Below are 144,179 nucleotides of genomic sequence, written 5' to 3'. Positions count from 1 at the left end.
AGCTTGTCACAAACTGATGAGTGTTATATCATTAATATCAGAGTTGAGATCATTTTCTTTGCCCGGAGTCTTTTTTAACTGACTTAAAGGAAGTCAATATAGCTGGCAGCTAGATGTGTAATTCCAAATGTAAACATTTTGAGAGCACAATTTTCTCCTAAGTAAATGTGTTCTCCGTTCTACTGACAAAATATTTCCCTCTCTTGACTGTTGCAATTTGCTTCATAGTGAAATTGTTCAGTCCAATCAGCATCTTTTAAAAATTTTTGATTAAACATTTCATTGCAGAGATTGACGCTGGCAAAAAAAAAGGATGTTTCTCATTCATACAATTTTAATCAATCTGCATTCACCAGATTTGATAGTGTGAATCAGTCAATCAAAATGTTTAAAGATTGCCATTTGTGCCCATGAAATAAAATCGAATCACTGGGGGCAGATTTTCAACTAAAGAAACCGGTGTTGAGGATCGGCCGCCCGTTATAGAAATTGCCCCGATTTTCACTTGCATTGATCCTGGCGCCAAGTTGGAAATCTACCCCAGTTTCTTCATGTAAACTACAAGTGAAAGCGAATGACCTGCATTTAAACGGTGCAGAGTCAATAGAGTTCCAGGGTTATGAAGAAAGGGGAGGTGCAAAGGCAAGGAATCAGTTCCTATAGATGCAGTACACCGAACTTTTCCATGGAGAGATAAGTAGACTCCTTATCCTCAGGGTGATCGTGAAATTTTCAAAATCCAGACAAAATATACATTCTTCCTCACATTATAGGTGGATATTCTCAAAGGACAAATCTGAAATTCTTTCCATTGACTTCACTGGAAGTGAATATCGGGCGGGGAGTATAACAGGTGGCTGATGCGATACTACCCGTTTGCACTACCGCCGAGACGGATTCCTATCCCCTTATGTCTGTGTGCACTTTCTGTCAATTCTTTCCATTATAAATTCCTATGTTCACCCACCGGCAGAGCAGCGGCTCACCTGGCTGGTGGTGATGCCAGGGAGTCACTCATAATGGATAGATTCTCATAAGGAGATCTGTAAAGTAAAGATAATGAAGTACTCAGACCGCCTGGAATGACCATCACCACCAACACCAGCCCCTCACCACACCCCCCTTCCCCCAACCCAGTGGCACAAAACAGTCCTACAACCACACATACACCCATTATAAAGGCACCCAATGGGTGGCACCAAGTCTTGCCGTTCATGATGAGGCACATGCAAGGGCGCTTCAAGAAAGGGACTCAGGAATGGACAAGACGTGGCAGTAGTGATGACAAGTATGACATTTATAGTGAATATAAAAAAATCAAAGAGAAGTGAAAAACATGACATTTAATCAGACACCCTGTACCTACCCTTGGTGATCACAAAACCTTTGCCTTCCTTTTCCTATTATTTCTACGGGGTGCATCCCTTGTGCTTCAGCAGAGATAGTGGCAGGTTGCTCAGGTCCCTGCCCTGACTGCTGAGATGCTCTTGGCCTACGGCCTCTGGGTTTTGGAGCCTGCAAGGGCCTCGCCAAAGACTGCTGCACCTGCACCTGTGCAGGGGCAGACTCGGCCATCTGGAGAGGAGGCAGCATTGCAGGTACTGGTTGAGGGCGGGACAACAGGTGAGATGTGGGAGCACTTTGTGTGGAGTCCCCACTCCCATGCCCCTTTCGCCATCATCCCTCTCCAGGGCCACGGCCACGTCACTCCAACACTCTGCTGGAAACAGCTTGGAGCAGATCTGTGAAGCGTTCGAAGACCACGGCTAAAGTATCTGTCTATTTGTTTAAGGCGGCAGACGTGTTGGGACCCAGAGTCTGCACAGCCGTTGTCAGAGTCTGAATGGACTCATTTGTGAGCCTTGCTTGAAGTTCAATGGAGGCTGCCATTCTCTCCATCGCAGATATTCCTGCACTTACCTGCGCCACCAGTCCACTAATGCTGGAGGTGGACTCCTCCATCCTCTCCGCTATTGTGGAGAGTGTGCATGGCACTTCTTCCAGTACTTCACAAAGGTACATCAATACCTCGATCATTCTCCTTTTCAAGGATGGCCCCCAGGGTTCAGCATCTGTGTCCAGCTGAGCAGAGCTTGGAGAGGAGTGCACCCTGTAACGTGGACTCTCCACAGTCGCCCCTACCACCAGTGTCTGCTCGTGCTCACTTGTGTTTGGTGAATCATCAGGTAACAACCCAACTAACTCTCTAATAGGACCCACCGAGGTGTGAGTAACTGTGCTGGCGCATGGCTCGCTATGATGTGATGGTGCACCCTCAGAGGCTGGAGCTGCTCTGAGGAATCGCCATCGTCCATGTCATGTGGCTCTTCAGCAATCCTTGAAGACCCTGGAAGAGAACATACAGCAATATTAGGAATCATCGCAGAAGTGATGTTACAATGAGCATCCTGAGGTGTGCAACAGGTCAATCATTGATAACATCAAGTCATGTTGTGTGAGAGGGATGTTAAAGTTCTGTTACCAGATGTTTGTGGGGTACCAGTCTCAGCATCTCCAACACCCAGGCATTCCTGCATCTGGCTAAGCTCGAAGGCCTTCTCCTCCACTTCTGTCAGGGCCACTATTTGTGGTGGCCCCCCTCCAGTCCAACTCCTCTCCCACACATTTTGCGCTCTCTTCTCCTACAAGGGAAGAAAGAACAAACGTGTGAGTGAGTGAAGGTGACAGGGTCACCCGATGGTTGCATTGCTCTGGGAGAGACCGCCCATGAAAGAGATGCATCAGAGGGTGACTATCAGACAGATTCATGACATTGCATCAGGATTGGAGTGAGTGATAGTGGTGGGTTCACAAATGGGGAGGTGAGGAAGTACACAGAGAGTGATGGTAAGTTGATAATGAGACTAAAGTGGGTGTGAGGAGTGATGTGATGGAGTAGGCCTGGCAAGACAGAGTTGTTGGCGGGGGGTGGGGGTGCTGATGTGCACCACAAGAAGTAGGTGAATCAGTAACTACTCACTTTTCCTGACCTGGTTAGATCATTAAAGTGCTTCCTGCACTGCATCCATGACCTTGCCACCGTGCTCCTACTGCTCAGCTCCACTGCCACCTTGAGCCAGGCCTTCTTGATGGCAGAGGCAGAGCACTTTGTCCTATCACCCGGGTACAGTATGTCCCTCCTGCTCCTCACACCAGCCAGTAGCAACTCAAGTGAGGAGTCAGTAAAACGGGGTGCTGGCTTTGTCATTTGTTGTTCCATTTCTTTAATTCCTCCTTTCTCCCTCAAAACCCATGCTTGCAACGTCCCTTTAAATACTCCAGCTCCCAGCACGTCATTCAGATCCACAGTACTCCCGCTGCGCAGCTTAGAGACACAAAACCCGGAAATCACATTAAAGGCCTTCAATTGCGTCACGATCGCTCGAGAAAATGCACAAAATTTTTTTCCAGGTTTCCCATCTGCATATTGACCCCCTGCTGAGATCCCGCAGCTACATTAAAATTTACCCCCTTGTCACAGTTTTCTTTCCAATGCCTGGCCTCTTGGTCACTGAATGACATTTGGCAAACACAAAGAAGGAGAACTTCCAAAATGGAGAGGAGGTGATAAAAAAAAAGTGTTCCTAATTACATTTCTTTGATACCGTAATTAGATTCCAGTCACTTTCCTGTCAATATTAACTTATTTAGGTGTCACTGCAGTAGTTTATTTAATAGCACCCTATTGATGAATCAATCCAAGGAGATGGATATCATGGAGTTGGCTCAATTATGAAATTAACTTCAAATTGGCAGGTAAACCAGTCAGAAAGGTCACTGCAGCTTTTAATTCACCACATAAGGTGAAACCTGTCAAGTATCACTTCCATAAAAATGTGTGTTCAAAGATAGGGAGTGATATTCCAATTAAGAGATGTTCCTGCTATTGCTATTGTTACTTTTAGACTACCAGCCAGATGAGTGACAAAACCCCATCACAGTGTATGGTGTACTTGTCCTCAGAATCAGATAAAGTGAAACATTTTGTGGCAGCGCATTATAAGTGAGTCAATTTGCAGTATCTGCAACTGCCGAGTTTGTTAATCTGAGGTTTTCTTTGCTAAACTGTGTGATTCCTTTGAACTATTTTCATCCTTGTGCACTGCCCCTTTAGATGTTAATATGACTCAGGATTCATGGGGTAAAACACAGTTGGATCCTCAATCCAGGTTTCAAATAAATAATATATTAATAAATTACAAAAAGAGAGACAAAAACAGTTTCTCTCTTTACCTTTTGAAACCCCCAACCTTGTTGTCATCTACTGGTTGTTGCATATGGATGGAATATTATTAATAAAGGCACATTGTATCACTGAGAAGCTCATATTTGTATTACTTTGGTCTTTTCAAGTGAGTTGGAAACATTTAACAGCAGGTTCATGTGAGAAGAAAGTGAGGAAATGTGCACGAAAATTTTGTGTGTTGTTAAAAAGAAGTGATGAGAGGTGATAATTGTCAATAAATTGACATCGGTTCAAAAATGAATGTGAAACTATTAAATAGAAATGAGTCTTTACAAAAGTGACAAGAAATGAGAAATGTGTAGACTCACTGCATGGTGGATTGATGGACGGTAATCTAATAGTTTCAACACAGAAAAATAACACTGAGGTCTCAAAGACTTGAGTATGACAACGTCCACCTTCGTAACAAATGGTATTTGTATTGTTTTTTTTAATATCCAGCAGTCACTGATAATGGTCCCAACCATTAGGATAGCGAGCTGAGACGCTCGCCTTCAACTCCAGTGACTACAGTAGATTAAATTCAGTTGTGAGATAACTGCCATCACAGAGAACTGAATTACATCAGTTGAGAGTCCCGAGTGTGTAATGAGCACTGACTGATTTATATTCCTAAGAAACCTGAGTAAAGCATAAAAATACAATTCCTGATTTGACACATACTACTTTAGAATCCGGGGGGAGTCTGAGGTAAATTGTGAAACACAATTTGTCATTGTAATTATTCATTCAAGTCATTAGTAATTGTCATTTTGGCTGTGACCATTTGCTGCAGAACTTTTTTTTAAAAATAGTCCTAACAAGATTATTTGCTCTTGAGTAATTTCTTTTATGAACGCACTAGGTGGCCCTTTTACCTTCTTACCGAGGTGAATGCACCACGTGGTCTGGTGCTGAGCTCTACGTACCAGGAGTGTCCCAGGTAGAAGGCAGATTCAAAAGTCACATAGGTGCCTATGGCATGAGAAAGGATGTTGCTGGTGAGCTTCAGTAAATGGAAGTGCTATTTGCTTTGTACAAATGTTTATATACCATGCGATGAATGAACCCCAAAAACTGAACCGCAATGGAATATAGGGGGCCGACAATGTCCAGTATCTAGACTGTTAGCAACATTTAGATACTGAGCAGTACAACTCCCTTGTCAACAATTTTACAACACCAAGTTATAGTCCAGCAATTTTATTTTAAATTCACAAGCTTTCGGAGATTTTCTCCTTCCTCAGGCAAATGAGAAAATCTCCGAAAGCTTGTGAATTTAAAATAAAATTGCTGGACTATAACTTGGTGTTGTAAAATTGTTTACAATTGTCAACCCCAGTCCATCACCGGCATCTCCACATCATAACTCCCTTGTCGTTATTGCTGTATTTCAGTTACAGTTTCATTTCGGTTCCTTCGTGTTCTTAAAAAAATGTTATTATATCCAGAATGAATACCTTTCTATGATATTAAATTATATATTAAAATTGTGTAATTTTGTAATAATGTTCGTAAGATTTCAGCATTTTCATTCAAAATGCCTGGCAGAATTTCAATTTAACTGCACAGTGTCAGCTAAAAAAAACTTTAATTTCACTAAGTTATTAAATGCATCTACACTTACCATTAATTAGCACGTTTTCACTTTTGTATAATGAAAGTTACTCTTATAGCTGCTTAAAAAAAACTGAAGTTCCATTCACGATTCAGGGGTGCCCTAGAATACACAAGAGAAATGGCAAAAATATGAAATAAAATAGGGGTGTTATCCATGGAAAGTAATGTCCTCCCAGATGTCTTCAACGTAGACTGGTCCCTCACTGTAAAAGAGGAAAAATATAAACTTACTTTGATGTCTGTTTGTTCAAACGGGTGAAATATTTCATGGAGGGTGAGATGAAATGAGAATTCATCCTCGCCATAGATCAGAAGATTTTCTACAAGACAGGTCTCTGCTTTCAACCAAGTGAACTATTTTTGTGAAAGAATCCACGAAAGGAGGTCCAGTTTCTAAAGCTGCGCAAAAGGCAATGGTGACTCATACAGAGCGCTGAGTATTAAAGTGAAGGTTGGGGCACAGAGTGGGAGGCACAGAGGACATTTAGCACTATGAAGACTCTCATGTTCTCTGCAATTGAAGAACTCCCAATACAGTATTTAGCGTTAATGAATATTCTTGTAAAAAGTATAACCAAGTCCATATAAATGCATAGCTGATGGAATCATAAACATTCTTAGCAAAATACTTACAGTGCAGTGGATTCCACATTGTGGATGAGTGAACATCAAATTAAACTGAACCATACCAATGGAAAATGGAGTACAGGGGTCTAAAATGCCCAATATCCATATATTTAGCAACATCTAGATACCAGGCAATTCAAATCTCCTGTTGTTATCAGCCTCACTTTTCTGCTTGGATTGGGTCAGGGCTTTTACGACCCTATATTCATGTTTTTTGTCAAAGTGTTACTGTTTTCATAGTGAATACCTTTCTATGATATAAATGTATAAACGTGTACTAAAGTTACATATCTGTAAAATGTAAGCTATGGTAAAATGTGTAAAGAAACAGTTGTAAGTGAAAAAGCTTAGAGTGTGTGTCTATGTCAAATACTGAACAGGCCTCATTCTATGGTCCTCCACTCCCAGCGGGGATGCCACACTCGAGGGTAGCAGATAAAGCTACTGTCAGCCCAATTCGCTGGCTCACGCTCGCTGTGAGCATGGCTTCCCATTGGGATCATGGAATTGTACCTTATATTCCAGAATAAACTATACTGTCTTTGAACATGGTGGCTGATTAATGGATAGGAGGAATGAAAGCATCATAGAGTCATAGAAGTTTACAACATGGAAACAGGCCCTTCGGCCCAACATGTCCATGTCGCCCAGTTTATACCACTAAGCTAGTCCCAATTGCCTGCACTTGGCCCATATCCCTCTATACCCATCTTACCCATGTAACTGTCCAAATGCTTTTTAAAAGACAAAATTGTACCCGCCTCTACTACTGCCTCTGGCAGCTCGTTCCAGACACTCACCACCCTTTGAGTGAAAAAATTGCCCCTCTGGACCCTTTTGTATCTCTCCCCTCTCACCTTAAATCTATGTCCCCTTGTTATAGACTCCCCTACCTTTGGGAAAAGATTTTGACTATCTACCTTATCTATGCCCCTCATTATTTTATAGACTTCTATAAGATCACCCCTTAACCTCCTACTCTCCAGGGAAAAAAGTCCCAGTCTATCTAACCTCTCCCTATAAGTCAAACCATCAAGTCCCGGTAGCATCCTAGTAAATCTTTTCTGCACTCTTTCTAGTTTAATAATATCCTTTCTATAATAGGGTGACCAGAACTGTACACAGTATTCCAAGTGTGGCCTTACTAATGTCTTGTACAACTTCAACAAGACATCCCAACTCCTGTATTCAATGTTCTGACCAATGAAACCAAGCATGCCGAATGCCTTCTTCACCACCCTATCCACCTGTGACTCCACTTTCAAGGAGCTATGAACCTGTACTCCTAGATCTCTTTGTTCTATAACTCTCCCCAATGCCCTACCATTAACGGAGTAGGTCCTGGCCCGATTCGATCTACCAAAATGCATCACCTCACATTTATCTAAATTAAACTCCATCTGCCATTCATCGGCCCACTGGCCCAATTTATCAAGATCCCGTTGCAATCCTAGATAACCTTCTTCACTGTCCACAATGCCACCAATCTTGGTGTCATCTGCAAACTTACTAACCATGCCTCCTAAATTCTCATCCAAATCATTAATATAAATAACAAATAACAGCGGACCCAGCACCGATCCCTGAGGCACACCGCTGGTCACAGGCATCCAGTTTGAAAAACATCCCTCTACAACCACCCTCTGTCTTCTGTCGTCAATCCAATTTTGTATCCAATTGGCTACCTCACCTTGGATCCCGTGAGATTTAACCTTATGTAACAACCTACCATGCGGTACCTTGTCAAAGGCTTTGCTAAAGTCCATGTGAGGAAGTTGTGCTGCACTGTCGCAGGTGCCGTCTTGGCCAAATATTAAAGACTTTTTCTTTGTTACCAAAATATAGTTTATTATATCCAAATTTGTCCAACCTGGCTTCTTTCTTTCAAATGCATGTGCTCAGTGACAGACTTGAGTGTAGCAACTGGTGCTCCATGACATTACTGAGGTGGAATATGTCTGTGTGTTGGAGCCCTGTTCATTTTCCAGAATACCATTCCAACACCATATGCAAAGAGGCACATGACAGCTTAATGCTGTATAATTGTTCTACCAGCCTCCATTTTAAAGCAGGCCTGCCAAGTAGGCCTGTTGCCATATATATCAGTAGAGTGCTGAGCTTCTGCCATACGGCAGCTGGACCCTTCACTGACCACCATTGTTGCTTCGCCTTCCTCACAAGTGCTTAGTGTCAGCTGTGGCTCAGTTGGTAGCACTATGAATCAGAAGGTTGTGGGTTCAAGCCCCACTCCAAAGACTTGAGCACAAAATCTAGTACTGAGGGAGTGCTGCACTGTCGGAGGTGCCGTCTTTCAGATGAGACATTAAACCAAGGCCCCATCTGCCCTTTCAGGTGGACGTAAAAGATCCCATGGCAATATTTTGAAGAAGAGCAGAGAAGTTCTCCCCGGTGTCCTGGCCTATATTTATCCCTCAACCAAAATCACCAAAACAGATTATCTGGTTATCATCACATTGCTGATTGTGGGACCTTGCTGTGCGCAATTGGCTACCGCATCTCCTACATGGAAATAGTGACTACACTTCAAAAGTACTTCATTGGCTGTAAATACTTTGGGACGTCCTAAGGTCGTGAAAGGCGCTATATAAATGCAAGTCTTTCTTTTTAGTGCTTCAGCTTGTGCTCTCTCAGAAATATCATCAACTATTTTCCCTTCAATATGTGTATTTGTGCTGGTGTTTGCTTCAGGTGGGTGTGGTAATAGTTTATGCTCAAGTTGAGATGCTTTCCAGGTGCACCTGATAGATTATGCGTTTCTCCATGTTCTGCAAAGTGAGAAGATGGAATATTATGGTAAATGTTATGATTTCGCACTACTAGTGTAGAGCATTATCCGTTACAGGAGCACCAACAGCGAACCATGCTGGCCACAAATGCAGGGCACTGACCTCCATGCCTAAATTCCTGCTGTGCAAAGTTCTACGCGTACAACATTAAATCATAAAATCTACCCCATTATGGATATATCAGCACCAAATTTGTTCCCTTGTGTTTCAGTCCCCACTGCTTTTATGTTTAAAGGCAAAACTGCACATAATAGGAGAAAAGCACTGGAACAGATGGAAGAACGGGACACACGTATCAGAGACCAAAAAGGTAAACTATGTGTGGAGGCGGAAGATGTGGGTATGGTTCTTAATGAATACTTTGCGTCTGTCTTCACAAAGGAGAGGGATGATGCAGGGATTGAAGTTAAGGAGGAGGAGTGTGCAATATTGGATGGGATAAACATAGCGAGGGAGGAAGTATTAAGGGGATTAGCATCTTTGAAAGTGGATAAATCACCAGGGCCGGATGAAATGTATCCCAGGCTGTTAAAAGAAACCAGGGAGGAAATAGCGGAGGGTTTAACAATCATTTTCCAAACTTCACTGGATACAGGCGTAGTGCTGGAGGATTGGAGGACTGCTAACGTTGTTCCATTGTTTAAAAAGGGAGTGAAGGATAGACCGAGTAATTACAGGCCAGTCAACCTAACCTCGGTGGTGGACAAATTAGAGTCATAGAGTCATAGAGTCATAGAGTTATACAGCACGGATAGAGGCCCTTCGGCCTATCATGTCCGCGCCGGCCATCAAGCCCAGTCTAATCTAATCCCATATTCCAGCATTTGGTCCGTAGCCTTGTATGCTATGGCATTTCAAGTGCTCATCCAAATGCTTCTTGAATGTTGTGAGGGTTCCTGCCTCCACAACCCTCTCAGGCAGTGAGTTCCAGACTCCAACCACCCTCTGGGTGAAAAAGTTCTTTCTCAAATCTCCTCTAAACCTCCCGCCTTTTACCTTGAATCTATGTCCCCTTGTTATAGAACCCTCAACGAAGGGAAAAAGCTCCTTAGTATCCATCCTATCTATGCCCCTCATAATTTTGTACACCTCAATCATGTCCCCCCTCAGCCTCCTCTGCTCCAAGGAAAACAAACCCAATCTTCCCAGTCTCTCTTCATAGCTGAAGCGCTCCAGCCCTGGTAACATCCTGGTGAATCTCCTCTGCACCCTCTCCAAAGCGATCACATCCTTCCTGTAGTGCGGCGACCAGAACTGCACCCAGTACTCCAGCTGTGGCCTAACCAGTGTTTTATACAGCTCCATCATAACCTCCTTGCTCTTATATTCTATGCCTCGGCTAATAAAGGCAAGTATCCCATATGCCTTCTTTACCACCTTATCTACCTGTTCCGCCACCTTCAGGGATCTGTGAACTTGCACACCAAGATCCCTCTGACCCTTTGTCTTGCCTAGGGTCTTCCCATTCATTGTGTATTCCCTTGCCTTGTTAGTCCCTCCAAAGTGTATCACCTCGCACTTTTCCGGGTTAAATTCCATTTGCCACTGTTCCGCCCATCTGACCAACCCATCTATATCGTCCTGCAGACTGAGGCTATCCTCCTCGCTATTTACCACCCTACCAATTTTTGTATCATCAGCGAACTTACTGATCATACCTTTTACATTCATATCCAAGTCGTTAATGTAGACCACAAACAGCAAGGGCCCCAGCACAGATCCCTGTGGTACCCCACTGGCCACAGGCTTCCAGTCACAAAAACAACCTTCGACCATCACCCTCTGCCTTCTGCCACTAAGCCAGTTTTGTATCCAAAGTGCCAAGGCACCCTGGACTCCATGGGCTCGTACCTTCTTGACCAGTCTCCTATGCGGGACTTTATCGAAGGCCTTACTGAAATCCATGTATACCACATCCACTGTGTTACCCTCATCCACACGCCTAGTCACCCCCTCAAAAAATTCAATCAAATTAGTCAGACGTGATCTTCCCTTGACAAAGCCATGTTGACTATCCCTGATTAATCCTTGCTTCTCCAAGTGGAGACTAATTTTGTCCTTCAGAATTTTTTCCAATAATTTTCCTACCACTGATGTTAGGCTCACTGGCCTGTAGTTCCCCAGTTTTTCCCTACTCCCCTTCTTGAATAATGGTACTACATTAGCGGTTCTCCAGTCCTCTGGCACATCCCCTGTGGCCAGAGAGGTTCTGAATATACGTGTTAGAGCCCCCGCAATCTCCTCCTTTGCCTCACACGGTAGCCTGGGATACATTTCGTCCGGGCCTGGGGATTTATCCATTTTTAGGCCTGCTAAAACCGCCAATACCTCCTCCCGCTCGATGTTAATATGTTCGAGTATATCGCAGTCCCCCTGTCGTATTTCTATGTCTACATCGTCCTTCTCCATAGTGAAAACAGATGCAAAAAATTCATTTAGAACCCCTCCTACATCTTCCGGCTCCACACACAGATTGCCATTTTTGTCCCTAATGGGCCCTATTTTTTCCCTAGTTATCCTCTTACCCTTAATATACTTATAAAACATCTTAGGATTTTCCTTTATTTTGCTCGCCAGTGTTATTTCATGGCCCCTCCTTGATCTCCTAATTTCCTTTTTAAGTATCCCCCTGCACTTTTTGTACTCCTCTAGGGCTTCCTCCGTCTTTAGCCTTTTGTATCTGCCAAAAGCCCTCCTTTTTTTCCTAATCCATTCTCGTATATCCCCTGACATCCAAGGTTCCCTGGAGTTCTTGGAACCACCCTTGACCTTTACGGGAACATGTTGCCATTGTATGGTCTCAATCTCCCTTCTGAAAGACTCCCATTGCTCCGATGCGGATTTTCCTACAAGCAGCTGATCCCAGTCCATTTTGGCCAGATCCTGCCTTATCCTATTAAAATCGGCCTTCCCCCAATTTAGAACCTTTATTTCCGGCCCCTCCCTGTCCTTTTCCATGACCACCTTAAATCTCACTGAATTATGGTCACTGTCACCAAAGTGCTCACCTACTAGCACTTCTTCCACTTGGCCGGCCACATTCCCTAGAATTAGGTCCAGTACCGCCCCCTCTCTTGTAGGACTTTCTACATGCTGGCTCAAAAAGCTCTCCTGGATGCACGTTAAGAATTTTGTACCCTCTAAGCCTTTTACACTCTGAGTATCCCAGTTAATATTGGGGAAGTTGAAATCCCCCACTATTATTACCCTATTGGAATTATTGGAATCAATTCTGAGGGACAGGTTAAACTGTCATTTAGAAAGGCACGGACTAATCAAGGACAGTCAGCACAGATTTGTTAAGGGGAGGTCGTGTCTGACTAACTTGATTGAATTTTTCGAGGCGATGATAAGGAGGATCGATGAGGGTAGCGCAATTGATGTAGTCTACATGGATTTTAGCAAGGCCTTTGACAAGGTCCCACATGGAAGATTGGTCAAAAAAGTAAAGGCCCATGGGATCCAAGGGAATGTGGCAAATTGGATACAAATTTGGCTCCGTGGCAGGAAGCAAAGGGTAATGGTCAATGGGTGTTTTTGCGACTGGAAGGCTGTTTCCAGTGGGATGCTGCAGGGCTCGGTACTAGGTCCTTTGCTTTTTGTGGTATACATTAACGATTTGGACTTAAACATAGGGGGCATTATTAAGAAATTTGCGGATGACACAAAGATAGGCCATGTGGTTGATAGTGAGGAGGAAAGCTGTAAACTGCAGGAAGATATCAATGGACTGGTCAGATGGGCAGAAAAGTGGCAAATGGAGTTCAATCCGGAGAAGTGTGAGGTAATGCATTTGGGGAGAGCAAACAAAGCAAGGGAATACACAATAAATGAGAGGTGTAGAGGAAGTGAGGGACCTTGGAGTGCATGTCCACAGACCCCTGAAGGTAGGAGGACAGGTAGATAAGGTGGTTAAGAAGGTATATGGAATGCTTTCCTTTATTAGCCGAGGCATAGAATATAAAAGCAGGGATGTTACGCTGGAACTGTATAAAACACTAATAAGGCCACAGCTTGAGTGCTGCGCACAGTTCTGGTCACCACATTACAGGAAAGATGTAATTGCATTAGAGAGGGTGCAGAGGAGATTTACAAGGATGTTGCCAGGACTGGAGAATTTTAGCTATGATGACAGATTGGACAGGCTGGGGTTGTTTTCCTTGGAACAGAGGAGGCTGAGGGGTGATTTGATTGAGGTGTACAAAATTATGAGGGGCCTAGATAGAGTGGATAGGAAGGACCTACTTCCCATAGCGGAGGGGTCAATAACCAGGGGGCATAGATTTAAAGTGATTGGTAAAAGGATTAGAGTGGAAATGAGGAAAAGTTTTTCACCCAGAGGTTGGTGGGGGTCTGGAACTCACTGCCTGAGAGGGTGGTAGAGGCAGAAACCCTCAACTCATTTAAAAAATACCTGGATGTGCACCTGAAGAGCCGTGACCTGCAGGGCTACGGACCAAATGCGGGAAAATGGGATTAGGCTGGGTGGCTCGTTCCTCAGCTGATGCAGACACGATGGGCTGAATGGCCTCCTTCAGTGCCGTAAATTTTCTATGATTCTATAATTCTGTGATTTGGGTGCTGCATTGTCATTACATGCACTTTGATTCATTTGTACACAATGTGTGTGGAATATATAATTAATATGGTAAATTAGACCAGTTCTTCCATCTGTTCTAATTCTAAATTTAGGAAGGATGTGAAGGCCTTAGAGAGGGTGCAGAAAAGATTTACTAGAATGGTTCCAGGGATGAAGGACTTCAGTTACGTGGATAGACTGGAGAAGCTGGGATTGAGAAGGTTAAAAGGAGATTTGATACAAGTGTTCAAACTCATGAAGGGTTTAGATAAAGTAAATAAAGAGAAACTGTTCCCATTGTCGGAAGGGTCAAGAACCAGAGGACACAGATTTAAGGTGATTGGCAAAAGAACCAAAGGCAACGTGAGGAAAAACTTTTTTACGCAGCGAGTAGTTATGATCTGCCTGAAAGGGTGGTGGAAGCAGATTCAATCGTGGCTTTTAAAAAGGAATTGGATAAATACTCGAAGGGAAAAGATTTGCAGGGTTACGGGGAAAGAGTGGGGGAATAGGACTAACTGCATTGTTCTTAAAAAGAGCCGGCATGGGCTCAATGGGCCGAATGGCCTCTTTCTGTGCTGTAACCATTCTATGATTCTATAAATTCTCCTTCCTGAACAAATTAACCATAGCTTGCTCATACAGTGCGAGTTCTTTAACATCTGCAGCTCCCCTGCCCGTTGCACTCTACGTCTCTATTTATGTGTCAGTTTCGCCTTTAAATATAAGAGCAGTGGGAACTGAGGCATAAGGGAAGAAAATTCCTGGCCACTGTTGCACCCGCAGAAGTGCGGTGGGGGGGGGGGGGAACTTCCACGGGTTGCTGTAATTAGCCAAGGTCCCTGTCTCAAATTTGAATATTCAGGGTGGGTGTCCAGGACCTGTAGTGGCACAACAGGGGCCATCAACCCATAGACACGACGGAACTCTGAGAGGGCAACTATTGTTGGAACCTTATGAAGATGACCTTAATGAACTCTGGGTGCAGTGTTGTAATCTGCATCAGTTTGCCCCAGCTGCCCTCTTGCCTGCAGGGTCTGTACAGAAATGTGTGGGTCTGAGTAAAACCATGGAGGACACTGCTGCACTTTATTCTGGTCAGTTAGGACCACACTAACCATGTGAGCATTGGTTTGTATGGTGCTCTAGAGCTTAGTTAAAAGAATTCCAAATGCCCAGTGATCAGTCTCCCCCTTCATGCCCCAACCAATTCTGTTGGGGTGTATCTGCCAGAGATGCCCAAATATTGCCTGACCCAACGTGACGCTGGACGAACTTCAGGCGCCATTTGGGTGCGGGATATAGCCCCGTGAAATTAGTGCTTTGCACCCTCTTTTTTATGTTCGTTCATGGGATGTGGGCGTCGCTGGCGAGGCCGGCATTTATTGCCCATCCCTAATTGCCCTTGAGAAGGTGGTGGTGAGCCGCCTTCTAGAACCGCTGCAATCCGTGTGGTGACGGTTCTCCCACAGTGCTGTTAGGAAGGGAGTTCCAGGATTTTGACCCAGCGACGATGAAGGAACGGCGATATATTTCCAAGCCGGGATGGTGTGTGACTTGGAGGGGAACGTGCAGGTGGTGTTGTTCCCATGTGCCTGCTGCCCTTGTCCTTCTAGGTGGTAGAGGTCGCGGGTTTGGGAGGTGCTGTCGAAGAAGCCTTGGCGAGTTGCTGCAGTGCATCCTGTGGATGGTACACACTGCAGCCACTGTGCGCCGGTGGTGAAGGGAGTGAATGTTTAGGGTGGTGGATGGGGTGCCAATCAAGCGGGCTGCTTTGTCCTAGATGGTGTCGAGCTTCTTGAGTGTTGTTGGAGCTGCACTCATCCAGGCAAGTGGAGAGTATTCCATCACACTCCTGACTTGTGCCTTGTAGATGGTGGAAAGGCTTTTGGGAGTCAGGAGGTGAGTCATACGCCACAGAATACCCAGCCTCTGACCTACTCTTGTAGCCACAGTATTTATGTGGCTGGCCAGTTACGTTTCTGGTCAATGGTGACCAAGATGTTGATGGTGGGGGATTCAGCGATGCTAGTGCCGTTGAATGTCAAGGGGAGGTTGTTAGACTCTCTCTTGTTGGAGATGGTCTTTGCCTGGCACTTGTCTGGCACGAATGTTACTTGCCACTTATCAGCCCAAGCCTGGATGTTGTCCAGGTCTTGCTGCATGCCTGCTCAGACTGCTTCACTATTTGAGGGGTTGCGAATCGAACTGAACACTGTGCAATCATCAGCAAACATCCCCATTTCTGACCTTATGATGGAGGGAAGGTCATTGATGAAGCAGCTGAAGATTGTGGGCCTAGGACATTGCCCTGAGGAACTCCTGCAGCAATGTCCTGGGGCTGAGATGATTGGCCTCCAACAACCACTATCATCTTTCTTTGTGCTAGGTATGACTCCAGCCATTGGAGTGTTTTCCCCCTGATTCCCATTGACTTCAATTTTATTAGGGCTCCTTGGTGCCACACTTGGTCAAATGCTGCCTTGATGTCAAGGGCAGTCACTCTCACCTCACCTCTGGAATTCAGCTCTTTTGTCCATGTTTGGACCAAGGCTGTAATGAGGTCTGGAGCCGAGTGGTCCTGGCGGAACCCAAACTGAGCATCAGTGAGCAGGTTATTGGTGAGTAAGTGCCACTTGATAGCACTGTCGACGACACCTTCCATCACTTTGCTGATGATTGAGAGTAGACTGATGGGGCGGTAATTGGCCGGATTGGATTTGTCCTGCTTTTTAGGACAGGACATACCTGGGCAATTTTCCACATTGTTGGGTAGATGCCAGTGTTGTAGCTGTACTGGAACAGCTCAGCATCCAAAAAAAGGGAACAACAGGGTCCAATTTTGCCTCTAAAATATCTGACTGTACTTAATCCCTTTATCCTCTCTCTAGAAAGTATCTACTCTGGCACCTCCGTGACTATAATCGAGGTCAGAGTGCTCCTAAAGATTTTCTAAAGGATCAGGGAAGCTATCTGTACTTACAAAGCTATGATTGACGGATATGGTATGTCAGTAAATAATCACCACTATGACATATTCACATGACAGAATGTCATCAAAAAAATGCTTACAAACATTTTAAAGTGAGTTATCAGACATGACTCAATAGTCACTGAAAGATGTGATCAGAGGCATCTCCAGAGACCAAATGATGGAAGTGAGGATTGTATATGAAATAAAACACTGAGAGTGAATAACAAAATTCAAACGCAGAAGTGAATGGTTCTTAGATTCCAACCTATTTATAGTGAAATACTTAAGAACACATTATAGTATACACAGCTATACTTAATTTACAAAACTGAAGGATTTCTCAAAGCCTGGTGTCATTGTAATTGTTTCGCATCTAAAATGGAGGAAGCAAATCTTCCCTTCGAGTTCTTAGGCTGATTTTCTTATTTATACTACATGAGGTGAAACTTACACCAAATCACAGTTTATCTTTCAAGGAACAGGCCAATCGTTTAAATGCTTGTTGTCTGCACAATTAAATGATAGAATAATTTTAGCTCAAAAACAGATTGTTTTACATTAAATAAAGATGTATGGGGAAGTTTTCCTCTGGAGTTACACCGGCTCCCCGGTATAACTCCAATGGATGGGGAGGGAAAATCGGGCAGGGAGCCATTCCAAACAACGCTAAAACAAGCCATCACCCAGGCTTTTGGAAGTGGAAGTTCCCAGATGATTTGGTCATAAAAATCTTCTACGTTAAAACCCATAAAGTAATTAAAGCCATAAAAGGTCACAAGTAATGACTAAAGAAAGGATTGTATTTATACTAGAGGCAGGGGGCGGACTTTTTAAATGCATACTTTGTATCCATTTTTGCAGTGGAGAAAAAGGACAAAATACTTACTAGATTTAATATAAGTAAAACAAATGGTAATGGAGAAAATAAGATAAATAAATCTCCAGGACCTCATGGTTTCCACCCTAGGGTATTAAAAGAAACAGGTGGGGAAATTGCAGATGCATTAATCATAATTTTCCAAAGCTCTCTAGATTTGGAAATTGTGCCTTTGAATTGAAAAATTGCAAATGTCACTCCATTATTTAAGATGGGAGTGAGGGAGAAAACCAGGAAGCTACGATCTCTCAGTTTAATGTCAATTGTGGGGAGGTTACTGGAATCTATCATCTGGGACAGAGTGACTGACCATTTGAACAAGTACGAGTTGATCAAAGAGAGTCAGCGTGGATTTGTGAAGGGTAGGTCATGTCTGAATAATCTAGTTGAATTTTTTGAGGAGCTCACTAGCGTGATGGACAAGGGAGTGTCTCTGGATGTTTCCACAGTCTATGACCTCGCTAAATTTTAAAAGTGAACGATACATATTTGACAAAAAAATTAAAAGGTGCTCCTCACACACATTAATGCTCCAGAAAGTTAGTGTCCACAGTACTTCCATTTTGCTTCCCCTCAACTCAGTGTCACAAAATGTTTGCCCTTAAAGTTGACATTAATGAGACGGAGAATCCATTTGTCACATTGAAATTGCAATAAGTGAACAACAAGCCCGATTTTGAATTATTTGCAGGATGTGAGGAATTGTTCAGCAGCAGCTATTAGTGTGATGTTCATTTTTCAGTACAGTAGGTGCTCTTAATGGTTTCATTTCCATGTTGAACACTAAACATCAATCTGTGCAGCATATTCAGATCTTTTTATAACCACCTAATGAACAATAAAGTGTTTAATTTATAGGACACGTTTCTACATCTACGTGGAGAAAGCCAATATAATTTTTTTATTACAGTAATAGGAAACCACCAGACTGTGCTGGAAATTGTATTTTGAAAGTTATTAGCACTTTGAGTCAACTGCAGTCTTATCACTACTCTGATACGTAATATTGTACTATCACTTTAAATAAGATAGGGGCAATTTTATCAACAGCATGAAGCATCGCTGGTTCCGGGTGGCGCAGTTTTGCGTGACACAATTTTGCTGGCTCAAATGAGGCTGTACTTCAGTCAAGCACACCTCACCTTTACATGGAATAATTATTTACATACTTGAACACATAATCTAGGCTGAGACTTCAGTTCAGTATTAAATGAGTGTTATAGGGCTCGATTTTAGGAGGGAGGTGGGTTGGCAGCGGGGGGTCGACTGGGCGCATGGGTAACGCGCCCAGTGAATTCGGGGTGCTCCGCACGCGATCACAGCCTAATTGGATCCACTTACCTTTGCTTCCTGGTTTCGCGCTGGAAAGCTGCGCAGCGGGCGGACTGCGCAGCCGCATCACAGGCTGTCAGCTGGAGGAGCCCTATTTAAAGGGGCAGTCCTCCACTGACTGATGCTGCAGAAAGGAGCCAAAATTACAGCAAGGAGCAGCCCAGGGGGAAGGCTGCTCCCAGGTCCTACTGGATGGGGTGAGGAGGAGGAGGACAGAGATCTTCTCCCCGGCGTACGGGAGGAAGTGGCCTGCCTCTGCCACCAAGAAGGCCTGGCTTAAGGTGGCAGAGGAGGTCACCAGCACCACCAACATATTACGCACCTGCATACAGTGCAGAAGGCGCTTCAATGACCTAAGTAGGTCAGCCGAAGTGAGTACACTTACTCATTCCCCTACACTCCGTCTGCCACATCACTGCCCCCACCCCACATCTCCTTCTGCACTGCCAACACTACTCTATCACATCACTCCTCACACCCACTCAAACCTCATCCTCAACTTACCTGCACTTACTGACCTCATCAGTACTCATCCCACCACTACCACTCAACCCAATCCTCATACAATCTCATGGCTCTGTCTCATACTCACCTTCTCATGCATCTCTTTCACAGTCAGCCTCACCCAACCTGCCACTACCTGTGCTGCAGCCACAGGGCATGCATCACATATGTTTAGTGGGAAGCGTAAGGCAAACGTGTCGTGAGCATGAAGGGGATGCACAAGGGTGTTTGAGGGTTTGTCATGGTTTTTACTTATATTTGATTTCTGATCAACTCACATTACATATTATATTGTCACCACTACTGCCACGTCTTTGCAAATCTTGTCTGGTTTGTACAATAATGCCCTTTCCTGAGGATCACCATGAAGACCCACACCTGATGCCACCCACTGTGTCACTGCAGAGTGGGTTTGGGTGTATTTTCAGGGCTCTTTTGTGCAGACGACTGAGAGATGTCGGCGATAAAGCAGCCCGCTTGATTGGCACCCCATCCACCACCCTAAACATTCACTCCCTTCACCACCGGCGCACTGTGGCTGCAGTGTGCACCATCCACAGGATGCACTGCAGCAACTCGTCAAGGCTTCTTCGACAGCACCTCCCAAACCCGCAACCTCTACAACCTAGAAGGACAAGGGCAGCAGGCGCATGGGAACAACACCACCTGCACGTTCCCCTCCAAGTCACACACCATCCCGACTTGGAAATATATCGCCGTTCCTTCATTGTCGCTGGGTCAAAATCCTGGAACTCCCTTCCTAACAGCACTGTGGGAGAACCGTCACCACACGGACTGCAGCGGTTCTAGAAGGCGGCTCACCACCACCTTCTCGAGGGCAATTAGGGATGGGCAATAAATGCCGGCCTTGCCAGCGACGCCCACATCCCGTGAACGAATTTTTTTAAAAAAAAGATATCCCCGGTGGCACCCTGAAAGGATGCAGAGGAGAAGTTGTTGAGGGCAGTGGTGACTTTGACAGCGACAGCTGGGAGCAGCTCGGCATGAAGGAGGCTGCAGATGTCCACGACTACATGTCCACGACTACATGTCGAGTGACACTGAGCCTCCGTGTGCACTGCTGCTCAGAGAGGTCCAGGAAGCTGAGCCTTGGTCTGTAGACCCTGTGGCGAGGGTAGTGCCTTCTGCGACGCATCTCTCTCTGCGGTTGCCCTCCCTCCTGCTGTGCAGGTGGATGTGTCACAGCACTGTGTTGTGGAGCTCCACGTGTCAGAGGTGGATGGCGTGGCCGGCGAGGCTGCTGATGCTGTTCGTCCTCTGAGGAGGTCATGACTGCAGCTATGGCGGCCCCCATCCGGAAGATGTACGTTTGAGGGGGTCCGCAAGGTAGATAAATGTGTCCACACACCGGGGTTGAGGTTGCAAGTTGGTGACTTTGATTGTCAGGAGGAGGGTGGTGGAGGCCAAACTTTGTCCAAAGTGACAGAGTGGCCTCCTGCAATGAGTGAGGGTCTCCCCCCCCCACCCGTCAAATGGACCTTTGCAGGTGCCACAGGCTTGTGGCTGCAACACGTCCATTTCAACTGGGAGTGTTTCCCCCAGTACGGGAAACACGCTCAGTTGAGTTGAAAATCCCACCCCTCCTAAAATATCCTACAAATCAGGTCTGCTAATGACCTGAACTATCCAATTAATTGGTTTAAGTGGGATCCTGTCGGCTTTAATTGCCGGCGGTAGTCCCGCATGCGGGGGCTGCGCGCGCATCTAATCGCGTCACTGGGGAATCCTGAAGTGGGCGGGTTGGAGCCGGGCTCCGGACCCACCCTGGGAATCCCCGATTTTCGGAGCCCCCCCACCACGAACTCGCCATCTCAGACGTCCGAAAATCGAGTCCATATTGTCAGATGTGCCATCTTTCAGAGGCCCCACTTGCCTGTTTAGGTGGACATAAAACATCCCATGGAAATATTTGAAGACGAGAAGGGGAGTTCTCCTGGTGTCCTGGCCAATATTTATCCCTCAATCAATACCACCAATACAAATTAACTTGTCATTTACCTCATTGCTGTTTATGAGTCTTTGATGTGCGTAAATTGGCTGCTGCATTAGCCTACATAGCAACAGTGACTACACTTCAAAAATAATGAATTGGTTGTGAAGCACTTAGGAACCTGAGGATGTGAAAGACGCTATATAAATTCAAGTTCTCTTTCTTTTCTTTCTAAATAAGGCTCCACATCAGATTTAACAACTTTGACAAAATCCACCCCATCGGCAGGCACTTCACTGATAAAGATGGGCACATGACCAATCACCTAGCCTTGTCTCGTTTACCATAATCATTAAAGCTGTTGTTTTAATTGCTAGTGAACTGTAATTTTTGACAGTGATCATTTATCTATTTCTGCATTTAACATTTTTTTTGCCCCATGTGCATTTTTGCATTTTGGTAAAGGCCTCCCGTTTGCTGAGTGAGACTTTCCCGTAGTCAATGCTGCATTAAAAGCCGGGACGATGGGAATCCATCTGGGCCTCATTAATTGGATGAGAAGGAAGATTTCATAGGGGATAAAAAACAAGTTACACGACACCTCAGGGGGTAATTTTGACTTTGGGTGATAGTGTAAAATGGGCGATATCAATTCAGCCGTACATTATACATCTCTCCCGATTCTCATTTCCATTGACTTAATTGACGGACGGCTGAATCGATATCGTCCGATTTACGCTATCATCCAAAGTAAAAACATTACCCCCCTTCAAGTGGTATATTTGCTCCCAACAATATCCAAGGACCCCTATTTATCGACCATGCCACTCCTAACTGTGTGTGTCAGAGAAAATCTGTCTTTGCCATTTCTACTTCACTGCAGTAGCAGTGACTTAACTGTGATAATCTGGTGGGATGACTTGCAGAATACTTCAAGGATTGGGATGGTTCTTCCTGTGAAAGTCACTACTGCATTGAGCTTCTTTACAAGAGGATCCTTGCAGGCCATCTCCGGATGACATTCCTTCATGTTAATTGACAAAACCAGCCCAGTTCCCATTAATTTCAAGCAGCAGCCTCTGCCTCACTCCATTTTTAACCTTCCAGCCAATTACACTATGGGTCTATCTCCTTGCACGCATTTTCCAAACACAAAAATTGTGTGGAAATTAAAGGGAGAGTCTGGCCTCACAAAATTCGGCCCTCCCCATTGCGGGCACGGGTTCGCCTTATCACATGTAAGCAAAGCCACAACTTTGCTTTTTTCACAAAATCGGGACTAGTATATTATCATGAAGTTAAAAGAAAAAGAAAATATAACAATTGCTAACAACTGAGTATTGTTATGGAATATGGATTACAGAACCAAGGCAGGTAGATGGAGTTAAGATACAAATCAACCATGATCTAATTGAATGGCGGAACAGGCTCGAGGGGTTGAATGGCCTACTCCTGTTCCTATGTTCCTCTGTGGGACTGGCTAATTGATTTGTAACCTGCATGGTTGCTGCAGGTGTCATTGCTGCTGATGGAATGGACTCTGCATCTGACTCTCTGCTGCCCGAACCCAGTGAAAACAGTTATCCACCATCATTGCCAAGTAGGTGTGCCCAGGTCCGTAGATATGGCTGGTGGTATCATGGCATTTGCAGCCAATAGGGCATGCTGGCTGCTGATCATGCTGGCTGCTGATCTATCAAGTAGTGCCACTGAAAGTATGGCATACTGTGATTGGTGTGCTTCTGAGGGAGCATCAAACAATGAGGTTTGATATATATTCTCATAATCTTAGTCATGCTATTGAGTCTGCTAGCCCAGCTTCCTCTGGGAATAGGAGTCGCCATCTGTACTACCCATCTACTAAAGGAAGGTATATTCATCTTTGTCTGCAAATGTGGGTGTGCAGGTGGGCATAGAGCACCTCACATGCAACCTGAACTGCTGAACATCCATTCATTAGTCCTCTTCTTCAAGTTCGGAGGATTCCCATTAGGAAACCCATTGGGGCCAGTAATGATGTTGGAGGATAAAAATAAATTGCAATAATTGGCACAAAGGCTCAAGAGAACATATATGCCAACAGAGGGGAAAAATAAAGAAAAATGGTTAAAAAATAACTAAGATACAATTACAGGAGCAGAAGATAATTATAGATGTAGAAAACCATTCAGCCCATTTTAATTTATCCATCCCAGAAATACCCCAAAATCTCCCCATTGTAGAGTCCAATTGTTTCTTAAATGATTCCAGGGTTTGCACTTTCATCACTCTATCCGGCATACATTTGTGTGAAGTAGAACTTCCCAATGTCAGTCCTAAATTTGCCTTTTACTAGTTTGAACCTGTGTTCCCTTGTCCTTACAATTTAGTTTCAAGCAATGTTCTGGATTTGCCATTTATTTTAACATTACTGCATCCTTTCTGTGACCTTCTGTGTGCTTACCGCTGCCTAGCAACCCTGGGCACCCATTTCACAGGGGAGTGACATAGATCTGATGTTTGGCATGCCAGGACAGCAGGAAATAGCATGCAGGTGAGGGGGAACACATATTTCGATGAGGTGCCTGCCTGTTTGAGATGGATGCTACTACTGTTGCTGGTCTCGCCCCTAGAAACTGCATCATGGTGCAAAGTGGGCATAGTTCTGACAAGACAGGATTTCTGCCTATTTTCTGTTATTGGATGCATGAATTACACCGCAGAATGGGCATCCAGCAGTGGAAAATCCAGGCCTGAGTGCCCAATATCTTTCTTAGCTCTTAATTAACAAAGAAGAGCTTTGTAGTTGTAAAGTGCCAGTTAAATTGAACACTTAAAGTGCCAAATAGGTTTCCACACACCTACTGTCATTTTAAGACATTGCAGGGTATCAGGGATTTTTTTAAGATTCGATTATCCATTAATTAGTCCCATTATTAGCTTGGAATGTCCAGCAGAAAGCTCTATTCTATTGGGTGCATGGATTATCCAGTTTATAAAATGCCTTTGTGGTGTAATTTATGACATGCGAGCTCCGTGCAGAGTCCTGACTAATTAGAATAAAGCCACTGGAATTGCATTGTGAATGGTATCTCTGTAATGGACAGCATCCTCTAATTGTTTTCCATTCCTTTAGGCTCCCCAGCTTAATTTATCACTTCTACCTCTGCTTTGTACCATTAATGACAAAATTAAAATATTGATCCCAGACTATCACAAAAGGCAATAAATACAGTAGTGGGAATGTCTTGCATACTGCAAAAGTCATTTCTTGTTGGTCCTTTGCAAAGGTCAATATACGCACCATAAAAAGTGTTATCAACATGACACTGTTTAATTTACTAAATGCAGTGTGTTAACAAATATAGGCCTGCCAAGTGATCATCCCATTGATACGTTAAAATAAATTATAACACATGAAAAAACATATTTTATTAGGCTGTGTAAATTATTGTTAGCTTCACTGCTTTAATGTGACAGATGTAACATCAGCTGTCAGAGTGTATTTCATTTATGTTTAATAATATTTGCATTGCCGCTAATGAGTTACAGAATGACGCTCTCATACAGCGCACTCATTAAACATCAAACATCCCATATCACAATATTGAAAGATAAAAGGACTCGGCTATGGATTTCTTTCTAACTCACTCTGCAAAGCCATGTTTCTTTTTCTTATGTCTACATCTTAAATGCTACAGATTGAATATTTAGATTCCCTTTGGGAATGACAACACCTAAAAGGGCAAAGATGGCATTGTAACATTCATACAGAATGTCAGCTTTTGTAAGTCATGTCCTTGTAATAAGTAACTAAAGGATGAAAGTTCTTGGGAAGGAGCCTCGTTTCAGAACTGTGGTGAAGGTGACCTATTACTCAACCTGAACTTCCCTTGCATACTGATCAGTTAGTCTACATCAGTTTCAAGCAGTGTCGATATGTATTTATTACTCATTATAATTTAGCATTAGCCTGGAATGTACAGTAAAAGTGTGAAACTCTTAAATGTTTGCTTCTAAAAAATGTCCAAGTGGAAAACATGGTCATTTGTAGTTTTCAGCCATGGAGACTACAGAGGACTCCAAGAGCAAGTTAAAAGTGTTTGAAAGCATGAGTAATATCTACTGCTCGTGTTAAAATGACCTCAGCTGCAACACGTGTATCCAGCTTTTGAATCACTTGAAAAAGCGACAAAGTAGCAGTTACACTCACAGAACACATTTAATTTTCAATTTGCAGTACATGATGTAATTACAAGAATATGTTTCATTTACATTTGTATCAGGAGTAACTACTGCCCCAAGATTTATCACATTTATACAAAGGCAGACTCCAGACCTCTTTAAGTCAGGCTGCAACTGGAGCGAACAAGTATTGATAAACAACGTACAATGCATTCACCCTACAAATCTAGTGTCGGTGCAAAGCTGTTTTGGCTTTGCTCTAATGCTGCTAACCTTGTGGATTGTGAATCAGGTGTCAAGGCCCAAACTGACTCCAAAGAGAAGTGGAGTCACTTCTCCGGGGAGTCTCCTCTTCACTTCAGCGTTTGGTCGGAGTCCTGAACATAGGAACAGGAGTAGGCCATTCAGCCTCTCGAGCCTGTTCTGCCATTCAATTAGATGATGGCTGATCTGTATCATAACTCCATCTACCCACCTTAGTTCTGTATCCTTTAATACCCTGACCTAACAAAATTCTATCAATATCAGTTTTTAAATTTTCAAGTGGCCTAGCCTCAACATAGAGAGTCCCAGATTTCTACTACCCTTTGTGTGAAGAAGTACTTCCTGACATCACCCAAGAATGGCTGAGCTCTAACTTTAAGGTTATGCCCCCTTGTTATGGACTCCAGATTCAGGCTGCATTTGCACTGTAGAGCAATACTACTTCACATCAACACTGCAGTTATAGTGTGAGCGCACCCTTGGTTAAAAGGCTGACTGCAGCTTCATAGTGGGTGGCATTACCACAACAATATTAAAGACCTGAAACCCAGGGCCAGAGAGATAAACTCTGGGATTATTTCAGATGGAAGAGTTTACATATTGTGGGAGAGATGATCACTAAATCCCATACAATATGTAAGAAATATTGTATCCAAAATCTCGATATGTAATCTATATTAGTTAAAGAATATCCTCCCAACTCCACCCCTTCCTAACACATACACTTTGGATTGGGATCTACTATTCAGTTCTAAGGTTTATAAGATGCCTAAATCAGCTCATCTTTGTGCTGGCCCACATGACCCAGTCCTAATTATATCAATAATTACCTGAGACAAATCAATCACAACAGGACTGCAGTATAACAGTGAGTAAAGACACATTCAGAGATGCAATGACTAACACTACTTTATTTAACAACATCTATGACAACACAATTAATGCCTTACAAAGATACACATTGAGCTTATGAGATATTTACTATTAATTAACTGAGTCGACATCATCATAAGCTGAACAGTAATTTAAGTGAATTACAATGCCTTCTTTGATTTTATTGTAAACCAGTTTAAGAGCCTTCTTTGATTTTATTGTAAACCAGTTTCCTGTTCTCTAATCAATGTATACTTCCTGAAAAAAAGTAACAGGAATATAAGATACTTACTAATAAATCCAATAGGGAATTCAGGAAAAACTTCTTTACCCAAAGAGTGGTAAGAATGTGGAACTTGCTATCACAAGGAGTAGTTGAGGTAAATAGCATACATGCATTTAAGGGGAAGCTAGATAAGCACAGGAGGGGGAAAGGAATAGAAGGATATGCTGATAGGGATAGATGAAGTAGGGAGGGAGGAGGCTCGTGTGGAGCATAAACACTAGCATAGACCAGTTGGGACAAATGGCCTTGTAAGAAAAGCTTTAATCCAGCTTTCGACAGTATTATAAACCCCGTTAGTTTAGCTGTGATAGCTGTGAACAGAGAAGGGCTGTCTGTCTTTATCAAAACAAGCTTTTTATGATCTTGTGAATAGCCCCTTTTGGCTAACGAGCACCTCGTGCCATCCTCATGGTCTTGTTTTTGAAGTAGTAAAAGGGGAGTCATCTGGAGCTTTATTATGCTTGGTGTGAAGATAAGGGCTATGGACATCTCAGAGGCCACTAATCACGAGAGGAATGTTAGATGCCAAATGCTAGGTATAAGGGAGTGAGACTGATAGCAGCCTTTTCGGGACAGAGAGGATGATTGATGGGAAGCTCATATAGAGCTAATTGTGTTTAAAATATATATAAGCTTTTTGGTAACTGATTAGAACGTTCTCGGGGCAGGGCTGGACTGCTTAATGAAGACCTTCGAAAGTGCACTTTGAAGCCTTGGAAAGTGAGCAACTTTGTGTCAGGTTGTGTCGCTCTTACCAGCATCTTTGATTGTACTCTTGTAGTTTAACCTCTTTGTTACTTGTTGCAACCTTTTGATTATGGACTCGAACAGTAAAAGCATTTTACTTTCAGACCTGTTTCTGTGCTGTAGACTCGATTTAACTCGATGCAACACTACCTCTGTCTCCTTCTTTAAGTCGCTCCTTAAAATCTATCTTTTTGACCAAGTTTTTGGTTACCTGTGCTAATATCTCTTTTTGTGCCTCGTCGTCAATTTTTGTCTGATGAAGCTCCTGTGAAGCGCCTTGGGACATTTTCCTATGTCAAAGGCGCTATATAAATGCAAGTAGTAGTTGTTGTTTTTGTCGTTATAAATTGGAAAACGCTTTATACCTTCTCATTTCTTCTTTCTGGCCCCCAATGCCCAGATGCTCCCTTCTTTTCAAAGATGTCCAGAGATAACAGCCAGGGGACCATCTCCTCTGCCAAAATGAGTCACTGAAGTGGCAAAAGCTCTCAGGTGGCTTTCGTGGAGTGTTTGGTGGCCGCTAATTTTTCCTTGATCTCGCTGCAGACATCATGAAGCTGCTTTCCACAGTCTTCCCATTCTTCTCAACCTGACAGGTTGCATTAATTTGGTCTATCATTTTTCCATCAGCTTTCTTTCTCTATTCAAGCCTGAGAGCACACTTTTATGGGCTCATATAGTCCATTTTTGCATTTTAAAATTCTTTAAAAGCAGCGTGAAAAAATAGTTATAATTATATAACGCCTCATCACATCTTTCAGAAATGTTTCAAAGTACTTCACATACAATGAATTGCTTTGAAATGCAGCAATTGTTTTAATGTAATGATCACCTTGTGTGGATATTTCCTGCTGTATTTTTGTAATTTCCCTCCAGAGGCAGCTCCAAGAATCAAGTGCCTCTCCTGTTTCTTTAGATTCCATTAGATCACTTAAGAATGGATAACAAAATCAGAGAAACTAGAGGAAGAATTATTAGCATACTATGAATGTGGTTGCATGAAATTCCTTTACCTGCTAGTATAATGAAGGCATTAACCCATTTATTTTAAATGCATAATATCTCCATTAAAATAGAGACAACAATTTTACAGGAAATGCATTAGTTAATTACTAATATCACACAATGTAATTTCACCCCACATTCATAGAAATAGTAATAAAAAAAAATCAAATATAATTTTTGCTTGTCTTTTATTATTTATTTAAGTTAATTGTGTATGCTATGGAGCACACACAAATCAGTAATGGGTATTCACAAAGATTGCCACACAAAGAAAGACAAATATCTCCATCAATCACAGTAAATGATATAGGTATTGTCATTCCTTGACATGTCGTCCAATTATTAAATCTGCTTTTATTTGCTGTTAAAGCTGACACTGTTAATCATAATTATACACAGTTATCTTCAGGATACAGTTGTAATGTCACATGTATTTAACACATGAACTGCAGGAGTATATTGTATCCATATTATTGTATCTAAATTATTGAAAACATTGAATGCTATGGCTTGTGTAGCATTCTTGGAGCATTCTTGCTCTATGATTGATCCATGGGAACCACATTCTGCTGTCTCGAGCCCTCTTCCAGCAATCTGATTGGTGTGTAGGAGACACATGCCTCACAGGAGTGAGGCGTTGCTAGATTCTTTGTACAGTGCATTGCTCTTCTGCCCCACTTCTTCCTGACCCTTCTCTTGCCTCTACTTCACTGACCTGGGGCTGCAGATGTCCCTTCCAGGCTGTTGGTCTCACTCTCTCAGGTCTTTTGTCACATGCTCCAAGGATTCCCACTTTCCAGGTCCCAACCTCCACCTTCTCTCCTCTCCTGGCCCGGCCTCCCCCACCTTCCCTGCTCTCTGTGGCTCTGCTCCACTCCCCAGCACGAGCTGCCTGTGCTCTGCTCCCCTGTGCTCGTCATTCCAATTCTGACTATCAAGCTATCTCTACAAACCCACCACTCCAACATCTGTCCATACCAAACGTGCAACCTGACCTCATTCGTACACCTGAGTTCAACCTAGGGTTTGCCTCAACCTAAGCGTCATCCCCAGTATACACTCTTCACCTAGACCTGCGTCCCCTATACTCATCCCCACCGTACCCACAGCCTGGCCTCATTCTCAGCCTGCCAGCAATGTTGCAGCAAACCAACTGATATGAGTTAAACACCAGAAGATGCAATAAAGAAAGTAAATTAGAATGAAATTTGACAGTCGTCCAATAATGCTTTAGGTGTGCTACCGAAGGGGGGTGGGGAAGAATTGCTTTGGTCATTACGTGTAGAATGCATTCAAACTAACGTGATTACGATTTGCTACAAAGAAATTCTTCTCCCACTGTGAATGAACTGAAATTTCTGTCATTCAGTTTCAAGAGAAAGAAGCAAAGTGTAACGGAAGGACAGCAGGTCATCATAAAAAAGAAACAATGAGCCATGACTCCAATCTGAGTTGATCTTAATTCGGCAGTTCCCATTTCCACAGAGACAAAAAGCAGAGAGCGGGTATAAACGGGCCATTTTTCGGGTTAGTGGGGTGCTGCAAACATCAGTGCTTGGGCCTCAGCTATTTACAACCTATATCAATGACTTAGATGAGGGGACCAAGTGTAATGTATCCAAGTCTGCTGGCGATACAAAGCTAGGTGGGAAAGTAAGCTGTGAGGAGGACGCAAAAAGTCTGCAAAGGGATATAGACAGGTTAAGTGAGTGGGCAAGAAGGTGGCAGACGGTGTATAATGAGGGGAAATGTGAAATTATCCACTTTGGTAGGAAGGATAGAAAAGCAGAATATTTTTAAAAGGTGAGAGACTAAGAAATGTTAGTAGTCAGTGGGATTTGGGTGTCCTTGTACACGAATCACAGAAAGTTAATATGCAGGTACAGCAAACAATCAGGAAGGCAAATGGTATGTTAGCCTTTATTGCAAGCAGGTCTTGCTGCAATTATATAGGGCTTTGGTGAGACCACACCTGGAGTACTGTGTACAGTTTTGGTCTCCTTACCTAAGGAAGGATATACTTGCCTCAGAGGCAGTACAATGAAGGTTCACTAGGTTGATTCCTGGGATGAGAGGGTTGTCCTATGAGGAGAGATTGTGTAGAATGGGCCAATATTCTCTGGAGTTTAGAAAAATGAGAGGTGATCTCATTGAAACATATAAAATTCTTAGAGGGCTTGACAAGGTAGATGCTGAGAGGCTGTTTCCGCTGACTGGACAATCTAGAACTAGGGGTCATTGTCTCAAGATAAAGGGTCGGCCATTTAGGACCGAGATGAGGAAAAATTTCTTCACTCAGAGGGTTGTGAATCTTTGGAATTCCCTATCCCAGAGGGCTGTGGATGCTCAGTTGTTGAGTATATTCAAAACTGAGATTGATAGATTTTTGGAAATGTTAGTTTGCTCCTTTTAAGTCTTCTACCCCTGGGATCACCCTAATAGGATCATTGCAAACCTATTAGCTGGTCCTTAAAGAGATCCACGAATGACAGTGTCCAGAGAATATTGGCCCATTCTACACAATCTCTCCTCATAGGACAACCCTCTCATCCCAGGAATCAACCTAGTGAACCTTCATTGTACTGCCTCTGAGGCAAGTATATCCTTCCTTAGGTAAGGAGACCAAAACTGTACACAGTACTCCAGGTGTGATCTCACCAAAGCCCTATATAATTGCAGACATACTGCCTGTGAGGGCCGGCAGAACTCATGGTAACATTCACAACCTTTTTCCCCAATGGAGCTTCGAGAGGAATTTCATTTCCCTGATCCACGTTTTGATAATATTCCTACTTTTGGTGCAACATGAAAGGAACCTCCTACATACTGATTTCTCAGATTAGAAACTATCAGCAAATCTGTGCAGAGCGGTCAGGCTCTGTGTCTTGACAGCTACCCAAGTACATTTTATTCAAAAAAATGCTCATCCCAAAATTGATATACGAGGGCACCTTTACTTCTGTCTGCCTCCATTATTTGCTATGATCAGCAGCAATTTTGTTAAATCACGAAAGGCGGGACTCTCCACTCTCGACTCTTTTAGGACTCCAGATCAAAGATACTCCCTTTAAGTTGCTCTGCATATTTATTATATATTGCCATGCTTATGTCCTCAACTGTAATTATTGTCCAGTAAGTAGGGGCAGTTTGTCCATCAATCCTGTACTTCAGTTAGGACTGGGAGACAGTACTTAACCAAAGCTCTTTTTAATCACAACCCTCACCCTCTCCCCATTACAACAAAATTGTAACTTGATCCAACTGGTGCAAAATGGCCTCTGCTGAGAACTAATTTACTAATCTCTAATATTTATAGTGAAGTTTGACTGTAGTTCTTTATTTTAAACTGCAAAATAAAATAAAAACAAGTTGACAAAATATTGGCTTTAATCTCAGGGTACCAATACAGACTATTGCTAAAGGAAAATGTCAGCACAACATTCTGGGTACAGGAAGTGGATACACGATAAGCAGTCACAGACAATCACAACTTATCATAAGGAGATCAGAGTAACTCATTTTCTTATACTGTAAATCGAATATTTTAGTAACCGTCTTTCCCCAATGTCTTCCCTTTTTAGTGAGGAGGGCAGGAGGGTGGGTAACTGTGCTCGGGTTCAATACCAGTCAGTCAACAGGCAATAATTGGGAGCAGGAGACCTGGCTGATTTCTTTTTCTTTCTCTAGACTGAAAGCATGACAAGTGTTCTTATAAGTAGTTTCATATACATTTGCTACTCAAGGGCTGTATTGAAGGAATATATGACAATATTTGACTGATTTTGGGAAAGCCTGTATATGTCTTTATCTAAATTGATTGCAACCTCTTCAGTATGTCTTTACCTGGCTATGGGTCAAACCATTCCAGATAATGCATGTACTGTATGACTGGAAAATCGCTGGGAATCAAATCAGGAATTTAACATGGATTTTCTTCAGTGTCAAAGCAATTATAGCAGAGAACTTTTAAGTATGACATTATTTCTTACATTATTTATGCAAGATTTCTGTTTGAATCAACTACAATTTACAGCGTATGTGAATATACAGCTATTGTGTACAGAGGGGCTGAGATGAGGCTCAAGTTTGCGACAGTACTTACCCTGACTTGTGGGTAAATTCACTTGCTCTAACTACCAGACTGAGGTCTGCAGCACTTTCACAATGTGGCAGGTCAGATAATCCAATTACACATTTATGCAGCAAAGGTCCTTGCGACATCAAATCATCACACCAGCGCGCCTTAGTGCCCAGAGACATGTGGAGGAGATCAAAGAAAATGGTTAACATGGTATAATACCCATGAACAGAGGGGTATGGATTGCACAGCAGAGAGATACGTGCAATCATTTCAATACAAAGTGGTAGGTAAAGTAACTGATATTTTTTCTACATTCCTACAAAATGAAAGAGCATGTAAATAATTATGAACAACCATGGCACTTACTTTACTGATGCCTTCATATTTCGAATTGCGACAAGTGTCTCATCTCCTGACCCATCAAAGTGTCTCCACCATCTACGAGGCTCAGGTCAGAAGTGTGATGGAATACTCACCATTCGCCTGCATAGGTTCAGCCGCAACAACATCCCAGATGATCAGCACCGTCCAGGAAAGATCTGTTTGTTTGATCGGCACGCCTGCCATTGGACTCAATGTTCTATCCCTTCACCACTGGGGCACTGTGGCTGGAGTATGTACTATCTACAGGATACACTGCGGCAATTCACTAACAGCAACAACTTGTATTTATATAGCGCCTTTAACAAAAGAAGGAGATATTAGGACAGGGGACCGAGAGCGTGGTCAAAGAGGTAGGTTTTAAGAAGCATCTTAAAGGAGGAGAGAGAGGTAGAGAGGCGGAGATGTTTGGGGAGGGAATTCCAGAGCTTAGGGCCTAGGCAGCTGAAGGCACGGCCACCAATAGCGGAGCGATTAAAATCGGGGATGCGCAAGAGGCAAGAATTGGAAGAGTGCTGAGATGTCAGAAGGTTTTAGGGAGGTTACAGAGATAGGGAGGGGCGGGGCCATCGAGGGATTTGAAAACAAGGATGAGAATTTTAAATCGAGGCGTTGCTGGACCGGGAGCCAATGTAGGTCAGTGAGCACAGGGGTGATGGGTGAACAGAACTTGATGCCAGTTAGGATACGGGCAGCAGGGTTATGGATGAGCTCGAGTTTATGGAGGGTGGAAGATGGGAGTCCGACTAGGAGAACATTGGAATAGTCCAGTCTGGAGGTAACAAAGGCATGGATGAGGGTTTCAGCAGCAGATGAGCTGAGGCAGAGGCGGAGACGGGCAATGTTACAGAGGTGGAATTAGGCGGCCTTGGTGATGGAGTGAGTATGTGGTCGGAAGCTCAACTCAGGGTCAAACGGGACTCCAAGGTTGCGAACGGTCTGGTTCAGCCTCAGACAGTGGCCAGGGAGAGGGATGGAGTCGGTGGCTAGGGAACGGAGTTTGTGGTGGGGACCAAAGACAATTGTTACTTCAACTGCACCTCCCTCCCCTGTGGCCTCTACTACTGAGAAGGACATGTGCAGCAATGCCATGGCAGCGCCATCACCTCCAAGTTCCCCTCCAAGTCACACACTATCCCGACTTCGACGTATATCTCGATTCCTTTATCGTTGCTGTGTCAATATCCTGGAATTCCCTATCCAACATCATTGTGGGAGCACATCACCACACATAGTGCAGCTGTTCAAATAGAAGGCCCACCAGCACCTTCTCAGGGCAAATAGGGAAGCCTCTCACAGCTGCACTCCCAATTGAAAAGAATAGTGTTGGCATGGGTGGAAGGGAGTCCAGTTTAGAAGCACAGAGAAAAACAAGAGAGGGAGAGTTTCACATTTGCTGTTTGTATAAACAATAATGGTGCAGCTGACTACCTATGAGCCTTGTGATACAGGCTTACTCTAGAATTGCTGACAAAACTCTCCCCAGGAAAAACAAACATAAAATAGCAAGATCAAGCATTTATAATATGACACAAGAGTATTATTTTTCCATTTAATAATAGCTGTGTTAAAAACACTATGCACAAATACTATTTCAGTTCCTCACACGGTTTCCACAAGTCTCTCGCAAGTCTGACCAACGGCTACTATTTATTACTTTTGGTGGTTCCACCCCAAGTCTTTCTTCATCTGTCAATATTTCTGGCCTCATTGTTTCATCTAACCTCAAACACGCATTTCCTGTATTACCAAAGCTGTCCCTAAGAAGCATCAGTTTCCCCTTTCAAGCCAAGCACCTCCTTTCCACTCAAAAACTCTCTATAGAGGACAAGTTTGTCCAAGATTTGAATACTGCTCCCACATCTTGACAGAGTACACGACAAAGCTTAATATCTGATGGATAATCCCTCTCTCACCTCTAACCTTCAACTTCTCTCTATCTCTGTCACCAACTTTCTTGTCTTTATCTATTTTATCAATACTATGTTGATAAGTTACTCCTCTGAACTTTCGTTTCATTTTCCTTCTAACCTACAAAAACACCATCCTACATGCTCTTCCTCCTCCATATATCCTCAGGTACTGAAATCAAAACTCACAATCTCCTACTATGAATCTTACTTCCCCATGTCCTCAAAAATGTGAAACTCAGTCTTTCTCCCCTCTACTATTTTTTTAAAAACTCCTCACTCTATTGCTATCTACTTCACCTTCTTTATTCTTTTCAACCTTGGTGATGTCCTACACTATTATCTTTAGTTTCTCAATTTAAAAATATATAAATGGTGCAACCTAATTGCAATTTACATATCTTTGCTGAGTGAATTTTACAGCTAACTAATAATCAGTTGATTATTAATTTGATCAGCCAACCTTCCTCAATTCTTGATTTAATTTTGCACACCCACCTTTATCAAACTTATGTTATATTAGTCAGGCTCACCTGCTTTTCTGCTGTTTCCCCTTAAAAAGGACACATAAAAACATAAGTAATAGGAGCCATACGGCCCCTCAAGCCTGCTCCGCCATTCAATAAGATCATGGCTAATCTTTGACCTTAACTCCACTTTCCAGCCTGATCCCCATGTCCCTTGATTCCTTTAGAGTCCAAAAATCTATCGATCTCAGCCTTGAATATACTCAACGACTGAGCCTCCACAGCCTTTGGGGTAGAGAATTCCAAAGATTCACAACCCTGTGAGTGAAAAAAAAATCTCTGCATCTCAGTCTTAAATGGCCAACCCCTTATCCTGAGACTATGCCCCCTAGTTCTAGACTCTTCAACCAGGGGAAACAGCATCTCAGCATCTACCCTGTCAAGCCCTCTCAGAATCTTATATGTTTCAATTAGATCAACTCTCATTCTTCTAAATTCCAGAGAGTATAGGCCCATTCTACTCAGTCTCTCCTCATAGGACAACCCTCACATCCCGGGAATCAATCTGGCGAAATTTCGTTGCACCGCCTCAAAGGTAAGTATATCCTGCCTTAGGTAATGAGACCAAAACTGTATTCAGTACTCCAAGTGTGGTCTCACCAAAGCAGCAAGACTTCCTTAGTCTTGTACTCCAATCCCCTTGCAATAAAGGCCAACATACCATTTGCCTTCCTTATTGCTTGCTGTACCTGCACGCTAACTGTCCGTGTTTCGTGTACAAGGACAGCCAGATCCCTCCGAACACCAATATTTGATAGTTTCGCACCATTTAAAAAACATTCTGTTTTTCTCTTCAAAGTGAATAACCTCATATTATACTCCATTTGTCACCTTCTTGCCCACTCACTTAACCTGTCCATGTCCCTTTGCAGACTCTTTGTGTCCTCCTCCAAGCTTACTTTCCCACCTAACTTTGTATCGTCAGCAAACTTGGATATCCTCGGTCTCTTCATCTAAGTCATTAATATAGATTGTAAATAGCTGAGGCCCAAGCACTGATCCTTGCAGCACCCCACTAATTACAGCCTGCCAGCCTGAAAATGACCCATTTATTCCTTTTCTCTATTTTCTGTCTATTAACTTGTCTATCCATGTACTATATTACACCCAACCCCATGAGCCCTTATCTTGTGTAACAACCATTCGTGTGGCACCTTATCGAATGCCTTTTGAAATCCAAATATACTACACCCACTGGTTCCCCTTTATCTATCCTGCTAGTTACAACCTCAAAAAACTCTAATAAATTTGTTAATTTCCCTTTCATAAAACCCTGTTGATGCTGCCTAATCATATTATGATTTTCTAAGTACCCTGCTACCACTTCCTTAATAATGGATTCCAGTATTTTCCCGACGACTGATGTCAGGCTAACTGGCCTGTAGTTCCCTGTTTTCTCTCTCCCTCCTTTCACATGCTAGTAATTAACAAATATAGCCTAACATCTAAATATAAGCTGACATCACCTGTCCAAGATGAGTGTTTTTCAAATAATAGAAGTATAACTCTCAATCTTAGTCTGTTTTCCTGCAGCTTCAGGTCTACTGCAGCTCTTTCCTCATTCCTTCTGCCTGACTCCCCATCTATACTAGCCATTCTTATTTTGGATTAAATTTGTGCAATTAAAATTTAAGTCACAGACTTTAGTATGCAAAGACATAATTTAGGAGCATTTCTAAAATGGATTCCCCTTTTCTTGCTCTCCCTACATTATACCTCAGCCTCAGTTGGAGATGGTGACCTTCTCTCAGAACTCTGCTAATGTCGTTCTGTAACCGCGTATCAAGCAGTGCGTAATAGCACCCTGAGATGTGGGAAACTACCCGTCCTTATCTTTGTACCTCTCAATGATAGTACAGCTGAGAACACTCTGTGTGTGGAGTATTGCAAGCTCCAACGAGCTCTCTCACTGTAACTGTAACTTAGGTACATTTACCAATGGTATACACCTTAGAAATACATTTTCAGCCCTGGTTAAAGTGTTGTGTAATGCACTGTTTTTGATGGGTGGAGAAGTCCAACATTGGAGAAATTGGGAGAAGAAAGTAGTCACAGTGGTAGGCCCGGCTAGGGAGTCAACTGATTTGTTTTTGGCATAGCTGACCGATGAACTACATGAATACAAATAATACCATGCATTGTATTCATCATGTAGAAAACCCTCAAGGGAAAACTATGACTTCTTATTTATCCTAAATTCCTCTCCCTAGCCTGAAGGCACTAAGGCTACTTCTCCCACCTATTTTTATGAACTATTATTATACATTCTCTTCAAAGCTTTCAAATGTTAAAGTACAAAACCAAATTTCCCTGTAATTTAGACATCTGGCCCAGATCTTCTTTTGTTGATAACTCGTTACCACCATCATTAAAATAACGTCAATCGGAAAATCTAGGCCGTGGTCTGAAATAGACTTTATTGGTTGAAGAATCCTAAAAACGAGGTGCCAACCTGGTGAAGCTACAACTCAGGACTACATGCATGCTAAACAGCGGAAGCAGCATGCCATAGACAGAGCTAAGCGATTCCGCAACCAACGGATCAGATCAAAGCTCTGCAGTCCTGCCACATCCAGTCGTGAATGGTGGTGGACAATTAAACAATTAACGGGAGGAGGAGGCTCTGTAATCATCCCCATCCTCAATGATGGCGGAGTCCAGCATGTGAGTGCAAAAGACAAGGCTGAAGCGTTTGCAACCATCTTCAGCCAGAAGTGCCGAGTGGATAATCCATCTTGGCCTCCTCCCGATATCCCCACCATCACAGAAGCCAGTCTTCAGCCAATTCGATTCACTCCACGTGATATCAAGAAACGGCTGAGTGCACTGGATACAGCAAAGGCTATGGGCCTCGACAACATCCCAGCTGTAGTGCTGAAGACTTGTGCTCCAGAACTAGCTGCGCCTCTAGCCAAACTGTTCCAGTACAGCTACAACACTGGCATCCACCCGACAATGTGGAAAATTGCCCAGGTATGTCCTGTCCACAAAAAGCAGGACAAATCCAATCCGGCCAATTACCGCCCCATCAGTCTACTCTCAATCATCAGCAAAGTGATGGAAGGTGTCGTCGACAGTGCTATCAAGCAGCACTTACTCACCAATAACCTGCTCACCGATACTCAGTTTGGGTTCCGCCAGAACCACTCGGCTCCAGACCTCATTACAGCCTTGGTCCAAACATGGACAAAAGAGCTGAATTCCAGAGGTGAGGTGAGAGTGACTGCCCTTGACATCAAGGCAGCATTTGACCGAGTGTGGCATCAAGGAGCCCTAGTAAAATTGAAGTCAATGGGAATCGGGGGAAAACTCTCCAGTGGTTGGAGTCACACCTAGCACAAAGGAAGATGGTAGTGGTTGTTGGAGGCCAATCATCTCAGCCCCAGGACATTGCTGCAGGAGTTCCTCAGGGCAGTGCCCTAGGCCCAACCATCTTCAGCTGCTTCATCAATGACCTTCCCTCCATCATAAGGTCAGAAATGGGGATGTTCGCTGATGATTGCACAGTGTTTAGTTCTATTCGCAACCCCTCAGACAATGAAGCAGTCCGTGCCCGCATGCAGCAAGACCTGGACAAAAGCCAGGCTTGGACTGATAAGTGGCAAGTAACATTAGTGCCAGACAAGTGCCAGGCAATTACCATCTCCAACAAGAGAGCGTCTAACCACCTCCCCTTGACATTCAACGGCATTACCATCGCCAAATCCCCACCATCAACATCCTGGGGGTCACCATTGACCAGAAACCTAACTGGACCAGCCATATAAATACTGTGGCTACAAGAGCAGGTCAGAGGCTGGGTATTCTGCGGCGAGTGACTCACCTCCTGACTCCCCAAAGCCTTTCCACCATCTACAAGGCACAAGTAAGGATTGTGATGGAATATTCTCCACTTGCCTGGATGAGTGCAGCTCCAACAGCACTCAAGAAGCTCAACACCATCCAGGACAAAGCAGCCCGCTTGATTGGCACCCCATCCACCACCCTAAACATTCACTCCCTTCACCAATGGTGCACCGTGGCTGCAGTGTGCACCATCCACAGGATGCACTGCAACAACTTGCCAAGCCTTCTTCGACAGCACCTCCCAAATCCGCAACCTCTACCACCTAGAAGGACAAGGGCAGCAGGCACATGGGAACAACACCACCTGCACGTTCCCCTCCAAGTCACACACCATCCCAACTTGGAAATATATCGCCGTTCCTTCATCGTCGCTGGGTCAAAATCCTGGAACTCCCTACCTAACAGCACTGTGGGAGAACCATCACCACACGGACTGCAGCGGTTCAAGAAGGCGGCTCACCACCACCTTCTCAAGGGCAATTAGGGATGGGCAATAAATGCCGGCCTCGCCAGCGACACCCACATCCCATGAACGAATAAATTTTTAAAAAGCAATAGTTAGCCGTGTCAGTTGCAAGTCCAAAAAATATATTTTAGTCAATAATCTTTTCAAAAGTTACTACCAGATTTCAATATCCCTGGGACACACCCGCAACAGATTAATAGGGACGTTGGCGGTAACTTTAACTTTGGGTGACTGTGTAAAAGGGGCGATGTCTGATCAGCTGCCCATTGTACACCTTTCCCAATTTTCATTTCTATTGACTTCAGTAGAAATGAAAATCAGTAGAGATATATAACTGGCGGCCAATCCAATATTGCCCGTTATACAATACACCAAAAGTCAAAATTACCCCCATTGTGTCTTGTTAATTACTGACACATCTGTGACCTCCTAAAGGAAACTCATTTGAAACTCAGGCAGTAGCCCCATGGCACAATGTCAGTTTATTCAATCCTTTTGTAATGTTTATGCAGAACTCTGTGCATTGACTATTTATGAGCTTTGTAAATGGATAAAGAGTTCTGCGACATCAACACCAGGACTGCATGCAAGAATTTAAGAAGTCACGATTTCTTTATTTCATATCAACCATCAAATGGAAATTGCTAAGATTGTACATAGTTAATAACATTATTGCTTGTTTTGTTCTTAGTCTTGGTAATGGTCCATTTATGTAATATACGAAACACGGTGGGGTCGATTTTATGATGGTTGAGCGGGTGCGTTGGGGGACTCGTAAAATCGGGGAATCCCGGAGCGGGTCCGGAGCCCGGCTCCAACTCGGACACTTCCTGGTTCCCCAGTGACGCGTTCGGGTGCGCACGCAGCTCCCGCATGTGGGACTCCCACCCGCAATTAAAGCCGGCGGGATGACAATTTAAATACTTACTTACCTAGTTGAGGTACTTGACAGACCTCATTGACAGGAGGTTATGGCAGGGGTGCAATTTTCATGGATCCTCAGCGTGTTTCCCGTGCTGTGGGAAACACTCCCTATTGGAGCAGACGTGTTTCAGCCAGCAGCCAGTGGGAGATGCAAAGGATTATTTGACAGTTGGGGGGAATACCTCATTGATTGCAGCAGGGCACTCTGTCACTTCAGACAATGTTTTGGCTGCAACACCTTTCTTTCCACTCAAAATTATTAATTTATACCCTAAACTCTGCTGTGCAAACACATTTACCTACTTTGCGGACCCCCTCAAACTCACACCGTCAGGATGGGGGGGGGGGCGCCATAGCTACATTCATCACTTCATCCGAGGATGAACAACATCACCGGCCTCGCCAAGCACACCGTCCACCTCCGCCACATGGAGCTCCACAACACAGTGCTGCGTCACAGGCACCTGCACAAAATAGTCGTGCAACTACACGTACACCCACTGTGGGGTGACCCAATGGGTGGCATCAAGTGTGGGTGTTCATGGAGAACCTCATGAAAGGGACTTATTGCACAAGCCAGTCAAGAATGGCCAAGACGTGGCAGTAGTGGTGACAATATAACATTTAATGTGAGTTGAACCAAAATCAAATATAAATAAAAAACATTGACAAACCGTCAAAGACCCTTGAGCATCCCCTTTGTGCTCAGGAAACCTTTGCTTTACGCTTCCTACTACTCATACGTGATGCATTCCCTGTGGCTGCAGCAGAGGTAGTGTCAGGTTGGGTGAGGGTGACCATGAAAGAGATGCATCAGAGGGTGAGTATGAGACAGAGCCATGAGATTGTATGAGGATTGGGTTGAGTGGTAGTGGTGGGATGAATACTGGGGAGGTGAGTAAGTGCAGGTAAGTTGAGGATGAGGTTTGAGTGGGTGTGAGGAGTGATGCGATAGAGTAGTGTTGGCAATGCAGAAGGAGTTGTGGGGTGGGGGCGGTGATGTGGAAGACGGAGTGTAGGAGAATGAGTAAGTGTGCTCATTTTGGCTGACCTAGTTAGGTCATTGAAGCGCTTCCTGCAGTGTATCCAGGTGCAGGATATGTTGGTGGTGCTGCTGACCTCCTCTGCCACCTCGAGCCAGGCCTTCTTGGTGGCAGAGGCAGGCCACTTCCTCCCGTCCGCCGGGTAGAAGGTCTCCCTCCTCCTTCTCACCCCATCCAGTAAGACCTGGAGTGAGGTATCATTAAACCTGGGAGCAGCCTTTCCCCTGGGCTGCTCCATGCTGTAATTTTGGCTGTTTTCTGCAGGAGCAGCATTGGAGGACTGCCCCTTTAAATAGGGCTCCTCCAGCTGACAGCCTGTGATGCGGGTGCGCAGTCCGCCCACTGCGCAGGTTTCCGACGGGAAACCCGGAGGCCAAGGTGAGTGGCTTCAATTTACTCGCGATCGTGTGGGGAACCCACCGATTTTACTGGGCGGGTTACCCACGTGCCCAGTCGACCCCCCGCTGCCAACCCGCCTCCCTGGTAATATCGGGGCCGATGTCTTTGCTGTAGAAACATACATCAGCAACCTAAGTATTGTTGAAAAGAATACCAATTACAAATTTTTATTCTTTTTACAGAATGTAATGTGAAAATGATTTTGCATATTATGAGGAATTTTCAAAATTGTGTAAAAATAAGAATACTTCAGTGCTCCAATCATGCATATGTAGGGAGAAGTCTATAAGTGTAGGAGGCAGTCCTTTTCAGATTCAGCAGTATTTGTGGAAAGAGATTTGCAGCATACCATCTGAGGTTCTCTCACTCCCTCCTGCCACACAATTTATAACAGACTGACTGGATCACTGGGATGTCACTGACTGACTTTGCAATGACCCAGTTGATCAGTTAGAACTGCTAACAGTCTGGCAAGACCGGAGGGAAGGCAGGAGGGGTAAAAGGTTACATAAGAACATAAGAAATAGGAACAGGAGTAGGCCATTCAGCCCCTTGAGCCTGCTTCGCCACTCAATGAGATCATGCTGGATCTTCGGCCTCAACTCCACTTTCCTGCCTGAACCCCATATCCCTTGATTCCTCTAGAGTCCAAAAATCTATCTATCTCAGCCTTGAATATACTCAACGACTAAGCATCCACAGCCCTCTAAAGTAGAGAACTCCAAAGATTCACAACCCTCTGAGTGAAGAAATTCATCCTCATCTCAGTCTTAAATGGCCGACCCCTTATCCTGAGACTATGCCCCCTAGTTCTAGACTCTCGAACCAGGGGAAACTACCTCTCAGCATCTACCCTATCAAGCCCCCTCAGAATCTTATTTGTTTCAATTAAATCACCTCTCATTCATCTAAACTCCAGAGAGTATAGGCCCATTCTACACAATCTCTCCTCATAGGATAACCCTCTCATCCCAGGAAATAATCTAGCGAACCTTCGTTGCACCACTTCCAAGGCAAGCATATCTTTCCTTAGATAAGGAGACCAAAACTGTACACAGTACTCCAGGTGTGGTCTCACCAAATCCCTGTACAATTGCAGCAAGACTTCCTTACTCTTGTACTCCAACGCCCTTGCAATAAAGACCAACATGCCATTTGCCTTCCTAATTGCTTGCTGTACCTGCATGCTAACTTTTTGTGTTTCTTGTATGAGGGCACGCAAATCTCTCTGAACACCAACATTTAATAGTTTCTCATTGTTAAAAAATATTCAGTTTTTCCATTCTTCCTACCAAAGTGAATAACCTCACATTTCCCCACATTATACTTCATCTGCTACCTTCTTGCCCAATCACCTAACCTGTCTATATCCCTTTGCAGACTCTTTGTGTCCTCCTCACAGCTTACTTTCCCACCTAACTTTGTATCATCAGCAAACTTGGATACATTACACTCGGACCCTTCATCTAAGTCATTAATATAGATTGTAAATAGCTGAGGCCCCAGCCTGCCAATCTGAAAATGACCCGTTTTTCCCTACTCTCTGTTTTCTGTCTGCTAACCAATCCTCTATCCATGCTAACATATTACCCCCAACCCTATGTGTAGCAACCTTCTATGTGGCACCTTATTGAATGCCTTTTGAAAATCCAAATATACTACATCCACTGGTTCCCTTTTATCTACCCTTCTAGTTACATCCACAAAAAATTCTAATAAATTTGTCAAACACAATTTCCCTTTCATAAAACCATGTTGACTCTGCCTAATCATATTATGATTTTCTAAGTGCCCTGTTACCATTTCCTTAATAATGGATTCCAGCATTTTCCCTACCACCGACGTCAGGCTAACTGGCCTGTAGTTCCCTGTTTTTTCTCCCTCCTTTCTTAAATAGTGGGTTTACATTTGCTACCTTCCAGTCCATTGGGACCATTCTGGAATCTAGAAAATTTTGGAAGATCATAACCAATGCATCCACTATCTCTGCTGCCACCTCTTTTAGAACCCTAGGATGTAGGCCATCGGGTCCAGGGGATTTATAGGCTTTTAGTTCCATTAGTTTCTCCAGTACTTTTTCTCAACTGATATTAATTACTTTAAGTTCCTCACTCTCATTAGCCCCTTAGTTCCCCTTTATTTCTGGTATGCTTTTTGTGACGACAGATACAAAATATTTGTTTAACTTCTCTGCCATTTCCTTATTCCCCATTATAATTTCTCCTGTCTCCGCCTCAGATTGAAGGGAGTTCCCTCCTATATCTGTCAGTGTGCTGCAAATCAACAGCCCATTTAATAACTTGGGATTTTGTTATTAGTTTTAGTCAGTGTTCTATTCAGCTTTCATCAATTTCCATCAGTGACTGAAAGTTAAAAAACTGAATTGATTTTTCAAAAATTGATTCCAGGAGAAAAATGGATTTGTACATCAGTCAAGACACAATTTTAAAAATCAATTCCATCCCTATCAAATGAGACCTCTGATCGTCTTTACCTATTATTACAAGGGGTGGGATGCTACTGAGACACAGAGGGAGGGCAGGTGGTGAAGTATTCAGGTAGATAGACACGTAGGGCAGGTGGGAGGGGAGGCACTCAGTTATTTACTTCAGTTATCTTTGCCTGGCTTTGCCTGCACTTCCAAATGGGTGAGCACACACTTTGTTTTGTTAGAAGCAATGGATATCCCATAGCGATGCTGAGGGCCACACCTGGAGGTTAGAAATGGACCACGCCTGGAGAACAGATAGCGTCCTTGTAGCCATACTCAAGTCCCAGGCCCTTGACAGAAATTAGGCTTCAGGTGGCAAAACATAATAGAAGCAATGCGAATAGAAATGGCCAATTTTTGGGGATGCTATTATTTGCAAATTATTTATTTACATCTATGCTATGTTAAAATTGTTTTCTAAACTTGTGAGTAGTCAGCTGGCTGAAGGAACAAAAGAGCTGATTTTCCTGAACTCCCTCTGCTCGGATGCTAAACAGAGTAGCACATCCGAAATGCCCTGCACTTGTCCAGCCCTGGGATTGCCCCTACCTGATTCGTAGTTTCTGAAATTGTTGATTATATTTTTTTCTTTCACATGTGAATTGCTCGTTGCCAGATTCTGTAACGGTTCACTTGTGATTTTTGGCTATTTTATGGGTAGGCAGTTTTAGTTAATCTCCCATTGTGTTGCTCACAGTTAGAGAAAATAATATGTTAGCTGTGTTTGTATTGTTGTTTTTACCAGTGTGTCTTTGTCCCTGCAATATTATTTTTTAGAGGTTACATCGCCACCGCTGAAGCAAGTAAGAACAGGCATTACCGTTATCTTTACAGTTTCACTGTTGATTTCAATGTCCTGAGGGCATTACAATGCGAGGATTTTAATGTATTAGCTAAATAGGTTTGTTGCAGATGGCACGGTATAAGGATTGGCTGAGGATGGTGTGATATGAGTTTATAACAGCTGGTGCATTGTAGCAACTTGTTTTGGATTGGTGTTTGGGTTTGCTGTGAATGGTGAGATTGTTGCAGATCGTAAAGTGTGCCAGTTTAGTGTGGATGGTGTGGTGCATGCAGATGGTTGCTGTTCTGTATGGGAGTGGTGCAGAATAAAAGATTGCTGGGGATGCTGCGGTGGGTGCAGGCGTCTTGGTGCATATGATTACTGTGCTGCATGGGAGCAATGCAGAGTAACAGAATATTGAGGATGACGGTGGGTGCAGGTCTCCTGGTGAATTTTAATTCTCTGTCCCACTCCCACTCTGAGCTCTCTGTCCTCGTCCTCCTACACTGTTCCAATGAAGCTGAACGGAAGCTTGAGGAACATCACCTCATCTTTCCATTAGGCACTTTACAACCTTCCGGACTCAATCTTGATTTCAATAACTTCAGATCACAACCACTGCTCCCATTTTCTCCGACAGTAGGTGCTGGTAATGGTTCTGCAGCTGCCGTTTACAGCTCCTGTGGACCCATCTTTTGTTACTTGTCCCACTACCACCCTCCTTTCCTTGCATCATCATTCCTTTGGACACTTAATCATTCCTGCCCCCCCCCATCACAGACTTTCCATTTTGTTCTCCCCACCACCCACCTCCCTCTGTACTTCCTTAAAAACTGTTAAATTTTTGACTTCTTCCAGTTCTGATGAAAGGTCATCGACATTAACTCTTTCTTGCCCCACAAGTGCTGCCTGACTTGCTGAGTATTTCTAGCATTTTCTGTTGTTTCAGATTTCCAACATGGGCGGTATTTTATTTGTGGAAAAGATTGCTCGGGATGGCGCAGTTGCTGGTCCTCCTGGGTAGGGGGCGCTGCGGCGGGTTGCTGCTCCTCCTGGGTAGGGGGCGCTGTGGCGGGCGCGGTTGCTGGTCCTCCTGGGTAGGGGGCGCTGTGGCGGGCGCGGTTGCTGGTCCTCCTGGGTAGGGGGCGCTGTGGCGGGCGCGGTTGTTGGTCCTCCTGGGTAGGGGGCGCTGTGGCGGGCGCGGTTGTTGGTCCTCCTGGGTAGGGGGCGCTGTTGCTGCGGCTGCGCCTGCGCCTGTGTCAGGCGGGGGTGCGCGGTTACTGTCCATTGCCCGGTGCGCTGTGTTTGTAAGATGGCGGAGGAAGCGGTGCAGAGCTCGGTTGGGACTGGCGTGCTGCAGGAGATCTTCACCAGCCCCCTCAACGTTAGCCTGCTCTTCCTCTGCCTCTTCCTCCTCTACAAAATCGTGCGGGGGGACCGGCCGCCCGAGAGCGACCCGGCGGATCGCGAGGAGGAGCTGCCCCGCCTCAGGAGAGACTTCACCCCGGCCGAGATGCTTGAGTACGACGGCGAGCAGAACCCGCGCATCCTCATCGCCGTCAACAGCAAAGTCTTCGATGTCACCAAAGGAAAGAAATTCTACGGACACGGTACGGACACACAGGGCCCCAAGTGACCGGGAGCAGCTGCACTGTTGCGGGCGGCTTTGTGAAGACTCCCCCTTCCCCCATTATCCACCTCTTCCCCCATTATCCACCTCTTTCCTCATTATCCACCTCTTTCCCCCCCCATCCCCCTCATTATCCACCTCTTTCCCCCCCATCCCCCTCATTATCCACCTCTTTCCCCCTCATTATCCACCTCTTTCCCCCTCATTATCCACCTCTTTCCCCCCCATCCCCCTCATTATCCACCTCTTTCCCCCTCATTATCCACCTCTTTCCCCCTCATTATCCACCTCTTTCCCCCCCCCCTCTTTTCCTCCTCCTTCCCCTTTGGAGGGCATTACCGTCCATGTTTCTGATGCAAATCTAAAACCTGAAATTTGCATTGATTTAATTATATATTTGAAATTGGTTTTAGTAATTTTGGGGAGCAAGAGGCAGGTTACAGTCTTTCTAGGTGTAGGTGGGCAAAGAACTTTCTTGGCACCTCCTGGCGTTCCTTATTATTGCCCACCCAGGTCTTTAAGAAGCACCTTTTCAGATATGATTGCCCTGTGGCTGGTCATGTTTTGCATTTTCAAACCAAAGCTTTATTTTGTCTTGTCAGGGTTTAATTACAACTTAAAAGAAATAGAATTGTATACATTTTTGAAAGGTGTTTATATCTTTGCGAGACATTTTCCGGGTTTGCCAACAGCGCACACGTGATACTATCTTGTGGACATATGTAAACTTAAGAAATATTGCACAGATCTGGGAAACCTTTGCAACTCTTACCAGCAGTCTTCCTCCTATTTTCCCAGCTCCCCTTCAAAGGCACCTGCTAGAACAGATTCTTTGGATCTACACTGTTTCAAAAATTCTTGTTCATATTAAGTTTTAAAGTGCATTATTGCGAGAAAAAAAATTGGCAAACTCTCCGCCTCTTTCCCAAGCATTGACGTGATGGCAGAAGGGTTGTGTTACAAAAATGTTACCAGGGCTTGCACACCACATCTTCATGTTTGCATGTGGCGTCATTGACAAACAAACGTCAGTTCTGGCTGATGTCCACCAAGCAGTCTAGCCAGTTCTTCTTTGCTTGGCCTCATAAATTTGAATTATTCTTCTGTGGCCACCCCCCACAAAAAAAACCCTATAGCCCTGTGTTTTTAATATTTCTTCTCTCTTGCCCCATGTACCACCCTTGAGTTAGCTACTTCCTCGTAGGCCTCTAGGCTTGGGCTGTGTCGTAACCAACTGATGACTGATTACAACGCAGCACTGCCAGAGGCCTGGGAGTATAGGATTGCAGTTTGACTCGGCATCTTATCAGATATTACTCGCTGTGAAGAATTGTTGTATGAAGTGGGATTGGCAAAGTTGATTACGGCAAATAAGAGGTGGGACAAGTTGAAATTTAGGAAAGGATAAGAAAGTTATGGACTGACTTGTAGAATAAATTACTAAGCGGCCCCTCGTCTTGGATGGCACAAGTGGGTTTAAAAGTAATTGGATGGGTTTCTGGGGGGAGAAATGATTGAGGAATAAGGTGAAGAGGGTTGGTGGGGTTGAACTGGGGGGGGGGAAAAAAAGAAGCTTTTTGGGCCTCATGACGTTTTCCTAAAAGTTCTTACAAAATCACTTTTACTCAGCAAGGATTAGAATTTATCGTATGGAGAGTAGTGGGTGTGAATCTTAATTTTCCCAATTTGTGTTCAGGGTGTTGGGCCACTGTTCTTCCTGTTCACAATTTCTTTTTGTTAAAACTAGAACGCCCTCCATTCAGTGGATCCCTGGTGGCAGGCTGCAATGTTCCTGTTGGTGGTGTTCCTGTTCTTTTTTTTAAAAAAAGTGAGCTTAGTTAAACATTGGAGCCCCCCCCCCCCCCCCCCCCCCAGTCAGTCTTTGCTGCTGGTAGACCTAAATTTAGGAGGAGTCATTTTTTTAAAATGTCTAGTATCAGTCATGTACAGCTAATAAAATACTGTGCTGTACTCGTGACTACCTATTGCACAGTCTTGGCAATAATCACAACAAATCTGTATAATAGTTGACGTGATGTACACTGCGGCTTAAATTGTAATTTGGTTTCCCCCCCCCCCCCCAGTAATTTGTACCTGTTTGATGTTAGGACCTTAGCTTTATTCCAAAGGAGAGCCTGCTGATTATAATTCTATTTGACCTTTTAAGTGCAGACATTGGTTATTCGAGAGTTCACGTAAACTTGGTGGAAAGTACGAGGAGATGAGGATTATAAGGACAGTTGCTACATTTTTATCAGGGTGCTGAGAATTCCTTTGATGGGTAATCACATTACGAATGGACAACTTGGACTCTGTGGTAAATTAGTGATGTATATCAGAGGTGGTGACTGGTAGGTGACCCTACTACATCCTTTCTAATGAGACTCCGACCGTATTTGAATTTGATTTTCATCTAAATCAGTAAGCTTTGGAATTGTTACGTGTTGCGAAATTTCAGGTGGAGCTAGCTACGTTATCTTTTATCCTCAGCTGTTGTTTGTGTACAGGAATGACTGGCTGAGCTGTCAGGCTTGCAATTCCTGATAAGCGTTCACCTATGAATGCGCCGAGTCCCCTTCGCTTAACACACAAATGGCAGAGCTCCAAAGTAATTTTGGTGTAGCTCTGTCGGTTTTCTCCTGTAACTCTCTGGCCTTACTCTTTGAGGAACATTTCCCTGTGGCCAGGAGGTGCAGTTAGTTTTGAAAATGTTCCTCTTGTCTGACTGTTTTACTCCATCTAGTTCTGGGTGCTAGTCACAGGATCTGTTCTGATGGTTTAAGGACTCTGCAGGCAATGGATAAAAATGGGTTCTGTCTTGTGTATTGCACAATACTCTAACAAAAAATTCAGTTTGTTGCAGTATGGAGTCTGACAGCATGATTCCATTCCACTTAATTTTAAGGTGCTTCAAAGAAAATCTACAATGAAATGTCTTTTCTCTAACATTCAATTTTATGGTACTGAAGTATTTTGATCCACTTGTGACTGAAATAACTCAAACAAACTGGAACTTTTCTCCACTAAATCTGGTATGTTGATTCGTCTAAACTTGTTTCGGTACAACTTCATATGTTAAGGTGTAACAAACGTTTTCACAGTTGCGCTTGTAAAATCTACTGTGACATCAGCTAGAGCACTCAATAGGTTTTAAACTGAGAGATCTGCTGTCAAACAACTTAGCAAACAGAACAACTAATATATTTGCATCTAAGCTGATATGATCTAGATTTCATAATTACTATAGCTTCTCTTTACAATTTATAAAGCACACCTTTAAAGGGTGTTATTATCAGATCCAGGAATTCCACAATACATTCAGTTTGGGGTGAATTGTGTCGCTGTCTTCAGCTGAAAAGTAAGTAACTGGACATCTTGTAAGAAACAGCTGTTTTATCTCCCCATCTCATCCCGATCGACTTCCTTGTCATGTTTCAGTTTTTGAGCTGGCTGCAGCCCCATTTACCTCACTGATTAACACTCTGCCAGAATTCAAGGGCAGTTATGTTCCTTTCGGGAAAAAAAAATCCCAATGGTTAAAAAGCCTGTTAGGAGTTTCTTTAAATTCTATTTCTCCCTCCGCCCCTCGATCCACTTGGAAGGGTGCATGTGATCTGTTCCCTGCCTCGGCCGATGCGGCTTTAGTACTGGCTATTGGAAAATGCGCAAGAGTAAGCAGGGTAAACACATCAAGGTGATGGAGGAGGTAACCATTTAAAGATAAAACTCCTCTTAGATTTCCTTTTTCTGTGAATTTGCCCAGTCAATCCCTTCTGTTTCTTCCTGTATCAGCAGCAGGTAGGATAATGCAGTCAGTGGATGAACCCGTGTTGTACCTGAAATCAAAAATATTTTTGGCAAACAAGTATTACTGGTGAAAAAGCATGACTTTTAGGAACTTCAGGTATTTTGCTACATATTCGCTTGAGCTGTTTGATCATTGATTTATACGGCTAAATCTAGAAGATTATCAAATGTACATTCTTGGCATGGAGCAGCTCTCAATGTTTCCGAACTGGTACTTATATTGATTGTAATTTGTCCATGCTGTGAAAACATCTAGATACAGCAGAAGCACTAAAGCAAATTGGTTACTACAGGTATTGTAATTAAAATAGCTGTATGTCTGCTTTAGGTTTTGCCCAGTAGCCCTTGGTGCCTTACAATTCAAATATCCTTGCGTACTAACATGCCACTGAGTTAGTAAATGGGACAAACACCACTTCAGTGCTAATGCAATTCAGTTCTCAAAAGCACTTAGCTGGTGGTTTGTCTTTGTTGCAGTCTTTGAGTATAATATTTTTACGAGAAACGTAAGAACAAGAGTAGGCCATTTAGCTCCTCAAGCCTGTTCCACCATTCCAATAGATTATGGCTGAGCTGTACCTCAACTCCACTTATGTGCTTTTGCAACAAAGGTTCATTAAATCGATTCCTGGGACGAAGGTTGTCCTATGAGGAGAGTTTGAGTAGAATGGGCCTATATTCACGAGTTTAGAAGAATGAGAGATGATCTTATTGAAACGTATAAAATTCTTAGAGGGCTTGACGGGGTAGATGCTGAGAGGCTGTTTCCCCTGGCTGGAGAGCGTAGAACTAGTCATAGTCTCAAGATAAGGGGTCGGCCATTTGGAACCGAGATGAGGAAAAATCTCTTCAGTCAGCGGGTAGTGAATCTTTGGAATTCTCCACCCCAGAGGGCTGTGGATGCTCAGTCGTTGAGTATATTCAAGACTGAAATCGATAGATTTTTGGACACGAAGGGAATCAAGGGATATGGGGATAGGGTGGGAAAGTGGAGTTGAGGTAGAAGATCAGCCATTATCTTGTTGAATGGTGGAGCAGGCTCAAGGGGCCATATGGCCTACTTCTGCTCCTATTTATAGAATCATAGAAGTTTACAACATGGAAACAGGCCCTTCGGCCCAACATGTCCATGTCGCCCAGTTTATACCACTAAGCTAGTCCCAATTGCCTGCACTTGGCCCATATCCCTCTATACCCATCTTACCCATGTAACTGTCCAAATGCTTTTTAAAAGACAAAATTGTACCTGCCTCTACTACTGCCTCTGGCAGCTCGTTCCAGACACTCACCACCCTTTGAGTGAAAAAATTGCCCCTCTGGACCCTTTTGTATCTCTCCCCTCTCGCCTTAAATCTATGCCCCCTCGTTATAGACTCCCCTACCTTTGGGAAAAGATTTTGACTATCGACCTTATCTATGCCCCTCATTATTTTATAGACTTCTATAAGATAACCCCGAAACCTCCTACTCTCCAGGGAAAAAAGTCTCAGCCTATCCAACCTCTCCCTATAAGTCAAACCATCAAGTCCCGGTAGCATCCTAGTAAATCTTTTCTGCACTCTTTCTAGTTTAATAATATCCTTTCCATAATAGGGTGACCAGAACTGTACACAGTATTCCAAGTGTGGCCTAACTAATGTCTTGTACAACTTCAACAAGACATCCCAACTCCTGCATTCAGTGTTCTGACCAATGAAACCAAGCATGCTGAATGCCTTCTTCACCACCCTATCCACCTGTGACTCCACTTTCAAGGAGCTATGAACCTGTACTCCTAGATCTCTTTGTTCTATAACTCTCCCCAACGCCCTACCATTAACGGAGTAGGTCCTGGCCCGATTCGATCTCCCAAAATGCATCACCTCACATTTATCTAAATTAAACTCCATCTGCCATTCATCGGCCCACTGGCCCAATTTATCAAGATCCCGTTGCAATCCCAGATAACCTTCTTCACTGTCCACAATGCCACCAATCTTGGTGTCATCTGCAAACTTACTAACCATGCCTCCTAAATTCTCATCCAAATCATTAATATAAATAACAAATAACAGCGGACCCAGCACCGATCCCTGAGGCACACCGCTGGTCACAGGCCTCCAGTTTGAAAAACAACCCTCTACAACCACCCTCTGTCTTCTGCCGTCAATCCAATTTTGTATCCAATTGGCTACCTCACCTTGGATCCCGTGAGATCTAATCTTATGTAACAACCTACCATGCGGTACCTTGTCAAAGGCTTTGCTAAAGTTATGTTGTTATCCCTGATACTCTTACCTAATTAAAAAAAAACTGTCGATCTCAGTCTTGAAAATTTCAATTAGCCCAGCATCCACAGCCTTTTGGGAAGAGGGTTCCAAATTTCCACTATGTGAAAAGTGCTTCCTGATTGCACTCCTAAATGGCCTAGCTCTAATTTTAAGATTATGCCCTCTTGTTCCAGATTCCCCCACCACAGGAAATTGTATCTACCCTATCGAATCCATTTATCATGTTATGGAGACCTCAATTAGACCATCTAAATTCAATTTTCTTCTCTTGAACCAGGATATGGTTCTGTGGGTACCCTTCAATACCTTGTCAATGGCAGTTCATATGACACATTGCAATTTAGCATAATCTTCTGGATTTAGCTTTTCCAGAAAATTACACTAAATTGCAAGAGTAGAACAGGTTCAAACTAGTAAAAGGCAAATTTAGGATTGATATCAGGAACTACTTCTTCACACAGTAATCAAAACGTGGGATGGACCCTGGATAGAGTAGTGGAGGTGAAAACCCTGGAATCATTTAAGAACCAATTGGATACTGCAATGAAAGGAACTTTAGGGGCATTCTGGATCGATGGACTAAAATGGGCCAATGGTAAATCCAGAAAATTACGCTAAATTGCAAGAGGAAAACAAGGGGGCACAGGTTCACTGTCTTTTGTACCTCTAAATGATCACCCCTCAGACTCCTACTTTAAAAGTTTTTAAAAGCCCAGGTTTCTCCATTCTATCCGCACAAACCAGTGCTCTAACACCAGCCATCAATCAGCCTTGTGGATCTTTTCTGTGCTGCCTCCAATGTGTGATTGTCAATTTTATGTCTTGGTGAGCAGAACTAGATGCAGGACTCAAGGTGTGGCCAGACAAGAGGACCATAGTTTGATCAGGGCTTCTTCTGGCTCGTATTTCACTGTTTTTGGCTATATAAGTTAACATTTCATTGAGTTTGTTCTTCTCCCCCTCTCACTTCCTCACCCAAGCCTGGGGACGTGAAAACTAATTGTACCCTCAACACTGAACTAGCTGAGATGCAGCAGAGACCGAGGGTTGAACTTTGGGTTGTTCTGGCCATGTGCTTCAGTACTATACTATGCAGAATCCACCCACTGATGAACATTTAGCGAGAAAAGCCACTGGAAAGTGGCTGACAAAACCTTTTGGTAGAGGGAGGGAGGGAGGAGTGGGTGGGATTGGGACTGCCTGGCTCAAAGCAGGCATGTTTGCTGGCTGCTGCTTTCTTCCAGCTGCTGCTTGCTTCCATTTTTGCTTGAAAATTATATGCAGAAGCCTTATTAGCAGGAGATCCAAATCATAAACGCACACATCTATTTCAAAAATGACTGCATATTGTAAGTAATGTTGGACTATCTGTTACAGTTCAATGCCTTAAACTGTGTGAAGCAGTATTGGTTATATGGTTCCTCGGGAGAGAACATTTTCCAAATGAAAAACTGAGTGAAGATGTATCTACCATAGGGTGTCTATGTAAATATTGTACAGTTCCTAAAGTGTTGCTCATTGGTCCATGCTAAGCACATGATATCATGGGCCAATTAGACTCCACAATCATTTTATGTCTGTACACTCCAACCATTCTTTCCATTTTTAAAAATTGTTCAGTTTTATTTTAACATTTCTATTTCTTAAGTTACGTTTAGTGCTCTTCACTCTCCCTCCCAGTGGATCAGCCTCTCTGTTGTGTCCACTTGAAATCTTGCCTCTCCTCCAAGTATGGGTGCATGTTGAGGTCTGGCTTGCTCAGGTCTTCTGTGTAACTTGATACTGACCCAACCTGGTGTCTTCCTCGCCACTTGATCACTGGTTGGCATGCACTGGCATTGACTACTTTCACCGCTATTATTCCCTGGAAGACCACCTCCAGCCTAGCTTTTTTTTCCTGTTTCTCACTGCCTGTTCTTCTTGTTCCACTTCCCTTCCTCTCCCTTCACCCAACTCATTCGCCCAACAAGTGACAAGAAATAAACATAGTCGGGCTGGGGGTTGGGTGGTAATAGCAGGTAGGCTGGCCTCTATAGTACCCACTGTTGGATGGCTGGAAGTAGTAACAGGGATGGTAGGTGCCAGGTCACGTCCCATTTGGAGTCTGATGGGTAAACTGAAAAATCTCAAAATATTTTTTAAACAATAAGACTAATATTAACTGAGAATTATTCAGATGGTATAATAGTCTTCCAAAGAACAAAGGATGGCGGATGAATTCCGATCTAACAGACCAAAGTGTGTGAAAGGTACATCACAGAGCTCGATGAAGACAAAGAATTAGAGTACCAGATAAGCAGAGGCACAGTTTCACAACCACTCTTTTCTGCCATATGCAACACCACACATCACCTAATTTATAATGCAGCAAAACTGACCACCTACTGTATCAAAGTGGATACATCACTACAATTAGCATCTTTGATGTACTTACTTTTAACAATTGAAAGTAAAAATACAGTCCTTAAAATTATGCAGTGAGATATTAGCATAGGACTAGTTAATGGGATTGGCTTAATGTCTCTGTTAATATAGTGGATTGGAATTTCAGGTGACTTATTAACCATTCCCACATTAATATCTCAGTATAATTTCAAGGCCAATGCCCTTGTTAAAAAGCTAGAAATGAGAATGTTTGATTTTCAGAAGGAAATCTCTTACCCTGCTGACTCAAAACTAACTTGTCCATGAACATGTGCTGCTTTGCTTCCTGTTCTGGAAGAGGAGCATGTTTTCCATTTTAGGAAGTTTGCTTTACTTTGTTTTCACTTAATTATGATTCTCAATTTCATATCTTTTAGTTGATACCCCTTTTTTAAAAAAAACCTCTAAACTTGGAAGAGGACTCCTACAGCTTCTAATTAGTGCAATTATACTCAAATTCATTGCCATAGTGTTGTGTCTTTGTTCTCTGAGGCCATTTCACCATGCCTCAGTACCTTTTTATAAAGAGAGAATTGTTAGAGAGGGGAAACATCACTTGAAGGAAAAGATTGCACTGTAATAAATTAATTTTTTTGACTAGAGGGCCCATACGGCGTGTTTGCTGGAAGAGATGCTTCAAGGGGCCTTGCTACATTCTGCCTGGATAAGGAGGCACTGAAGGACGAATACGATGACTTGTCTGATCTCAATGCCATGCAGCTGGAAAGTCTTCAGGAGTGGGAGATGCAGTTCAATCGTGAGTGTTCTCATTATTTGATGATGGGAGTGTGAAGCTCCAGTTGTGTTGTCTGACAGAACTAATCTTTTTTTCAAATCCAGGACTTTGCAGTACAAATACATTAGGAAGGAGGGAACCCACAGAATTAAGCTCTTTTCCTTTGAAAGGCCATGCAGATTGTAGGACTGTTTAAAACCTCTGCATAATGTTTTCTGTCTCTGCAGTGTATTAAAAGGTTAATTTGTTTACAAATACATTCATATAGAATCTAATGAGAAATGCTGGGTTCCAATTGCAAATCCTTATTGATCTGAAATCCTTAAAAGTTTTGACACTTCAACTGTAAATTCTGTGCTCCAGAATCTTACTAGTAGAGGTTTACTAATAGTTGGTAGTTGGCATAGATAGTCCTGTTCTGTTTATTGAGGATGACATGGATGTCATGGGTTAACATTGTGGAGGAGACAAATACACAAAAGATTTAATTTATATGCAGCACAATTATGTATTCAGTTTGGCTAAGGCCTAACCCTGTGCTGCAAGTGATGAAATAGCTCCATTCATAGACCAGTCTGAATTTTAATTTGTGCTTGGGTTCCTTATACTTCCAATAAAAACTCTAAAGTGCAGATTCCAATTAGAGGATGGACGTCTCTGTATGGAAGAGATAAAGAAACTTGTACCAGATTTGAGACTCAGGAGATTATGAGCCGATGACAGCGTTCATCTTTAACAGCTAATGCTTTTTCTGCAATCCTCAGAAAAGTGGACTGGAAATGTTTTCAGCTTCTAATCCTACTAATCTAGATAATGTGTATTTTTTTAATGTAGCTGTGTAGTTCTCAATACTTTTGGCTGTTGAATCTTTTTGAGCTTGCATGTTGTAAATTAAAGAAAACTAATTATTTGCAGCTTAACCTGCACACTTAATGCATATAACTTTTTGATATCAACAAATGTTTACTAACACTGATTCATTTTTGGAAATGAATGTGGCCTATCAAGTTTGCTGATCTGGGACTGCAAGAATGTTGTGCTGGCACTGTGCATGTTTGGATTCTCACTGTCTTCCAAAGTCCTGCCAAGAATTACATAGAAATTACAACACAACCAGCCGTTCAGTCCAATCAGTCTGTGTGTTTTATCCTCCACAGCCGTAGTCCTAACCCTGTGTGCCTGCCCTATTCCCATATTCTTTTATACCCCTTTTCTTCAACCACCTATCTTAACATATTCTTAAATGTTGACATAGTTTCAGCTCCAATCACTAACTCTGGTAGAGCGAGCCTTTGGCCGAGTGGTAGCGTTCCCGCCTCTGGGTCAGACTGTGCAGGTTTCAAACCCTGCTCCAGACAGTCCCAGCTAATGGAGACCAGAGCTCCAGCTCTGACATCCAGCAGAATGTCATCTGGGTGGTCGCCCCTCGTAATATGGGTTGTGGGAGCCCATAAACTCTCCCGCCAATTAGAACCCTATCGGCTGGCATAAACATGGATACGGCTACAGAGGACTGCTCACACTGTGGCCTGTCAGACTGTTAATCCGCCTGTGAATCCTTCCACTGCTTCACACTATTCTCTGAGAAGAGCATGAAGATACGAAAAACAAAAGAACTAACTCTGGTAGTGCATCTCACAGCCTCACAACCCTGTGTAAAAAATGTTTCTTCTATCTCTTATATTTAATCTTGTATCTATGACCCCTCGATCTGTTTCTATCTACTCTGTCCTGGCACTTCATGATTCAAATCATCTTATTCTCTGTTTTAATAAAAACAGTTGCACAGTCAGGATTTTTTTTTGTTGTTGAATTTGCTGTTGGTATTTAGTAATTTGAATGAGTAAAATGGCCATTTTGGTCCTTTGCTATCTTTATTGCTACCTATTTGAGTTTTTTTGATTGCATTTTCAAAGTCGTCTGAGTACACTTGAAATCATTGGACATTTTGATTGCACAATGGTTGTGGGAGGAATGCATTGATACATCCTGGTTTCTTGGAGTGACTGTACTAATGCTGGGATCAATGCGGATCAGAGGCTTGATGCAGCTTGTTTGGTTTGCTATGTGTAGAACAAATCCATTGCCAGCAATGCATTGACTACAGCTGAGAGGGGGATAGGTAATCTCCCACCACACACTGCTGCGAATGGTCCGCTCGCTGATTTACCAACTGGGTGGGTGAGGAGAGGGAGGTGTGAGGTTTCTTGCTTTTTCACAGCAGCACACTGGAGTGGGGACTTAGATGCATGTCCCAGCCCTCATATTGCATCTTTTTGGGACAAGCAGTGGGACTTCCCTAAGACTGGCATGTTAGGAGAAGTTAATTCTAACAGACATTTTAACAGGACAAGTCATGGTTTCTTTGTTCCCAATCTTTTCCAGAGAAGTACTATTATGTTGGAAAACTGCTGAAACCTGGTGAAGAGCCCACAGAATACACAGATGAAGAAGATATGAAAGATGCGAAAGAGGCGAAAGAATTGATAAAGGAGTGAAGTTCTGCAGTTTGGAGAGATCTATTTTTGTAGAATTGATCACGCAACAACAACATTGTATTGCATTTTTGGAGCAAGATTTCTGTCGGGGGGAGGGGGGAGGGCATGATTATTGCAACTGTTCAGTGTCATTACTCTGGCAGATGTTTTGTGTTGGGAGTATTAAGTGAGGGTGTGAAAAAATGTTAAATTGTATGAAGGGTACATCATTCTAAAAACAGCACTGAGCTGTAAATATTGTAATGTAACACTATTTGTCCCAGCCAAGACGGAGCAGCCCAGTCCGATAATCAAGCTACACAATTCAGTATAGTTGATTTGAAAAGTTTTAACCAAAGCATTCCCTCATTTCTTTAATAGGAGAGGGCAAATGCCTTTGTTGCACACTAGAAATTACGTTCATAGAAATACATAGAATTTACGGCATGGAAACAGGCCGTTCGGCCCAACCAGTCCGTGTCAACATTTACCCTTCACGCGTGCAAATAGTATTAATCATATTCCCGCAGAACTAACCTTTTATTTAGCTGAAGTTGAGCTTTTAGCAGTGTTGTTGATCCAGAAAAAATGTGTAATGCAAAATCAATTTACTGCTGTGTAGGGTTTCTGTAAGGTCAGCTGTTAGTTCTGTTCAAACGTGTTATTTGTCTCTTGTAAATACAACAGAACCTTTCTTATCGGGTGCAGTGCCTCAGCGGAGGTGCCTAACAATAACTGAACAGGATAACACAATTTCTGAGGGTTGAGTTTGCATGAAGTGTTGTGTGGATCGAGCTCAGTCAAAACCACATTCCCTTTAAAATGATGGGCACTTGAACCAAATCATTTTAATATGCATGTGAAATCATTCCAGCAATAACCAACAAAACAGCAGGACATTTGGTTTGTGATTTTTCTAATTGAAGGGATAATGTGATCTGTTTCTGTGTCCTTGTATAATCTGATGTACTACAAGCTGTCACACATGGAAGGCTGATATGTGACTTCCTCTTCAAAGAATTGTGATTTTTAAGAAAAATTTCAAAAACCCATGTTTGCATTTGAATATACTTCTAACCAGGTTAAAATATTGTATACTAACAAAGTATGATTGAACCTGTACAAACATACACCAGATAATACTGTAAGCTGTCTGTGTTTATTCTTTTTTGTTGAAATAAAGAAGGTCACTACTTGGAATTCAAAAAATGTTTATTTAATTGTGTAAAAATGAGAACTGTGCAGTACAATCTACAGGAAGTACAATCCTCCATCAGGACTCTTCTCCGCCACATATACTTGATATAAATTAAGGGTACAGCAGTGTAGTAGCAGCGACCCAGAGGTTCAGAGTTCAAATTTCATCACGGCAAGTTATGAAATTGTATTCAATGAGTCATGGTAATTTATGGGCTGTGTCAGAAAATAACCTTGAAAACTGCTGGATTGCTGTAGAAACTCAACCAGTTCACTATGTCCTTCAGGGAAGATAAACTGTACCACCCACACAACCCATTCTGACCTCGCACGATGTGGCTATGGACCTTTAAACTAAGGTTTTATTGCTGATTTCAAAACCTGTGTTTTTCAGTTATTTTTAGTATCAAAAATCAGGGGGTAAAAAATAAAGCTCAAAAAACCAGGGTGAATTTTGAGAAAATTAGGAAAAATCTGTTTCAATCTTGAACATCACTAAAATGATGTATGAAAAGGGGTATGTCTGCTACAATGTAATAAGTTTCCTCAATCACAAAATACTGTCAAGCTATTTTAACAATATACATTTATAGTATTTGTAAATGGACTGTGTGTCGCTCATGTATATTTAAAGTAACACATCACCATTCTATTGAAGCAATAATATTTTTAACATCTGAAGTGAAAGTTGATGCTAAAATTTAATTTTACAGTGTGTGCTGTGAATGTTCCATTATGATCATTGTAAGCAGTGTATCCATTTTGTTAATGACAGCTGTGGTTATCAAAGCTCTTCATTTTGTACACTTTGCTTCAGAACCAGTTATCGTTCACAGTATAAAAGCTCTTAACATCTTCATGTCTCATTCCTTTCTTGTTCCATCTCCATTATAAGCCCTAAATGCTCTTATGTGAGTCCCTTGGACGTGGTGGTGTTTGGGTGGCCAGTACTCAATGTTCTTGTCAAGTGAGCAAGCCCATAAAATTTTGAATAATACCTTCATTTTCCTTCAGGCACTACAGGCATGTGACAGCTCTTAAACTGTCCAACTCGTAAGTGCTTAGCTCAAATTACCTGCCTTCCAGAATTTGGCACTGATGCCTGTGTCCTGGGCTATGTGCATATGCCAGTGAAGACGTTTTGCATGTTGCATAAATGTGCCATTGCAACATTCATAATTACATCACTAATGCAACGTATATGTTTCAGGATCCATTAAGACTGGGGAGAGTGGCTTTTAAAGGTCTGAATTGTGTTCAAAATTGGTAATTGACTCTTGCCCCACCCTCAAAAAAAAATCCAGGAATTTATCGGAAATCGATGGAAACTGATTTTAAAGGTCACTACCGTGCTAGCCTCTTGATGCCCTCAGAAATGGCTTATCAGGTCACTGTTGTAAAACATTTGGCATGCATGAGGGTTTCAGTGGCGGGGGAGGGGGAAACAGGGGTAGGAGCAGAAGCATGTGGTCTTTGTGATAGAGAGGATACAAGGTTTGCTCGGTGGAACATGACTCTGGTTGCAAAGTCGGGTTCAGCCTGAAAACTGGGAATGGAATCAGGAGTGGAATTTGTGATGGGAGCCGAAGGCAATAGCTTCAGTCTTCCCAATGCTGAAATGGAAGAAGTTAAGATTCATCCAAGACTGGATGTTGGATTAGCAGTCTGTCACTACAGAAGCAATTGAGGTCGAGAGAGGTATTGGAGAGTTAGAGTTGGTTGTCATGGGCGTATGTGTGGAAGCTGAACTGGTATCTTAGTGTCAGTGAAGGTAGATATAGATGATGAGGGAATGGATAGATCTTTGAGGGAACATCAGGGGTAACAGTATGAGGATAGGAAGAGAAGCCATTGCTGGAGATGCTTTGGCTACACATAGATAAATGGGACTTAAAACCAACAGGAGAAGTCCCACTGAACTAGACAAGTACAAGCAATTTTTTGGAGACAGTTGATGAATACAGTTTAATTTGATAATGTCTCCTCCTTTGTATATGGAAAAGTATGTTTCTGCTCTGTGTCTCCATCCTGTCCAGCTGAAAATGCAGCTTGGGAGCCAAATTGGCTAAGCGAACTAGCACTTGACCACACTCTAGGGTGTAGTCTTCGAACCTGTCTACTAAAATTGTTGACTTTTACAATAACGTAGATAGAAAACCCTGGCCAGATTTTTGTTTTAAAAAATTAACTACTTCCAGATACACATATCCAAATTGGATTGAAACAAATGTTAATCAGGTTCCATTTTATTCCTAACTCATCAGTATCGGTATAATCACTTCTGCTGTCTATTTTCTTCAAAAGCAAAATATTGTAAATGCTGGAAATCCTCAGCAAGTCAGGCAGCATCTATGGGGAAAGAAAGTGTTAATGTTTCAGGTTGTTGACCTTTCTATTAGAACTGGAAAAACTTGCAGATTAAACAGTTTTTAAGCAAGTACAGAGCCAGGGAAAGGAGGGGGAGGAAAGAACAAAAGGGAAGGTCTTTGATAGATGGAGGACAGGAGTGATTAAAGAACAAAAGGGATGATGGTGCAAGGCAAGGAGGGTGGTAACAGGACAAGTAAAGAAACAAAAAATGGGTCTAGAGGAGCTGTAAATAACATCAGAACCATTACCAGCACCTGTTGTCTGAAAAAAAGGGGAGCAATGGTTATGATCTGAAGTTATTGAAATCAATGTTGAGTCCAGAAGGTTGTAATGTGCCTAATTGAAATATGAGGTGCTGTTCCTTGAGCTTTCGTTGAGCTTCATTGGAACAGTGTAAGAGGCCACGGTCAGAGTGGGAGTGGGACGGGGAATTAAAATGGCAAACAACCGGCAGGTCAGCGTCACGCTTGTGGACTGAGCGGAGGTGTTTAGCAAAGCGATGACCCAATCTGCGTTTGGTCTCCCCAGTATACAGGAGACCACAGCAAATACAGTATACTAAATTGAAAGTAGTACAAGTAAATCACCGTTTCACCTGGAAGGAGTATTTGGGGCCCTGGATAGGGGGAAGGGAGGAGGTGAAAGGGCAGGTGTTGCATCTCCTGAGCTCGCACGGGAAGATGCCGTGGGGAGGAGAGTGGGGTTGGGGGTGATGGAAGAGTGGATCAGGGTGTTGCAGAGGGAGCAGTCCCTGGAATGCTGAAAGGGGAGGGGAGGGGAAAATGTGTGTGGTGGTGGGATTGCGCTGGAGGTGGCGGAAATGGCGGAGAATTATATGTTGAATGTGGAGGCTGGTGGGGTGAAAGTGAGGACCAAGGGGGATCCTATCATGGTTCTGGGAGGGAGCGGAAAGGGTGAGGGCAGAAGTATGGGAAATAGGACGGACACAGTCGAGGGCCCCGTCAACTACAGTGGAGGGGAATCCACGGTTGAGGAAAAAGGAAGACATCTCAGAAGTACTGATGTGGAAGGTGGCATCGTCAGAACAGATGCAACAGAGATGAAGAAACTGGGAGAAGGGAATAGAGTCCTTACAGGAAGCGGGGTGGGAGGAAGTGTAATCAAGGTAGCTGTGAGAGTCGGGGACTTACAATAGATATTGGTTGACAGCCTATCCCCAGAAATGGAGATAGAGAAGTCGAGGAAGGGAAGGGTTGGAGATGGACCATGTGAAGGCGAGGGAAGGGTGGAAATTGGAAGCAAAGTTGATGAAATTTTGCAGTTCGAGGCAAAAGCAGGAGCGGCACTGATACAGTCATCAACGTACTGGAAAAAGGTGAGGGAGGGGACTTGAGTAGAACTGGAACAAGGAAGGTTCCACATATCCCACAAAAAGGCAAGCATAGCTGGGACCTATACGGGTTCCCATAGCAACACCATTTCTTCCATTGTTGCACAATCACTCCCTGAAGACTTACTCTATTGGCCTGATTCTCTAGAGAGTGTTGTTTGCTTTTATGATTCTGTCTTAGTTGCTGTGTGAAATAAAATTGACCTGTTTGAGCTAAGGCACGGTTTTATTTTCCATTTAATGGTGCTCCAGCCCAGCAAAGTATCATTATCTGCTACATTAAACAATAGTACGTTAATCCAGAACTGACCTTTCACTGCTTCAATCCTACAGGCTTTTGTGTATGCTTCCTGAACTAGACAGTTCAAATGAAAGCGCCACGAACATTGAATCATAGAATCATCTTAAAGATGTTTACATGAAATGATTAAAGTAATTCAGTGCTGTTTTTTGAGCCCAAATTGTCTTAAATATTTTGATCTGCGCTGTAATTGAAGTGTGTACATTAATTGAAAGGGCATGCTCACTGTACACAAGTTTTGTACAGTGACTGACCAATCCAAGCTGGTTGCCACGGAAAGTAGTTAAGTTTTAGAGTAAACTAAGGCAGCCCTAGACCGGATTGAGAAACTGCATACTTCATCTCACACATACACTAATTGAAAAGAAGGAAAAATATCACGTGTGATGCACAGTGCTGGGGGAAAGTGTCTCTCTGGCAAGTTTTTTCTGAACTGCCTGAAATAAATATTTTAACATACTAAAAAGTTGAATTTGAAAACATTCGGTAAGGGAACCTATGACTTGAATTGGGCACAGCCGCAAAGGATTAATTGTAGTGAGCAAATGCTGTGACGTTTTAGAGATGAGGAGATAAACAAGTTGATTTTAATTTGTTGAATCTTGATTACAATTATCACCTGCCTGCTCCTCAAGTAGAATTTTCCAGCCCTATTCTAGCAACAGACTACAGCTACCTCATAGAATAATTGATGGAAAGAGAATCAATTTGTTTATGAAATGACTAAACAGTGCAAATTTCTGGTGCTGTTTGTATTTCTGCCACCTAACACAAAGCAGGATTATAGGTTTCCTAGTAGAAATGAGGTACAAAGAAGTGAGATCACTTGCCTAATCTCAGCAACCTTTCATTCCAATTTTAAGTAAATAATTTACATAGAAATGCTACAAGAAAAATCTATTTTACTGAAGCATTTTTAACCACAGTCTACAGTGTTCGTAAATCAAAGGGGTTTACATCCCTCATTGCCCTTCATGTCAGTATATAATTTGATGGATCTTCTATACAGTAATATTAAATCCCACTCACAGCTGGTTATGGTTGACAGCTGTGGACACAGGTTTCTTGGTGCACACATTGCCTGGGTCCACCACCTGATAGTCCACAAATGGAACCAAAAACAAGTACGCACCGGGAGGCCTAAAGAATATACATGTTAAAAATTTATATCTGAACACAGTTCCCGTCAACTTTCCCCATTATAGATTCCTATGTCAGTACTTATAATGGAACTGCCCATGTAAACCTTTTATGCTGCAATCACACCGTCCTGCCAGTGGTGGCATTGCAGTGCCTCAGTTTTGCATCTCTCAGCTCTTCGGCCAGTGCTGCAGAGACAATGTTATGGTCCATCCAAACTATAGTTCTCGGCTTCCCAAATTGCTGATGTTTTACTATTTAACTATAAATTATATTTTTATAATATATATTGATTTTATAAGGACTGAATATATGACTTTAAATTGGAGTATCAATTATGTCTGCATGGCCTGGTCCAATTATCTCCTGCCTTCCAACCCTGCTTCACCTGAAGACCACACTTGGTCTGAATTCCCCGTGTGCGACACCACAAGAGATTGACTAAGTCTTAAATAAAAATTGTGCAAAATATTTAACCTTGATCTTGTCTTTATTTAATTAGAATGCACAAGGTGCTACTTTCACCATTAAAAATCCTAGGGGTAGTCTCACTAATATTATCAGCAGTATAATGTTACACTAAAATGTACAGTATAAATGGATAAAAGATTTTACAGAAAAAAAACATTGCACCTCTTTCCCTTCACATTTAAGAATCAAACAGGAGGTTGTGCAGCAGGTAACAGCACATAATCTGCAATATATCTGCGGTGCTCTCAATCCAAGTTCATGTGCAGCAGAAATTACATAGGTCTTAATATCAGATAGATCTCAAGCTGCTTTGGTTTTACACTGTCTGCAGTACAAGTGCAACTAGTGCAAAGTAAACTTTAAAAAGTTCCCAGAAGTTATGTTTTTTAGCCTGCAAGCTCTTCATTAACATTAAAAATGTCATCAGTTTTTGGATACCAGCGATTGGACCTATGAACATAATGTAGAATTCCACTTACCCAAACAGAGAACATTGCAGAGCCAGCAGTATGACTGAGCATTCCTGGTTGTAAGCCAGTACCAGTATCAGACCATTTATAATGCATATTGTGAATGAAATCTGCTCTGAACAAATGCAGTTTAACAAAAGTTGGAATTAAAATATTTTTACTTTTTATTTTAACAAGTCACCTCCGAAACCAACATGAATGTGAACCTAGAGCAGTCAGCAGCAAGAATGTGATGCTATGAAGCAAGATTCTCCATGGGCCAGTGACTGGGTTAGGCATATAATATTTATATAAATACTTACATTATCAATATCTTTAATTGCACTACAGCACCTGAATTGAATGCAGTAGGAATTTAGATTGGGGGATGCAGTTAAAATATTCAGTGTAAAACCTGCACAGTTATTTATTCTAGTCTTAGTTCAGAGATTTAAAAAAAAACTTTCATCTCCAGCCTCGAATGAAAGAAAAAATTCAACTGCTTGGCACGAACGGCCAGTACCTAATGCAAATCACCGTCCGCTTTAGAAAAAAAACCCAGGATATGTGTCAGTTTAGGAATTAAATACCAGCCACAGTGGGGGGCTTGCAAGTGTTGCAGGTCAAATCATTGTCAACTCGGCTGAATGCACTCACATACTGTAAACAAAGCGAATGAAGTCCACAGGTTCTAGTCCAAATCAGTAAATTTATATTTCATCAGTTGGGCCGTCTTTCTTTTAGAAATGCTGCTACTGGTCGCTTTACAAACATTTTACATAAATAATAAGATTCAATTTGAGTCATTTGGCAACCAAAAGTAAACTTTAACAAAAAAAAGGCAAACTGTTACATTTCACGAAATGGTACAGTGGAGCCCTCGTTAGCAAACCAAATTCGCTGGTCAAGTTAGGCATGGAAGAGAACTGGAGGACTGAAAAATGAAGTAAGCTACAGCAAGGAAAGAAAGGTTGAAAAAATGTGTTGTTGTAAGGGGATGCAATTAAAGTTAGCTCTATGCCATGCTAATTCACTGGAGCATCAGAGTTTATGTAGGAATCAGGACCAGAGAATAATAGTAATTAAAGTTTACATCCTCTGTTTCAGTACAACGGCTGCTGCATCATTGACTTTGTCCATTACAGAAAGAACAAACTTTCACGATCACAAGGTGTCCCAAAGGGCTTCACAATCAATTAAGTACTTTTGAAGTGCAATGTAGGCAAACCTTACAGCCAATTTGTGCACAGCAAGGTCCCACAAACAGCAATGAGATAAGCGACCAAATAATCTGATTTTCAGTGATGTTGGTTGTGAGAAAAATGTTGACTAGGACAAAGCATTGTTTAGGAGGAGGCAGTTTAAGATTTATTTTAGGTAAACACTTTTGTTGTGTATTTTCTTTTTCCTACAGTTGCCAAAAATCTGGAATTTAACCTTACTTTTCTATATTGATTCTCTAAATTCTAGAATTTATTCCCTTAAATGTGTTCACCAAGAATGAATGATTGCTGGTTAGCCAATCAGGCTACAGTATTGCATTTACTCAACCACAAGTCAATTCACACCTAAGCTATGTATTAACAAGGTTTAGTGTGCTACTTTGTTCAATCCAGATTAATTGATGTGCTTTGGCCTAGAAAAGCACTGATGTATTTAAATGGATTTTATTATAACAGCACAAGTCAAATTGTATGGAAATCATTTTGTTTTTAAAAAGTTTGGTGCTTTGGATAAGATAAGCAGATTAGGTTACTAAATTATAAAGGATATGATACTGAGTGAACTTCATTGTACTCAGAGCTCCTAAATTACTTTTATTCACATTAATCCCTCTTTTGCTTATTTGTGGGGATGAATTTTGCTTGTATTGGTTTCATGCTTCTTCGTTTTTTGCTCACATCTATTACTGTCATGAAGTCCGTGGTCACCAGCAAAATGCTTGTGAAAATATGTCTGGTTTCCATTTGCTCCTATTTTGGAACGGTAATGATCATGTCCAAAATCTATCTCGTGAGGCCAAGAATAATCTCCAAAGAAACCATGATGAATATCAAAACCTCTCTCATAAGAGCAACAATTGTCTATACATTCATTCTTCATATATTGGGGCAGAGTGGAAAGACCTTTCCAATGGGCTTTTAAATCTCTATTAGAATCCATAAGATGGTGTTTACGCTTACTGTGCTTCTCTTTGTGATGGACTTTGGTCTTAGTGTTGCTACCCTTTTTGTGCTTTGCTTCATCACTGAAGAAGACTTTAGATTGATTATGCAGCTGATTATCCAAGTCCAATTCATTGCTAGGATTTTTCCCCGAACTTTCACTATTCCATGAGTCTTTCCTCTTGTGCCCACCACAAGGTTTGCTGGAATGGTTAAATTCTTCTTTGAACTTGCTTTCATTTTCTTTCCAAGGATATTTTAGTTCACTCCTGGATCCACCTTGGGCTGGCTTTTCGTCATTATTGTATGTTCGAGTTTTGGAAAGCTTGTGGTTTGAGGCTTCTTGGTGAAAACCTAACTTGCATTTTGACCAGCTGCCCTCAGCACTGAACTCACAAACGTTATCTTTGCGAATGCGCTTTACTTTTTTATTTGACTGCTTCATCTTGCTCGTGCTTTCTTTTTTGAAACAATCTGGTTCAGTCTTGGTCACTTGGCACTGGGATTTCGGTTGGCTGCTGTACTTTTTGCTTGCATCCCTGGACTGGCTATTGTCCCCTAGCCTTGGTCGAACCAGATCATTTTGAGAGTTTTTAATTGAAACTTTCCAATTGCTAGTGGGGTTTTTCCATGGTTCTTTGATCCCTGTGCTGGAAGATGTCCACAGATCCTTAACTTCGGTATTGGAACATGGATTCTCAGGGCCACTGATCAATTTCCCCTCTTGGTTCTCACGGTCACATGCAGAGACTGCACACTCTTTCTCTGAGCAACTAACTGTATCATTTAAGTGTAGTCGATAGCCACCAACAAAATCTTCCTGAAAATCCACTTGGCTGCCTGAATCCTTCCACTGCACCTGAAACTCTCTGTCATATTCTTTCAGCTGATGGTTGGCGCTACTGTTAGAGGCTTTCTCCTTGGCCCCAGACTCGCTGATGGTGATTGTCCATCTATAGTCGCTGTCATGGTCATAATCTTGCCATCTGTTTCGCTGTGTGATGCTGACCTCAGTGCAAAGATGGCTCGATTTATTCTTCAAATCTATCCGAAAGCTTTTCCCGTTGTCGGAGACTATCCTCCGCCACTCGGAGTGGTCTCCGGGCTCACTGGTGCTGTGGCAAATATTTCCATGGCTGAGATCCAAAGGGCAAGCATGCTGGTGGTAATTGAGCAAACAGTTGACAAAATCCTCGTACTCGTAAAGGTGATGGCGGGTCTGGTGGTCTACGGTAGTGACCTTACGCAAGTGTCCCTTGCGCAGATAATTATCGTGGTCGGCTGCATGCCGCTTATGGAAGTATGCAGCGCAATCTTGTGTCACAGTGATTTGCAATGATCCAGATTCATGAGGTGTTGCGACCCTTTCCCTGACTGGGCTCAAACTGGGAAAGCCGTGTTGTTCTATACAGTCAACTGGAGTCACGTGTGCCAGTGAGGCGGTGAATGGAAAGTTGGTGGTTCGCGAAGACGGAGGCTCCACTGCTCCAGTAAGCGACTTGTGCTTCTCCCCGTCAATGTTTTCATGCAGCATCTTAATCTGCCTCCAATCTTCAGTCTTCAGTTTCTGAAAGCCTTTCTTTCCAACTATATCTTCATCTGGTTTTGTTTGCTCCGCGTGCTCAAGGTCTACCTTTTTCTGGTAACATTTCGCTGCGCCGGCATCAGGAAGCTGTTTCTTCCGAAACCTCATTTCCTTTTGCAAGAGCAACTGCAAACAAGCACAAAGAGTAAAATAAACGTCTGGTGCATAGGTGATGGACAGTCGGTCCATCTCATACCTATAAAATGTTTACCGGTCTATAGCTGTTAGTCACTAAAAAAAAAACATAATCTGACATTTGTTCTCATTCTTGGGATGTGGGCATCGCTAGCAAGGCCAGCATTTATTGCCCATCACTAGTTGTCCTCGAGAAGGTGGTGGTGAGCCATCTTCTTGAACCACTGCAGTCCGTGTGGTGACGGTTCTCCCACTGTGCTGTTAGGTAGGGAGTTCCAGAATTTTGACCCAGCGACGATGAAGGAACAGTGATATATTTCCTAGTCAGGATGGTGTGTGACTTGGAGGTGATGGGTGTTCCCACCCACTTCCTGTCCTTGTCGTTCTAGGTGGTGAAGGTCATGGGTTTGGGAGGTACTGCCGAAGAAGCCTTGGCTACTTGCTGCAGTGCATCCTGTAGATAGCACACACTGCAGCCACGGTGCGCTGGCGGTGGAGGGAGTGGATGTTTAAGGTGGTGGATGGGCTGCCGATCAAGCAGACTGCTTTGTCCTGGATAGTGTCGAGCTTCTTGAGTGTTGTTGCAGCAACACCCATCCAGGCAAGTGGAGAGTATTCCATCACACTCCTGACTTGTGCCTTGTAGGTGGGCAGAGAGGCTTTGGTGAGTCAGGAGGTGAGTCACTCGTCACAGAATACCCAGCCTCTGACCTGCTCTAGTTACCATGCCATTTATGATCGGTCCAGTTGAGTTTCTGGTCAATGGTGACTCCCGAGGATGTTGATGCTGGGGGGGTTCGGCGATGCCAATACCATTGAATGTTAGGGGGAGATGGTTAGGTTCTCTCTTGGTGGAGACGGTCATTTCCTGACACTTGTGTGGTACAGATGCTACCTGCCACATATCAGCCCAAGCCTGGATGTTGTCCAGGTCTTGAAGCAGTCCGTGCCCGCATGCTTCATTATCTGAAGAATTGCGAGTGGAGCTGAACACGGTGCAATCATCAGCGAACAGCCTCGCTTCTGACCTTACTCACCTGGAACTTTATTACTGGTACATAAATAAAATAATCTTGGACAAAACTTTCTCTATAATATCGATATATTAGCGACAGAGCGAACAAAACTCAAAACAAGTAAAAATATTCACTGCCAAAATAAGTTTATTTAGGTCGGCCTCCCTTTGCACCATGCACTATTTCCTGACCCAGAGGATGTCCAGCTTCCCCTATCCGACCGGCCTCCCACTGACAATCTATTCCTCTCCTCAGACTCTTTGCTAGAAATAAGGAAGTACGGCAAAGCAGAGAGCAGGAACTCAATATCTGAGGAATTACGGGTGAAGAGAGAAGAGTATTTATGGAGTATCTATTAAGGGCAATCTAGACAAGTCTAAAGGATGTCAAGGCCTTGGAAAGATTACGGAGGAGATTTACTAGAATGGTCCCAGGGATGAGGGACTTCAGTTATGTGGAGAGACTGGGAGAAGCTGGGATTGTTCTCCTTAGAACAGTGAAGGTTAAGGTGAGATTTAATAGAAGTGTTCAAAATCATGAAGGAGTAAATAAGGAGAAACTGTTTCCACTGGCAGGTGGGGCAGTAACCAGAGGACACAGATTTAAACTAATTGGCAAAAGGACCAGAGGGGAGATGAGGAGATGTAGAACCTTGACTTTCCGTTTAACCCTGAGTTCAGCCTCACTTTTTTCTACCTCCACTCCTCTAACTCCGAGTCTTCCTTGACCGTATTCCATGTGCTACACTATTGGTGGCTGCACATTCAGCCACTATGAAACTCCCAGTTCCCTCTGCCCTGTTACCACCCTCCTTGTTTTTGAAAACCTCCTGAAACCCCTTCTCTTTGTCTGCCTTTGGTCCCTCCCTGCCTGCCCTCCCTCCCCTCCCCCTCCCCCCTTCTCCCTCCCTTCCCCTTCCCCCCCCTCCCCCTCTCCCCCCTTCCCCCTCTCCCCCCTTCCCCCTCACTTTTCCTCTCCTGCTCTGTTGTGTCCCTCTTATTGTAAAGCGCTCCACACATTCCTGTAGCACTATAGAAATGCACGTTATTGTTAGGACACCTGTCCCTGCAGCTCGCTCGCTCTGCTGAGGGAACAGGCAGCTGGTTCTGCTCAAGCAGAGGCACAACTAAACCAGCAGGCCCGGCTGAGATTCTGCATTTAATTTAGTCAATTTTCCAGATATTGTTTCCTTCAAGGCATTCTCCGAGGCAGCAAGTGGGGGGGGGGGGGGGGAGGGGAGGGGAGTAGTTCCTTCCACAATGACTGGCCAAGTAATTAGGACATTCTGTTTCTTAATGTCACTCAGCCAGACAGAGAACAAAAGGTTTTCATCTGCAGCTGAAATGCTCCACCTAGCTGAAATGCTCCACCTAGTACAGGAAGGAGAAAATCTCCGAAAGCTTGTGAATTTAAAATAAAATTGCTGGACTATAACTTGGTGTTGTAAAATTGTTTACAATTGTCAACCCCAGTCCATCACCGGCATCTCCACATAGTGACCCAGCTAAGAATTGATTAAATGAATCAATGCTTAGCTGAATCAACAGCCCTTGCCAAACATATATTTGGTGATAAAATGTGTCCTGGTAGCAAGTTTTCCTGACCTTACTGATGCAGTAATTTTAACCTAAACTTAAAAATTCATAATATGATTAGGCAGAGTAAACATGGTTTAATGAAAGGGAAATCCTGTTTGACAAATCCATTAGCTTTTTTTGAGGATGCAACCAGCAGGGTAGATAAGGGGGAAACCAGTGGATGTCGTATATTTTGATTTTCAAAAGGCATTCGATAAGGTGCCACACAGGAGGTTGTTACACAAGATAAGGGCACATGGGATTGGGGGCAATATGTTAGCATGAATTGAGGATTGCTTTACAGACAGAAAAGAGAGAGTAGGAATAAACAGGTCATTTTTGGGTTGGCAGGTTGTAACTAGTGGGGTATCACAGGGATCAGTGCTAGGGCCTCAGCTGTTTACAATATATATATCAATGACTTAGATGAGGGGACCAAATGTAATGTATCCAAGTTTGCTGACGATACAAAGCTAAGTGGGAAAGTAAGCTGTTGAGGAGGACGCAAAGAGGCTGCAAAGGAAAAGGACAGGTTAAGTGAGTGGGCGAGAAGATGGTAGATGGAGTATAATGTGGAGAAATGTGCAATTATCCACTTTGGTAGGAAGAATAGAAAAGCAGAATATTTTTTAAAAGGTGAGAAACTAAGAAATGTTGGTATTCAGAGGGATTTGGGTGTCCTTGTACACATATCACAAAGTTAACATGCAGGTACAGCAAGCAATAAGGAAGGCAAATGATGTTAGCCTTTATTGCAAGGAGGTTAGAGTATAAGAGTAAGGAGGTTTTGCTGCAATTATATAGGGTGAGACCACACCTGGGGTACTGTGTACAGTTTTGGTCTCCTTACCTAAGGAAGGATATACTTGCCTTAGAGACAGTGCAACAAAGATTCACTAGATTGATTCCTGGGATGAGAGGGTTGTCCTAGGAGAAGAGATTGATTAGAATGGGCCTATATTCTCTGGAGTTTAGAAGAATGAGAGGTGATCTCATTGAAACGTATAAAATTCTTAGAGGGCTTGACGGGGTAGATGCTGAGAGGCTGTTTCCCCTGACTGGAGAGTCTAGAACTAGGGGGCATAGTCTCAAAAAAAGGGGTTGGCCATTTAGAACCGAGATGAGGAAAAATTTCCTCACTCAGAGGGTTGTGAATCTTTGGAATTCTCTATCCCAGAGGGCTGTGGATGCTGAGTCATTGAGTATATTCAAGACTGAGATCGATAGATTTTTGGATACTAAGGGAATCAAAGGGATATGGGGGTAGGGTGGGAAAGTGGAGTTGAGGTCGAAGATCAGCCATGATCTTATTGAATGGCGGGGCAGGCTCGAGGGGCCGTGTGACCTACTCCTGCTCCTATTTCTTATGTTCTAATTGGATAGAATCGGCCGCCTGTTTTACACTTCGCCTGACAGAATTTAGTTTGTTATGTTTGGACAGTGTTACAACAATCAATAGTGTCTTTCTCAACAGTTGCAGTATGAGATGTGTGTTATATGTATTACTAATTCCCCCTTTCGTTGGGAAAGAAAGAACTTGCATTTGTATCGTGCCCTTCACATCCTCAAGACAGTTGTTTTGTCAGGAAACACAGCAATTAATTTGTGCACAGCAAGATCCTACAAACAGCAAATGAGATAAATGACCAGTTAATCTACTTTGGTGGTGGTGGTGGTGATTGAAGGATGAAACGCGGGCAGATCAGTGTCATGGGATCTTGTACACAGAACAAAAGTGTTTCATCTGCAGCTGAAATGCTCCACCTACTGGCCCAGCTAAGAATTGATTAAAACCTGCTTAGTTAAAAATCAACCTTTGGAGGAAAGGGTACGAAACAATACTTAATTCTGGAGCTACACCCCATGGCTCAGCTGGTACATGCACTGTCTGTTGTGGTACTGAGACTAAGCAGCTCCCAAATCCGATCACTGACTGGGCGCTTGCTTCAGCTGGACTCGTGGCCCTGAACTGGGGAAAAGTGAGCCATTGCTCCCACTCGAGTCAGCCCCCTGCTAGAAAACGTGCAAGTGTGGGCATTGGGTGTGTGACAGGATCCACGTTGGATCCCCCGCTGACGCTCACTGTCCAGACTGACACACGAAGGGTTGGTCACTTAGTGAGGTACCACAGAGCCAGTGCCAGCTATGGAACCGTAACCTCGCACAGGTCAGCCAGCGCCCATAGCGGAACGTGTGGACCAAAGGGAAGAAAGCAGGGGGAGGAGGGCATGTGGGGGAGAAAGTCACACACAAAAAAAAACTTACTTTTGCTCTGTTTAAAAGCACGGCGAGAAGCCTGCACGATTCCCGCTTCCTCTGTCCCAACAGCAGCTTTCTCTCCTCCCACGCACTGGCCTCTCTCAGCTCTTTCTCATTCTCCATTTTTATCTTCCACAGTTTGCGCAGGCGACGTCTCTCCTCCCGCTCTTTCTGCCTATGTTCTTTCTTCCTCAGCTTCTCTTTCCGTCTCCTCTCCCTTTCCCGTTCGTCTTCCCTGCGTTTTCTAAGGCAACATTTCAGAAAGTCGATGTGAATTTACAAAGAACCACTCTGGGCGTTTTGAGTTTGTTTAATGCTTATTTAGAATCAAGTTAAAATTCATAAAACAAAGTTCTCTCTCGCGATCAAAATTCAGTTACAACTATAGAGAGTAACGTTCAAATTCCCTATCAAACACAGCTTTACATCTGAGATAATGTAACAATCACATTTATCTTTAATAAAAGGGACGTACAATGTAGGCTGAAGAATACTGCTGATTGAAATTAAGTCAACAGAATTAAGCAAACTCAGGAAATCCAGCACTGCTTTTTTTTAAACCCACAAGTATATGTGCTATATCTGAACACACAGCGTATCACGGAGAGTTGTAGTGGGAGTGTTACTATAATGATGTTTCACAGTTATTTAATCAGTTGTTTTCTATTTTCATGGAAAGAACCTTTTCCACATATACAAGAGAAAGAATCTCACAGAATCAGATGATATGTAAAATAATGCTCCACCTCCCATTCCTTCTTCAAAAGCCTCCTTAAAACCTATCTCTTTGACCAAGCCCTCCTACTATCTCCTTCTTTGACTCGACGTCCGTTTTTGTCTGATTACACCTCTGTGAAGCGCCTTGGGACGTTTTTCTATGTTAACGGCGCTATATAAATGCAAGTTGTTGTTGTAGCGTATGTGAGTGCTGCGTGACCTTATATGTAACTATGACTTAATGAAGTATGTATAGCTTGTAGAACAACAATTTTTTAAAAATTCCCAGCCAAAGTGTTCAGACTTAAGGGGGACAACTTTAACCTAACCCACCCGTCGGGAAATGGACGAGATCAGGTGCAACACTGGTTTTAGACCCTGCCCGATTTTACTCCCCGTTGAAGTCCCGTGGGATTCCTGCCCGATGAGTTTGGTTAAAATTACCCCCTAGGTGTCTCTGTAAAATTGCAATTAAAATATATATTAGGAACTAGACTATTGTATCGGGGAGGTTCTGAGAGAGTTTAGCTACCTATGTTTGGACAGTATTATAATAATTAAGAATGTCATACTGCAAATATTCAGAATGAGACATGTGTTACATGTATTACTAATTCCCCCTTTCATTGGGAAAGAACGAACTTGCGTTTATATAGTGCCCTTCACATCCTCAAGACAGTTGTTTTGTCGGGGAACACAGCAACTAATTTGTGTACAGCAAAGCCCTACAAACAGCAAACGAGATAAATGACCAGTTAATCTACTTTGGTGGTGGTGATTGAAGGATGAAACTTGGACAGATCAGTGTCATGGGATCTTGTGCACCCCCTGAGCAGACTGACGTTGCCTCAGTTTAATGTCTCATCTGAAAGACGGCATCTCCAACAGTGCAGCACTCCCTCAGTGCTGCACTGAAGTGTCAACCCAGGTTTCGTGCTCAACTCCTGGACTGGGACTTGAACCCACAACCTTCAGATTCAGACAAGAGTGCTACCAACTGAGCCAAACCGGCACGAGTGTAGTTATAGAATGAATCTGATCGGTACTCAAGCATTCAAATTATACTCTGCTTTTAGTCTTATCCTGAAGCCAATTGAACTTAAGATTTTTTTCTGTTAAAAATTGAAAATTGGCAAAATGAAATATAATTTCTGTTAAAATATGATGGAAAATAGACAATGCCACATTATACATATTTTAATATATTCATTAATGTATATTCCATGCGTTTATACGTTTATTAAATGCATTAATGTTTAAATTGCCTATTAATTGAAACTGTGTTGATGACTTATTGATAACAAACCTGATGAAACGGGCTAAAATCAGAGAATCCATACGGAAGAATGGGTTCTAAACATATGGTTAACTATTGCACAACTATACACTATCCTGAAACATACTACAAATTTCAAGATATTGCACATTACACTCTTGCCATAATTAGTGTCGTATTCCAGGATTACTCAGCAACTAAACTTTGGCTCCCAAGTACGACTGTATGTATCGGGTACCAGAGAGGTCGGTGACATGAACAATCAAACTCAACGTGAAGACTGCCTGAAATATACAGCAGTTTTGACTCTGCTTTATTTTGGTATAATTTAGAGACTGGATCAGTAAAGGGTGAATGTCACCATGTATACACAGTCAAACATTAATGACAAACACTTATGATTAACTTTAACATCCTTTTGTTTATTTTTATCTTTCTGTTTTTTCTTTTTTTATTTATAGAATGAGTGCTCAGAGAAATGAATTACTAAATGCCAAGTAATAGATGTTAAAAGCACTTAGACATTAAGAGCATAAGATTTTTTTTTGGAACAAACTTGTCCTTTTCTGATAAAATCAACCCCATTTACCAGCTTTTTCACCAAATCATTCAATTCCTCCACTCTCTAGAATCCATTTACACTATTTGCTTCAATGGCCTTCCCGGTAACAGTGAATAGTTCCACCTGAATTCCCTTATTAATTTCAGAGAATTTATATTGCTTCAGAAAACTTAATTCTCTTCTCTTCGGTTTCCTCCCCTCTTCTACGGAAGGCAGAGAGTCACGCTGGAGTTTGATTGTACCTCAATGGCTCTTTGTCACCTCATCCAAAACGGCAAGGACATCAGAGCTAAATCTGATTCTGTCCTCACCAAACATCCACACACAGGCACCTACCAATAAGAGTCACTGGATAGCAATCAGAAGCAAGAAGCTTCACCAATTCTCCTTCCTCTCCAATACGTAAATGCTGAGACCAATTGGAGCATCCCACTCCGACCCTGGCTGGGCTAATTCAGCACAGGCCTGGTCTGTATAATTTAGTGCCCGCTAATCAATGCACTTATTCACTCAGCAATTGCAGTTTGACCTCATCAATTCACCTATTTATTTTAAATACATGAGGTAAGTCCTACTTGCCCAGATGTTAGCCAGTAAATCCTCCAAACTAATTCCCGGTGATAGAACCAGCATTTATCGCTTAAACAATTATATTCCAAAAAGAAGCAGAAAAACAGAAAGGATGTTAAACTTGATAGTAATTCCTTAGCTGTTTGATTTTAATGTGTGTACTTGATAGCGATATTCAGTCTCTAAGTAAGTCGTGTGCATTACAATTTTCTTTTAAATATAATGTGGAATTCGGCCCTGCATAAGTCAAGCCACCTGTATCTCGCAGTGGACATTCCACACAAACATGACACTGCACCATCACGGGATCATTTACACGATATTGGTAATATTGTTTCTTTGTCGACTAGTTTGAACCCAACTGATAAAATTTGAGAGAAATCCTTCACCAGCCTTGCCTGTGTGCAGCTGGTGCTCTGTGGACCTGTTTTGTGTCGACATCATTTCTAGATAAACGGCGACAAAAATAATGACTAAATCTGGAATTGTCTGATATCTTCCATGGACCTGAAACCAAAAAACCTGACGACTAACGTCTCCCAACATCAGTTCAGCCAGCGGGTTCTACGATGCACTGACAAGCAGTCTGCTTTCTGCGCACAGATCAAAATGAATAGTTTGTCAGACTTTGAAAATTCCATAAATTGTGTCAACTTTATGAGCAAAACAATCTGCCTCAGCCACCCAGTAATTTTGCAGGTTAAACATTAAAGCACCAAAGCTGCAAAGGCAATGGGCTCAGTGCGACATTAACAACAGCCTGACACATTTATTCCCAGCACCACACCCCACAGCAGTCACTTTGTAACCACCCACACTGGAGTGAGCAAAGTAAACCATCATTCAGAGAAAACTATTACTGATGCTATGGATTTCTATCACTGTCTTCTTTCTTTTGTTGATTGAATAATGCAAATGTTAATTTTGTATTTATTACTGTCCTGATGCTTTACCTTCCTGGTCATTTAAAAAAAATTTTTTAAACATATATCTCCAACATATAAAAGTAAAAGGGATTACTCGCCGGTCCAGAGGTAGACTGTAACCCTCCGGGGCATCTTGTAAAGTAGGTTCTGATTTACCGTTCAGCCTCCTTGGACAGCTCCTCTTCCTTGTCTCTCCGTTTTTGCGCCTCGCGCTGTTTCTCCAGCTCCTGGAGCTTTAACCTTTCAAGGTGCCGCTTTTCGATGGCTGCATCGCTAAGGTGCTTGGTTGTGTCAAAGGTTACCTGGAAGAGAAGTTATGAGACTGGTCCCTGTAAGAGTCACTACACTTTAAAACAAGCACGCATTGGGGATATTGGTATCGTTCGGCATGAGATGACACTAAGGTATCAGCCAATTAGCATGGAGTCAAATTGATCACGTCCCTCGATATCTAACATTAAAAAAAGATGCAACTCCGGAGCTAATTAATGAAATTAAAGGAGTCTTGGAACATTCTATAGGGATATCAAAGCCTAAAAAATTGTTCCTTTCCTCAGGCTAAATAGGTATTTTTTCCCATTATATAATCAGACTCCACTGAGCAAAACCGAGCACTGAAACATGGCATTTTTAATAAGTGTCCACACTGTGACTGGCCATCTATTCAAGAGCTGGATGTTGAGGGACAGTGTACCCACAACCCCCATGTATCAAATGCAAGAAATTTAAAAAATTTAAAAAATTCCCCCCGTGTCCTACCCAAGAAATTTCTTGCGAGTATTTTACCATACCTTTATGTTACATGCCAGTGCCTTTCCATCGTCCCCTTTGTACATCAACTTCATTCCCCGTAAAGACTCCATAGCTTTCACAAAGCCTGCACATTCCAGATATTGGATGTATGCTTCAAAAGTGGGGAGCCCGCCAATGCTGAATGTATTGAACTTCTTTCCTGTCATCTCCTCTCTGTAGGGATCCAACATAGGAATGTCAACATTTCGAATCTCTCCGAATCTTCCAAAAACCTTCTGAAGGATCTCTTCCATTGGCTTGTCCCTGTTGAGCTGCTTTGAAGAAAGCCACTTGCAAGGCAGCCCTTCCATATGAATAGTATCGGGCCTTTCACCGGGTAAAGCCTCGTTCATGTATTCGGCATTCTTAAAAAAAGACTCCCAGTCGCATGGGCTTGGAAAGTTGACTTGAGTTACAACTGCCAGAACTCTCACGGTCTCATTGATACCGCTCATCTTGATAGTCTTGTTGTTAAACTTTTCCCACACTGTTTGAACTAGATTCTTATTTTCAACTTCTGCTTCGAAGCGAATAAAGTCCATTGTACTTCGCGAGACTCTGAGTGATGTTATCTGATCTGGATACGCTATTTTCTTCAAGCTCTCCATCACTTCCCAATTTGAAATGAGCTTTGGGGATAACTTGGACTCAGGAAGCATCACACTGAGTGTCAGCCTTGCAATCGGCTTTAAGTACAGACACTGTGGAGCAAAGAGCTCCACTGCGTCAGAAGTGTCGAACAGTCTTGTGGCTGCCATAGCAACATCAAGCTCTGGAGAAAAGAGGTAAAAAAAGGTTAGAAATAAAACTATATTCATAAAATTTCCTGCACAAATGAAAATTACCGTCACTGCCTAGAACAGTATTAGTAAACCAGTGGCGTGGTCTGTGGGCTATTATTTATTTTTACTGCTAGTTAAGGACACTGTATGCTTTTGGGTAGGACACGGGGGGAATCAAGCTAAGAATGGAAAGGGGACTGGGTGCGGGAGTGAGATAGACACTGACATTTCACCTCTGCGGCTTGGCTTGGAATCTAAGCCCACCCTGAATTAAAAACCAGTCTCCTCTGTCTGTCGGTTGTAGGGGTCTTATGGGAATTGAGTTTGCTCAGTTTCGACAGCACCTCCCAAACCTAGAAGGGCAAGGGCAGCAGGTGCATGGGAACACCATCACCTCCAAGTTCCCCTCCGAGTCACGCACCATCCCGACTTGGACATAAATTACCCGTTCCTTCATCGTCACTGGGTCAGAATCCTGGACTTCCTTACCTAACAGCATTGTGGAAGCACCTTCACCACACGGACTGCAGCAGCACAAGGCGGCGGCTCACCACCACCTTCTCAAGGGCAGCTAGAGATGGGCAACAAATGCCGGCCTTGCCAGTGACGCCCACATCCCGAGAATGAATTTTTTTAAAAATCCAATTGCTAACAGGTAGGAGCTCACAGTGCGAAACTTCCACCAACTGACAAGTTCATACTTTGGCCAAAGGCACAGCTGGTGTGGGGGGAAAAGTGAAATAATTATCACACTGGTGCAGTAGAGGGTGCTCTTCTGGGGTTAGCACATTGTGGGGGCAGAATTGAGGGAGTGTTGCCTTGCAGTTACACCTGAACCTGGGAGCATTTGTTACTGATACTGGGTGACTGAATTAGCAGAAGCATTTCAATTGCCAATACTGACATCATACATATTGCTGAGCACAATTATGGCCTAAAGAAATAAAAAGGAACAGAAAATAAGGACACGTTTTTAAAAAGAAACCAATAAAGAAAATAGACTACAAAATGATGGATGACTGACTTCAGGGTTGAAAGAGATGAAGTAATAAAGAAGTGTCTATTTCCAAATGCATTTCCACTCTGCCCAGTGTCTGGATGGTGCATGAAGATAAAATCCCTTTGGTAACACTGCACATTTTGAACCATTGTTTCGCTTTCTTTCTGCTTGAAAATAAACATTGTCACTAAGTTTCCTCATCCGAAGTAGGCGGCATTACGCAAAGCATCCAATTGCAAGAGATGCTCGTAAACCCAATCCTCCAGAAACAATGTCCGACCAGGGGCCACTTTTATTGCCAAACCTGGCTGCACTTTAAGTCAGCACTGGAGCAGAAATCAGGCAATCCATTCATGTGTTGAAAAAATATAATGTCATGATCTGGATTATTACATAATACAACTGAACACAGTCCAGGTCACTGGGCAGAAGATTCTACCCGTGAGCAAACTGTTGAATTTTCTTAATGAAAAGGGGGGAAAAAAAGCTATGAATACTGGAAATAATAACAGAAAATGATGGAAATACACCGCATCTTTAGAAACAAAAGACAGGTTAAAATTTCTAGTTTGGACCATTCATCGGAACTCACTTGAAGTTTACTAACGCTAAAATAATTTTTTCGGTTCCCCAGACTAGGCACTGTTCCCTAGTCCTTATCCGGCCACCCGAGTGAGTCAATATTCCTTCCCTCACTTTGGGAGTGTGTTTGGCTTTCCCTTAACACCTCCCTCAATGGCCCCAGCTGATGCCTGAGACTCAAATGTCTGGGGAATCACAGCTCAGAACCTGCACCCCATCGTTGTGTGGTGCTGTGCATTAAGCTTCGGCACCATCTGTATGCATCATACTTTTAAATTAGATTATAGACATTTAATCTTCTCTGTAACAATGCAAAATAGCAGCCACATGAGGGCCCCTACATTTCACATTGCAATGCAATTTCTGCCACAAAAACACTACCAACTGAACTATACAACATTTGTTAACATATATTAGAATTTTGGAAGCTATTTTAGAACTTTTCTCTCAAAACAATATCGAAGCAAGTCATAATGGCGAGAAGTCCCCAAGTGCGATTTCCGAGCTCTGCTAACTTCACTGATCTCATCCAATGCAGCGGTTGAGTCTCTGTAATTGGCCTTAGTCCCCCTGGGTTATGGAAACAAAACAAAAACAGCCAGGATTGGCACTACTAATTGCTATCCAGTGACCCCCTGCTGTAACGCATGTGCATATGGAAATCGGGCTCAACTGATGCCTTCCACAGTTTGTTGACTCTCACTGACTAGGTCACCAATAGAGAAGAGTCATGGGTGAGGTACCAATGGGTTGACAGCACTGCTGAAATTGTATCTCAGCATGCATTAATGCCTTCAGGAGAGAAGTTAGCAAAAAAGGCAATATGGTGAAATTATTGCCCCAACATGACTGGGGATAAATTATTCCTTTAAAGCTAGAACCATAGGTGTTTGCAGCACATAAAAAGGCCATTCAGCCCTCCTGTCTGTGCCAGCTCTTTGCTAGAGCAATCGAAAACCAATCCCACTTTCCTGCTCTCTTCCCATTGCCCTGAATCTTGACCTACCTAAAATATTTAGGTTGATTAAAATATTATTGCGTGTCGAATCAGTTTAATAAAAATTGTGCTGTGTCTCCACACACAAAGGACATTTCTATTTCTGAACTCCAGCTCCTCCAATCTGAGGAAAATGTTTTGAGGGTGAAAACTCAACCAGGTGTTGAAAGTGTGAGGTGTACCAAACCCACCAGATAGTCGAAGCTGCCTTAGGGTCCCAGAAGCTCGAGATTATCACAAACCTTTCACTTCTTCTGACTGATACAAAATATATCAGTAAACAATCTAATGAGATAGGTGTACATAAAAATGAAAAGGTAGGAGAGGATTCAGAAGTGAGGGCATGACCGTCGAAATGGGGGCAAGTGGGAAAGTCTGGAACTCCCAGTACAGATAGAACAATAAGTTACCAACACTTTATCTCCTGCAAGGAAGCAACTTATCAAAAATCACAGAATGTACAACAGGATGTAAAACAGGATGTCAGGCTTGTTTGTAGCATTTTTGAAAATACCAAACAGATTCAAAAAGTTGCACAACACCACACTCGGGAATAACATTTTTGAAAATATTTGGGACAAAAATCATAGCCTATGCTTCGTAAATATTGCATCGCAGTGAGGTTTGATAAACTCCCCTTAGACTGTTGTATAAACGCGTCTTCCATTAGCAAACAGGACGTTGATATTTCCCCTGCGTGCTCCTAATTGTTATCAAAATCCTTTCTATTTTTATTTGTTGTCGCTCTTATTTCAACATTTTCTGCAATTAAATCTCTTTCTGTGAATTGATACCCCAATTTAAGGCTTAAGTTTGAAGAGAAAAGTAACATCTGCTAATTTTATATTTCCATGTACAAAATATATTATGTTGCAAACCACATTTTCTTTTAAAAAAATTATATTCAAAAAATATAAATGAAACCCTATTTTTTTTTGTGTGAGGTTTCATCTTGTATATATACATTCTCCCGGCAACAACAAAACCCCAATTGGTTACTGGCACAAGTACTTAACTTTCTGCACTGCTCTCTGAGATACATAGCACATGAACCAGGACCATAGAAATTACAGCACAGAAGGAAGCCTTTGCATCTGTGTCAATGCTATCTCTTCAATAGGAGCCATCTCCAGCTGTATTGGAATTAATGAACAATTATCACGTATTCCTCAACGGCCATTGTGTTGATGCTAAGCTGTTGCATCCACTCGAACTACCTCTGTGAAAGTGACTTCCAAATCAATGTCATTAACGTTTCCGCGACCGGTGGGCACCGCAGGGGCTGGAGTACATCCTGGATCGATATAATAAAATTATTATTTGACACTTATTTTGGTTTTATTGATTTGCTGCACATAAAACACAACCTAACCCCCCCCCCCTTATAAAAGGGGGGGGGGCTAAAACACACACAAAAAAAAAGAAAAAATTCATTAACATGGCTTTAAAAACGTCCTATACCACAGTAATAACTGTCTTTGCAGTTGTGAAAAAAATCAAGAGAGCCGATCTTGAGTGAATTGAGCCCATAAATTACTATCGTTTTCCGTGAACTACTTTGCCTCATCTCACTTGTCCCCAATTTAGACATTAGTAGTTTTTTGGATATAATTAACTGAGTGATCGCTTACAGATGTCACTATGCCAAAAACAGCAGCAGGTAGTTGGGATGGAAATGTGCCATCAGTTGTACAACAGGCTATAAAGAACTGCCGAGAATAATGTGCACAACAATTTAGATCAACTGCGTTACCGGTGGTGCTCAGTCCACTCTTTTACATCAGCTCGCTCTTCTCCTTTCCCCTCCTAATGACTTGGACTTCTTACTGGGATGTGTTTCCATGGGAGCCGATTGCCTTACAGTACTTTGTCCAAGTGGCCGTTACTCGTAAGTTGGGCAAGCTGTTCAACTACAGGGGGTATCACAGCCAATACTACCGTCACCCAACGTCTGCACACACTCACTTTTGGGTCACCGGATAGCAATCGGGAGCAGGAACCGTGGCCATTCCCCCCTCTCCCCTCCCCCCTCCCCTCCTATATAACCTAACCCAGGGACTCTTGAGACCAACCGTAGATATGATGCGATCAGCTAGCTCCGCACACTGGTAATTGAACCAGGGGGGACCTCACTGCTCCACAGCTCATCCACTCACTCAACCATCAGGGGGGGGGCCTCATTTTTTTTAACAATATTTTTTCTTTTCAAAACGAGTGTGCTGACACAAGTGCACAACTATCCGCACCAAATGCACTCAAATCAGATCAGTGAACACACCCTATCATTGTATACATTTGAAACATCTGTGCAACTTGCCTGAGCTCTAACGCAGGCCTGTCCCTCACATGCAGGAGCATAAACCCCCCTCGCTTACTCTCCTTTGCACCAAAATCTGAAAGCCATTCACAACGCATAACTTCGGACGATCGGTGTGTTCGCACTGCCTGACATCAAGCGACCTCCTGCAGGACTGTCATTTTCCTTTAAATAAGAAAGCAGTTAAAAGTCAGCCGGGTTTTCAGGGCGACAGTCCGGGTAATTCCCACTTGCTGCTTCCAAACTTCATTCTCGGCAGCTTGTTGACGGCGTGTAGATCTAAACTCACGGTCACCAACAACTTTTATTGACCTCTGCCAAAAAAAAAACCTTCCCCTCCCCTCCTCGACTGATTCACAACAACGAGAAGAAATGATCAGGAAATCCCCAGCTACCGGGTTCGCAACTGCGCAGGCGCGGCTTTTCCTCTTCCTGCTCCACTGCAGTGCAAGAGACACCATGATGAGGGGTTTGCACCTGAGTGTCTGAGTCTTTTCAGCCCTCGGAGGGTTGCAGCAGCATTTCTGTGCCACCAAGTGCAAAAAGTATTTTCTTTTTAAACTCAGTAGCAATTAAGAAATGCTCCATTAATGTCTGTGAATTCACCCTCCAAGTACATTTGGCTCCATTGAAAAAAAAAATGACTTGCATTCACGTAGCACCTTTCACAACATCCCACAGCACTTTACAGCCAATGAAGCCATCCAAAGGTCCAGGACAGATGCGGGCCGTGGGGTGCGCTCCGGCTGTCTGCCTCTCTTCCGCGGCATTCTCCGCGCCCGGGTGGCCCTGGAGAGGGAGCACGCGGTGTCTGCCGGTACGCTTGAGGCTTTCTGCGACCGGAGGGCACGGCAAAGACTGGAGTGTATCCTGGACCGATATAATAAAATTTTAATTTGACACTTATTTTGGGTTTTTTGTTTTTTTTTTGCACATGAACACACCCTAACCCCCCCCCCACTTATAAAAGGGAGGGAGCCTAAAACACACAAAAAAAACCTTCCATCCCACACTCCTGAGCTGAGCGGCGAAAAAAGTAAAAAGCTGCTTTTGATATAAAAAAATAAAATTATTATTTGATTGGGTTTCTTTTAAGGAAAAAAAAACACAAAGAAACATTTTCCCTTAATTACTTGGTACATCATAGGTAATTAACCAGAATTACTTCAATAAACTTCAATACACTGCCCTTTCTTTTAGAACCTGTAAAGAAACACTGGTAGGCCAAGTGTCATCAAATAAAAGAAACCTAGAAGGAAACTGTTTCCCTCAACTAATCTAATATACAAATACAGATAGTATGAATATTAGCAAAAACACAGCCAATTAAGTACTTATGAAGTCCCATAAACTTGAGCTCATCCAAAACTCTACTGCCCATATATTAACTTGCACCAAGTCCCGCTCACCCATCACTCCTGTGCTCGCTGACCTACATTGGCTCCTGGTCCAGGAACACCTTTTAAAAAAAAATTTTTCTTTTTTTTTGTGTGTCTTAGACCCCCCTTTTATAAGAAGGGAGGGTTTAGGGTGTGTTTATGTGCAGAAAACCCCCAAAAAACAAAATAAGTATCAAATTAAAATTTTATTATGTTGGTCCAGGATACACTCCAGTCCCTGCGGTGCCCACCGGTCACAGAAAGCCTCAAGTGTACCGGCAGACACCGCGTGCTCCCTCTCCAGGGCCACCCGGGCGCGGAGAATTCTGCGGAAGAGATGCAGACAGTCGGAGCGAACGCCCCCAAGGGCCACGTCTAACCTGGACCTGTGGATATTTCTCCAATTCTTGCCTCTTGCACATCCCCAATTTTCATTGCTTCACCATCAGCAGCCAAGCCTACAGCTGTCTAGGCCCTAAGCTCTAGAATTCCCTCCCTAAACCTCTCTCTTCTCCTTTAAGACACTCCTTAAAACCTACCTACTGTCCTAATATCTCCTTATGTGGCTTTAGTGTCAAACTTTGTTTGATAACAGTCCTGTGAAGCACCTCAGGACATTTTACTATATTAAAGACACTATATAAATGCAAGTTGTTGTTGTCCAGAAGAGGGCACCTCCAACAAAAGGCGGGATTTCAGAGCGCTGAGAACAGCTGAGAGGAGCCGAGCGGAGCAGAGGGAGCGTCCGATAAAAGGCGGGATTTCAAAGCGCTGAGAACAGCTGAGAGGAGCCGAGCCGAGCGGAGGGAGCGTCCGATAAAAGGCGGGATTTCAGAGCGCTGAGAAGAGCCGAGCTGAGCGGAGGGAGCGTCCGATAAAAGGCAGGATTTCAGAGGGAGCTGAGAACAGCTGAAAGGAGCCGAGCCGAGCGGAGCTGCGACCGAGTTCGAAGTGACGTCAGGAATCAGATCGGGACGCGACACAGGGGAGGCACCTGATTGGTGAGTAGGTTCAGGTGAGTATTTCTACTTATCTACAGTAACTAAAGTAAAAAGAAAGGTAAGGTCTGCAGGTCTTATAGCAAGTAGCGCTTTTTTTAGTGAATCAAGGTCCCTAGTGCAGTTAACATTCTCTAAATTAAAAACAATTTAAAGGAGTAAACTCCTTAAAGGGAGTGGTAAGTAGTTTTTCTTACCTTTTTTTCTCTTGACATTGTAGTTGTTGTTAAGCTAACTTAAGGGTTAAGTCATGGCAGGAGATCCCAGGGCCGTGTCATGTTCCTCTTGTGGGATGTGGGAATTCAGGGATCCTTCCTGTATCCCTGATTCCTTCACCTGCGGGAAGTGTGTCCAGCTGCAGCTACTGTTTGACCGCTTGACGGCTCTGGAGCTGCGGATGGACTCACTTTGGAGCATCCGCGATGCTGAGAAAGTCGTGGATAGCACGTTCAGTGAGTTGGTCACACTGCAGATAAAAATTACTGAGGGAGATAGTGAATGGGTGACCAACAGAGGAAGAGTAGGAAGGCAGTGCAGGGGTCCCCTGCGGTCATCTCCCTCCAAAACAGGTATACCATTTTGGATACTGTTGGGGGAGATGGCTCACCAGGGGAAGGTGGCAGTGGCCAGGTTCATGGCACCGTGGCTGGCTCTGCTGCACAGGAGGGCAGGAAAAAGAGTGGCAAAGCTATAGTGATAGGGGACTCGATTGTAAGGGGAATAGACAGGCGTTTCTGCGGACGCAACCGAGACTCCAGGATGGTATGTTGCCTCCCTGGTGCAAGGGTCAAGGATGTCTCGGAGCGGCTGCAGGACATTCTGGAGGGGGAGGGTGAACAGCCAGTTGTCGTGGTGCATATAGGCACCAACGATATAGGTAAAAAAGAGGATGAGGTCCTACAAGCTGAATTTAGGGAGTTAGGAGTTAAACTAAAAAGTAGGACCTCAAAGGTAGTAATCTCAGGATTGCTACCAGTGCCACGGGCTAGTCAGAGTAGGAATGACAGGATAGCTAGGATGAATACGTGGCTTGAGAGATGGTGCAAGAGGGAGGGATTCAAATTCCTGGGCCATTGGAACTGGTTCTGGGGGAGGTGGGACCAGTACAAATTGGACGGTCTGCATCTGGGCAGGACTGGAACCAATGTCCTAGGGGGAGTGTTTGCTAGTGCTGTTGGGGAGGGTTTAAACTAATGTGGCAGGAGGATGGGAACCGATGCAGGAAGTCAGTGGGAAATAAAGTGGTGACAGAAACAAAAGGCAGTAAGGGAGAGTGTACAGAACATGACCGGACAGATGGTCTGAGAAAGCAGGGCAAAGACCAAGGGAAGTCTAGATTAAACTGCATTTATTTCAATGCAAGAAGTCTGATGGGCAAGGCAGATGAACTCAGGGCATGGATGGGTACATGGGACTGGGATGTTATAGCTATTACTGAAACATGGCTAAGGGAGGGGCAGGACTGGCAGCTCAATGTTCCAGGGTACAGATGCTATAGGAAAGATAGAGCAGGAGGTAAGAGAGGAGGGGGAGTTGCGTTCTTGATTAGGGAGAACATCACGGCAGTAGTGAGAGGGGATATATCCGAGGGTTCGCCCACTGAGTCTATATGGGTAGAACTGAAAAATAAGAAGGGAGAGATCACTTTGATAGGATTGTACTACAGACCCCCAAATAGTCAACGGGAAATTGAGGAGCAAATATGTAAGGAGATTACAGACAGCTGCAAGAAAAATAGGGTGGTAATAGTAGGGGACTTTAACTTTCCCAACATTGACTGGGACAGCCATAGCATTAGGGGCTTGGATGGAGAGAAATTTGTTGAGTGTATTCAGGAGGAATTTCTCATTCAGTATGTGGATGGCCCGACTAGAGAGGGGGCAAAACTTGACCTCCTCTTGGGAAATAAGGAAGGGCAGGTGACAGAAGTGTTAGTGAGGGATCACTTTGGGACCAGTGATCATAATTCCATTAGTTTTAAGATAGCTATGGAGAAGGATAGGTCTGGCCCAAAAGTTAAAATTCTAAATTGGGGAAAGGCCAATTTTGATGGTATTAGACAGGAACTTTCAGAAGTTGATTGGGAGAGTCTGTTGGCAGGCAAAGGGACGTCTGGTAAGTGGGAGGCTTTCAAAAGTGTGTTAACCAGGGTTCAGGGTAAGCACATTCCTTATAAAGTGAAGGGCAAGGATGGTAGAAGTAGGGAACCTTGGATGACTCGGGAGATTGAGGCCCTAGTCAAAAAGAAGGAGGCATATGACATGCATAGGCAGCTGGGATCAAGTGGATCCCTTGAAGAGTATAGAGATTGCCGGAGTAGAGTTAAGAGAGAAATCAGGAGGGCAAAAAGGGGACATGAGATTGCTTTGGCAGATAAGGCAAAGGAGAATCCAAAGAGCTTCTACAAATACATAAAGGGCAAAAGAGTAACTAGGGAGAGAGTAGGGCCTCTTAAGGATCAACAAGGTCATCTATGTGCGGAACCACAAGAGATGGGTGAGATCCTGAATGAATATTTCACATCGGTATTTGCGGTTGAGAAAGGCATGGATGTTAGGGAACTTGAGGAGTGTACATATTACAGAGAGGGAGGTGCTGGAAGTCTTAACGCACATCAAGGTAGATAAATCTCCGGGACCTGATGAAATGTATCCCAGGACGTTATGGGAGGTTAGGGAGGAGATTGCGGGTCCCCTAGCAGAGATATTTGAATCATCCACCGCTACAGGTGAGGTGCCTGAAGATTGGAGGGTAGCAAATGTTGTGCCTTTGTTTAAGAAGGGCGGCAGGGAAAAGCCTGACATCTGTAGTGGGTAAGTTGTTAGAGGGTATTCTGAGGGACAGGATCTACAGGCATTTGGAGAGGCAGGGACTAATTAGGAACAGTCAGCATGGTTTTGTGAGAGGAAAATCATGTCTCACGAATTTGATTGAGTTTTTTGAAGGGGTAACCAAGAAGATAGATGAGGGCTGTGCAGTAGACGTGGTCGACATGGACTTCAGCAAAGCCTTTGACAAGGTACCACATGGTAGGTTGTTACATAAGGTTAAATTTCATGGGATCCAAGGTGAGGTAGCCAATTGGATACAAAATTGGCTTGACGACAGAAGACAGAGGGTGGTTGTAGAGGGTTGTTTTTCAAACTGGATGCCTGTGTCCAGCGGTGTGCCTCAGGGATCGGTGCTGGGTCCGCTGTTATTTGTTATTTATATTAATGATTTGGAAGAGAATTTAGGAGGCATGGTTAGTAAGTTTGCAGATGACACCAAGATTGGTGGCATTGTGGACAGTGAAGAAGGTTATCTAGGATTGCAACGGGATCTTGATAAATTGGGCCAGTGGGCCGATGAATGGTAGATGGAGTTTAATTTAGATAAATGTGAGGTGATGCATTTTGGTAGATCGAATCGGGCCAGGACCTACTCCGTTAATGGTAGGGCGTTGGGGAGAGTTATAGAACAAAGAGATCTAGGAGTACAGGTTCATAGCTCCTTGAAAGTGGAGTCACAGGTGGATAGGGTGGTGAAGAAGGCATTCGGCATGCTTGGTTTCATTGGTCAGAACATTGAATGCAGGAGTTGGGATGTCTTGTTGAAGTTGTACAGGGCATTGGTGAGGCCACACTTGGAGTACTGTGTACAGTTCTGGTCACCCTATTATAGAAAGGATATTATTAAACTAGAAAGAGTGCGGAAAAGATTTACTAGGATGCTACCGGGACTTGATGGTTTGACTTATAGGGAGAGGTTAGACAGACTGGGACTTTTTTCCCTGGAGAGTAGGAGGTTAAGGGGTGATCTTATCGAAGTCTATAAAATAATGAGGGGCACAGATAAGGTAGATAGTCAAAATCTTTTCCCAAAGGTAGGGGAGTCTATAACGAGGGGGCATAGATTTAAGGTGAGAGGGGAGAGATACAAAAGGGTCCAGAGGGGCAATTTTTTCACTCAAAGGGTGGTGAGTGTCTGGAACGAGCTGCCAGAGGCAGTAGTAGAGGCGGGTACAATTTTGTCTTTTAAAAAGCATTTGGACAGTTACATGGGTAAGATGGGTATAGAGGGATATGGGCCAAGTGCAGGAAATTGGGACTAGCTTAGTGGTATAAACTGGGCGACATGGACATGTTGGGCCGAAGGGCCTGTTTCCATGTTGTAACTTCTATGATTCTATGAACAGTACTGCACTAGAATGACAGCCTCAATTTTTGTGCCTTATGTCACTGGAGTGGGACTTGAACCTACAACCTTCAGACTCAGAGGCAAGAGTGCTACCACTGAACCACATCTGACACAGCTTACTTACAGAAAATAAGCACTGAAGATTCTTAGGCAAAAGTCAATTGGTTTATGGTACAATGCACCGGTGAATGGAAAAAGAAAGAAAATAACTTGCATTTATATAGCGCCTTTCACAACCTCAGGATGTCCCAAAGCGCTTTACAGCCAAATAAATACTTTTTAGAACTGTAGTCACTGTTGTAATGTAGGAAACGCGGCAGCCAATTTGTGTACAGCAAGATCCCATAAACAGCAATGTGATAATGACCAGATCATCTGTTTTCGTGATGTTGGTTGAGGGATAAATATTGGCCAGGACACCGGAGAGAACTCCCCTGCTCTTCTTCAAAATAGTGCCATGGGATCTTTTACGTTCAGCTGAGAGGGCAGACAGGGGCTTTGGTTTAACATCTCCTCCAGAAGACAACACCTCCGACAGTGCAGCACTCCCTCAGTACTGCACTGTGCCACTAAGTGATAGGATATGGGTCTACGCCAACAATTCTGCCTACTCATCATTCAGCTGGCATCTCGAGGGGTCGAGCAGAGGATCACAGAGGAAATCAACAGGAGAACCACCTACAAGTACTTGTAGTGAGCTATAACAGGGCAGAGCCAGTCAGCTGGAGAATGGTGGAAGTCATGGAGGGTCTAAAAAGGAGATAATCACCTAAAAGCTAAAATCGAAATTCTCCCTGTCACTAATTCTTTTCTGAAATGGTCTGCATGGGTACAAAATGGAATTTTAAAAATTTCCCCTTTATGCCAGTGTTTTCAGTAAAATTATTAACAGGAGGTATTTCATCCTCTGACTGTTAATAGGATTAGCATTTAAACTGCCAGCAGACCCAGAGAATATTCAGTCTCTCTAGGATCGACATTTTATAAAGTTTTCAGCCTGTATACAGTGAAACAAAACATATTACTACAGTAATAAAGTTACTCAGATGTGAGGAGTAGCTTTAATACTAACCCCATATACTACAAACAAACAAAGCATTTTTTAAACATTTAAATATAGTTTTAAACAAATCATGTCAGCTTATCCCTTTTTCCTTTTTAAACCCTTTCTCTCTTCTTTCCCACTGTTTCTATTTTTATTTTAACTTTTGCTTTACTTTACTTCTATATAATATGCTCTATTCTATTTATTATATAACTGTATCCATTAAAACAAATGCTTTAAATAATAATAAAAACAGAAAATGCTGGAAAAGCTCAGCAAGTGAGGCAGCATCTGTGGACAAAGAAACAGAGTTTACATTTCAGGTCGAAAACCTTTCGTTAGTAATTGAGCTGTGATGAAAGGTCTTTGACCTGAAATGTTAACGGTGTTTCTTTCTCCACTTGCTGAGCTTTTCCAGTATTTTCTGTTTTTATTTCAGATTTCCAGCATCAGCAGTATTTTCCTTTTAATTAATTTTTTTTTATATTCGTTCATGTGATGTGGGTGTCACTGGCAAGGCCAGCATTTATTACCCATCCCTAATGGCCCTTGAGAAAGTGATGGTGAGCCGCTTTCTTGAACTGCTGCAGTCCATGTGGTGAAGGTTCTCCTACAGTGCTGTTAGGAAGGGAGTTCCAGGATTTTGACCCACCGACGATGAAGGAACAGCGATATATTTCCAAGTCGGGATGGTGTGTGACTTGAAGGGGAACGTGCAGATGGTGTTGTTCCCATGTGCCTGCTGCCCTTGTCCTTCTAGGTGGTAGAGGTCGCGGGTTTGGGAGGTGCTGTCGAAGAAGCCTTGGCGAGTTGCTGCAGTGCATCCTGTAGATGGTACACCCTGCAGTCACAGTGCGCCGGTGGTGAAGGGAGTGAATGTTTAGGGTGGTGGATGAGGTGCCAATCAAGCAGGCACCCTTGTCCTGGATGATGTCAAGCTTCTTGAGTGTTGTTGGAGCTGCACTCATCCAGGCAAGTGGAGAATATTCCATCACAATCCTGACTTGTGCCTTGTAGATGGTGGAAAGACTTTGGGGAGTCAGGAGGTGAGTCACTCGCCACAGAATACCCAGCCTCTGACCTGCTCTTGTAGCCACAGTATTTATATGGCTGATCCGGTAAGTTTTTGGTCAATGGTGACCCCCAGGATATTGATAGTGGGGGATTCAGCGATGGTAATGCCGTTGAATGTCAAGGGGAGGTGGTAGGCTCTCTCTTGTTGGAGATGGTCATTGCCTGGCACTTGTCTGGCACAAATGTTACTTGCCACTTATGAGCCCAAGCCTGGATGTTGCCCAGGTCTTGCTGCATGCGGGCACGGACTGCTTCATTATCTGAGGGGTTGCGAATGGAACTGAACACTGTGCAATCATCAGCGAACATCCCCATTTCTGACCTTATGATGGAGGGAAGGTCATTGATGAAGCAGCTGAAGATGGTTGGGCCAAGGACACTGCCCTGAGGAACTCCTGCAGTAATGTTCTGGGGCTGAGATGATTGGACTCCAACAACCACTACCATCTTCCTTTGTGCTAGGTAAGACTCCAGTCACTGGAGTGTTTTCCCCCTGATTCCCATTGACTCCAATTTTACTAGGGCTCCTTGGTTCTACACTCGGTCAAATGCTGCCTTGATGTCAGGGGCAGTAACTCTCACCTCACCTCTAGAATTCAGCTCTTTTGTCCTTGTTTGGACCAAGGCTGTAATGAAGTCTGGAGCCAAGTGGTCCTGGCGGAACCCAAACGGAGCATCGGCGAGCAGGTTGTTGGTGAGTAAGTGCTGCTTGTTAGCACTGTCGACGATACCTTCCATCACTTTGCTGATGATTGAGAGTAGACTGTTGGGGCGGTAATTGGCCAGATTAAATTTGTCCTGCTTTTTGTGGCCAGGACATACCTGGTCAATTTTCCACATTGTTGGGTAGATGCCAGTGTTGTAGATGTACTGGAACAGCTTGGATAAAGGCGCGGCTAGTTCTGGAGCACAAATCTTCAGCACTACAGCGGGATGTTGTCGGGGCCCATAGCCTTTGCTGTATCCAGTGCACTCAGCCGTTTCTTGATATCACGTGGTGTGAATTGAATTGGCTGAAGACTGGCTTCTGTGATGGTGGGGATATCAGGAGAAGGCCGAGATGAATCATCCGCTTGGTACTTCTGGCTGAAGATGGTTGCAAACGCTTCAGCCTTGTCTTTTGCACTCATGTACTGGGCTCTGCCATCATTGAGGATGGGGATGTTTACAGAGCCTCCTCCTCCCGTTAGTTGTCCACCACCATTCACGATTGGATGAGGCAGGAATGCAGAACTTTGATCTGATCCATTGGTTGTGGAATCGCTTAGCTCTGTCTATAGCATGTTGCTTACTCTGTTTAGCATGCATGTAGTCCTGAGTTGTAGCTTCACCAGTTTGGCACCTCATTTTTAGGTACGCCTGTGCTGCTCCTGGCATGCTCTTCTACACTCCTCATTGAACCAGGGTTGATCTCCTGGCTTGTTGATAATGGTAGAGTGAGGAATATGCCAGGCCATGAGGTTACAGATTGTGCTGGAATACAATTCTGCTGCTGCTGATGGCCCACAGCACCTCATGGATGCCCAGTTTTGAACTGCTAGATCTGTGCTGAATCTATCCCATTTAGCACGGTGGTAGTGCCACACAACACGTTGGATGGAGTCCTCAGTGCGAAGACGGGACTTTGTCTCCACGAGGACTGTGCGGTGGTCACTCCTACCAATACTCTCATGGACAGATGCATTTGCGACAGGTGGATTGGTGAGGACGAGGTCAAATAGTTTTAAATATTTTCTTTACTTATTTTCTCTTCCTCCCTAGACCATTTATTTGAGAGTTACAAGCAACATCCAAAAAATGGTCTCTGATTGTTTGAAAATCCTCCCCACAGACCAGTTTTCAGCCAGTTGACACATAGAAGTGTAAAGACTGACTCAGTCCCATCAGAGATGTGACCAAGGGATGGGCAATAAATGCTGGCCTCGCCAGCGATGCCCACATCCCATGAACAAATAAAAAAATCAATCTCAAATGTAATTTTTCAGCATCAAAGTCAGCATCAGTAGAAAAAAGAAAGACTTGCATTTATATAGCACCTTTCACGACCTCAGGGCATCCCAAAGCACTTTTTTAGGAATGTAATCACTGTTGTAATGTAGGAAACGCGGCAGCCAATTTGCGCACAGCAAGGTCCCTCAAACAGCAATGAGATAATGATCAGTTCATCTGTTTTAGTGATGTTGGTTGAGGGATAAATATTAGCCAGGACACCAGGGAGAATTCCCTAGCTCTTCATCAAAATTGTGCCATGGGAAAGACGGTACCTCCAACAGTACAGCACTCGCCTGGAGCCTCAGCCTAGATTATGTACTCAAGTCTCTTGATGGGACCATGAACCCATGACCTTCTGCCTCAGTGGGCAAGAGTGCTACCAATTGAGCCAAGGTTAACACTTGTAAACAAGGATGAGGGTTTTAAATTCAGTGCACTGGGAGATGGGAAGCGATAAAATTGAAAGTTGCATTACACCATGGATGAGGTTATCTCATCTGGACGTGATCACACCACCTGTACCTCGAATCGTTCCCTATATTTGAAGATGTCTGGAGCCATTTACATAGAACGAAGCTCACTTTCCTTACTAGTTACAGAGTTGGGTGATGGCTTTACAGGATGTTCAGGCTAAGCACGTAATGCAAACGTCTGAGCAACGCTCGGATTTTTTTGTTGATGTGATGGCCCAGCTGAGATAGTTCGGTCTGTAGACAGTAACAAGCAAACTTGCAAAGAGTCACCATTTTACCGTGTTCAGGAAACACGTCGGCAGCAAATGCATGAAGATCGGATCAGGATTGGTTTTTTTTTTAAAACGACAAAAAAAAAACATTTTTAAAAATGCATTGAGTCGAGCTTTAAATCTGTCACCGGGCACCGAAGTCCAGCCCCATCGCCCTTCGTCACCGTCCTGCTTCCTGATCCAACAAAATTAAGCCGCCTCCGACAAAGCTGTACGTCGCCGGCCGATCGCTTCCAGCGTCTCTTCTCCCCACTACTTTGCAGGTCCCAGCAGCCGGGAGGCGACCTTCGCTCGCATTCCCTTCCTCCTCCCCCGGGGAAGAGAGAGAGAGAGGGGGAGGATGGCGGTGGGCAAACGGGACTCCAGGATAACCTACTGCCAAAGCCTGGGATGCGGAGGCATGGCCGGGGTCTTCAGCCGCACTCTCACCTGCCCGCTGGACGTTATCAAGGTGTTGAGCCAAGTGGGGACCTTCCACACCAAGAGGGGATTCCTGGGCACTTTCCAGCTGCTTTACGAGGCTGAGGGGCTGCGGGCTCTGTGGAAGGGGAATTGCATAGCCTGTGTGCGGCTCTTCCCTTACAGCGCCGTACAACTTTCCGCTTACAACAAGTAAGAGACATGACCGTAAACTGCTTGTACATTTCACTTCAAAATGGTCAGGAAATATACTGGGCTAAAATTGGGGAATTTTGCATGTTTTCAATTGACATATTGATCCAATCGGATACTTTGCATTTTGTACAACTTTTAGAAACAATGTTTAATAAAAGGTTTTAAGTAAAGGGGGAAAGTTTGGGAGAGGGCGATTCTCTTTATTTTTAGGCTGTTGCTCAGATTGGGAGCTGAGGTTAAGTCCGTTCATTGACTTTCTGTTTGGGACTCAGCGATCACGCCTTTGTCTGCGTCCAATCCCAGGCTAGGTGTCACTCAGCAGATACTGACGTGCTGTAATGAGAAGGGTTCAGCTTCCGGGTGTGATGGTACATTAGCAAATAAATCTGGCATAAATGCTGGAAATATGCAACAGACCCGTGGAAGAAGGGAAGGGAAGGGTTAAAGTTTCGAGTGCAGAAAAGGTATATTCCCAAACATTGACCTGTCTTTTTACAGATGCTGACACACCTGCTGTACGTTTCCTGTTCTTATAATAAAATGTCACGTGCCAGTCAGCACTCCGGTGGAATTGCATAATTACATTAGGAACAGGAGTAGGCCATTCAGCCCTTCGAGCCTGCTCTACTATTCAATTAGATCATGGCTGATCTGTACCTCAACTCCATTTACCCGCCTTTGCTCCATGTCCCTTGATACCCTTACCTCACAAAAATCTATTGACCTCAGTCTTGAAAGCTCCAATTGGTCCACAGCCTTTTGGGGAAGAGAGTTCTAAATTTCTATTACCCTTTGATTTCACTCCTATTTGGCCCGGCTCTAATTTTAAGATTATTCCCCCAGCTGAGGAAATAGTTTCTCCACATCTACCCTATCAAATCGTTTTAACATCCAATTATTTCTTAAACGATTCCAGGATTTTTGCCTATACTACTCTATCTAGAAGTTTATTCCACATGTCAATTACTCTTTGTGTGAAGAAGAATTTCCTGGTATCAGTCCTGGAAATAGTTCAACTTCTGGAGTTTAATTTAAAGGAATCTATTTAAAAACAATCTTTTTAAAAAATACCTCGTAGATAAATTTGGGGTTTGCTTTAAGAACCAAAAATATAAAGCAAGGAGAAATTTTCAGGGCTACGGGCAAAGAGCAGGGAGTGGGAGTAATTGTCTTTCGAGGAGCCGACAGACATGATGGACTGAATGGCCTCCTTCTATGCTGTAACATTCCACGATGGGAGGGATCATGCTCCTGAGTAAGCAGGAGTCACCGGTTAGTATAGAGCATTTGTGGGGTAGGACAAGATTGTGCTCAGCTGAAATGCCCTCCATGGTCAAATATCCAGGTGACACTTGTGTCTAGGTTCGCATGAAGAATGATGAGGTACTGGAGGAGTGATGGTTCCCATGGAACCCCAGGAAGAGTCAGTTTTCAGGAAAGGAAGGAATAACTACAGAGAATGAATGGGTCTACATTTAACTGTTGTAGTTAAAATTAGCGTATACATTTGTCCTGTTTTAACTCTGCTGTTACTGATTGTGAGTGGGATATGTTTGCTACATAGTAACTTGGTTTCCAAAACAACATAAAATCAACCACTGTGTGTGTATTTGACATCTCTCTGCTATTGGTTTATGAACAGTTTTCAATATTATTTTAATATCTTACAATAAAAAAACGAATTCCCACAGGTCCTAATATTAGAGTAAAAAGCAGCACCTTTCAGCTCCTTTTTGATTGAACATTTGCAATTTTCACTTTTTATACAATTTCCTGGATAGTACAATTGAGTATCTTCTATTTTCATTCTTGCACCGTGCAATAGCAGGAACTATAAATAGAAAGCGAAAACTAGACCAGTTTGTACCCTGCTCCACCGCATGCAGTCTCTTTAAACGTATAGTTTGTAATAACAAGGCCCTGTTAAACTATGCTTTGATTAATGGTAGATAACTTAAGACTGTCTGCATCACTGGAGTGGTGGATTCTAGTTGAAGTTCTAGGTTCTCATTCTGGTAAAGCCTTGTGTCAGTAACAATTGAATCATATCACTAGTGGAAAACCAGTCAGATGACATAACAGTACAAGACAGACCCAGTGAAATGAAAAACTAACAAATTGTTCCATTGTTGCGGAACTCCTGATGTAACCAGTGTGCAAAGTCTTGTGGCCGAGAAATCGCAGTGGAAACAAAGGGCTTCCCTTCCAAAATTGTACAGCCACTAGGTTTTCCATTTCCGATATACCATAAATAAAAAAATATTTTGGATGAATATTTGTGTTTAGCGGCTGAAATACTGGGCAATGGAGAATTGACACTTTTGATTAGCCGTAGGATTTTGGAAACCCTAACAAGATTGCTCTTTGGAACCTCCCTATCCAGCTTTGCCCCTTTCCGTTCTGCCACCTGGGTCTCCAAAAAGAGCGGCGCCAATTCAAAATTCTCATCCTTGTGTTCAAATCACTCCATGGCCTCACCTCTCCCTAGCTCTGTAACCTCCTCCAACCCTACAACCCTCTGAGAACTCTGTGCTCCTCCAATTCTGATCTCTTGCGCATCCCCAATTTTCTTTACTCTGCTATTGGTGGACGTGCCTTCAGCTGCCTAGGCCCTAAGCTTTAGAATTCCATCCCTAAACCTCTCCTCCTCGTTAACTCTCTCTTCTCCTTTAAGTTGCTCCTTAAAACCTACTTCTTTGACCAAGCTTTTGGTCACCTGTTCTAGTATCTCCTTATTTGGCTCAGTGTCAAGTTTTGTCTGATAAAGCTCCTGTGAAGCGCCTTGGGACATTTTACTACGTTAAAGGCGCTATATAAATGCAAGTTGTTGTTGCCAATACTCAGTTTGATAAAGGTTATCGACTTGGCATTTAAAATATTGGCAATGGAATAGGCACTTCCACCATGAAAGGCAACCACCCTGACTCCTCCTACAAAGCAAACCATGATCCCCAGACCTGATTGGATCTATAATGTCATCAAGTTCCTGCAGTGATAGTTCTGTGTTTCCCCACTATAGCCATGGCTGAAAGTTAGGACAGGAACGAACACACACACACACACACACACACACACACACGTTTGAAAACTCTAAGACTGAATTGTGGTACCCTCTCAAACACAATTGACAGGACGAGTGAGAGAAACAGCTCCTACTAGCAGTGGATTGTTTTGGAGGAAAAAAACAGGCTATGTGATTGTACCTATCCATTTTATGTCTCTTCCTGTGTGTTGCATTCTGTTGTGTGATAAACTGCCACTTGTAGAAAATCTAGACCAATATGGAAGCAGAGCTTTGTCATGCATCAAATAGGAAAAATGTCTATTATATTTTTTCTATGACTTTAGACAAATATAAGTAATGGGAATTAAACATTGGCGTCGGGAATAACTGGAGATGAGGAGACATTTTTTTACACAGCGAGCTGTTATGACATCAAATGAGGCAAACCATCCAGGAGAGATGATTCATTGAATGTGCCTCAAACAGGAGTTTTGTGAACTGGCTACCCTCTTTTAAAGATACAATTCATAGAATCTTACAGCATAGAAGGAGGCCATTTGATCCATCGTGCCTGTGCTGGCTCTTTGAAAGAGCTTTCCAATTAGTCCCATTCCCTTGCTCTTTCCCCATAGCCCTGCAATTTTTTTCCCCATCAAGTGTTTACCCAATTCCCTTTTGAAAGTTACTATTGAATCTGCTTCCACCACCCTTTCAGGCCGTGCATTCCAGATCATAACAACTCGCTGCGTAAAAAAAATTCTCCTCCTCTCCCCTCTGATTCTTTTACCGATCACCTTAAATCTGTATCCTCTGGTTACTGATCCTTCTGCCACTGGAAACAGTTTCTCCTTATTTACTCTATCAAAACCGTTCATGATTTTGAACGCCTCTATCAAATCTCCCTTAACTTTCTCTGCTCTAAGGAGAACAGCCCCAGCTTCTCCAGTCTCTCCACGTAACTGAGGTCCTGCATCCCCGGTACCATTCTAGTAACAGAATTTTTATGCTGTCATTAACTATTGCTGGTCCAGATTTTTAGGCAGATCAGTTTTCCAAGCTGTAAAGTGACATCAGTTACCAGGATCCTCTTTTGAGATGTTGTCTGTTTGTTGCCCAGGTTTGTAAGCCTGTTCATGGATGACTTTGGTCACATCTCCCATTGGAGTGCCGTTGTGGCAGGGAGCCTGGCTGGGATCATGGCTGCTGTCCTGACTTACCCAACAGAGCTAATTGAGACCCGCCTGATTGTTCAGAACAGCGCAGATCCCACCTACAGAGGAATTGTCCACACTTTCCACACCATCTACACCAAGGAGGGATTCTCAGCACTTTACCGAGGGTCTTCGGTAACAATACTGGGTAGGTAGGCAAAAACGTTGGTACAGAAAGAAATGTCCTTTCTTTCGTAGGTTTGTTTTGGAGCAGGAGAGTTGTTGCTGTAAATACTTAAGTCATCAGACAGACTGTAAGTACTTCTAAGTTAGCTGATCCTTGGCAGGGTGAGGTTAAGAACACTACAGTTGGCCTTATTAATCTGAGTTAGAGGGAGGAAAATCAGCTGAGGCTCTCACTCTCAATCGTTATCTGTCAATCCCTGATGCGTTCAGGCGAGGACAGGATTGGGTTTGACTTGGATGACCCCTCCCCTACATAATGCCGGCCGACCCTCACTGCCAACACTCGTATGTGAATAATGGTCACTTGGGCAAGGTGACCAGTGTCCAGGAAAGGAGATGAGCAGGGGTGAAAATTGATGAGAAAAGAGGGTGGGGAAATGGAGTAATCGAAAGAAGGAAGGTGGAAGGGTAACGTAGCTGATGTACTAACAAACCCCACCCCCTGGGTGCGGGGACATGGGTTCATGATGAGGAAGACCAAGCTTGAAAAGAGCTCCTCTCCACAAGGAGAAAGGGAAAATTGGAGAAAAGGTTAACTGGGCTTTCATGGTGCCAGCCTTCCACCCTTCCCTTGAAGGAGCTTTTCACAGCTGGTTACAATTGGGCATTCACAGGCCGCATGTTTGGATTCTCAGTCAGAGCTTGGCCCGGGGGAAGGGGAGAGTGGGGACTCGAAGAGGAGGAAAAAAGTTGGAAATAAGTGGGATAAAAATAAAGGTAGAAAAATGAAATGGGTGAGAAAACAGCAAAACCTGCTTTATGTAGGGGTTTCATTAGGATTGGCTTTGGCCTATTATGGGATTACTGTCCTATTATCAAATTTCCTGGTTCCGTGCACATTTAATACCTGAGTTTTCAAACTGGTACATTGGACTTGAGGGGGTCCCTGGGAGCCCGTCAGGTCACCAGAATTTGGGTACTTGGGTCAGAAGCACAGTGACCTAAATTTTAACCCTACGAACAGGTGAGTTGGGGGCGGGTGGGAAGGTAAAAATTGTAAAAAAAAAACTAAACCCCAACCCCAACCCGCCCACTTCTGGTTTAACGGAGGCAGGTCAAGGGGTGGGTGACCAACCTGCTCTCAGGAGGCGGATCGGTCAGTGAAAGCTTTCAAGGAGGCCACAGGCCTCCATTTTTACAGCTTTTTTACTTTTTCCCCCTGGGGGTCGGGATTCCCGGGCCTTCTACTTCACGCCATGTGAGAGGAGGCGAGCAGGCCTGAAACTGCAGGTAAGTGCCCTTATAGCTTGTGGGCCCGGAGGAGCAGGAGTGCTTCCCCCAGGTCCAACAAGCGTACCTGCAGCGAACCACCGCCCCCCCCCCACGATCTCTGACCGCCCCCATGATCTCCGATTCCCCCCCGATGACCACCACCCTGATGTGCGACCCCCGATGACAGACTCGCAATGACTCCCGACCCCGATGACTGATCCCCCCCTCCAACGACGCCCGTCCTCTGATGACCGACCACCCCCTCCCCCGATGACTCCAGACCCCCGATGGCACCCAACCCCCAATGACTCCCGACCCCCCACCCCCCCCCCCCCCCCCGATGACTGACCCCCGATAACTCCCGACCCCCGATGACTGGACCCCACCAATGACCAACCCACCCCCCCACCCCCATCTAAGACTTACCTGCTCGCATCTGCTTCCTGGCTCTTCTCCCGTCTGACTGACGGCCAGCCTGTCAATCTGGCTGGCCTGTCAGGTGGGAAACCAACAAAAAAAAATAAAAGACGTCCTTACGCCAAAATCGTATGGACGTCTGGGGAAACCCATATTTCTGGGTTTCCCATCACAAATTCTGCCCCTCTCACTGTCCCGGCTCCGGGTTAAAATTAGGCCAGTGTCTCGAGAATTTTGTATTCTATATTTTTCTGCATCCGTTGACATTACCAATTTAGTTCTGTTGCTGTAATAACAATCATGTCTTTTTTTTAAAGGAAGAACATGCATTTATATAGCGCCTTTCATGACCTCAGGACGTCCCAAAATGCTTTACAGCCAATTAAGTACTTTTGAAATGTAGTCACTATTGTAATTGTAGGAAACACGACGGCCAATTTGTGCACAGCAAGGTCCCACAAACAGCAATTTGTAACCTCCTCCAGCCCTGCAACCCTCTGAGAACTCTGCATTCCTTCAACTCTGGCCTCTTGTGCATCCCCTACTTCCTTCACCCCACCTTCAGCTGTCTAGGCCCCAAGATCTGGAAATCCCACCCCCCCCAAACCTCTCCGCATCTCATAGAAACATAGAAAATAGGAGCAGGAGTAGGCCATTCGGCCCTTCGAGCCTGCTCCGCCATTCAATATGATCATGGCTGATCCTCTATCTCAATACCATATTCCTGCACTCTCCCCATACCCCTTGATGCCTTTTGTGTCTCCATCTCTCTCCCCTCCTTTAAGACGCTGCTTAAAGCCTACCTCTTCCACCAAGCATTTGGTCACCTGTCCTAATGTCTCCTTTGGCTCGGTCAGTTTTTGTCTAATTACACTCTTGTGAAGCGCCTTGGGACATTTTACTACATTATATAAATGCAAGTTGTTGTTGTAGCTCAAGAATATTTCTGGCGGAGGCTTGGTAATACATAATGTGTGAGGTGGTGAATGAGTTGGAGGGAACTTGAGAGTGGGAGAGAGAATTTGTGAGCACATGTTAAAAAGAAAAGGGAATTTGGAAAAAATAAATCACAACAAAGCGGAGTTTAAAAACCAAAGCAGGCCTGTGGCATTATCTGTAGTTACCAGCAGATGGTGTTGTGACTGAGATTTCACTTCCCTTCTCTTCCAGTATATGCTACACAGCAGGACTCCACAAACCTTGATCCAGAGCACAGAAGGGGAACTGTGCATGTTGGCAGGCTGCTTGAAGCATTATACCCTGACACTGGCGCCAGTTGTTTAATTGATTAAACGTACACTAACACTGAACACAGCTGTAGTGTTTATATAATGACTTGGATGCTCAAGCGAAAGGTTCTGTATGAGTATTTTATTTAGAGTGGGCCATTTTTAATGATCTAGAAACTTATTTTTTCTGAGGAGATTCATCAATTTTCTCCTCTCCCAAAGATGTTGGTGTCAGCCGTGGCTCAGTGGGTAGCAATCTTACCTCTGAGTCAGAAGGTTGTGGATTCAAGTCGCACTCCAGAGACTTGAGCACATAATCTAGGCTGACTGAATTCCAGTGCAGTACTGAAGGAGCGCTGCACTGCCAGCGATGCCGTCTTTCGGGTGAGACATTAAACTGAGGCTCCGTCTGCTCTCTCAGGTTATGATCCCATGACACTATCTGAAGAAGAGCAGGGGAGTTCTCCACGGTGTCCTGGCTAACATTAATCCTTCAACCAAAATCACTAAATCAGATTATCTGGTCATTATCACATTGCTGTTTGTGGGACCTTGCAGTGTGTAAATTGGCTGCCGTGTTTCCTACATTACAACAGTGAATACACATCAAAAGTATTTCATTGGCTGTAAAGCACTTTGGGACGTTCTGAGGTCATGAAAGGCGCTATATAAATGCAAGTTCTTTCTTTTCTTTATAAATTGGAATGAAACATGCCACCTGAATTCTTGCAGGCGTATTCGTCCTTCTCTTGTTCATTGCTTCCCCATCCATAGTTGGTGATGTGTTGGTTGGTTATCCATTGGTACCATTTACTGACAGACTGCTGCCATAAAATATTCCACCCTAGACTAAAACAAATAAACAAGTGAATCAAGTGTGTAGAGATCTATCGGCCAGTACAAACAGGGCAACATCCATCCACTTGGATATAAATACTAAACTGATTTCAGCACAGAGCCTCAACATCATGCTACAGACCAAGGAGTGTTTCTTTCATAACTGATCATTTATTTTGGTCTCAGAATTCCTGTATTTCCTTTTCCAGGAGCAGTACCCTTTTCTGCAGGTTCCTTTTTGGTCTATATCAATCTGGATAAGCTCTGGAATATGCCCAGTGCGAAACTCACACCTCTCCAGAATTTTGCGAATGGCTGTCTAGCAGTTGGTGTTGCTCAGACTCTCTCCTTCCCCTTTGAAACTGTAAAACGAAAGATGCAGGTGAGTGCTGATCTGAGTTGTGCTTATACACTTATATAGAACCTTGATTAGACTACACTTGGAGTACTGGGCACAATTCTGGTCTCCACATTACGAAAAGGTCATAGAGGCACTGGAGAAAGTGCAAAAAAGATCTACAAGGATGATACCAGAACTGAGAGGTTATAACCATCAGGAAAGACTGAACAGGCTGGGGCTCTTTTCTCTAGAAAAGAGAAGGCTGAGGGGTGACCGGATAGAGGTCTTTAAAATTATGATGGGGTTCGATAGGGTAGACATAGAGAAGATGTTTCCACATGTGGGAGAGTCCAAAACTAGGCGCTATAAATCCAATAGGGAATTCACGAGAAACTTCTTTATTCAGAGAGTGGTGAGAATGTGGAACTCGTTACCATGTGGAGTGGTTGAGGCAAATAACGTATTTACATTTAAGGGGAAGCTAGATAAGTACATGAGGGAGAAAGGAATAGAAGGATATGTTGATAGAGTTAGATGAAGAGGGGTGGGAGGAGGCTCGTGTGGAGCATAAACACCGGCATAGACCAGTTGGGTTCAATGGCCTGTTTCTGTGCTGTAAATACTGTGTAATACATGAGAAATGTGAGTGCTGATCTGAGCTGTGCTTATAAACAACATGAGAAAAGCCCTATGAATTTATTTATGAACAATGAAACAGAGTTTCGCTCCAACAATCCTTTCCATATAATTTTTCACAAGTTTAGAAGTTTTGTTTTTTCCCCAGCACCCTCCCTGCTACAGGCCGGGTCTGGGGGATTCAGTTGCTCTCAGTGCCACATTCTGATCAATTGGCATGTGGTGCCATTGATCAGGATCACAAGATAGTTATGAATGAGGAAAGCCATTCATCCCATTTTAGTTCATTCATGCAGAAAAACCCTAAACTACCCCCACTGCAGCATCCAACGATCACAGCATTTAGCCCAATAATATTCTATTTACACAAGGTACGGTAGTGTGGTGGTTATGTTACTGGACTGTTAACCTGGAGGCCTGGACTAATAATCCAGAGAACATGAGTTCAAATTCCACTATGGCAGTTGGAGAATTTCAAAAAATCTGGAAATAAAAGCTTTCATCAGTAAAAGTGACCATGAAGCTGTTGGATTGTCATGAAAATCCAATTGGCTCAGTAATGTCCTTTACAGGAGGAAACCTGCCGTCTTCACCCGGTCTGGCCTATATGTGACTCCAGTCCCAACGTGGTTGACTCTTAACTGCCCTCTGAAACAACCTAGCAAACCACTCAGTTGTATTAAACCGCTACTAGGGGTTCAAGAAGAAGGCCCACCACCTCAGGGTAACTAGGGATGGGCAATAAATGCCAGCCTTGCCAGCAACGCTCACATCCCTGAGAATGAATTTTTTTTAAATTCTAAATACCAAGCACAACAAAACACATTGATCCCTTGCTAAAGTTATCACTGACTTTCAGAAATCCTGGGCTGCAGTGAGGTTTGAATTCACCACCCCTGGTTTACAAGACTAGTGCTCCGACCATTGAGGTCTGCAGCCATTTGAATCCATCAGATCAGACCGATGAAGCTGGCCAAGATTTCTCTTTTTTTAAAAAAAAAATCTTTTTGTTTCCCACCCCAGTTTTCTCCCCTCTCCTGTCCTCCAGAAGGTATCGGCTCTTGTTGGGTGTTAATTGTATCTATATGATTTATATCAATTAGTGTTAATTCAGGTGGTATTCAGGTAGTGCTTATCAATTGGAGACTCTCTTAGAACATAAGAAATAGGAGCAGGAGTAGGCCACTCGGCCCCTCGAGCCTGCTCCGCCATTCAATCAGATCATGGCTGATCTTCAACCTCAACTCCACTTTCCTGCCCGATCCCCATACCCCTTGATTCCCCCTAGAGTCCAAAAATCTATCTATCCCAGCCTTGAATATACTCAACGACTCAGCATCCACAGCCCTCTGGGGTAGAGAATTCCAAAGATTCACAACCCTCTGAGTGTATCCATCTATATGAGAGCTTATCTAGGGGGTGCATGATGTGTAAGGTGATCTCTGTGAATAAAGGCTTGGAAGCAACTGAAGACCAGGCTCTAGTGTTCTATCCTTCACCACCTGGCGATCCAGTTTATTGCATTGGGGTGCCTCTCCCGACTACCCCACTTGCTGTCAGTTGATGAATAGGCACAGATGCACTGCCAACTTTGTGTGTGAGACTAGACAGCGAGCGTCAGCAGGTTATTCAACATGGAGGGTGGGGGAGGGGGGAAATCTGAGCCTGTCCTGTCCTCACCCAATATGCACCCTCCAGCAGGAGTCACTAGATTCTGATCAGCAGTCGGGACCCTAACCCTGCAAAGTGACCAACTCCTGGAGTTGAGGAGGTCGAGCTGGCTGAAGCTGAAGGCTTTCCAGGTGGCAAAGCCCCAAAAACAGAACCATTGTTCTCAAGGCTCAGCAAACCACGGTTCACTTTTTAACATTTGAATGCTGGCATGCTGTTTCATTTTAACACTATAGCTGGTCTTTCTACCCCTCTCATTTCCTGCCCTCTTTTATAGACATGAACTATTACAGCTAATCGTGTGATGGCAGCCTTCGGTACCTTGTCAGTGACTGGTTAATGTGTTTATCTAGACAGTGAATGCTGGGAGGCCATTCTACTATGAAAGGCATCGCAGCAGAGTCCAATCCTCTCTTCACCTGACATCCATCCACATATACTTTCCAGCGGATAAGGACTAGAGGACTAGGGACCATGGCTAATTTGTGTTCCCTTCCCTAGTCCAAAGGTATCGAGGTCAATTTAACGCCTCCTCTGCTGCCCTGGCTGAAATCAGCTAATTAAGCACATCCAAAAGATTGAACCTGGAACCGTCTATCTAGACCATATGGCTTTGTACATTTACTCACTAGGTCACCAGGGTAACTCTGACAACTCACGTTTCTTTACACTCACTCTTCATCTTCTAATTGCCATCAAGGTTTTCAGTGTGAATTCCTTGTGCTATCTCTGTTTTGTGTGTGCTGTTCCCAGCTGTGTCCACCAGTCAGCACTGTTGGCCATTGCTCTGTCGTTAGCCTTTTCAGATGGCTTGTTTTTTTTTATATAAGGCAGCTTACTCAACATTTTTACAAATTAATCACTTGCTGAGTTTGCAGTAAATGAAAACTCGACGTAGATGGAGACATGTAGCTAAAGCATTTCATCACCAGCTCCTAAACAGGAGGATGTGGTTCCAAGCTCAAGGCACTTCCTTCACTCGGGTGTCCTGATTGTACTTTGAAGGTCAAATCGTACCTGAAATCTATCGTCTCAAAGGCAGCAGGCAGATTAAGTACGCTGAACCAGTACCAGTTTAATTGAGACTTGCCTCATTGCTGGGTTGCATGATGGTGCTGAGTCACTGGTAAATAGGAGATGAATTGTGCATCAAGTTGACTCCCATTCATTACTAATTATGCACTAAAGTGATACAAGCCTGTGATCTCTCACTGCGCTGTCCTTGCACTATAATTGTAATTTAATCAGCCTTAATAACCAGAATAATTTCCATCTGACTCACTCTGATTACTGATATGGACGAAGCATAAATAATTCAATCGCCTACCTCAGTCAGGTCAAGAAATCATTCACTTTCGCCCGTCTGCACCCCTGCCTCAGCCTATTTGCTGCTGAAACCCTCATCCATGCTTTTGTCACCTCCAGACTCGACTATTCCAATGCTCTCTTGACCAGCCTCCCTTCTTCCACCCTCCATAAATTTCAGCTTATTCAAAACTCTGCTGCCCGTATCCCAACTCAGACCAAGTCCCGTTCTCCCATCACCCCTGTGTTCGCTGACCTACATTGGCTCCTAGTCTGGCAATGCCTCAGTTTTAAAATGCTTATCCTCATGTTCAAATCCCTCCATGGCCTCGCCCCTCCCTATCCCTGTAACATCCTCCAGCCCTACAACCCTCCAAGATCTCTGTGCTCTTCCAATTCTTGCCTCTTGCGCATCCCTGATTTTAATCGCCCCACCATTGGCGGCCATGCCTACAGCTGCCTAGGCCCTAAGCTCTGGATATGTTCTTATGTTCTTATTCCCTCCCTAATCCTCTCTCTTCTCCTTTAAGACGCTCCTTAAAACCTACCTCTCTGACCAAGCTTTTGGTCCCCTGTCCTAATATCTCCTTCTTTGGCTCAGTGTCAATTTTTGCCTGGTTACACACCTGTGAAGCCCCTTGGGACATTTTACTAAGTTAAAGGCGCTACAAAAAATGCAAGTTGTTGCTGGGTTCATTCTTGGTAATCTCGCATTAATTGTTTTTGGTTTCCGTGTGTGAACACCTTCTCTCTCGTTGTAGGCGCAGAGTCCCCTGCTCCCCCACTATGGAGGTGTTGATGTCCATTTTACTGGTGTCATGGATTGTTTCAAGCAAATTGTGAAGACAAAAGGTGTTCTCAGCCTATGGAATGGTCTCACAGCTAACCTACTCAAGGTGATAACCGTCTATAAAACCAGTAGTTGTTAGATGAATGGGCAGCTGGAGAAGTGTATGTATTGTGCTATGTTGCAAATGTTAACATTGACCTTAATTTCTCTGTGCTCAATGCAACCACCACAGACAACGTAACAGCTCTTTATCTAAAGGAAGAGCTGTCTATTGGACATAAAAACAATTTGTTATTTTTTTAAATTGGTATCAGTACACGTTGAACTATTATTTAATACCTGTTGGAGTCACACAGATTGGCTCCTGTCTTTAAACCTCTCCACCTCCCTACCTCTCTCCTCCTTTAAGATGCTTCTTAAAACCTACCTCCTTGATCAAGCTTTTGGTCACCTGTCGTGATATCTCATTATGTGGCTCAGTGTCAAATTTTGTTTGATAACACTCTTGTGAAGCGCCTGGAGACGTTTTACTACGTTAAAGGCGCTATATAAATGCAAGTTGTTGTTGTAGTTATTGTCTCTTTAAATTTCACAGCAGTAATTAATAATATCAATTTTTTTTTAAAAATCAGTAATTTAGAATCAATTGGGGGGAATTTGAGTATTGTGCAAAAATAATTTAAATTTTCTGAGATTTATTTCTTCTGATGATTCAGCCAATATGTTCAGCGAGAAGCAGAGTTACATAGACCAGGAAGGCCCCTGTAAAAAGTTGGATAGCCAGGTGGTGAAGGATAGAATACTAGAGCCTGGTATTCAGTTGCTTCCAAGCCTTTATTCGCAAAGTTCCGCCTTACACATTGTGCACCCCATAGATAAGTTCCCTCCTATAAACGGATACAAGAGAGTCCCCAATTGATACCCACCACCTGAATACAATTAACACTATTTGATACAAATCACATGGATACAATTAATACCATGTTTAATCCCCAGTCTGTGCTGAGTTAGCTTTCCTCAGCCGTGATAGTGCTAGAGCCTTTACACTTGGTTTCAATGGTCCCAAGTTGAGGATGGGAAAAATGTTCCCCAGGCAGGTGTTCCCCAGGCGTGATGGCTATCCAGCACCGCCTACTAGAAGGACGTAGGTCATTGCAAGATGACCCATGGTTGGACATCCTGCCAACACTCTTTGTCGATGCTCACGCATAAATAATGGGTACCTGGATAACGTGCAGGAGGGTACAGGAGGCCATTGAACTGTAGCCCAGCCAGAAGTTGTCACGGTCACAAGTAAAGGTGAGGGGAGATAATTGGTGTTAAAGGACCAAAAAAAAATTATAAATTGAGTACTGTACTTCACCAAGGGGTTACATGGTGATGGTTACTGAACAATAGTCAGCCGTGGCTCAGTTGGTCGCACTTTCGCCTCTAAGTCAGAAGGTCATGGGTTCAAGTCCCACTCCATGGGTTCAAGTCCCACTCCAAAGACTTGAGCACAAAATCCAGGCTGGAACTCGACTGCAGCACTGAGGGAGTGCTGCACCGTTGGAGGTGCCGTCTTTCGGATAGGATATTAAACCGAAGCCCCCGCTCAGCTGGAAGTAAAAAAAAAAAAATCCCACGGACCTATTCGAAAAAGAGAAGGGGAGTTCTCCCCGGTGTATCTCTCAATCAACATCACTAAAAGATTGTGGCCATGAAGGCCCTATACATTAAAAAGAGGTGATGGTTTCATCAATGGCTCAGTCACTAAAAGCATCACTTAGTGCAATACTGAATCATACAGATCAGGACAATCCCAGATTTAAGTCCTGGAGTTAGCTGATCTCAACCACTGCAGTAGGTGGCCACTACTGCATTCCCGGACTACAGAGATGGGAAAATAATCAGCCAGGGTTCCCTCTCTTGTTCACTGCCCAGTGACCCCTGCTGGAAAGTGCACGTTCGCTGATGAAAGCATCGTGCTTGGCTGTGATGCCCACAAGAGTTGAATAGCTTGCCAACACTTTTATGAGGAGGAGACACTTGGGCGAGTTACTGAAGGGTTGCCAGCAACAGTGGCTGGGGACTTTCTGTTTTTGTGGCGTGCCAGGCTGCGATTCTCCGCCTATTCACTTTAATAGAAACGGGAGTCGGCCATGCAGCCCGTCGAGCCTGTTTGCATTAATGGGTGAAAATTCACAGGCTGGCAGGCACAGAAATGGAAAAGACCAGCCGATGTCCTCAGGAGAGAAGGCAAGGGGGTGGTGAGAAACTCAAAGAAAAGAACGACTGCATTGGTGGCCCTTGAACCACAGTAAGGTCACTGTGTTGGGACACCAATATTGGTATGAAGTCCACTGCCAGAATAGTTGAATATTCACTGCAGTGAGAGAGGTTTACATTGACCGTTTCAGGCCACAGTCAAGTCAGTACCGGTTTGTATTGGCTCCACTTCTATTAGAAGGTTAAAAAATCACTGCAAGACTTCTTCCGATTAGAGTAGGTAACATGGGGCTACTGACAAACAGCAATGAAGCCAAATGAGCTTTCCACTGAGTTTGACTAAAATGTAGAACATTGTTGTTAATAACAAGAATAACTGAGCTCAAGGGTTGACAAACTCTTCCTTGATGTTGAAGCTGTGTTTTCCGTTCAGTTTATGTGAAGCTTAAAATCAAGGGCTCGGTGGGTCATTTTACCTCTGGGTCCTAGGCTCTTGGCTAAGGCCTCAAACTCAGCACAGATTGGTGGCAGCTATAAGACCCCTAAATAAAAATTATGTTAATCAACTCACTTCTTAATGGATGCCGGCCCACAGCACAAAACTACATTTAATTTGATTCACATTACCGTTACATCATTGGTCTCAGAGAGGGATGGATGGTGTAAGAAATGGAAGGTTCACTTTGGTGCAGAAAGTTTGGGTTAGGATTTGTTGGCAAGGTAGAGTATAGGAAGCTTCAGTCTACATCTGGCAGTCCTATAACTTGACTTGTGGGTCCTTGGTGCTGACAATTGGTAGCCAAAATAGGAAGACCATCCAATCCCAAGCATTGACATTCCTTGATTTGATGAGCATAAAAGCGTAAATCTAAAATATGCTCATTAGAGTGGAGTTATTAGTGTCGCCTACAAGAGTCTCCATCTTAGGGACAGGTCCCTGGACCTGAGAACATTGGTGCTTCAATATTCCATACTATGTAGTGGTTATGATTCCCCATGTGGTAAGTGCCCAATCTTGGTGTGTGGAGACTCTGAATGAACACTTACCCAGAGGGTGTGAGGGGGATAAAAAGTCAAAGTATGAAAGGTCGCTGATTTCTGGTTTTCATTAAAAAAAAAGGTCTGAATCTCAGAATGCAAATTCCGAATCACAAGTAAAAATCCCAAAATCCCAAATAGTAAACATAGAAACATAGAAAATAGGAGCAAGAGTAGGCCATTCGGCCCTTCGGGCCTGCTCCGCCATTCAAAATGATCATGGCTGATCGTCTAACTCAGTACCCTGTTCCCGCTTTTTCCCCATATCCCTTGATCCCTTTAGCATGAAGAAATATATCTATCTCCTTCTTGAATACATCTAATGACTTGGCATCCACTGCTTTCTGTGATAGAGAATTCCACAGGCTCACCACCCTCTGAGTGAAGAAATTTCTCCTCATCTCGGTTCTAAATGGCATACCCCATATCCTGAGACTGTGATCCCTGGTTCTGGACTCCCCAGTCATCGGGAACATCCTCCCTGCATCTAGTCTGTCTAGTCCTGTTAGAATTTTATATGTTTCGATGAGATCACCTCTCATTCTTGCAAACTCTAGTGAATATAGGCCTAGTCGACCCAATCTCTCCTCATACGTCAGTCCTGCCATCCCAGGAATCAGTCTGGTAAACCTTCGTTGCGCTCCCTCCATGGCAAGGACATCCTTCCTCAGATAAGGAAACCAAAACTGCACACAATACTCCAGATGTAGTCTCACCAAGGCCCTGTATAACTGCAGTAAGACATCCCTGCTCCTGTACTCAAATCCTCTTGCAATGAAGGCCAACATACCATTCTCCTTTCTAACTGCTTGCTGCACCTGAATGCTCGCTTTCAGCGACTGGTGTACAAGGACACCCAGGTCTTGTTGCACCTCCTTTTCCAAATCTATCACCAAGTAAAAATAGCTTTGGACTTAATGGGCCAGACTTTGCTGTGGCAGGGTCTGCCGTTAGTTAGACTTGCCCCTGCACCCTTCAGCTCAAAAAGATTTTGCACACAAGGTTGTTGAAAGTGCGAGCTGATAACGGCGCAGCGAGGGAAACAGGGCATCTGGGACCTGAGTGAACAGGGAAACCAACAGTGTATCTCCATAATAAATCAGATTGAAGGATTGAGAAATAAACAACGGAAGGATCGAGCGGAAGAGAAAAAAGGGTCAGAAGCGCAAAGTAAGAAGAAATAAAAAAACTTTGACATTTTTAAAATCGCTCATAAAAATTCAAAACCTGAAGGACTGAGACTCCACGCTTGTAATAGTTAATTTTCGGTGCCAGAGAGGTTGACTGGCAGTAATTAACAATTATCACATTGTTAAAAGTGTACTTACGCTACTAATTACTAGCCCTAAATATCTGCAGCGTTCGTATCTACCGCGCAAATACAGCGACTTCACGACATTCGATGCATGTCAATGGTGAGGCAGACGGTGAGATGCCGTTTTCGCAAAGCTGATGGTGAAGTGGCGCAACTCAGAGAGCAACTTTTGGATAGTCCCATTTAACCGCGCATCTGCCCCTCGCCTGAAGTTGCTGTGCCATTTACGCATAAATATCAGCGGGCGCCATTATCCTCACTGTTATTTTGACAGCAAATTCTGGCCTGGTGTATGTCTCGTCCAGGGATACTCGTGTGTGCATTCTAGCGATCATCTTGAGAGTGACACGGCTGTCAGGCAGGCATTGGGGTCGATTTTCACTTTTCGGTGGCTGACTGCTGGAGCATTCTAGCCTTCCGCCCATCGGTGAGGAGGAGACCCCGAGCCGTTTTGAGCTGCACTCCCCGAACGGGCAACCCGCTGAATCAAACTGGCTGTGGGCAGCATCGGGCAGCTCGGAATACCAAGCTGGCCCACGGGTAGGTCCGGATGGTGAATGTGGAGAGCAGGGTGGGGGGGCAAACCCTGGCTGGGAGCGACCCGCGGTCTTTTTGTGGAGCCGGGAGGACCATTCCTGCTCTTCCTGCCTCCACAAGAATATAACCCAGGGACTTTTCTGAGGCGTTTTTAAAGCGGCCAGCAGTGGTCCCTTTAAGGACCGCTGGTTAGGCCACTCGACGCCAGGACACATGAACAGAGCCTGTGGGGCGCATGCTCTGCTCACTTGTCCCTGTAAACGGCAATCGAGGACCTATCTATGTCATGGGACTCTGATCTGCATAATCAAGAGGCAGACTGTATGAAACAGGCAGGCGCTCCGGCCACCTAGGAAAAGGCCCTTTAAAAAATGGCGGTGGTTGGAGCGTCGGTGTTGACTCGGCCGTAAGTCTACTGACCCCACTTTGAGGCCACTACCATCCCCTTAACGCCGATTTGGCAAAGTTAGAACCAGCCCCGTTGTGTCTTAATGAATGGTGCACCATAATAGAGGAACTAAAAGAGGAAGATGTGGAGAGGGAATGATTTATTGGGAAAAGAAAGATGTTATTCTTACGTTGGAAAGAGTTAACTGTAATATTCGAGAAACTAGGACTGAACAAATGTAAAATTCTAGCAAATGTATGGAACCTGTGTGGATGTAATGTGGACACACAAATGTCATATGGCGAAGTCCCAGCATTGGGAATTGACTTGGTTCCAATTGTTAAGACATCTGGAAAACCTAATGGAGCAAATTGAATTTTCAGACAAAAACACCCAAAAGTCCTGTGAACAGGATTTGGGTCAATACACTCCGTGTTTCCCGTGAAGCTAAATTTAGGACCATTACAAGTCTCTGTCCAAATGTCCAATGATCTGAAATCTGTTTCCAGCGTACAGTATCAAGCTGTTCTGTGTAGTTCATTTTATTATTAATAAGAGATATTGGAACTTACCATAGGGGTCGCGATGTCCTGATTAGGGGCTGAGAATTATGCTCATGGGCTTTATAAAATTCACATAAATGTAGCAACTGTGGGAAAAGGCCTTTGAATTACAGCTGCTACAGAAACAGCTATGGATCAAAAGCTTTATCTGAATTAAGCCTGCGTGAAATCTCTTTATAATCCCAGGAGATACTCTTAGTGAACCAGCTCCTCATCACATTGCTCTCCGATGTACCATGCCCTTCAGTGTAGCGAAGACATATATATGCTAGATATTACAGCTCCCTCACTAAAAGAAAAGCCATATAAAATGTCCTCATGCTTGACTCTCAAGTACACTTGGGGAGAGCTGCCCTATTCATTTTTAAATCTTTATCTTTTGCCCGCTTGTTTTAACCACTGCTCCTAATTCACAGATCGTTCCATACTATGGTCTGATGTTCAGCACGTTCGAATTCTGCAAGCGGGCTTGTCTGTACAAGAATGGCTACATCGTGTCACCTCTAAGCTATCAGCTTATCCCAGGAGTGGACCAGAGTCTGCGGGCCGAGGAGCTCCAGGAACTGAGGAGGCTGATCAGAGAAAAGAGCTTTGAGACTAACCAATCCACTCTGGGCAACAAATGGTGGGGCTGAGGGAAGAGACTTTACAGGCCTGTGACAGGGCACTTGTTACCTCAAGCACAGCCTTCGTTTGGCTCCAATAGAACCTTTCACTTCAAAGACAACGCACTCCTCCTGTTCATGTCGCACCTAGTGTGATGTATCAATCAATTAGCCGCCAAGGTGAATAACAGAGGTGGTATCTGTTACTGAGGTAATTTGGGTCCGTTATTGAATGAGTGGTCCAGCCCCATATTAACAAGAAATGCCCTTTAAGTCTCAAACTTCAATAACTCATCCTACGATTACCTGACATTTCTCATGATAATATACCAGTTAGTTTTCATTTTTACTTACCTTGTTTTCTGACGACAGGCAATGTCACAGTATTGACTGCACCCATGAACAGGTAGCTGGTAATGAGAAATGATGGAATGGGCATTTAAGGTGCAGCATCACTACAGACATAAGGTGCGAGGCGACACGAAAATTATTTGTATGGCAACAAAAAAAAACTTGCATTTACATTGTGTCTTTAACATATAAAAATGTCCCGAGGCACTTCACGGAGAAAATGGACATCCGAGCCAAAGAAAGAGAGATTAGGAGGCGTGACCATGTACATTCTGCCCCCGCAGTGTACGAAGTTAACATTTGCATAGATTCTGAGAGAGTACACTAACACGTGTATCCAGTACTCTTGTTTACAGATGGGTTCGATGCTAAAACAAAATAGTCCAGTGAGAAAAGATGTAGAGAGAGAGACTGAAATTAGCTGCTGTGGATGATCTTTGTAGTTTCTCTGCACAGCAGAGTTCCACTGTCTGAAAGCAAACTCAATTTCTATGGAATTTATTGAGTTGCTAACGAATGGAAGGATTACATTTTGAATCACTGCCCTAACTTATGAGCAAGTATTCACACCAGTTAGTATTACTGAGTAACTCTCATCAGGTCACGTCCCATTCACTTCATTGCACAAACTTGAATCGCTCAATTTAGTCTCCCCTTTCTTGGTGTAACAGGAATAAGTATGAAATCACAGATTTCTTTAGAACATCGTAGCCCGTGCAGACCATGTGATCGGTCAGAGTTTCACCTTCTTAAGCAATAAAGGAATTATGTACTGTAATAACATAGAAATGTATCCAATATTACATTTAGATTATAATCCTTCGAGTTAACCCCTTTTATATTCTTAATGAGGCCAAAGATAGGAATTCTTCTTATAATGTTCTCCATTTTTAATGAGGCTTTAAATTATGTGTCTATTATATGTATAATAAATATTTAAACATTAAATGCGTGTTAGAAAATGTGTAGTTGTCATTGTATATCACAAACTGTCTCAGCATTCTGTGTACAGTGTTTCATCCATAATACCTCTGTGAGGTAAATGATTTATCGAGGTGTGACATCCCGTAACATTTCCTGTGATATTCGTCACCTGTTTATATAGTGTGATTTTTCTTTCCCCCCCTTGCCTGATTTTTCTGAACACCAATGTAAATGGTGGTTGTAGAAGTCAGTCCCACCATTAACCCCTAAGCACCACTTGGCACGTGATTCTTACGTAACCATGGCGTTCCTGCTCACGTTGATCCCATGATGTATTTGCCTGACCAACAAAATGGCGGCAAGCGAAATTTCAGTGTCCCACTTCTGGCCTTACAGTTACATATCAAACTCTGCCACTGAACTGTCTGAGTGACTGTATTTGTCGCTGCTTTGGTTATTGGAACGCAAAAGCATTTGTGTGAGGTACATGTGTACAGTGCAGCAGGAACTGTTAAAATAGCATTGTCCAAGTGTTTAAAATGTTAAAAGGATTTGATAGGGTAGATACTGAGAAACTATTTCCTCTGGTGGATGAATCAAGAACAAGGGGACATAATCTTAAAATTAGAGCTAGGCCATTTAGGAAGAAAGTCAGGAAGCACTTCTTCACATAAAGGGTAGTGGAAATCTGGAACTCTCTTTCCCCCAAAAGGCTGTGCATATTGGGATAATTGGAGCTTTCAAGACTGAGATCGATAGTTTTTTTTAAAATTAAGGGTATCAAGGGATATGGAACCATGGCGGGTAAATGAAGTTGAGGTACAGATCAGTCATGATCTCATTGAATGGCGGAGCAGGCTCGAGGGCCCCAATGGCCTAATCCTGTTCCTATGTTCCAAGCCACAAGCTTCTTCTTCCATGTAAGTGAATGCCACAGAACTTTGGTAAACATATCAGGAGTCAGTCTGCACGCACTTGAGTTCAATTCTCATTTCCACAAATGAAGAATCCTTTCACCTACCTGTATAAATTTTCCTCACAACTACCCATGATTTTTGTCATTTTTTCTTTGCTAAGACGTATCAATAGTCAGGCATGGACTGATGCAGCACTCTCAATGAGATGGCTTAATAGAGGTCTCTTTTGCTACTCTGAGGATCATTTCCTGTTTGAATTTTAACATACATTCGGGTAAGCGTCGGAGGCAGTAGCCCTGACACTCTTGTACGGCTGTGGGAGACTGGTTCAGACAAGCCAGCAATTTTCACAGTGCTGTTTCGTACAGACCTTCCTCAGCCACTGGAGGAGGTTAATGGCCTGAAATGAAAGCCACGGATCACAGCTTTGTAATCAAGGTTGTGCCTGTGCAGGAGTCAATGAATAGGAACCAGCAGAGGAAAATCCAAATGATTTTGCTCCCTCCCTAGGCTGAGGACAATGGTGCCTCTGCCACCCCAGTTGAGATCAGCTAACTCAATCCCTGACCAAAGATAGAACTTAAGACTTTCCTAGTCTGTATGTCCTAGTACCACATCACACAGTGCATTTGCCAATTAAGCAAACTACTCAAAGTATCCAGCGTTAGAATTGCAGTGATTGTTTTTATTACTATAAAACAATTAGTAAGTCAAAAATACAGAAATTTGATGATAGATGGGCAGGAACCTGATGATCTCAGGGACACCCAGGCAGATCCACCAGAACCTGAGGGCTGATGTTTGAAAACCAAAGTGATACATTTTCGAGAAAGGAGTAGAAGGTTATGCTGATAGGGTTAGACAAAGTAGGGTGGGAGGAGGCTCGCATAAACACCAGCATAGACCTTTTGGGCCGAACGGCCTGTTTCTGTGATGTACATTCTAAGTAATTCTCGAGATTAGAGCTGATCTTGTCCTATGCAAGCCCAGTGCTAGCACTGCCGGTTCCCAAAGCCCGGTTCTCATGTAGCAAGCTGCAACCCAAAGGTGAACCTACTGGGATTCACTAAGGAAGACCCAGTAAAATATGACTGTCAGCCATGATCTAATTGAATAGTAGAACAGGCTCGAGGGGCTGAATGGCCTACTCCTGTTCCTTTGTTTCTATGTTTCTACATTCCTATGTTCTAGAAGGACAAAGGCAGCAGATGCATGGGAACATCACCACCTCCAAGCACCCCTCCAAGTCACACACCATCCTGACTTGAACATATATCGCAGTTCCTTTATCGTCGCTGGGTCACAATTCTGGAACTCCCCACCTAACAGCACCATGGGAGAACCTTCACCACACGGACTGCAGCGGTTCAAGAAGGCGGCTCACCACCACCTTCTCAAGGGCAACCAGGGATGGGCAATAAATGCCAGCCTTGCTAACGACACCCATAGAGGTTATGAACCTACTTTTGAACCCTGGAAAAAGTGAAAGTTAGGCCTCAGAGCTCCTATTGCTCTAGCCGTAGACTTGCTTCATTAACTGTAACCCTTGGTCTTCCCAGCCATCGGGATATGAAAGTTCAAAGTCTGGCCCAATCAATGTTTTATTGTTCATGTACTTTGTATCTAAAGTTGTTTGATAAAGAGAAAGGGTATAGGGAGCGAGCAGAATTGTGGGATTGGACAGCATCCCACAATTGGATGTATTGTGGGATATCGTCCAACAATAAAGGCCTGTGCAGACTTGATAGGTCAAATGGCTTGTTTCTATGCTATAAAATTCAACGATTCTATTCAATAAACATTTCGATAAAATAAAATACTATCTGGAGTCTACCTCACCAGAAACATAACTTTGGTTTAAGGGTAAAATTTGCTGTTCTAAGCACTTTTCATTCATCCCTATTGTATAAAATTCTGATCCATACGTAATACTTCAAAATAAAGTTTTCGTCTGAGGACAATGCTCCCATAATTTCTGGTTATTTGTTCTTTTTTCGTCAGACTTATGGAGTGGAAATTGGACATTGTTGGGCCCGTTTTAAGAACATAAGAGCATAAGAAATAGGAACAGGAGTAGGCCATATAGCCCCTCGAGCCTGCTCTGCCAATCAATAAGATCATGGTTGATCTTCGACCTCAACTCCACTTTCCCGCACGATCCCCATATCCCTTGATTCCCTTAGTGTCCAAAAATCTATCGATCTCAATCTTGAATATACTCAATGACCGAGCATCCACAGCCCTCTGGGGTAGAGAGTTCCAAAGATTCACAACCCTCTGAGTGAAGAAATTCCTCCTCATCTCAGTCCTAAATGGCCGACGCCTTATCCTGCAACCATACCCCCTAGTTCTAGACTCTCCAGCCAGGGGAAACTACCACTCAGCATTTACCCTGTCAAGCCCCCTAAGAATCTTATATGTTTCGATGAGATCACCTCTCATTCTTCTAAACTCTAGAGAGTATAGGCCCATTCTACTCAATCTATCCTCAAAGGACAACCCTCTCATCCCACGAATCAATCTAGAGGAGCAATCGCTCCCCAACTCCCCTCCTCCCCTCATGTTGCTGCTATAGGCTTATCCATAGATGTGCTCTCAGCCATACTGCCCATCATTGTGCTTTCACCATTACCAGTATGAACCCTCCTTCGATATTGAGAGAAGTCCTGGCCAGACTGTGACACTCAAGACTTTGCACTTATCTGCACATTCATGCATGCAGTAAAATTAGAGTGGCATTTGCACATTTTCACCATTGTTGCTGAGTCAGCCTCTTATATAAACAGGAAATTTAGCACCAATGAGTTCTATCATAATTACTGAACTCCCCCCAGTGGAATCAGAGAGCAGAGCTGTATGGGTTTGGAATAGAAAAGAAATTTTTTTAAATGGTCCTAATACATTATCTGAATGGCAGCATGAGCTGGGTAGGCTAAAAGGCCTTATCCCATTCCTGCATTCTTATGGTATTTGTGTTTCTTATATTTTCCCCAAACTATCTTCCTTCCTGTCCAGTGACTCATGCTGGGGTATAGTTCCATGGTGCAAAAAATCGTGGTGGGTTATTTGACCATGGGGGGAGGGAAATCAATGCTGACCCCAATCATGTCCTCACCAGATAGCTACATGTGAATACTTTTCAGAAATTTCTCTGGAAAGCGATCTAGTATGGTGAATCAAGGCTGATTTTTCCCTTCCCTCACCCAAGGACACTGAGGTCCATAACAGCATTTTACTGTCAGCTCAACTGAGATCAAATAACTCAGCACAGACCAGATTTGGAATCTAGGTATGTTCCAGGTTTCCACCAAGGTTCTTTTACCCACTAAACCATCAGAGGAGGGTAATGGTCTTCTACCTTATTAGTTCCATAAGACCCATAAGAGACCATAAGAGATAGGAGCAGGAGTAGGCCATTCAGCCCCTCGAGCCCGTTCCACCATTTAATGAGATCATGGCTGATCTGATTTTTACCTCAACTCCATTTTCCCGCCTTTTCCCCATATCCTTTGACTCCCTTGCTGATCAAAAATTTGTCTAACTCAGCCTTGAATGTATTCAATGACTCGGCCTCCACAGCTTTTTAGGGTAAAGAATTCCAAAGATTCACGACCCTCTGGGAGAAGAAATTCCTCCTCATTTCCATCTTAAACGGGCAACCCCTTATTCTGAGACTATGCCTCCTAGTTTTAGATTCCCCCATGAGGGGTAACATCCACTCAGCATCTACCCTATCAAGTCCCCTCAGAATCTTGTATGTTTCAAATTGTAAATAGTTGAGTCCCAGCACTGATCCCTGCAGCACCCCACTAGTTACAGATTGCCATTTTGAAAATGACCCTTTTATCCCGACTCTTTGTTTTCTGTTCGTTAGCCAATCCTCTATCCATGCCAGTATATTACCCCCAACACCATGAGCTCTTATCTTGTGCAGTAATCTTTTACGTGGCACCTTATTGAATGCCTTTTGGAAATCCAAATATACTGCATCCATTGGTTCCCCTTTATCCACCCTGCCCGTTACTTTCTCAAAGAACTCTAATAAATTTGTCAGACATGATTTCCCCTTCATAAAACCAGGTTGACTCTCCTTGATTGTATTATGAGTCTCCAAATGTCCTGCTACTACTTCCTTAATAATGGATTCTAGCATTTTCCCAATGACAGATGTTAGGCTAACTGGTCTATAGTTACCTGCTTTCTGTCTCACTCCCTTCTTAAATAGGGGTGTTATGTTTGCAGTTTTCCAATCCACTGGGACCTTTCCAGAATCTAGTGAATTTTGGAAGATTACAACCAATGCATCCACTATCTCTGTAGCCACTTCCTTTAAGACCCTCGGATGCAAGCCATCAGGTCCAGGGGACTTGTCAGCTTTTACACCCATTAGTTTTTCTCTAGTGATAGTGACTGTTTTTAGTTCCTCCCTCCCCTTTGCCCCTTGATTTTCTACTATTATTGGTATATTATTAGTGTCTTCTACTGTGAAGACAGATACAAAATATCTGTTCAATTCCTCTGCCATTTCCTTGTTTTCCATTATTAAATCCCCAGTCTCATCCTCTAAGGGACCAATGTTTACTTTAGCTACCCTCTTCCTTTTTATATACTTGTAGAAGCTTTTACTGTCAGTTTTTTATATTTCTTGCTAGTTTACTCTCATAATTTATTTTCTCCCTCTTTATTATTCTTTTAGTCATCCTTTGCTGGTTTTTAAAGTTTTCCAATCTTCGGGCTTACCAGTAATCTTTGCCATGTTGTATGCTTTTTCTTTTAACCTGATACCATCCTTGACTTCCTTAGTTAGCCATGGTTGGTTCATCCTTTTTGTGGAGTCTTTCCTCCTCACAGGGATATATTTTTGTTGCGAGTCATAAAATATCTTTTTAAATGTTTGCCACTGCTTATCCACCATCATACCATCTAATCTTTTTACCCAGTCCACTTTAGCCAATTCCGCCCTCATTCCTTTATAATTCCTTTTATACTGGCCTCAAATGGCTGTTTACACCATCAGTTCACGAGACACTGGTCTCCGCTGGAAACCCCGCAGTACACATGCTGGATTCATTAAATTGGGCAGCCAGGAAATCTGTTTTCCACCTAGTCTTGCTGATGGTGGGGGTTTAACACATCCAGCAAGTGTGGCACCAGCCACATGAGACCCCACACTACAGGAGTCACTGGTGTTGACAACCCCTCAAACCGCAGTGTAAAAGCAGCTATCATTATTTTTTAAGCTCTTCTGTCATTTTTCACTGGTACACTCAGTTTCAGGGCTGGGCTACATTACATTGTTTACACAAGCACAACGATGGTTACATTACACTGATACAGTGTTATCTCCTTGGTAATACACAAATATCATTCCTCTGCTATGACAGGACATGTTGTTCAGTCTGGTTCTTTTCTGGTTTCCCAGTTTGTCTGGTTTGGGTGTAATTTTAATCATATGTGTGATCAGGGTTATGGTTTGCTAGGCTAACTACCATTTTGCAGACTTTGATCTAGTTGTTTGTACGTTACCTTTCCCTGTTTTAATACTCTTTTTTTATTCTGTTTCTTTCTAGTCTTTGTTTTGGTTATCATCAGTTTTGTTTCCACTGGGGCTGTGGGTGAAGTGATGGTATTAACAGCTCCTTGTGATCTATTCTAACCATCTCATCCCCTGTTTTCGGGCAGAACTTTGTAGGAAGGGAAACCACACCAATAAGAATTTAATTCAGTCCTGTTTCCTTACCTCTCGGGCTGCAAAGAAAGGGGAGGGAGATGGAATTATTTTATGACTGGTTTGTTTTTGACTGCATTTTTACTGTTGGGTTTTTTTAGAGGAATGTGTAAGATTACATTGTTACATCAGGTGAACTGATTACAGCCTAGAAATTACTATTCAGTGCATTCATTTGAATGGGGTGATACCTGCATTAAAATAAAAGACAGGAAAGAGAACTAAGCCCACTCCCAATATGTCAACTTACAAAGCAAAAGCACCAAGTTGACTGGGTCATATTCTCAGGAGTCAAGATTCTAGACTTACATTTATATACACCTTAATGACCCAAAGTGCTACACGTAAAATAAATTATTTTAAAGTACAATCACTGTTCTTATGTAGTAGCTAAATGCGCTAGCCATTTCACAAATAGAGAAAACTTTCAAATTGCGTTAGGGTAAATGACACATTAAACTGTTTTTGGTGGTGTTTGTTGAGTAAGGAATAGTTGCCATGACACTGAGAGGACTCCCTGCTCTTTTTCAAAGAAGGAAAGACTTGCATTTATATTGCACCTTTCGTGACCTCAAGATGTCCCAAAGTGCTTCACCGCCAATGAAGTACTTTTGAAATGTAATAATGTGAGGAAAAGCAAAAAGCCAAAAAGTGTTGTTGACTGAATGATAAGTGTTAGCCAGGACAACTTCCCTGCTCGTTCAAGAATAGATACATTTTTAAGTCCACGTGAGAAGTAGGGCCTCAACTTAGCATCTCATCTGAAGGGCAGCACTTCTGACAATGCAACATCAATACTGCACTGAAGTGACAACCTAGATTATATGCTCAAGCCTCCAGAGTGGGGCTTAAACTCACAAACATCTGACTCACATGCAAGAAAGCTACCACTGATCCAACGATGACACCTTAATACCATGGGATCTTTAACAAGCACCTCAACTGTAGGACAGCACCCATTGCAGCATTCATTGGCACAGCAATAGAATGATAGCATTGATTATGGGCCAGATTTTGCTGTCAAAATAATGGTGAGGCTAATGGCATCACTATTATTTATGCGTAAATGGCACAGCAACTTCAGGTGAGGGGCAGATTCGCGGTTAAATGGGACTATCCAAAAGTTGCTGTCCGAGTTGCGCTGCTTCACCATTAGCTTCATGAAAATGGCATCTTTGCTGTCTGCCTCACCATTGACATGCATTGAATGGTGTAAAGTATTTGTGCAGCAGATATGAAGTAAAAGTGCCGGAGATATTTAGGGCTAGTAATTACAAGTGCAAGTACACTTTGAACAACATGATAAGTGTTCATGACTGGCAATCAACCTCTCTAGCACTGAAAATTAACTATTACAAGTGTGGAGTCTCATTCCTTCAGGTTTTGAGTTTTTCAGGGAGATTTTAAAAATGTCAAATTGTAAATTTAATTTTTTTTTTCCACTTTTGCTTTCTCCCTCCTTTAATCCAATCTTTCTTTCCCATTCTTTATTTCTCTTTCTGTACCTGATTTGACATTGAATTCACCCTCCTTCTCAGTCCTTCCACTGTTTATTTCCCAATCCTTCAATCTCACTGGTTAAGGAGATACCCTGTTGGTTGCCCTGTTCACTCAGGTCCCAGATGCCCGGTTTCCTGAGCAGCACTGTTATCAGCTTGCACTATCAGCAACTTTGTGGGCAAAAATGTTTTGAGCTGTAGGGTGCAGGGGCAAGTCTAATTAACGACAGACTCTGTTAGATGCCCTGGTGCAGCAAAATCTGGCCTGATATATTTTAAGTCCTGAAGTGAGATTAGAACTCACAATTTTCTAACTTAGAGGCAAGAGTGCAGCCAACTGATCTATAAAAATTCCAATAACACTCAAATGGAAAATAGAAAGATGAAAAACCAAGATTAACTTAAAATAGCACTGTGGATAAGGACCCCTTGGAAGCTGACATCACATGGGAACAAGGAACAGTAGTTAACAAAAAAGAGAATTGGTCCAGAATTTACTGTGAAAATAATGATGAGGCTAACAGCGGTGTCTCATTCCTTGGTCCCTTAGAGGCTGAGATCGGAGAAATTATAATGGGGAATCAGGAAATGGCAGATTCGTTAAACAAATATTTTGTATTTGTCTTCACTGTAGAAGACACAAAAAGCATACCAAAAATAGTAGGGAACCAATGGATAAATGAGAGTGAGGAACTTAAAACAATTAATATCACTGGAGAAAAAGTACTGGACAAACTACTGGGACAAATCCACTGGACCTGATGGCCTACACCCTAGGGTTCTAAACGAGGTGGCTGCAGAGATAGTGGATGTATTGGTTATGATCTTCCAAAATTCATTAGATTCGGGAACGGTCCCAGTGGACTGGAAGGTAGCAAGTGTTACCCCGCTATTCAAGAAGGGAGAAAGAAAACAGGGAAATAGGGACCTGTTAGCCTGACATCGGTTGTCGGGAAAATGCTGGAATCCATTATTAAGGAAGTGGTAACAGGGCACTTAGAAAAGCATAATATGATTAGGCAGAGTCAACATGGTTTAATGAAATAACCTGCTCACTGATGCTCAGTTTGGGTTCCGCCAGGACCACTTGGCTCCAGACCTCATTACAGCCTTGGTCCAAACACGGACAAAAGAGCTGAATTCCAGAGGTGATGTGAAAGTGACTGCCCTTGACATCAAGGCAGCATTTGACCGAGTGTGGCACCAAGGAGCCCTAGTAAAATTGAAGTCAATGGGAATCAGGGGGAAAAGTCTCCAGTGGCTGGAGTCATACCTAGCACAAAGGAAGATGGTAGTGGTTGTTGGAGGCCAATCATCTCAGCCCCAGGACATTGTTGCAGGAGTTCCTCAAGGCAGTGTCCTAGGCCCAACCATCTTCAGCTGCTTCATCAATGACCTTCCCTCCATTATAAGGTCAGAAATGGGGATGTTCGCTGATGACTGCACAGTGTTCAGTTCCATTCGCAACCCCTCAGATAATGAAGCAGTCCGTGCCCACATGCAGCAAGACCTGGACAACATCCAGGCTTGGGCTGATAAGTGGCAAGTAACATTTGTGCCAGACAAGTGTTAGGCAATGACCATCTCCAACATGAGAGAGTCTAACCACCTCCCTTTGACATTCAACGGCATTACCATTGTTGAATCCCCCACCATCAACATCCTGCGGGTCACCATTGACCAGAAACTTAACTGGACCAGCCATATAAATACTGTGTACACAAGAGCAGGTTAGAAGCTGAGTGACTCACCTCCTGACTCCCCAAAGCCTTTCCACTATCTGTAAGGCACAAGTCAGAAGTGTGATGGAATACTCTCCACTTGCCTGGATGAGTGCAGCTCCAACAACACTCAAGAAGCTCGACACCATCCAGGACAAAGCAGCCCGCTTGATTGGCACCCCATCCACCACCCTAAACTTTCACTCCCTTCACCACTGGTGTACTGTGGCTGCAGTGTGTACCATCCACAGGATGCACTACAGCCAAGGCTTCTTCACAGCACCTCCCAAACCCACGACCTCTACCACCTAGAAGGACAAGGGCAGCTGCTCTTGTCCTTCTAGGTGGTAGAGGTCACGGGTTTGGGAGATGCCGTCAAAGAAGCCTTGGCGAGTGGCTACAATGCATCCTGTGGATGGTACACACTGCAGCCACTGTGCACTGGTGGTGAAGGGAGTGAATGTTTAGGGTGGTGGATGGGGTGCTAATCAAGTGGGATGCTTTGTCCTAGATGGTGTTGAGCTTCTTGAGTGTTGTTGGAGCTGTATTCATCCAGGCAAGTGGAGAGTATTCCATCACACTCCTGACTTGTGCCTTGTAGATGGTGGAAAGGCTTTGGGGAGTCAAAAGTTGAGTCACTCGCTGCAGAATACCCAGCCTCTGACCTGCTCTGGAAGCCATACTATTTAGATGGCTGGTCCAGTTAAATTTCTGGTCAATGGTGACCCCCAGGATGTTGATGGTGGGGGATTCGGTGATAATAATGCCGTTGAATGTTAAGGGGAGGTGGTTAGACCCTCTCTTGTTGGTGATGGTCATTGCCTAGCACTTGTCTGGTGCAAGTGTTACTTGCCACTTATCAGCCCAAGCCTGGATGTTGTCCAGGTCTTGCTGCATGCGGGCACGTACAGCTTCATTGTTTGAGGGGTTACGAATGGAACTGAACACTGTGCAATCATCAGTGAACATCCCCATTTCTGACCTTATGATGGAGGGAAGGTCATTGATGAAGCAGCTGAAGATGGTTGGGCCTAGGACACTGCCCTGAGGAACTCCTGCAGCAATGTCCTGGGGCTGAGATGATTGGCCTCCAACAACCACTACCATCTTTCTTTGTGCTAGGTATGACTCCAGCCACTGGAGACTTTTCCCCCTGATTCCCATTGATTTCAATTTTACTAGGGCTCCTTGGTGCCATACTCGGTCAAATGCTGCCTTGATGTCAAGGGCAGTAACTCTCACCTCACCTCTGGAATTCAGCTCTTTTGTCCATGTTTGGACCAAGGCTGTAATGAGGTCTGGAGCTGAGTGGTCCTGGCGGCACTCAAACTGAGCATCGGTGAGCAGGTTATTGGTGAGTAAGTGCCGCTTGATAGCACTGTTGAAGACACCTTCCATCACTTTGCTGATGATTGAGAGTAGACTGATGGGGCGGTAGTTGGCCGGATTGGATTTGTCCTGCTTTTTGTGGACAGGACATACCTGGGCAATTTTCCACATTGTCGGGTAGATGCCAGTGTTGTAGCTGTACTGGAACAGCTTTGCTAGAGGCGCAGCTAGTTCTGGAGCACAGGTCTTCAGTACTACAGCCGGGATGTTGTCGGGGCCCATAGCCTTTGCTGTATCCAATGCACTCAGCCATTTCTTGATATCACGTGGAGTGATTCGAATTGGCTGAAGACTGGTTTCTGTGATGGTGGGGATATCTGGAGGAGGCCGAGATGGATCAGCCACTCGGCACTTCTGACTGAAGATGGTTGCAAACGCTTCAGCCTTGTCTTTTGCACTCACTTGCTGAATTCCGCCATCATTGAGGTTGGGGATGTTTACAGAGCCTCCTCCTCCCGTTAGTTGTTTAATTGTCCACCACCATTCACGACTGGATGCGGCAAGACTGCAGAGCTTTGATCTGATCTGTTGGTTGTGGAATTTCTTAACTCTGTCTATTGCATGTTGTTTCCGCTGTTTAGCATGCATGTAGTCCTGGGTTGTAGCTTCACCAGGTTGGCACCTCATTTTTAGGTACGCCTGGTGCTGCTCCTAGTATGCTCTTCTACACTCCTCGTTGAACCAGGGTTCATCCCCTGGCTTGTTGGTAACGGTAGATTGAGGAATATGCAGGGCCATGAGGTTACAGATTGTGCTGGAATACAATTCTGCTGCTGCTGATGGCCCACAGCGCCTCATGGATGCCCAGTTTTGAGCTGCTAGATCTGTTCTGAATCTATCCCATTTCGCACGGTGGTAGTGCCACGCAACACATTGGATGGTATCCTCAGTGCGAAGACGGGACTTAATCTCCATGAGGACTGTGCGATGGTCACTCCTACCAATACTGTCATGGACAGATGCATTAAACAAGGTAAGGGCTCATGGGGTTGAGGTTAATATATTGGCATGGATAGAGGATAGGCTAAAGGACAGAAAACAGAGAGTAGGAATAAATGGGTCATTCCCAGTCTGTAACTAGTGGGGTGCCACAAGGGGATCGGTGCTTGGGCCTCAGCTATTTACAATCTATGTTAATGACTTAGATGAAGGGACCGAGTGCAACGTATCCAAGTTTGCTGATGATACAAAGCTAGGTGGCAAAGCAAGCTGTGAGGAGAACACAAAGAGTCTGCAAAGGGATATAGACAGGTTAAGTGAGTGGACGGGAAGGTGGCAGATGCCATATAATGTGGGGAAATGTGAAGTTATTCACTTTGGTAGGAAGAATAGAAAAACAGAATATTGTTTAAATGGTGAGAAACTATTAAATGTTGTTTTTTCAGAGAGACGTGGGTATGCTCGTACAAGAAACTCAAAAAGTTAGTATGCAGGTACAGCAGGCAATTAGGAAAGCAAATGGCATGTTGGCCTTTATTGCAAAGGGGTTGGAGTACAAGAGTAAGGAAGTCTTACTACAGTTGTACAGGGCTTTAGTGAGACCTCACCTGGAGTACTGCGTACAGTTTTAGTCTCCTTATCTAAGGATGGATTTACTTGCCTTGGTGACGGTGCAACAAAAGTTCACTGGATTAATTCCAGGGATGAGAGGGTTGTCCTATGAAGAGAGGTTGAGTAGAATGGGCCTATACTCTCTGGAGTTTAGAAGAATGAGAAGTGATCTCATTGAAACATATAAGATTATGAGGGGGCTTGACAGGGTAGATGCTGAGAGATTCTTTCTCCTGGCTAGGGGGGCATAGTCGCAGGATAAGGTGTCGGCCATTCAAGACTGAGGTGAGAAGGAATTTCTTCACGCAGAGGGTTGTGAATCTTTGGAATTCTCTACCCGAGAGGGCTGTGGATGCTGAGTCATTTGCAGTTGATACAAAACTTGGAAGGCTGGTAAACAGTGAGGAGGATAGTGATAGACTTCAAGAGGATATAGACAGGCTGGTGGAATGGGCGGACACCTGGCAGATGAAATTTAACGCAGAAACATGCAAAGTGATTCATTTCGGTAGGAAGAACGAGGAGAGACAATATAAACTAGAGGGCACAATTCAAAAAGGAGTACAGGAACAGAGAAATCTGGGGGTATATGTGCACAAATCGTTGAAGGTGGCAGGGCAGGTTGAGAAAGCAGTTAAAAAAGCATACGGGATCCTGGGCTTTATAAATAGAAGCATAGAGTACAAAAGTATAAAACACTGGTTCGGCCACAACTGGAGTATTGTGTCCAGTTTTGGGCACCGCACTTTAGAAAAGATGTGAAGGCCTTAGAGTCGGTGCAGAAGAGTTTAACTAGAATGATTCCAGGGATGAGGGACTTTAGTTACGTGGATAGACTGGAGAAGCTGGGGTTGTTCTCCATGGAACAGAGGCGGTTGCGAGGGGATTTGATAGAGGTATTCAAAATCATGAAGGTTCCAGACAGAGTAGGTAGAGAGAAACTGTTCCCATTGGCGGAAGGGTCAAGAACCAGAGGACAAAGATTTAAGGTGATTGGCAAAAGAACCAAAGGTGACATGAGGAAAAACGTTTTTACACAGTGAGTGGTTAGAATCTGTAATGCACTGCCCAAGGGGGTGATGGAGGCAGATTCAATCATGACCTTCAAAAGGGAACTAGATAAGTTATTGAAAGGAAAAAATTTGCAGGACTACGGGGAGAGGGCGGTGGAGTAGGACTAGTTGGATTGCTCTCGCATAGAGCCGGTTTGGACTCGAAATGCCAAATGGCCTCCTTCCGTGCTGTATCCTTTCTATGTTTTTATGATTCTATGAGTATATCCAAGGCTGAGATAGATAGATATTTGGACTCTCGGGGAATCAAGGGATATGGGGATCAGGTGGGAAAGTAGAGTTGAGGTCGAAGATCAGCCATGATCTGATTGAATGGTGGAGCAGGCTCGAGGGGCCGGATGGCCAACTCCTGCAGATTTTTCTTTAAAAATAAATAAATAAAGTGAAAATTTTGAAAAACTTTTTCTTTCTGACTCTTTTGTGTCTCTCTCTTAATCCAATCTTTCTTTCCTTTTCTTTACTTTGCTTTCTGTACCTGATTTGACATTGAATTCACTTCTAACGTACACTTCCTGGTTCTGACACTGTGCTTTTTATTAACAATTCTTCAGCTGATTGGCTGAGGAGATACACAGTTGCTTGCCCTGTTCACACAAGTCTCAGGTGCCCTGTTTGGATCTCTAACTCACAACAACTTCCAGCGCAAAAGCTCATGAAAAATCTACGAGCAAGGGCAAGGGCAAGTGCAAGCGTAACGAACAGCAGGCGCAGTTCCTTCCTCACTCAGTAAATCCTGGCCCACTGGTGTGGAGAAGACTAGTGCATGTCTTGGGCACTACTTACACGACTTGACCCAATAGGCTAAATGTAATCACATATTAGCAGTCAACATTCAAACCGACAGTCACCACTAGCATAAAACAAAACGTAAAACAGAAGAAATCCACACTTGCACTGTTAAACTTTTTTTAAAAAATAGGTTTTAAAAAGCACCAATCTGTTCCAGAGGCTCAAAAATTAAGAATGGACACGACTCTAATTTCCTTCTTGCGCTTTACGCTCTTTAATTAGATTACGATCTCGTAATCACTAAATTACACGCAATGCTTTAGAAATAAGTTTTTTTAAAAATTAGCGGTTCGGCTGCTTGAAGATCATCAAAAAAAGGGCACAAGGGAAAACGCAACCTTGTCGCAATGTGACCTTTGGATGTGTGACCGATTCCCTCCCTTATTGATTTGGAGCTTTTCTCAATGGTCACGATAACATTGTGGCAAACTTTCATTGAATAGATTGTTGCTGTTGGGAGTTCAGTGCCGGGGACCAGACAGGGGGCGGGGGCGGGGGCGGGAGAGGATTTTATTTTTTGTAACACTTTTTTTTTTGTTACTTAGTAACCTCGCGCCCATCTGGGACAATGGAACAGCTGACGGGAGTGCGCGAGCCCACCCCGGGACCTGTCAATCACACGGCAAGGAGCGCCGCCGCCGCCCAATCAGCGGCGCCGCTGCCGCGCCCCTGCACGCTCGCGCGCTCTCGCGGTAGCTGCGCCTCTTTAAAGCTTCTCTTCCGCTGCAAAATCGGCCATTTCGTCGGCGCCGGCAGAAATTAAGTGGCGGGTTGTGTGTTTTTTTTAAATATAGGAGCGCCAACTTTTAAGCCCGTTCTGTAAAAAAAAAATTAAGAGAAGACAAAACAAGTATTTCAAGCAACTCGAGAGGGTGGGAAAAAGAAAACGAAATGGCGTCCGACAGGCTTATAGGTTTCGCCAAGGATTTCCTTGCAGGCGGTGTGGCTGCTGCTATTTCCAAAACGGCTGTGGCTCCCATCGAGAGAGTGAAGCTTCTGCTGCAGGTAAGGGATTCTGCCGGAGAGTCACTTTCTTGGACCATTTGTGCAGATTAAAATGTTGCGGCTGTTGGGCTTTTGCCGCAGTGTCAAAGCAAACTGCTAGTTATCGAGACGTCTGCGTGATTATAAATGAGACTTGAAGTTGTTTCCAATCCGGTTTATTTTTTTCCTCCATTGGATCAAGTCTTAAGCAGATGTAAAATGGAGCTCTCTCCTCCTCCCCTCCCAGAAAACGAATGTGATCTAGTCAATGCGGGCAATGAGTATCTGTTCAGCATAAATACAAATGGCCATTTTTATTTTTGAATACATTGACCATAATTCGAAACAAATTCTCTTTGGGGGGCAAAAAAAATTCACGCAAAAAATGCGACTTGTAAAGCAGTCAAGGTCGTGACAAGGAGAAGGAGCGCGGCCTGTTGACTTACGGCCAAGTATTAGTGATGTGTTCCGACGAAGGGTCTTCAACCTGCAACGTTAACTTTCTTTCTCTGCAGACGCCGCCTGACTTGCTGAGCTTCTCCAGCATTTTGTTTTCTTTCAGATTTCCAGCATCCGCAGTATTTTTTTCTTATGGTTTTTTTTAAAATCATTGATGAAGGTAGAGCCGATGGAAGCCCTTTTTGCAATCGTCACACCCGCAGGCTCCCCTTCCTGAATCCGAAACCGGATGAGATATTTGAAGGGAAGTTTCCCCAATGATAAAAGGACCCGAGGGGGTGCATTTGCAACACAAAGCCCAGTGGTCTTTTCCCTTTTAAAGATGGGCAGTAGCGAGGGGGCCAGGGGACCGGGTGAAGCTAAAGGTAAGATGCCCCCGGACTAAGTTTCCGAACCATTGCGCCGAAGTAACGCAACCACTGACCGCGTGTGGATACCGCCATTCTGCACCATTGCGGAAACCCAGGAGGGCCGGCAGGGATCACTCTCGTTTTAGAAGTCCGGTTCTCGTCCTGTTGAAATTTAGAAACCTTAAATACCCTTGTTCCTCCCGGAAAGTGTTCTATTGCAAGGCAACGTTTGCTATTTGGCGCGGTAACTAAATTTTCAACTATCTAGCTGCCGGTGTTGAGGCCATAGCTGCACCGCACAAGCATGTTTCCTGGTTATGCATCTTGTATTGCAGAAGTGGATTTTCATTCTCAATCGCGTTAGCCGAGTGCACGATTAATTGTATGCAAAATCTGACCTTTTTAACACTACAATAAGACCGTGTAACTTCAGTACTCGAAGGTCATCTTGAAGAACGAATTCATTGCAATGGTTAACTCGATGCTCTTGCGCACTAGTACTAAAACGCATCTTCCAGGTGCAGAAGAGTTTTTTTGTACGATCTCTGCCAGGCCTCAGGGTCACCCTGTCGAATAGTGCTTATGGGTGGGCTTTGATGTATGGGCACCTGAGGTGCAGTTCAGTCATGAATCCCAGAGACATCCAACAGCCTACTACATAGGCTTGGATGAAGAAGCCCATTTGATCTTTCAGGATGTAACCCTACAGTTTTCCTGTTACAGCATCTAGCTGTTTCCATTCTAGTGTGGCTGGCAGAGGTGAAAGTTGGTCTCACTCATGTAGTATCAGTTTGGGTATTTCACTCCTAGGTCATGGGTGTGTAACTGGATTTGATTTATTTAAATAACCACTGATTACCCAGCTAATTTGTTTTATCTCCTTACAGGTACAACATGCAAGCAAACAGATAGCAGTAGAAATGCAATACAAAGGGATCATTGACTGTGTTGTACGCATCCCAAAAGAGCAAGGTTTCTTGTCCTTCTGGCGTGGTAATTTGGCCAATGTGATCAGATACTTCCCCACCCAGGCCCTCAACTTTGCTTTCAAAGATGTGTACAAACAGTTTTTCCTTGGCGGTGTTGACAAGAATCAGTTCTGGCGTTACTTCGCTGGTAACTTGGCTTCTGGTGGTGCTGCTGGTGCTACATCTCTCTGCTTTGTCTACCCCCTTGATTTTGCCCGAACACGTCTGGCCGCTGATGTTGGGAAGTCTGCAGCAGAAAGGGAGTTCTCGGGATTGGGTAACTGTCTTACCAAGATCTTCAAGTCGGATGGTGTTAAAGGGTTGTACCAGGGCTTCAATGTGTCTGTACAAGGCATCATCATCTACAGAGCTGCATACTTTGGCATCTATGATACTGCTAAGGGTAAGCATTGAAACTTCTTGTTCATGTATTTGATATGAGCTGCATCTTTTTAAATTTCTAATGTGTTGCCACTTTTTTTCCCAGGGATGCTCCCAGATCCAAAGAATACCCACATTATGATCAGTTGGATGATAGCTCAGACTGTAACAGCTGTTGCTGGTGTGACTTCCTATCCATTTGACACTGTACGCCGTCGTATGATGATGCAGTCCGGTCGGAGAGGAGGTAGGTTGAAAGCGGATCCCTGGACATAAGGCATTCTATTCCTATTCAAGAGTTTAGCTGTAAATTGAACTGGATATCATATTCAGCATTACATCCTTAATACTCAGTTGGCACCTATAACCTCTACAAATGTTTAGACTGTATGCAGCTTTCTTACTTTGCTGTTCAGGCTGAGTGGAGGGGCAACAACCTAACTGTTATGGGAGGCCCAAAGGAATGATTTGGCAGAGTACTTCGTTCAAAGTACACACTGGTTAGGATTGGTAGCATGTTTTAGGCAGTGCTTGCACTGCACCATTGCATGATGAGATTCCATAGGGTGAGAAATAGTATTGATTCTCTTTTTTATATAAATGCGATATTGCAAGTAGTCCCTAAGCTTTGCTTCCCCTTAGGCACACCAGAGTAACATTTGAAAAACTTAATGGAAACTTCCAAAGTTCGTTTAGAAAGAGGTGGCCAAGTTAATTGTGTTTTCTGCTTTCAGCTGATATCATGTATAAAGGAACAATTGACTGCTGGAAGAAGATCCTTCGGGATGAGGGTGGCAATGCTTTCTTCAAGGGTGCCTGGTCCAATGTGCTCAGAGGCATGGGTGGTGCTTTTGTGCTGGTCTTGTACGATGAATTCAAGAAGTTTGTCTAAATGGTCACAGACGTCAATGTTGTGTGAACCAGTGTTGTACTTGTAACATATCTTGTACATTCATGGACTTTGTCAGATTACACCTATTTATGGGGACCCATCTGGTATCTTTCTGCAGGTTTGGGTTGTGAAGTGACCATGTTAAGTGACCACAATCATTCCCTGTATACTTAGTATCATTCCATACTGATGGGACTAAATCACTTCATCCAGCCGGTCTGCTCTTTTTAAATTACTGTAACTAAAGAAAAAAAATAAAATTGACAGTGTAAATGATTGCAGTCTTTATTCATGTTTCAGTAGCATCCACACATTTGAGCGAGAATTTAGAAATTATCTTTAGTTCTGCAGGACCAGATCCAATTGCACAGTGGAGTAACCTCCCCTGTGCTGCTGATAGTACTGTTTCAGAATTCTAAGGGTGACTGTTTACTATTTCACCTGAAGGTGCTCACTGATGCAATTCTGCAGATACCTTCTGGTACTGTCTACAAGCCTAGACATTGAGTGCTGGCTAGTTGTGGGATTGGCATGTTGTAAGCCTGTTGCCATGTATCTACTTAACATGGGCAACTATCTAAATGTCATTCAGCTGTTAATACTGCAAAAGAAATCAGCTGATATTTTTTGATGCCTGACTATATTGGCCCTTGAATATATTAAAAAAATTCACACCAAAAGGTCTCGCCCTGGGATTTCAAATGAATGTTCATGTCTAGCCCTAGCCTAAAATGCCAACCATGTATTTTACATGTGCCATTATTCTAAATGGTGCATGGAGACTGTGTATTTTAGAGCCTGGTGCTCCTTGCTGACTTCAGTTCTATGCTGATATGACCAGGAAGACTTTCCAGTCTTCTGTATTTCAATGTCTTGTGCCTTATTGGGAATGCTGTACAATTAACAGCTAATGAGAAACATTGGATCTAGATATCAATGCATGATCATTCAGCTGTATGCCTACAAATATTAAGAGAATGCAGGAAACTTCCTGTTTCCTGCATTCACTAGTGGCTGAGGTCACAGCTAATGGCCCAGCCTCCTGACCCAGATACAATTCAAACTTTAAGTGCATTTAATAGCTATTTAATTGAAAGCTTTCATCTGCTTATCTTGCCTCTTCACTAGTACAGCAAAGAATGGACTTAGATTGAAAAACCCTTTAATCTTTGACTAAAAATTTGCATACCCATAGCTTGTTTTTGGCAGATGTCTTTAAGTGTAGCTGCCAAGAGGACAGTTGCAGTTGTGTGATGGATTAACTGGTGTTGGCAGGTTGGGATGTGTGAAATTCTGGAGATACAACTGTCCTTAGTTTTTTTTAATGCTTTTAGGAAGTGAGAGCTTGACCTTCCCACACATTTTATTCATGTTTCCTTGTGATACAAAGTGATCTGAAATACTGATTAATTTGTAGGCATAGGATTTTCCCATTTGAGTCACAAAATAATGTACTATGAGACTAGGTAAAGCAGAATTCTTAGTATGTGAAACTAGAACCTATTTTTTGCTTCTGCCTGGATGCAGCTGTAGGCACTGATTGCTTCTTCAACAATGGAACATCACAGTTGACCTTGCCTGTGCATATACACTTATAGTGGATTTTACAAATCTTTGCCACAGGTCTCTACATATGGAATGATTACTGGAAGAGTGTTAAGAAGCCAGTGGTATGATCAAGTACATTTTGTACACGTTGAACCAAGAATTTCATGAACATTATCATATAATTGAGAATAACTGGGCCTGTATACTTGTAATGGGGTAGTCCATAGTTTAGTATCCTGCCTTCCACCCAGATGGTTTGTAGAGCAAATGTAGATCATTGAATTAATAGGACTAGGCTATCAAATGAGTCCTATAGAAGAGTTTTATTTTAGTTCTAACTTGGGTGATATATTTCAGTTGAATTGTTAAACTGAGCAAATACCATGAACTAGGAGAGCTCCTTGTTCATATTCAATCAAGACTATTTAGACAATTAATGTCTAGGCCAAAAGTAAGACCATAGCTAGGACCACAGGTTTATGGTGAGTTAATAAATTATTCCATTTTTATCACTTGAGTTAACAGATTTCAGATAGGGATGCTACAGGTGGCCTTTTGTTTCTTAGGTTAGGAAAGGGAAATAACCACGGTCCTGTACCTGATGCTCTGTGATCCCCACTGGAACATGTATATATTATGTATAATGTCTGTGTGATAGCCAGTTGAGGGCAGCATTGGGTTGGATTTGATGCCTCATAGTCAAATAGCCTGCCAATGGTCAATGACCAGACTGATACATGAATGATGGAACTTGGGTACTAGAATAACTGCTGTCTGGAACCAGATCATTTTAAAGAAGTCAACACCAGAGTGGAGCAAATTGAAAATGGAACATTTCATCTTTATAAATGATGGATGTGTCAAAATAAATTTAAGGCACAAATCTAATCTGTTCATCTGCATGTTTTCATAGGTTCAGATGACATCAACTATAATAGGATTTATGTGCTGTAATTTGCTTACAGGTGCATGTATTTATATATGGATGTTTTGTATATATGTACAAATTCTCAATTAAAGTTGTAGTCATCTGGAGTAAGTTATTTAGCATTTTCCATCAATGGTATTGCTTTCAATGGGAATTGACTTATGGTGGGGGGGAAAAGGCAAAAAATGTGTATGATACAAAACACAATTTATAAGTATTGCATCAAAAGAATTGTTAAGTTTTGTCAGTTGAGAATATAAACTTGAGTTGCAATGCATAGAAGAGGAAAATTTTGCAGGGCTATGGGGAAAGATCAGGGGAGTGGGACTAATTGTATAGTTCTTTCAAAGAGCAGGTACGATAGACTGAATGACAACCTCCTGTGCTACAAGATTCTACATTATGGCTTCACTACACTGCACATGGATCACACCAAGTAGTGTTACTTTTTTAAAAAAAAAATCCTTTCCTTTCACCTGTATGAGAAATACATTGTATTGCTATTGCAGCTTAATGAATCCCATTCTTTAGAGTTAAACTAAATTTTTAGAATAAATAAGAAACTGATAGTGAAAGCAAAATACTGCAGATGGTGGAAATCTGAAATAAAAAAAATGCTGGAAAAGCTCAGCAAGTCAGGCAGCATCTGTGGAGAAAGAAACAGTTAATGTTTCAGGTTGAAGAACTTTAGAACTGGAAGAAACTGATAGCATCTGCTTGCATGCTGTTTACATTTGGATGGCATCCCATCCCTCAGGCAAAAATTCCAACAGAATTGGGAAATGTAACTGGTTTTGAAGATGCTTTTTCTAGTCAAGATATAGAATTTGAAGTTCCAGTGCCGATATATTTTCCCTTTGCAATCTAGAGAGAAACCATAGTGACACTTGCCTTTTGTAATTAATATTTTATATATGGTTGACGTAAGACTTCCTTTTAGGATTTGTTTATTATGTTGCCTAATTCAGCTTGTACAGACAGTAATATGGGCATATTTTAATATCAGTCTATTACTTGCTTTATACAGAAACCTAAAAAATAGTTGGGTTATTGTGTTAGACAGATGTACTAACCAATATTTATTGGTGTTATGTCCAATTTGTAACATTTGTGCTTCAAATTTAAGATCCATGTTTTGGCAGAAAATTTAACCCAATTGAAAACAAAATCAGTAGTTTCCATAGGAACAGGAGTAGGCCATTCAGCCCCTCGTGCCTGCTCCACCATTTGATAAGATCATGGCTGATCTGTGATCTAACTCCATATATCTGCCTTTGGCCCATATCCCTTAATACCTTTGGTTGCCAAAAAGCTATCTATCTCAGATTTAAATTTAGCAATTGAGCTAGTATCAAAAGGCTAATTTTCCAGCCCTAACAAAGGGTCATAGACCTAAAACTTTAACCTAACTTTTTCCCTTTCTCCACACATGCTGCAAGTTGGCAGCTATTTGTTTTATTTTTGGTCGTTTTTACTTTTAATTGATATTCAGTTTGAATTATTTTGATTCACAATGAATTGTTAAAAGTTCAGATTAGGTTTCTATACAGGGGGCAACTGAGTTTGTTTGAAGCAATTTAGTGTTTAAAATGATGCTCATTGTCTTAAGTACAATATAGAATCATAGAAAGGTTACAGCTTGGAAGAAGGCCATTCGGCCCATTGAGTCTGCACACAATAGTTCAAAGTTGGTCAGTACAGTCAACTGCCAATTTTTGTTCACAATTCTGTTTAAGCTGGCCTGAGGTCACAGCACATTATTACACTGAAAATGAATTTAAGACCAGCACTCTGCTTCCCTAGAAACTTTATCCCCACCACCCCAACCATCTGTCTTTAAACTCTGATATCACATATATGTGATGCAAATTGGTGTAGATGGATTGAGTTTAGATTCAGTCCAGGCTTTCTTAACATTCTGATCTTTAGTTAATGTAGAGTGGTCAATTTTTGAGTCCAATTTGATCCAAATTTGGTTGATTTACATGTGGATGGACTAAACTTATATTTTGAGCTATCAGTTAATAATAATTAATCAAGTGACTCTTGCATTGTCCTTAATTTAATACTGTGATATGCAAATGAACAATTTTCAGCGTTTTTTTCTGTCCATCAGTACTACTCCTCCATTGCTGAGGTTGCACGATTGCCCTTTGACTTCATTCAACCTTTGATCTTCTCCTGCTCCCTGTGGAGGATGTCCTGAGACACCTCTTGCCGCCTCACAATCTGAGATTGTGAATTTAGTATGTGGAGAATTATGCCCATGATGTATTCCTCATACCAAATCAAAGAGTGAGTTGTTGTGGAATTCATGTATTTGTGGTAGATAAGTTCAAATATAACTTTTGCTTGTGGGTCAAAATCCTGGAACTCCCTTCCTAACAGCACTGTGGGAGAACAGTCACCACACGGACTGCAGCGGTTCAAGAAGGCGGCTCACCACCACCTTCTCGAGGGCAGTTAGGGATGGGCAATAAATGCTGGCCTCGCCAGCGACGCCCACATCCCGTGAACGAATAATTAAAAAAAAATTTTGCAGAAATTGAAACTAGCAAATGATTTAAACAGACTCCAAGCAAGTGTATGGAAATTACAATATTCCTGGGACCTTTTTTTTTTAAACTTTCAGCTTACACAAACAAATGTGAATATTACAGTAATATAATTACTCCAATGTTAGGAGTAGGGTTATTACTGTAATAGCCTTGATTCCCAAAAGCAAACATAATGTAAATAAAAATAAAATGGGACTTCCTGGATGACTGTAAGTGCACCAACTGCTGAGTTATTGAGCCACACAGTTCCTAGGTTCAATCCTAATCTTTGCTAAGTTAGCTGATCTCAACCAGGGCTTCAGTTGGGCACAAGTCAGTGGGCTGGGGAAGGGAAAAATAATCATCCAGAGTTCTTGCTTCTGATCACTATCCAGAGACCCTTGCTGTGATATGTGCATGTCAGCTGAGGTCAGCATTGGATTCCCCCTATGATTGAATAATCTGTAGACATTCAGTATCTAGGCTAATACATGAAGGATGGGTACCAGGAGACATACTCCAGCATGAGTCCATGGGGTTGGAGAAATTGCTCATACAATTGAAAATGGGACTGAAAAACCACCAGGATAAATGTTCATGGGTGATCAAGAAATTCCACTACCTAAAGTTTAAGTTCAGGACCTGCCAGCATCTATACTGAAGGAAACTCAGGGACTTTATACCAGACTGAAAAAATAGAAAAAGGTCATATATTTATTATAGCAGCCACCACATCTTTCCAAAATGCCTCAAAGTGCTTTCACAGACATTAAAATACTTGGAAGTGCAGCAACTGTTACTTAGGTAAACACGGCAGCCATTTTTGTGCACTGGAAGATCCCACAAACAGCAATGAGATCAACAACCAAATTATTATATGTTTTTTTTTGTTGGTGGTGACTGAGGAAGGAATGGAATATTTAACATCCACCTGAATAGGCAGATGGGACCTCAGTTAACACTCCTCTGAAGGATGGCACCTCTAATAATGCAGCACTCTGTGCATTACTGTTCTGAACTAGCAGCTTAGATTATGTGCTCAAGCCTAAGGGTAGGGTTTAAATTTGCAATGTATATAATGGTAAATAAATAATTGTTGAATGATAATTTTTCCAGTAATTAGTCACCAGTTTGGCACTTTAAGCTTTGTGAAAAAGAATACAAAGTGGGCACATTCACAACTGAGCACCCTAAAATGTGGCAAGAACTTATACATCTTTCACAATTGAAAAGTAGGCTAACAGTTTGAAATGGGAATGGGACACTAGGATGGTTAGTTACTAAGTGGCTGTCAATGAGACTCAACTCATAGTGTAATGAGTTACAGTATTTGGCAGTCACTCTGCAAGCCAGAAGCTGGTGATAAATGTTTGAGATTCTTGCTGACTGAATCAGAGCCACTCTTGAATCCGACTGCTGTGTAGTGCACACAGTTCATGTAATTGCAATGGGAATGTGCACAATAAGTAGATAGAGGGAAATAAAGAACATGTACTTAGAAGTGTCAGCTGTGGCTCAGTTATATCACTCTCTCCTCTGAGTCAGAAGGTTGTGTGTTCAAGTCCCACTCCAGAGACTTGAGCACATAATACTAGACTGACACTCCTGTGCTGTAACTGAGGTGCCATCATTCAGACTGGATATTAAACCGAGGTTTCGTCTGGCCTCTCGGGTGGGCGTAAAAGATCCCATGGCAGCATTTGAAGGAGAACAAGGGAGTTCTCCCGGTGTCCTGGCCAATGTTTATCCCTCAAACAACATCACTAAAAAACAGCTAATCTGGTCATTGTCACATTGCCATTTGTGTGACCTTCCTGAGCGCAAATTGGCTGCTGTGCTTCCTACATTACAACGGCGACTACACTTCAAAATGAACATCATTGGCTGTAAAGCGCTCTGGAACATCCTGAAGTCGTGAAAGGCACTATGTATCAAATGCAAGGTTTTGTTTTCTTATAGAGGCCCTCTCACTGATTTTTTGCCTAAATAAGCCAATGCCCAGGCTAGCCACGTGTCCACCCATGCCACCAGCCTGTTTACATCCTCTTGAAGTCGATCACTATCCTCCTCACTGTTCATTACACTTCCAAGTTTTGTGTCATC

The 144,179-nt window shown here is 43.3% G+C and overlaps 4 protein-coding genes across 6 annotated transcripts; 3 read left to right on the top strand and 1 right to left on the bottom strand.

Annotated features, from left to right (window-relative positions):
• The first annotated feature begins 46,933 nt into the window (after positions 1-46,933).
• pgrmc1 (progesterone receptor membrane component 1) lies at positions 46,934-60,240 on the top strand. The gene is made up of 3 exons (XM_067997265.1): positions 46,934-47,297; positions 56,420-56,575; positions 58,940-60,240. The coding sequence occupies exons 1-3, from the start codon at positions 47,000-47,002 to the stop codon at positions 59,050-59,052; spliced, it is 567 nt and encodes a 188-aa protein (XP_067853366.1). The 5' UTR covers positions 46,934-46,999; the 3' UTR covers positions 59,053-60,240.
• Positions 60,226-85,996, bottom strand: LOC137333116 (A-kinase anchor protein 17B-like). Of its 3 annotated transcripts, XM_067997264.1 has the most exons (7): positions 85,569-85,996; positions 84,469-84,545; positions 81,697-84,384; positions 79,890-80,662; positions 79,255-79,400; positions 75,054-75,291; positions 60,226-70,186 (listed from the first exon to the last, which is right to left on the bottom strand). In XM_067997264.1, the coding sequence occupies exons 4-7, from the start codon at positions 80,646-80,648 to the stop codon at positions 68,153-68,155; spliced, it is 3,177 nt and encodes a 1,058-aa protein (XP_067853365.1). In that variant the 5' UTR covers positions 80,649-80,662; positions 81,697-84,384; positions 84,469-84,545; positions 85,569-85,996; the 3' UTR covers positions 60,226-68,152. The 3 variants fall into 3 exon arrangements, with proteins under 3 accessions (XP_067853365.1, XP_067853363.1, XP_067853364.1); XM_067997262.1 differs by having other exon boundaries at positions 79,890-84,384; XM_067997263.1 differs by lacking the exon at positions 81,697-84,384.
• An 11,081-nt stretch (positions 85,997-97,077) lies between these two features.
• slc25a43 (solute carrier family 25 member 43) lies at positions 97,078-118,387 on the top strand. Its single transcript, XM_067997259.1, has 5 exons — positions 97,078-97,592; positions 101,717-101,958; positions 105,901-106,073; positions 110,405-110,539; positions 116,899-118,387. Exons 1-5 carry the CDS (start codon positions 97,321-97,323, stop codon positions 117,115-117,117), a joined length of 1,041 nt encoding a protein of 346 aa, XP_067853360.1. The 5' UTR covers positions 97,078-97,320; the 3' UTR covers positions 117,118-118,387.
• A 15,365-nt stretch (positions 118,388-133,752) lies between these two features.
• LOC137333114 (ADP/ATP translocase 1-like) lies at positions 133,753-137,339 on the top strand. Its single transcript, XM_067997258.1, has 4 exons — positions 133,753-134,034; positions 135,710-136,193; positions 136,278-136,418; positions 136,906-137,339. Exons 1-4 carry the CDS (start codon positions 133,921-133,923, stop codon positions 137,061-137,063), a joined length of 897 nt encoding a protein of 298 aa, XP_067853359.1. The 5' UTR covers positions 133,753-133,920; the 3' UTR covers positions 137,064-137,339.
• Positions 137,340-144,179: the final 6,840 nt, after the last annotated feature.

Source organism: Heptranchias perlo, chromosome 15, assembly GCF_035084215.1.
Source record: "Heptranchias perlo isolate sHepPer1 chromosome 15, sHepPer1.hap1, whole genome shotgun sequence".
NCBI classification, from domain to species: Eukaryota; Metazoa; Chordata; class Chondrichthyes; order Hexanchiformes; family Hexanchidae; genus Heptranchias; species Heptranchias perlo.
The sequence above is the reverse complement of the archived record's forward strand: the minus strand, read 5'-3'. Positions and strand labels throughout refer to the sequence as shown.

Excerpts from the sequence above, each read along its gene's own strand:
- pgrmc1 (XM_067997265.1), top strand. The coding sequence starts at position 47,000 with ATGGCGGAGGAAGCGGTGCAGAGCTCGGTTGGGACTGGCGTGCTGCAG. Across the intron at positions 47,298-56,419 it reads AAAGAAATTCTACGGACACG|AGGGCCCATACGGCGTGTTT; the intron begins GTACGGACACAC and ends TTTTTTGACTAG. Across the intron at positions 56,576-58,939 it reads GTGGGAGATGCAGTTCAATC|AGAAGTACTATTATGTTGGA; the intron begins GTGAGTGTTCTC and ends AATCTTTTCCAG.
- LOC137333116 (XM_067997262.1), bottom strand. The coding sequence starts at position 80,708 with ATGAATATAGTTTTATTTCTAACCTTTTTTTACCTCTTTTCTCCAGAG. Across the intron at positions 79,401-79,889 it reads CACTGGCATGTAACATAAAG|GTAACCTTTGACACAACCAA; the intron begins GTATGGTAAAAT and ends CTTCTCTTCCAG. Across the intron at positions 70,187-75,053 it reads TGCTTTTAAACAGAGCAAAA|TTGCTCTTGCAAAAGGAAAT; the intron begins GTAAGTTTTTTT and ends GCTTGTTTGCAG.
- slc25a43 (XM_067997259.1), top strand. The coding sequence starts at position 97,321 with ATGGCGGTGGGCAAACGGGACTCCAGGATAACCTACTGCCAAAGCCTG. Across the intron at positions 106,074-110,404 it reads CTGTAAAACGAAAGATGCAG|GCGCAGAGTCCCCTGCTCCC; the intron begins GTGAGTGCTGAT and ends CTCTCGTTGTAG. Across the intron at positions 110,540-116,898 it reads TCACAGCTAACCTACTCAAG|ATCGTTCCATACTATGGTCT; the intron begins GTGATAACCGTC and ends CCTAATTCACAG.
- LOC137333114 (XM_067997258.1), top strand. The coding sequence starts at position 133,921 with ATGGCGTCCGACAGGCTTATAGGTTTCGCCAAGGATTTCCTTGCAGGC. Across the intron at positions 134,035-135,709 it reads GAGTGAAGCTTCTGCTGCAG|GTACAACATGCAAGCAAACA; the intron begins GTAAGGGATTCT and ends ATCTCCTTACAG. Across the intron at positions 136,194-136,277 it reads CATCTATGATACTGCTAAGG|GGATGCTCCCAGATCCAAAG; the intron begins GTAAGCATTGAA and ends TTTTTTTCCCAG.